Source organism: Onychomys torridus, chromosome 5 (genome assembly GCF_903995425.1).
Source record: "Onychomys torridus chromosome 5, mOncTor1.1, whole genome shotgun sequence".
NCBI lineage: Eukaryota > Metazoa > Chordata > Mammalia > Rodentia > Cricetidae > Onychomys > Onychomys torridus.
The window spans coordinates 135,484,659-135,628,837 of NC_050447.1; the positions used below are offsets into that span (position 1 = coordinate 135,484,659).

Here is a 144,179-nt window from a genome sequence, read left to right on the forward strand (position 1 = left end):
GACTGATTTAGTGGGTCTGGAAAAGCATTGGATTCTGGCTTTTCCAGCAAGCTTCCAAGGCATGCTGATTCATGGACCACACTTGAGTAGCCCTGGCCAAACACTTCCTTGTCTTAAGATGGACTGGCAGGCTTCTTCCTAAAGGCCAGAGAGTAAATATTTCAGGGTCTGCAGGCTAGTCAATCACCATTGCAAACTACACAATTCGCCATTATAGCGTGAAAGCAGGCATGAACAGTGTGTATAGACACAGATATGGCTGTCTCCTGACAAATCCATACAAAACCAGGAGGCAGTCTTGGCTACAGCTGGCTGATTGCTCTCTCTAGGACTTCCCACATACTTAGGATGGTTTGAGCCTTCCTGCTTATTTACAGATGCAAAAACATGTGATTAAAAACGGGTATTAAACTGGGTACAGGCCTTTAATCCTAGCACTTGGAAGGCAGAGGCAGAGATAGGTGGATCCGAGTTTGAGGCCTGCCTGGTCTAGAATAGCCAGAGCTACATAGTGAGTGAGAACCTGTCTTGAAAAACAAAAATAAAACACCCAAATAGCGGTGTTGTTTCTAGTCATGTTTTCCTCATGCATGATGACAATCATGAAATCAAGTAAGTGACCACTCAAAAAAACATTAAAAAAAAAAATCACCTGGTATAGTGTTAATATTTGTGTCTTTTATTTAAAATACTTCAATTTTTAAAATCGTGTCTGTGTGTCTGTGTGTGGGCATGTGTAAGTGTGTACAGGCACCAGCAGAGGCCAGAAGAGGGCATCAGATCCCTTGGAGCTGGAGTTACAGTTCTAAGTGGCCCTCTGCAAGAACAGTAGGTACTCCTAACCACTGATCCACCTTTCCAGCCAATTTTGTTTAGACTGAATTTGGCCTTATGTAATTCCTGAGTGAGTGTATGGAAAGATAAATAAAAGGGTACACTCACTTAAAAGGGTCACTAAGTAATTTCTCAGTGTCCATAAAATAAACATAAAACAGCTTCCACAAGGCTAGCAAGAGGAAATGAATACAGATGGGCCAGGAACTTCTTATATGTACACTTTAAGGAACAGTCTAAAAACAAGCACATAAACCAACAAGTTATATTATCTTTATTCATGTTAGAATTTCTATCAGTGTTTGAACATTAATATTTAGAGAGTTTTGTACATTTTCATTTGAGAACTATACCAGGTCGCAATGCTCACGTCAATACTTCCCACTCACATGGATAGCTGCTCACTTGTACTCTCTTAACACTGTTAAACGTTTCCTCTTCCTTTATGTCATTTACAACAAAAAGTGTCCTCACACTCATGTCTCAGCAAAGCTCCAGACATTATGGATTTCATCACATATAAATTCTTTAAAAATATACTTCTGTCCAAAGACTTGATGACTACTATGTACACTACAAAAATAAATTTTCATATAAATAAATTATATGGCATACTTTCATCTCTGTAATTGAAATGACACAAACTCATTTCTACCCAATTTGGCAGACAACAAGACCCAGTTTGAATATTTATTTCCTTTAAACTCCATACACTAAAACCTACCATGAGTCCTTAATGTAAATGTTATATACTCTGAACTATTTAACATTAGTAAGCACTCTATACAAATAAAACTTCTGTTCAAAAGTAAAACATAACTGCAATAGTGTTTCCAATAGAAATAAAATCCCTGCATTTTTTTTTGTTGTTATAAACTGGCATGACAAATTCTGGAGGACATTCTTATGATACAAAATTATAAATATCAGCAAAGATCTTTTCTTTTAAAAATTAAAACATCCAAATGAACAAACAATACAGACAAAATAAAACTATGATGAGACAGACAGACAGATAACACACACACTCTGAGACTGCAGTCTCCTGTCAGCTCTGTGTTCTTCCTGCCTTGGCTGATGCAATTCACTACGTACAGAAACCAAAGGGCTGTATAAACTTCCTTAGGCCACAAGCGAGGCTCAGGCATGACAGATACAACCAGGAATTGCAGAGAGGTGGCTTCAAAGTTTTACATCTCCCTTCTCAACTCAGGGCTCGAGCTATCTGAGCAGAGCTGGTTTTGGGTAGGCAGACAGTGGCTTGACAGGTATTAAGACAGTAGCAGTGGGTGTCCAGGGCCTCTGGCATATTTACACACACACACACACACACACACACACACACACACACACACACACACACACAGTAGCCACAGGTGGCTTCCAATTTGTACCTTACAGTTTGGGGATGAGTTTTATGGTCTGAGGTCACTAGACTGCTGGTACTACCAGGGGCCCATTGCCTTTACAGATTTCCATACAGGAATGCACTCCTCACAGTAGCTTCCACATGCACTAGCTCCCTTCCTCTGAGACAAGTCCTCAGTGTTCACTCACAAGGGAGGATATTGCTTCCCCATCTACTAGTCTCTGGCCAGAGGCAAAGAAGCCTAAACCCCAGGGAAAGAGAACAGGATCAAACTTTCAAATCTAACTCGGCTCAATGAGCTTCCTCAATATACTTCTTTGGGATGGCACCTTCCTGCTCTTCCATGGACATTAAACTGGATACATTCTAACAGTGGAGAAGGGAATGGAGTGTGCACAGGACAAGAACACATGAAGAAGAGTCTGTAGCAGCTCACATTCCACATAGCTGACTGCACCATCAGTACGCCCCAACCAGGCAATGTAGTGAGAGGGATTCGGATTTGTAAAGGTTTGAATGAAGACCTTGAATGAAATAGATTTTTCTGCCTGTATCTGGGTTATAGGGGGGGTGGGGGGTGGGAGGCTGTGTGCAGGTGTTGCTCATCAGAAAGTTACAATACCACACTTCCTTTGAGTGTAATCTCACAACCCAGCTGAGATTCACCACCAATGAAGACTGCTGACTCCATATACAGAGGACCTAACATCCGACATTATGATCTATGAGAATGTATTATCTTTGAAGCACAAGGGGCGGTCCCTGGAGGGCTACTCATGATTTCAGGAGCTGCGGCAAGCATGAAGCCAAGTTGGGCTTCTCTGGACTATTTCCAGAGAATAAAGGCAGATGATAGCCACCCTTCCACCAGCACCAAGACAGAAAGAGACCTGGACTTTCCCAGCTTGACTAGGCCATAGCTAAGGTCACACGAAGCAAAGAGAAACAAGAAAAAGAACAAAACAAAAATCACAGTACAGTACATTGAGAAATCACACACTCACACGCATACAAACACACACCCATGAGAACTGCATGAAACTACCCCTAGAGAAGCCACTGGGATTAACCTGTTTTCTTCATGTCTGCTCGTTAAACAATTATCACGCATAGCGTGTTCAAAAGTTAACAGTAACATTTCATCCTACCACAGGGTTGTGATATGCAAATTTAAAATATTTTAAACAGAAACCTTTACAAATAATCCTATTACATAAGCAATATTTGCATAGAATTATACAAGTAAATTATACAATATTTAAGCAGCAGCGACATATGCTGGGAGATTTTAAAAACTAAGTTAAGCTTGGTTGTGGCACAGAGACCAATGTACACAGGGGGAGGGAGCCCTGTGGTCTCCCCACTCTGGGGCAAGAGTGGAGAGGCCCCAGGCCATAGACTTTACAGCATTTCCATGTATATTACATGTGTACACCTCTTAAATATTTATAGAAATATTTCACAAAATAATACAATCAATTACAGTAACAATGAACTGCTTCCCCATAATTCCAAGCAGTTCTCTTCAAGCAGTTAGTTCTGGAAAGAGGTGGGGGCGGGGTTTTTCCAATCTTTGGCCTCTTTGCTTCAGATTTTAATTACCCTTTAAAAGAAAACAAAAAAGGAAGTCACATCATGGTCATGACCACAGAGCTGTGTGCCTCTCACACAATACACCCCTTAACTCCAGGTGAGAACACAGCAACTCCACAACGGGCTGACTGTGGTGCTAAATTCATTCCATGTATTTTCACCTTGCAAGGCCATCTGCATGCTGGTTAGAACTCTGCTGCAAGTGTGGCAAACAGGTACAAGGTAAAGCTGTTAAACTGCATTCAAGAGATTACTAGTTAAAAGAAAAGAAATTCAGTTTGTAACTGTATTGGTTTGGCGACATCAGCCTTGCCTTGGTGAGAAAAGGTCCCACAGGGTCCAGTTTGGGATGTGCCATTGCTCAGGTAACCCTGGAAAGCACCCTAGGGCAGCTGGGGCACACACCTCAGTCGGAGCTGCTCCCCCATGGCCTCTCCTCACACTCCACGTCCTGTAGTTCTATGACCTCCACCTTCGAGTCCCTCCTCTCGCACCTGACATGAAAAGGCACATGGGGATCCTCGAACACCCCATGGTCAGTCTCAGGGTAGCTCTCATAGCCTGGACAGGGTCCCCCTCGGGGGTTACGCCCAGGCCCAGGTGGGGGATGCACAGCAACAGTCACAGAAGCGGAAGCCGTCACAGTGGTGATGGGCTGGCCGTAGCTGGGCACAGAGCTGCCCATGGCAGTGGACGTTGGGTTCCGAGGGTTGTGAGAACGGGCCCCACGGGGGCCTGAGCGGTCCCTATTGCTAGGGCCAGAATGCCCTTCAGTAGAAATTTCAAAAGCGTCTCTGCGCGGTCTGTATGGGGGTGGCCGCAAGCCTTCTCTGGGAGGATCCCTTCGAGGCTGCTGGCCTTGTCGTCCAGGAGACAAGGAGCCAGAGTCCAAGTGGGGCTGCTGCCGAGAGTTCAAGGGAGGGTGATGTCTGGATTCAGGATGGACCACCTGCAGAGATGACACAGGTTAACACAGGGAGGTGGGGTGGTGTCCTTCCACCCACAGAAGAAACCCATTCCTTTAGTAACCTCCAGAATGTGGATCCTGCATGCTCCAGATCCTGCATGCTCCAGTACAGTTGGCTGGAGGCATACAGCTGCTGCTCACAGCTGCAAGAACATCCCAAGGGCTTCACTACTAGCTACCCCACCCTGATCAGTCTATCCAAATCCTAGGTTTTTTGCTTCAAACTGCTAAGTGTCTGGCTCTGGCTGGCCAAGAGGCAGGGTATACTGATACACATGCAATCATATACAGTAGCTTTTAGAGATTTAAGATACCAGTTTCTGGGTCTTGTTTCACCTGCCCCCAACCCCAAGCTAGGTGTGGCTAAGTAGCTAACGTACTAAAGAGCAGAGCAAAACTTCTACCATCACAGATAGTTCTGTCAGATGCATCTGTCTCAGCCTGACCATTAGGAATCTGGTTTCTGGGTCTCTGTACAAAGCTCGAGCAACACAGTGGCCACATCAATCAAAAGGACCGTGACCAACTTCAGAGTCGTTGAGCTTGTACCTATTTTGAGGCTCCTGCTGAACAAAACCAGACTCACACTGCAGCTCAGCAGGGCATCGTCATGGGGGGAGCACACAACCACACAATTCACTGGCCAGCCACTCTCTCCTTCATGGAAGGCTGCTCTAGCCTGGGACTCAAATACACATTTCCTGTAAGGATGGTGGGGGCCTCAGGCGAGCAATGGGGACTTTGGAGCCTTCCTTGGCTGTTTAAGGCTGAGCATCTTGACTGGGGGCTAGTGTGGGTAAGGAAGGAGTCTGTTGATTCCTCACTGTCTTCTGGAATTAAGGAAAGAACTCAGGATGCTCCTGCGCTTTAATAGATCTCTAGCCATCTACAACAGTAAGAGCTTGAAGCCACAAAGGTATGGGAAAGTCTTAGATAATAATTAAAATAATTCTTGTACTGAGGCCAATTAAAGGTAATAGAGATAAGAAGAAAAAAATGCTTCTCATGGGAGTACAATACGCTATTTATTACATTTCCTCATGTAACACTCTGATAGGTGGGGTCAAAGGACAGAAAAGGGAAAGGGGTAAAGTCCTGCAGCTGAATCTACTCTGAATAAGGGTAGAACTGGGGACGAGCTCCAGGGCATTGAGTATTCTAGGCAAGCTATGCCACCCCGTAACAATGTTGGCACTGCTGCTTCAATCCACAAGATTAAAAGGAAGCATGTCATAGTTTACAAAGAATGGCATGCTGGCAGTTTCCTGGTGTATACACTTTTTTCTTACACCCATCTGTCTGTGAGATCTGCTGCTCAGATCTTCCTGAACCTCCCCTGGACCTCCTGGCCCACTGCCAGAGGAGATGAATCTTTCCCAATCCCTCAGGTGACTCACAGTGGACCGGGCAAAGACAGGGTTTTCTGTGGCTTCCACAATCACTTGGTGGGCAGGACCTCTGGAACCCTGCTGTGCCTCATAGTGCCTGAGTTCCTCACTGATGCCAGACACCGTGGTCTGAGAGCTGTACTCTGAGTCAGAGGAATCAGACCCATTGCTCATGTGACCGGGAGGCACTGCAAACCGGACAACACTTGGAGGCGGCTCAGGTGAAGGGGTGGGCAACCGGTTCAGGCCACTGGCTGGAGACACCTATTGAAGGAGATTCCCAATTAAAAGTGTTACATTTCTTTATCTGTTGGTCCATCTTAAAGTTCAAAGCCCAATGTTATTCATCAGCCTCCATCACCTAATAAAAGAACCCCACACATCATACTGTATCTACTCCCCTCTCCCTGCTTTCTGGCAGACCCTCAAGACAATGGCACAGAAACACTGCCCATGTCTTCCAACACCAGAAAGGCAGGATAGGTGTCTTTTACACCTGTTAAGCCCAAACACTTATCTGGAGTAGAAAATCTTCCTTTATATATTCCCAAGACTGAAGTTGCCCATCAGCTGATCTAAAACAGTTTGCTCTACAGCCCCCAGCCTGCACTACCAAATGGAAAAAGTAACACGGCAATTATTGCTGGTGTTTACTAAAGCGGTCACACCATCAGCAAATACAGCAGCACCTAAATATCTAGATCTGGAGCAGCACTGGGGAAAGCGGGCAGCCTGTGGGGTGAATGTCTCACCCTGGTAATCACTGACCTCAGGACATGGTCCAAAGAAGGACAAGAGTACCGGCAGCAAAACCAGTCCGTTAAGAACCCCCAAAATGGTGAGGATCGCCAGGACAGCAAAGAAGTATCTGAAAGACAAAAGGGACATGAGACTTGTCAGTGTGGAAAGAAAGCATTCACCCTCCAGGCACCCAAATGTTACTTTGCACCAAGAGCTCAGCTCAACAATCCCAGTCCTCTGAAAACAGTTCAAACTTTAACACAAGATTAGTATGGAGCTTTGATCTTTTTTAACCTTATGACTCTGAGGACTACATTCCACACATTAAGTTAGTTCATGAGAGGGAAAAAAATTAGTTTGTTAATTTGCTGAGATCTCGTGCCTGTAATGTTATTTATGAACGAGTTACACCAACACAGGAATACTGAATGTGAAATGAGTGACTGAACAACCTGGAAGCAGACACAATGCCAAGGGGACCCCCGCTCACGAAAACCCAGCAGAAGCAAACAAATGAAGTAGAGGGTGTAGAATTTAAACAATTTGGCCCAGGAGGAAAAGCAGCCTGCTTCTGCAGGCAGCTAATCCACTGTGAAATGCCCCTGCCTCTTACGGCAGAATCTCTAATTAAGTCTCCAGCCCATCAGGTAAGGCATTCCCTAGGCTTTCATTAATCACAACTTTCTGCCTAGAATTCTCTGGGTTCCAGTTTTACCAAATAGCTCCAATTGCAACCTTTTTAGAACACAGGAACCAGCTCTGCAAAGAAAACGCTGCCCATTCTGTGGGAACCGGGGCATTGTCCAGGGCGAGGGCGCTCCACAATGGCAGGCTGCTCTGCAGGCCAATCTTTTGTTGAACAATTTAGCATCTTTGAATACTCTTGTTTTGCGTCAGCCAATTCAAACATAAAGGCTGAAGCACCATGGCAGAAGAGGGAGAGTGAACAGCAAGTTCTGCATTCCCACCATTGAGGGCTAAAGGTCTGGGATCCTTCAAGAATACCAAGGTAAACCTGTCAGCCAGGGCCCGCCTCTGGTCAGCACTCTGCACAGCTGGAGGGCACACACTCCACACAAGGATGCTTTTCTGGAACTAATGATTTCTAAGGCTTTGATGGAACTGGGCTGGGGGGTGGGGCTAAGATGTTCTGGAAAGAAAGAGGGAAGGCTAGATATCTATCTGTTAATGGTCCCCTGAATCATAAAACTGAACAGCCACCCTACAATGCCATGTCTATGTATGTTTTGACATCAGATGAAAGGAGAGAGAATCCCTATAAAAATACAAATACCTCACAGCTATTGTAAACACTAAAACCCTCTGAGTTGCATTAGTAAAAACCCAAGCCACCAATGTCTTGCTCTAACATAAACTGTGGAACTTTCAGTGGAGGCATATATCAGCAGCAGGCATTAAGACATTTGCATCCCATCCATCTAACTGCAACATAAACAGACCAATTAGATTTCTGACGGCTTCATGTATACAGTGTCTGCTCATTTATTCAACTCTGGTGAGGACTTTATCCATCCTATTTTAGAAAATGGGAAGCCCTTCTAAGTGTTTGAAACAGGAACTCTGATATCTCTGGGAGGGAATGGGCAGCCCCAGCTAGGACAGGGAGGGAATGGGTTCTGCTGTGTGAGATTCTTTGCAAAGGTGTGTACTGGCTCCTCAGCTAACCTTCAAGGTCTCAGCACATCCTGTATTTATTTCTCTTGGCTTTCCACTGCCAGGGGAGACTTGTATCTCCCAATCCCCGCAGATTGTAAGCCAAACAGCAGAGTAGGTTATGTGCTATTTGCCAGTAGCCACAAAAAATGGTACTTGTGAGATGAGGCTGGCATTACCTTTGTGTTGGAAGAGCCCAGAGACCATGCCAAAACAGTCCCATTTGGCACTGGGCTTCATACTAGAAAGACAAAGCTAGTATCTGTGTAAGAGTGTGTAGAGGAAATAAACGCCAAATCAACCATTTAAAACAAAACAAACCCAAACCAGGATCTAAGGGAAGCCAGCTCTCTTACCAGTTTCTGGCAAAGGAGAATCTATTGATCAGTTACTAACTTATCAATAGACCATGTGAAGACTTAGCATGCTCAGACTCATCTGAGAGCTGTCTGGAAAGGCCTCTGTCAATCTGCACTTTAAGAGCCCCAGATGATCAGGAAGCATGTTATATAGAGTGCTAGTCTACACTGAAACAAAGCTACTTACTCCACCCCCAGACAGTGAGCCAACCATGCCCTCATTCAGAAAGACTGATGCCCTGCAAGCCTGGCTAACCAACACCTCAAGACTGGTCCTCTCTTTTCTCTCCTCTGCTAGTGGGGATTGAACCCACTTGCCCCATGCACCTTTGGCAAGTACTCGCTGTGTCACTGAGCTACACCCCCAATGAAACTAACTTTTGTTTTGCATTAATCTTCAGCTAAAACTTCTAGCTAACAATTCTCTTTTTATCTGAAAAGGTGAGCTTCCCTACTTGGCCAGTCTGTGTGTGTACACATATAAAGCTTATATTAGAGCCAGATGTGGTAGCACATGCCTATAATTCTAGCACTTAGGAGGCTAAGGCAGGACAATCAGCAGTTGAAAACCATTCTCTGTTACATCACAAGTTTGAGGCAAGCCTGAGCTACATGAGACCTGTCTCATAAACAAACAAACAAACAAACCCCCAAACACTCAATCCCTTAAAAGGCATTTTTTTTTTTTTTTTTTGTCTTCCTCATGCTTTCCTGTGTTAAACATAGAGTGGTCTGACAAGCAGCCAGACTATCAGGAGTTCTAGCCCAGAGAGTGAAGAACAGGTAGTTCTTTTCAAAGAGTACCAATAAAAGAAAAACCAAACAATGCTTCCAAGAACAGCCTGATTAGGTCACCCCTCCAGACATGGAGCACTACACACACACTCCCTGGGTTCTTTCTGCCTTACTCTAAAGACACACTAATATTTTACATACTGAGGACACTCGTTTTGCCTCTTTGCAATGGATCATGGTTTACACCTAGGAGCAGAGACACCTAGTGAAGCCAACAACACTGTTGAAAGAGTTCTTGTTCCAATCTTAAGATTCTTTTTAAAATGAAAACTCACTATCTTTTACACTTTGGAAAGTTACCATCTTACCCATACCAAGTAGCAATATCCTGCCTTGTGATCCAAAGAGGAGCACAGGCCTGGCTTGGAGCCCCTAAATGTGACCCTGAAGTCAGATCAGATGTTCAGCATTGGTGAACTCTCAGAAGGGACCCAAACACAAAATCTGGGTACACTGTACTCATTTCCTGTGTAAAGTTTAGAACTAGGTGACTACACTGGAGGTATTCTAAGTTTGTTTCTACAGTTTATTTTGAGGCAGGGTCTCATGCATCCCTACCTGTCTCAAACTCAATACACAGCCAAGGACTGGGACTACAGAGATGAGCCTCCCACATCTCTTTTATGTGGCATGGGAGACAGAATCCAATGCTTCATGCATGCCTGGCACCCCACTGAGCTACATCCCCAGCCCCTCCCAAAGTTCTGAAGGAGAGAAAACCAAAGCTGAACATTATTAATTATCGGAACCCACAGCCATCTCTCTGTAGATGTCTATAACTGGAATCTCAACTCTTGGGATACCAGGTAACTCTAGCTTCAAGCTGTGGAGTTGCCTCTACTCTAACTTTTCCTCTTATGTCTTCCAAGATACTGCCAGACCAGAAAGCTTCTAGGAGAAACTGTCTGCATGCCTCAAACAGGTTGAGATGCCGCCACCTACCAGACAGAGGAATAAGCCACAAAGACTACATGAGCAAGTAATGATTTTTACATCAGTCTCCTACTCTACTTCTGCTTACCTGACAATGAAATCAAATTCGGATCCTGCAAGCATCAGTACGCCCAGCAGAGTGGACACAGCACCGTCCAGAACAGGGGCGAACATGTGCTCCAGGGCAAGCATAGCCCTGTGGTTCTTGTCACCAATGGCTGTCAGAAAGGCCTGAGCAAAGGAAGAATTGAGATGGTCACATTTCTGGACTGTACGTGGTGAAGTGCTCAACTCTGTCTATACTTGGGTTTTGTTAATTTTCTCATGTATCTCAGGCTGGCCTCAAACTCACCACTGTACAAGAATGACCTTGAACTTAATCCTCCTGGCTCTGCTTCTAGTGTACTTAGGTTTACAGGTGTGTGCTACTATGCCTGGTTTTATGTGGTGCTGGGGACAGAGCCTGTAGGAGAGGCAAGCACATTACCACCGCCTCAGCTATAGCCCCCACCCTATAAGTAATTCTTAAGTTCAAGTAGGTGGGTAGAGTCACCTCAAAGAGACTATTCTGTTGTTAAGAGAAAAAAACACACACATACACAAAAACCCATCTAAAATGTAGCAATAAAGCTGCTTTTTTTAAGGTCATGATAAAGCATTTGTCTTTATCCTAATGGTCTTCTGAAGAGAAGTATTATGTGTATGGGTGTTTACCTGTATATACATCTGTGCACCACGTGCTTACCTGGTGCCCACAGAGGACAGGAAAGAGGACATGAGACCCCTGGAGTTGCAGGTATTTGTGAGCTTATGCTAGCCAGGCAAGTCCTCTACCAACTGAGTTAAAGTCCCAGCCTTAGGTCTGCCTGAAATGCTGGATGTTGCCTCTTTCTCTCCAAAACATGCTCAAGATTTTACTGCTTAGCTCCTAGAATGTTTACTTGGTTTCACTACAATGCCCTGTTCATATTATTGGGCCATAGTTAGTGATGCATTATCTTGAATAAAACCCAAAGCATGATGGGCCAGGCTTATAATCCTGAAGGGCAGATCCCTGGACCCTGCTGATCAGCCAGCATAACCTACTCAATGAGCTCTAGTGCAGTGAGAGAATGTCCCCAAAAATAAGGTGAATGGTGTCTCAGTAACAGTATTTGTCACCCTCTAGCCTCTACAAGCATGTGAACACACACACACACACACACACACACACACACACACACACACTTTTAAGATACTGTTTCTAGATCGTCACTTTACTAATAGCTTCAAAACATTCTTTCTGAACATCCATGTCCACAACCTGTGAGTGCGGGGACAGTTCTGAGAGGTTACAGAAGGCACAGACCACGTGCTAAGCTCCAGGAACAATGCTGGAGAAGCAATGCTAACATCACTTGGTTCAGGCCAACAGCTGAGTTTCCCAGCTTGGCCATTCTGAACACCAGAGTTTACTTAGTCAATACTTATTTACTGAATGTCTATTAATAGCCCCAGGTACTCAGGGTGTGAGCACATCTGTAGGCAGAAAGTAAACTGCTTTCGACTAATACTCTCATCAGTGTGTACAGCTGGCTCGTCTTTTGTATTCTAGACTCTCTTTCAGGTTGATTTCTTCCAACACAAGAGAGTGTGTAAAGAAGGCCAAGGTCCTGGAGAAAGCATCCCTGGTTCTCTTGTTTTCTGCTGCCATGGACGCATGAGAAGCTGGGAGGTCTACAGAGATGGGTGGACTGAGGTGGAAGAGGAGGCTCTTCATGGCTGTGCACCTGAGCTTTCATTCACAGGCCTGAGGGTATTTCTGTGGCTGCCGGCTCACCTTACCCTCAATTATGCTATCCCCACCAAGCCTCTGAGGGTGGTCTTGCTCTATTCATCCCCACTTTATGATTGTACTTAAAACTGGATGGCTGTTTGCCTAAATACACAGAATATCTTGGGACAACAGTGACAACTTCAGGACATGTGTGCTACTAGTAAAAACAAAACAAAACAACCAGTTATCATGAGCCCTTACAGTCCAAACATACTACTGTGATGAGCAATCATTTTTACTACCCATGTCTCTTATCTAGGACTCCCCAAGAGATTAAGAACCCCTAAAACATTTCAGACTTCCTTGGGAAAACTGTGCTTGAGGCTGTCCCTGTGATATGAGGAAAACAAAAGGCCCAGGTTCCTTTGTTCAGTCAGTCAATTTCCCCGAAGGACCCTCTCATACCAAAGCCACATGGACGGTGAACTCCACTCCGATGCCGACAGATGCAATCAGGATGACCACGGGTACAGCACTCAGCTTGATCCCAATGAGGCCCATCATGCCAAAGAGCTCAACTGTCATCAAAGCCAGGACCATGACCTTGAGGAAGGCACACAACAGGTAGTAATTGGTACAAGGTACACTAGGAGTGGTCAATGGTGTAAATCAACAATCCCAGTGTGGCTTTGTTTAAGGCGGGGAGCAACAATACACCTGTCACCTAAATACTACGGAAAAGTGTCAATGTCCTTTACCTCTGGACACGTCTTACATTTCAACTTCCTGCTGAAGGAGATGTTAGTGCAACTTACTGTCGGGCTAAAAAGAGTTTTTGTGAAGGCAAAGTTTAGTTGTGTGTGTGTGTGTCTACATGTGTGTGTGTACGTGTGTGTGTGTGTGTGTGTGTGTGTGTGTACGTACAGTATGCACATGTGGAAACTAGAAGTAAAGCTGGTGTTGCTCTTTGGAGCCCCCAATGAGACAGGTTCTCTCACTGAGACCTGAAGTTCACTGATCAGGCTAGGCTGGCTGGTTAGGTCTCCTCCTGTTTCTGCCTCCCTAATCACACATCCCCACACCTAGCTTGACCCATATCCACCAGTTTAGCATTCTTTGCAAATTATTTTTCTAATGCTCCTATCCTAGAGAAAGGGGAAAATAAAGGGACCACATTCTGGAGCCATCTATAAAGAAGTATGCTATCAGAGTCCAGCCTTTTCCCATTATTATTTCATCAGCAACACAGTTACTAGAAACAATTCAGAGTAATACAGTACAGAGGATAAGCACAGGTTACATGCAAATACAGTAGCGCTTTAATATACCCAACTTGAGCCTGGGATACTCCAGTACAGAGGTCCCAGAGCCAATACCTAGGACAACTGTGGTCCACAACAAGGCTTTAACCTTAAGCACCAGAAAGTCTTCTTTAACTCCCTGAGTTCATACCACAGTGTTTTTGACTGTTATAGGCTGCAGCCTAAAGAAAGCTGATAGGATGGGGGTGAATAAAGGATTCTGTAGGTAAAGGAATTGTGTTTGGTTGGAGAGCCCATAGACCAAAGGAAGAGACTGGGGAGTGGGTTGGGCCGCCAGCTGTCAGGTTACTGGGTCTTTGTGCTTTCAAGAGATGGGAAGCAACTAGGACCCAGAGAAGATGCGAGTTCAAGGCTTAGAAGTCTTCCCTCTTCCTTGTAAGATGTTGAGGACAGTATGGAAACTTCAGGCCAGATTTGCGTTTCCTCCGCCCAGAGGGAGAGGACTGGTTCACAACCAAGGAGGTTCTCAGGAACTCCCACCCCCACTTCCACCACATGGAGGAATGAAAGAAAATGATCTTTCCTGCTTGGGGATAGGACAGTGGGTGGTGGCAGAGATTGGGGAAAACAGTGAAAGATGGACGCCATCCATGACTTAAGTGCTGTGAAGATTTTGGCAGACTAAACAATTACCTTTAATGTACCTGCTGCCCAGATTCAGCACGGAAACAAAATCTGTTTTTATAATTCTGGCATTTTAAAGGATACACCACAGTTCATGGAACTTAAACAATGCCAGGATTTCAGACCCTACATGAGACTCACTTCAAATCTGAGGGTAATCTAGAGAGAAGATGCTCCAAACTAGCTATGAGAGGCAATTTATCACTTCCCCAGTAGTTACAGTGTACATGATGCACCAAGAGCCACATCATCCCCACCCGTGTCTGTCTTAACTTCTCTGTGCACGCTTCCCCATAACACACAAAGAACCTTCTACACATTATTAGGATGGAGATAAGGCCACAAAATAACTTTAGAATTAGAAAATTAGTTATGCTTTAGTTTTCTGTTTTTATTTTTTTAAATAAAATTTCAGTGCCTTTATGCAGTGTGCTTATAAAGCTTCCTATCTTACACATGCATGTTTTAATTCTGTGTGAGAGGGGGTCATAGATTCTGGCCATTAGAGGCTCTACCTTCCCCATGAATCTCACCACTTCAAGTAGAATAAATATCTTACAGATGATGCAATATGTACCCTCCTCCTCCAAGGCCCAGACATAAACAAAACTTCCTGGCTGCAGAAAGAGCTATGCCGAAAGGAATCCACTCCTATAAAGACCCTTATAGTAAACTCACAATGATCCCAGCCGTCCAGGGGTTCAGCAGGAAGACTGCACACACTAGAAACGTGCAGGCCAGCACCACACTGATGGCTAGCAGCAGCCAGTGGCGCAGGCTGATGTACTGCTCCCAGAACAGGAAGGGGTAGCCATTGGGGTAGCTGGACAGTCCCAAGCTCGTGTAGTTATTACAGATGATTCTCACTTTTTCAATGGCTTCCACAAAGTCTGAGGTGTCTCGCAGGCCGTTGAGGTAGAAAGGGAACTGAGCATATTCGATGGGCTCTGCTGCTGGGACTGGACAAAGAAGAAGCAGGGTGAATGAGGGCCCTCAGGGAAGAGCCTCCTCCATCCCAACTCCACAGATGTTGGGTATGAAATAAAGAGAGAACTTCCCCAAAATTCACTCATTATCTTTCTTCCAACAAAAAAAGGCAAACAATACATGATTCTGGGCTTTCACAATATTCAGATATAGTTTAAAATTTCTCACAAATAATCCATGTTTTCACTGCGCGTGCACACATTCAGGCACACATGTGGAGGTCAGAGGATGACCTTGCATGTCAATCTTTTCCTTCTACCTTCTTAGTGAAAAGTCTCTTGTTGTTTGCTGTTGCATACTCCAGGCTAGCTAGCCCTGGAGCTCCCAGGAACATTTCCCATCCCCCTCTCATCCTGTCTTATGCACTGGGGTTATAGGTACACTACCATACCCAGCTTTATGTGGGTTCTGTGGATTCAAACCCAGTCCTTACACTGTGGCAAGCTCATTACCCAATGAGTCATCTCCTGAGCCCAGAATCAACCCTCTGATTTTTATTTGGTGGTGGCAAGTGGGTAAAGAGTAGAAGGCCTCTGTGATCTATATTTTTTTAGGCCTTTGATTTTATTATTCCAGAAGCAACTACCATTTGTGAGAACTCTAAATGCTGTAAGACTTCAATGTTGAAAATACCTTTTTGTTTCCACATTCAATTTGCTCTCCTTGACCATTTATTTATAAGACCAAAGTAATCCCAGAGTCATGCCTTGAAGAAAAGATAGTTCACTTTCTTGACCTTTAGTGAACTTAAACCTTGCCTGCTTTTCTAATGCAATGCTAAGTCTTCAGCAAGAGGGGAAGAAATCCTCACACAACAAGCATTTAGTTACTGCCTTGTGTGTTCCACACCCTTTGGGGTCATTCAGTTGACTTGCTAAACATGATTTGCCCTATTATAATCTCAACTATAAATTTTCATTAAGACAAGCCTTGGCTGCTTGCCACCAGTCTCTGGGGGTTGGTACAGGGGAGTTCAGACTGCTGCCTGCTCTGTTTGCAAAGGGACCCGTCTTCTTTCTCATGTCTTCTCTTGGCCCAATATCCAAAGCATATGCTGCTACTAACATCTCTAACATAAATGCAAACTAAATCCACACAGAGCCACCTTTCAAACCCTAGGCTTAGAGGTGAAGGGAAGAGGAGAACACTGATGTATACAGACGTTTCTTCTCCAGTTTAAACAGCTCTGACAGAGCACAGGTGCTTGGTGGCTTATAGAAATGACCCAACATGCCAAAAATCCCTTCAACACCAGAGTTGACAAAGTTAAGATAAACATATAATCCCTAGCGATAAAACTCGGCAATAGTAAAATAACACTCAATGAGGAGGTGTCCCGGCTTTCACATGGAACAGCTGGCATCAGGAGAGATGCCTGGAGTTAAGGCTACAAAAGGAGGTTAGAAACGCTTATTTCTCAAAGTGAGAGTGCGGGCTGTATTCCATTACACATCCTCATCTGTCTCCCAGAGTTTTAAACTAAAAGAAATATATTGTTCTATTTACACTTTTGAACCCTGGGTAGTGTCAACTATTGAGGCTGTTGCTGAGCTCCAGGCAGCAACTAAAGGAGCCTCTGAGAGTTCCCAGCCTCTCTGGATAGACTGCTACTTACTTCTCAGCCTGGTCTCTGGCATGTAGTCGGCTTTGTCGTGGACCCACTCTGGTCGGTGAGGCCGGATGTTGGCTTGGGAGGCAGCATAAGCTACAGGGTCGTTGCTGACCCAAGCCGTCAGGTAGATATAGAAAGCGCTGGGATTAATGATGCCATCTGCATCCACCAGACGCTGTTTAGTCAACTACAAAATGGGAAGAACAGAGGTCATTCAGAGCAGGCTGTGAGGTAAACACACTCCTGCTGGGAGAGTAAAGCTTTGTACCCACATTTCCAACAACAGTAGAATGCGCATGGCTTGACAGTGCCCCAAGTCCCTCAAGAATACCTTTGATGTCTTTCAAAATGCACTTATTGGGGGATGCAATCACCAGTGTGTTTACAGCAAACACACGGTTCTGCAGATGGCCCAGGAATTGGCTGAACCAATTAAATCTGAATGCTAAAAGAGACTGTCTGCAGCCAAGGCGGGTAATGAACAATCTGGAAAAACATATTTATAGGAGGGGCAGGGGGAAACCTGGCAAGCATCCCCATCCACGTCTGTGTGCAGTTAACCTCTGTTGTTAACACTGAAGGAAATACCACCCAGTAAATGGAAGGGAGCTATAAAATAAAACAACATCTGTATAAATTTTGCTAACACAGCCTTCGATGACCTGTGTATTCAAAAAATGCTCATTGCCAGAAAGTGGAAGACAATGATGTAAAGCCAGGGCCCTTCTGAGTAATCTTACTTGTGAGCCCTGGTCAGATGCAGTGGCCACATCTGCTCCCACAGTAGGTCTTGTGGGCTTTGCTTGAATCAAAGACACTATGAGACAGAGTGTGGATTATAAATATGGTAGATACACCGAAAAAAAAATTTCCTGTTTACTTTAGATCCAGGCCTCCTTCCAACGTTTGGTCTTTTTTTTTTTTAACAAAATGAAAAACACCAGTGACAGCAGTTCACAGAGAAAAGAGTGGAGGAATAAAGAGCGTGGAAGAGATGGAGAGAAGTAGACGGCAGCGATCTGGATTCAATTAATCCACGGGATTTCTAACAACTGTAGGTCCTCAGACTGTCTCTGGAATCACATAGCACAGCTCCTGGCCTCCGTGCATGCAGCACGCTCTTCTTTCTCTTGGTGCCTAGCCCCACCACAGGTACCCCACAGGCCCCCTGATTCCAAAGTCAGTACATCTCTGCTCTGTCCTCTCAGGCAGACTGGTCTGCTATACCCTTGTCAGACCTGACAGCCCATTGCATGCCACTAGAAAGCACCAAACTTCACACTCCACAATGACCCAACAATGCACTTTGTAAACCTGTCACCTTTACTGCCAGCAAAAGGGAGAAGACAATATACAGAGCTGCCGAGAAGATCATTAACATGATGTTTTCTGCCTAAAGACAGAGAAAGCAAACCACCACAAGCAAAGAGGCCTAGGACACACTCCAAATCCAGGATGCAAATGGACCCCGCATATGCCCGAGAAAACTAAGGGATATGCTAGAGACCAAGTGCTTCAAATACAGAACACGATCAAGAAGAACAGCCCTCATTACTGGGGTGGAGCAATGTAGGAGTGTGCATGCCTCTGTTTGCTAGATTCAGGCCAAGCTGACCCCAAAGTATTAATACATCCTTCCACTATCCTAATGACCTCTCTGATCTTCTAAGCCACCCATCTACCCAACCTCTGTTCAAAAGACTGTTAACCAACAAATCTATTGTCCACTGTCTGAATACACCATACTAATGAGTATTAAACTCTGAAAGCCCAGTATGAGTCAATGGGAAAGCACTGTCAACACCACCGTATTCTGCTCATTGCCACTGTGTTAGAGGTGACACCTGCCCCTACCCGACAAGAAGGGAAAGGAAAGCTTTGTGGCTGGCTCGAGGTCATAGTTACTATCTTCTATCACTTCAGGTCCTTATGGAACACAAACTGGGATCACACACTGCCAGCCCTATTTCCAGGGGTCAGCTGCCTAGAAGTTGTTGTTCACAGTGCCCTGGAACAGTGGGAATACCTGACTAATGTCGATGGGCTTGTCTCGGCTGCCAGTCTGCACCAGGAGTTTGTAGGCGAGGACCCCGTCGTCCGAGCCATTTTTGTAATTGTTTGGCATGATCCTCCCAGTTTCCCAGTCACTGTCAAATGCATCCTGAAGTCCTAGAAACAGCAAACATGTGCAACACATTAAAACCTGGACCAAGAGGCCTGGTCCTGAGGGATTACACCGAGGACAGTGGGCGCGGGGGGGGGGGTTGGGGGTGGGACGACGACGAATCTACAGCTTTCTCTCACTTAAGAAAGGACTACAGAGCTAGCCATCGCTGCTCAGAGAGAAGAAAACACACATGATTCACTTAAACTAAGAAGCAAAGGTCCAGGAGCTAGATAGATGGCTCAGAGCCATCTAGAGTTCTAGGACAGCAGAGCCACATAGAATAACCCTGTCAAAAAAAAAAAAACAAACAAACAAAAAACAAAACCACACACACACTCTCTCTCTCTTGACAAGGTCTCACTATGTATCCCTTCCTGGCCTATACCTTGACCTCAGTATGTAGACTAAACTGGCCTGGAACTATCAGAAATACACCTACCTGCCTCTGATTCCCAAGTGCTGGTATTAAAGGTGAGCTCCACTATGGCTAGCTCAACTCTTAAAAAAACAAAAAACTTCAGGCCTATTCTAGCAAGCAAGGGAGAAGAGAAAGACGCATACTACATCTATTAACCATTTCATGGCACACAGGGGTTATGTCAGGAGTTCCTCAACAGGACCAGAAACTCTATCCAGAGCAGTAAAATCCCATTCAAGCTCCCAACTTCCAACAGCAGCTTGGCTGCCCCTGGAGCCCAGGCAAGCGAACAGACTGTCAATCTGATCCATCTGTTTGACTTGTGCAGCTAATACAAGCTGTGGGATCCGCTGCCAGGTTGTGTAAAGATCACAGCCAACACCTATTCACTCTCCTGTTCTCTTCCTCTCTGCCACCTTCCATGTGGAGGGGTGTGTGGAGGAGAAGGAGCACACGGAAATTTGGATCTGTTTGAGAACAAATGACAAACTGCAAGCCCTGGGAGAGGGGAAATAAAGAGCTTTCTGGGCTAGGGGGGATGGGTGAGCCCACCAGCTCACCGCACACAGCTGGGCTTGGCCTCTGTAATCAAAACCATCATTACAGACCTGACACTTTGGTTACAGCTGTAAAGAGATAAGCATGCTGGTAGAGAAAACAAGGCCCTGGTGACCCAGTCTTAGGGTCTGAGCACTGCCTGGAGGGCACTCTCCTCAACCCCCCCGCCCCCCCCACCAGCTCTGCTCCTCAGTCACCTCCCAAGTAGACTCCTTAAGTTCCAGGTGCTCAGAAGACCCCTATCTATGCCTGTTGTGTTAGACACCTCTGCTCAGAGAGATGCATTTTACTCTATTTCAGGACATGACTAGAGGAACTTTAAAGACAAAACAAAACAAAAACCCAAAACAAACAAACAAACAAAAAAAGACAAAACCAAACTAAACAACAAAAATACATGTTCTGTGAATGCTCAGCATGGTGAAGTGTTTGGGGTTGGGGAGCGGGAGGAGTTGGGGCTGCCCTTAAAACGAAAGCCTCCAACATTATTATAATATGGGTATTGTCTCTAGGGTGTAGGCTGGGTCCCCTGTGGGCCCTGTACTTCAGGGGCTGGAGGAAGCAGGCAGAGGGACCACCAGCACGGCAATCTCCAGTCTCAGACAGACTTTTTCACAGTAAGGTTTGCACAGGCAGCACCAAGCAGATGTTATTTTATGGCCCAAAGCCCTTCCCTACCCCCATTCTGGAAAAAAATAAACAGAGGAAGAGGACAACCACTCCCCAACCCCCAACAAGGGCCCTGGTCTGTTTGCCAAGCCAGGAGAGAGGAAAACGGAGAGAGGAGAGCTTTTATGACTCCAGACTTGCATGGCTCTAATCTTCCTCTTGGCTCAGTGTTGAAGGGTTCCTCCACACAGTCCACCTTCCTTAGCATTCGGTCAGTTCTAATGCTCACCTCCTGAGAGGCTAATCAGGACTATCATTGGAAAGGTTCAGGAGTCAGAGCTAAGCTTTGAACCCAGGCAGCCCAAAGCCAGACTCCACATGTATTACTCATTGTGGAAACTCACTCTGAGAGCAGTATGCTGTCCAGGAGAATCACCAAATGCATGGATAATACCAGTAACTTAGCCAATGTATCAGCAGCACCTGGTGTCAAAGTAGGCAACCCAGTGCACTTGCAAAGGTGTGTTCACACAGACTTCTGCACTCTAGGGGAGCCGAAGATCAGAGCCACAGGGTCTGCCCTGCAGCCAATCTAGAACACATTTCCTATAATGCTGACCCCAATGCAGTCTAGAGTTACTGACTTTATGACTAGTTGGGTTTTTCACAACTAGTTCAGTATTTTCTGACTAACCACTGCAAATCTCAACTGCCATGGGCTGGACACCAAACACTTGTCCCTTGGCTGACATTTACATTCCAACAGTCACAGCAAACCTGACATTTCAGCTGCAGTTCTCTTACTGAAACATTTTATACAAAAAATTATTTTTAAGTATGGGCTACAGGAATTACCCAAATACAAAGCCCCTAGAAGTGAAATGATAATCTATTTTGTTCATGTAATTCAGTATGAACTGAAAATAAATGCTACCTGTACATGATGCACACGTGCATCATCTCTAACTTCACCTCCTTCATGTGCATGTTCATGGATGTCCTATGAGAGCTGGGCTATATCTCAAAGGTAGAATGCTGCCCTGGGTTCTACCCCAGGATTGACTTTCAAAACAGCACGAGATAATCCCTGTATTAGCCATTAAATATTTTTCAGGCTGAAAAAACAAAATTACTATTGGAGTGTTAGCAAAGACCAGTGAGATGGCATAGTTGAGTGGACTTCAACACTATACCAAGTATTTGGAAGAAATGTTGCTGTGAGAACTGCTTCCTGCAAGGAAATGTTCAAGAACCAGAGCAACCACTCAGCAGGTCTAAAAAATGCCTCAGCAGCCAAGGGCCCTGGTGTCTGTGAGCAGTGCTCTGGAGGACCCACTGAGGCATTACAGCTCCATGGCCACATGGGATTCTGACATCTTAGCATATACCCACATAACAGTTTGGCTGGGTACTAGTTGCTTAGCAACCAAATTGTAGTTCAAATATATAGCTATCTATGCATCCAAATGTTTTGGGTCTTACAAGAGGAGAAAGTAGAGACTGTCTCTAATACAGTTTTTAGAAGACTGGCCTTCACACTGCCTAAAGACAGGGTCTACTGCACCCTTCCCAACCGCCGGCCTACCTCACCAAAGGGAAGACACTGGCTGAAGACACTGGAGAGTTCCTTCTACCACACTCTCCTCCACTCAGCATAGCAGACCTCTTTGTCATTTGTGGCAAGTTATTTGCATGTCTTTGGTCAATGTGTGTGTATGGAGGAGGGTGAGGAGAAAAGCAGAGACTCTGGCAACTGTTTGGCTCTTTGTTAATTCACTACTTAAAAAATAATGCGTTGAGAATGGAGTGTAAGAAAATAAAACTTGGGGTGAATTCAAGTTAATTTCCTGGGCTTCCTGGTCTGTAACAATAAAATGATGCTTTCTCCACCTTCCCCCAAAGTTGGACCTGGCACACATGTATAAGCAAATTCTAGTCTCTGCTCAACACCAATTCCTGTCAAACCAGGTTATTTATCACCTAATGCAGACTCATAAGAAAACTGGCTGCCTGAGCTTTACAAGCAGGACTTAAGACAAAAAGAGCACTTAAATATGTGTTTAAATAAGCCTAATTAAGTGGGAAACAGACAGCCACTGAGATCATCTAAGCCAACATATGCTGGAGTTGTAATTATTTGGGTGCTCCAATAAAAGCATTTTGCTCCAATTGTGTGGATAATGTTCCTGATTGTCCACTGTGCTTTGCCCGTGTCAACATTAACAGATGTTAACAGATGTTCTGGGAACCACTGAATGCGTTTATACCCAGTCAGTCAGCAGTTACAAGCAAATTTAGTCCATCTTATATTTTCCTCCTGCAGACTAATAATATTTCCTAAAGATTTATCTAAGAGAGTAAAAGGTACCAAACCTGAAGATCTGAGTTCAATCCCCAGGCCCCCATGGTGGAAGGAGGAAAGCTGTCTCAATATGCACACTATGGTATGCACATGGACACCTTCACCCTCACACACAAATCAACAGGTAAAATGGGGGTGGGGGGAGAGAAACAGCAGTATGTGAGTCAACATTCCCCATGTATATGAACACAAATTAAAAAGATGTTCAAAATATGCAATGGCTGACCCCAAATCCACCATTACAGTAGTCTGTAATTTAGCAGACGGCTCAGAAATCCCACCAAATACTCCAGTTTTCACTTGGTCACTCAACTAGCCACCATCCAAAAGGAAAAGAGCAATAGAAGCCCCCAGGCTCCCTATTTTCTACTGTCCTTCCCCAATGTGCGTTCACAAATGTGTTAATAGAAGGCTCTTATAATTCCCAGCATCCACAACTCCAGTTCCAAGGAATCCAAAGTCCTCTTCTGAACTCAGGGACCTGATACATAATTGATACACATACACACACACACACACCACACCCACACCCACACACCCACACACCAAAGCTGTTCCATCATGATGGAACACTTTCCTACAGTGGACAGAAGGGAAGAAGGGATCACTGTGGGGGGAGACTGAGGAGGGAAGCGGAGGCCAGCATCCTGCCGCGCCCTACCTTGGAGCCAATCTCTGAAGTAGTGCAGCCACATTTGGGGAAGTTGCTTGTTCTCCTCCAGCATGACATACTTCACATTGCTGAAACTCTTATGAAGGTCATAAAGTAGGTGTTGGATATTTGGGTAGTCTGCTTTCTGGGTAACTATATACATGTTGTAGAAAGAAAAGTATTTGAACTGTGCAGCAATGAAGTCATATTCTCTGGTTTCCCGAGGGACAATGTCTGTGAGGTCCAGGCCGTCTCTCACTCGGGTGGTCCCATAAAGACTGACCCCCAGCAAGCCCAGGAAAAGGAGGATTACCACAACCTGCAACAGAGAGAAGGGCACTGGATGAGACCCAAAAGAACATTCCTGATACCTCCAATACCAGCACCAACTGCTTCCTTTACTCTTTTCACATAAATAGCCCACACTTAGCATGGCATCTTAGAGGGTCAATCTCCCAGAGGGAAAAGCATAAGTCACACTAAATCATCTTTTTAAGTAATCTTACCAAGAATAAAAATGTATATAAACTGAGGACCTCATTTACATTCATAATAATATCTGCTACATGGAACCTCCCCGTGTAGGAGTTGTGCTCATTAAAGCAGCCCTGAAATTTGCAGTTAGGCTTTGGTGGGCATGTCCTGAAGCCCTCGTGCACATGAGGATGGATCCCAAAGGTGCAAACAGTTCACATATTTTTCTTCAAGGCAGGAAAGCACTCATGGTGGAAAGTTACCTTGGCTTTGGGTTTCAAGAGGAAAGGAGCATAGTGCTTCTCTGCAAACGAAGAGAGCGTCCACTTGGTGCAGGGGGGCTCGAGGCAGTGAAGGCTGGACTCTGAAAACTGTGAGAGCAGGTCCCTGGTGGAGCTGGTGCTCTCAGGGCTCTGACAGCTGAGGGTGTCCTGGGTGACGGTGACAGGCTGTACAGAGATCTCGGATCGTGGCTCAGCGGTAGTGTAGTACACATGTGTATGAGGGTCGTACTCTGTGCGGAGCTGAACAGTGGACTGCATGGTGATGTGTGTTTCGTGGGCGAAGCTATGGCTGCTGTAGGGAGGTGGGGGGCTGTAACGGGTGTTACTGTGAGGCTCTGTGTAGGCCTGTGGTTCAACCTGAATCACCCTGCTGACACAGGGGCTGAAAGACAAGAGAAAAACACACTGTAGTGTGTGGTCATGATGGAGAGACTGGGCTTTTTTCTGATGAGGACTGATGCTACCCGCTGACACCACTGACTTAGGAGAGAAACATGTACTACTTCTCTGCAAGCATCACCTGACTGCTCTAGACACAGATGTGATCAAGTCCAAGCCAAATGCACAGTGGATCCTGAAATGATGATAGACCCCTGCACAAAGCACAACTCCAAAGAACTAAAAAACTAAAAACAAAATCCACCACCCTGTGTTTCTTAACAGGTGGTTTTCAGCATTCCTCTGCTCCAAAGGGCTACCAAACAGTCCTAAACAAACACAGGTTTGTGATGGGAAGAAAGACCACATGCAGCAGAATCTCTAGGGGAGGTTTCTGGGCATAATCAGTTGGGGGAAGGGGAAAGTGTTGGAGCTCACACGTGCCAAGGAGTCCTCTGTCTAATACCCTTCCCTACCCTCACCACACCAGCCTAAACCCTGTTAGCTACATCCCCTTCAGAAGAAGCCACAGACTGGAAGGGTTCTATAAACAGTCTTTCTATATGTCCAATAAAGGCCCCAGGACCCTGAAAATGTACCTTGTGAAACAGCAGAAAATATCCAGTCGTCTGTCCTCTCGTCTATATAAATCCATACTGAGAATTGCAGGGAAAATGAGCAGCACCATGGCAAAATTGAATACCACCACCACGGCAGCCTGGAGCAGAAAAGTGGAAGAATCAACACACTTCCTAGTTAGCATGCTGTTTTATAAGCAAGCATCTCTTTTGTAATTTTTATTTTATATGTATGAGTGTTTGCCTGAAAACATGTGCACCATGTACATGCAGTGCCCTCAGAGGCCAGAAGAGGGTGGCAGACCCCTGGGATCTGATATGTGAGCTACTATGTGGGTGCTGGGAAGAGAACCTGGGTCCTTTGGAAGAGCAGACATGAAGTGTCTCCTCCTCTCCTCACCACTAAGAGGCTATGTGACCGAAGTGGAGGAGTCCCAAAAGTTACACAGACTGGCATGAAGCCACTGCTGACTTGCTAACCCAACCAGATCACATCTACACACCCGGGCAAAGAAAAGACTTAAGATGTTCCACTTCAAAACAAAACATTTTCCTTCCAGAACATTTCTAAGAGTTCCCACACTCCTGATTAATACTCTGTATATAAAGTAGATCAAGCTTATCAACATGTCACCTTTAAAACATGAAGTAAAATTTAACACATGTCCCCTGAGGTTTTTAATAGGCACATTCCAAATAGCCTCAGGAGCAGCTTTTGGGGTGTTCTAGTGAGCAACAGCAAAGGTCAAGGAGAGTTAAGCAGAAAGAAATTCCTGTGTGTGATTATAGTCTGTAGAATAAATAAGTATGGATTCAAAAGCCACTCTATAACCTAGAATAAACACAGGGTTAGGTTCTGCAGCACTCGGGCAAATCTCCTGCTGACCTAGTAAAAATTGCAAAATTGCGCTGTTATTAGGCAAAGCCAACAGGACATCCAAGGGCAGTCCTGTTCTGAGAAGTGGACAAGAAGCAGAAAAGAAAAATGGAAGGGGAATGCTAAACAGCCAAGAAACAATCAGAAATTCATTTAAAAAGTAAAACTCCTAGCAGAGCTTTCAAAGGACAGCTTCGGAGACTCTCAAAATAGGAAAAGGGATCGGGTGAGGAAAGGAGGCCTGGCTATCACGGGTACCAAGAATTAAAAACCAAGAGACACTTCACAAAGGGCTTTTTAAAGGGAGTGTTTGTTGGTTTATGCTCCAGGTGAAACAGCATTGAGATGCCCTTCAATAAAGAGTCCCCTGTTAAGTCTACAGAACACAAAACAGCCAAGTCTTCTACATCATGCCAACTATCTTGAGTTGATTTTAAAAGGACCTCATCAATTCCAACAGAACAGGTTAACTACAGCTCAAATGCATGTGCAGGACTCCCAAGGCTTCTTTATGAAGCAGGATGTGTGACAAGTTCCTGTCATCACTGTGACTGGAGACACTAAATTGGAGATATATCTCTTCTCTTTAAAGTCTAGTCTATGCTAGGTGCTGGAGAAGTAGAGAGAGCTACAAATAAATTGCATACAAGGCTGAGATGTGTCAGCAGGTGAGTGCTAGTGGGTTATTGGGTGGACATGGTGGCTGGTCCACGGCTTCCTGAGAAAAGTTTAGAAGATGAAAATAGGGTCCAGGAGGAACAAGGAAGATACAAGATGCTTGGTTGGAAGATACAGGACAAGAAAGACACTCTTGATTCAAGCCACTCAGTCCTGTGACAGGTGATGGGAGGCCAGGCTGTCAGTATGCACCCACTGCATTCCCACAGTAACCAGGATGCGGAGTTTGCCACAGACAGAACCAATTACCTAGAAAGCCTGAGGCTTCCCAGCCAATCAGATTCAAATGGAGGTTTGATGCAAAGTTCCCATCTTAACTATTTTGGATGCTCTTGTTAGAGCTGGTGACTTCTTGCAATGGCATGCTCACACTAGGTGTGGACTGCTGACCAATTAGATGCAAGGAATGTTGGGAATAGTAAGACTTGAGATTTTCCATGAAATCAGTTATGCTGGGGCTGAATCCTATTAAGCCTTTTAATTCCAGTCATGTTTACAGCTCAGGAGTGGGATGCAGAGATAAGTCCTAGGCATCTCTTGAGGGTGAGGGCAGAGACTCCTGAGTCACTAAGCCTCCCAAGTGTACAAGCAGCATGTGCTGCATGGCAACACTCATTTAAAAAAAAGCATCAAAAAGTCTGACAGGCAGCTATCTTTGCTTACTCAGATGGAAGCAGAGGGACAAGAGCCCACAGCAATAGCTCTTCTAACCTATTTTTTGAAAATGTGTTCCATATTGAGGGGGAACAAAACCTTAGAAGCTGCTAGCAAGGATTTCTCAAGGCAGAATGGTCTCTGCAAAGTAAGATGAAAGTTTAAACAAAAAGAAATTCTACGTAAGTCAGAGAATCTGATGGGAATGATCTTGGCTGTGGCCAGTTACTCTGCTTAGAGAAGCTGCCCCGACCCCCAAAGCATCTATAGTGGCCCTGTTGAGACACCTGTGGCAGGACCCTAACCTAAAACCTTTTACTGGTGTAAGGGTATAGTTCAATGGTAGACAACTTCTTTGTGTGGTCCTGGATTCAAATCCCACTGCCACAAACAGAAAGGGGGATAGGGAGAATGCTCAGTAGATAAGAGTAGTCACTGAAAAACCTGAGGACCTGATTTCAAGTTCTGTTGTGTAAATAATTTCCTCCAGAACCGAAACATTCTATCCTGCAGAAAGCTCTTTAAACAGGAACATAAACAACCAGCTTTAGGAAGTCCCTGAAACTGATCAGATTCACTAGGCCCCTCCCTGCCACAGTAAGCAGAGCCCAGCTGCAAAGAAGACTTCAAACAACTGAGCTGCAAAGACCAAACCGGTTGTCTGAAAGAAGCAGAGGTTTAACCACGAGTTACCTGGAAAGGATACTCTCCACCTGCTGAGCTGCCTGCAGGCTGTGCAGTGTGCTCTGGGTTCCCAGCTTTGTGAGCTGTCACCCATGCTGGGGTGGGTTGGTGACGCAGCTGCCTTTGAGTCATTTCTGCTCCAATAAGTAACCCATCATTGATACTCCCGTAAGTAACCCCAATAAAAATCAATGGTTCACCAAGTTGGACTTTGGTGGTATCTGTACTTTGGTCTGTCATAGGTTCCCTATGAGTAGACGTGTGTTGCATCTCCCCAGGAAAAGTCTTGTCACACAACCAATTCCCAGTATCCACATAAAAAGCTGAATATTGCTTCTAATTCCTGTAATCCCAGCATTGGGGTGGAGCGTACTGGCCATCCAGCCCAGATGGCAGACAAGAGCTTCAGGTTAAGTGAGAGACCCTTTCTCAAGTCAGACAACGAAGGAGGAAGATACCTGATGTCCTGCTTTGGCATCTGTACATGTGTACATGAACATATACACTCATACACTCACACACACACACACACAGAGAGAGAGAGAGAGAGAGAGAGAGAGAGAGAGAGAGAGAGAGAGAGAGAGACTAATAAACATTTAAAGCAAACCTTTATCATTAGAATGGGTAAGGGTCTTGGGTCTGGGGGTCACTGGGGAACTGATATGACAGTGAAGGCTGATCAGGAGACAAGCTATTTCTTTGAGAGAAGGAATGCTTTGGTCAGGGCAATCATCAAAGTCTCACAAGGAAAAAAAAAACCCCAAATGTCATACTGGTTTATTCTGGCACAAAATCTCTCTGGATGCTGATCATGGCTACAGACGACAGACATACAAAACGCAAAGCACTCATTTTGTCCCTGAAAGGTGCTTACCTTGGGAGAACTTAGCGCTCTGGATTTTCTAAAAGGCTTTTCTATCCTCGGGGAGAGACCACACCGTGGGGTGTCATTAAGGGAGGAGGAGTTTGCCTTGAGGAATCATCAGTACTGAGAGGAGAGGAGAGCAAAGAGTGAGGGAAAGACAAGGTGTGTGTGAGCCGACACAGCACGGAGGGCAGGAGAGCACAGCGAGGGCGGGAGGGCACAGTAAGGGGAGGCAGTGGAAAGGAGAGCAGAAGCCTTATGTAGAAACTCCAGAACCAGCTCCGTTCCAGAGTCCGCTGCAATGAGCAAGAGCAGACACAAGAAGAGTGCATAGCAGATGCGTGCCTCTGTAAGACAGGTTCCTGAACCGTCAGTGGCGCCATCAAGGCCACAGGCGTCTTTCCCCTTATCCTTCCTATTACAAACCCTTAGTCATTTTCATTTTCTTGTGCATCTGTCCAGTTGCAGATTTGACATCACTCATTAACCACTATCTCTATTTCCATAGATGTTTATAAGGACAAACCTTTCTGGTATTTCTTTTTTTCAGGAGTTGGTGCTTGTGACTGACAAGCGAGAGGCTCTTCTCAATCTCAGATCTTTCACCAACTATTAAGGAAGCCTCACACCCCACCCACAGTAGGGCCTCTACTGGTAGGGACATGAAGCTCAGACACCTCAGGGACTGTTTCTACTCTGGTGACAATGTGTATTTAAGAGTATAAATAGGAACACAAGGCATCATCTGTCACCGTCTCTTCCTGGCCATGGTTCTTAGAACCTGCTGATGAGTGGAGAGCATGAAGGAGTCAAACTTAGCAAGAGTTTCACACAAGTACATCAAAGTGGTTTCCTCCAGGCAGCTGGCCACCTCATGAGTCTTCTTAGACATCCTAAGAAACATCTTAGATGAGGATGTCTAAGGAAAAGAGAGACAAATGTTCCCTTCTAAAGCTGAAGCTTTAGAACTTGAAATTAATTCATGAAATTTCCACTGTGTTATGAACTACCTGGAAGCCTGCTGCTCTGACTGCGTCAGGCTTCCTATGAACTACTACGACTTACTAAAAGGTATGAACTACTCCAATGAACTACTGTGACTACTAGGTATGGCCCACAGCTGTTCCTCTCACACCCAGGCTCTTCAGGCTGACAGCCTAGGTATGAGGACCTGGCTGGGAGGGAGCTGTCAGAGTAATGAGGTCAGCAACACACCCTTGGCACACAGTGAGCGGCAGGCACTCTAAGCCTGCTTAAGCATCCCGAGAAAGGAGTAAGGAACCAAAGAGGACAGGATAGAATGCAGAGGCCAACAAAGGAAAAGGTAGTGAGACACAAGGATCCCCAAGAGATGCCCCTGTAGAATATAGCCAAGTGGCCAATACACCCTCATACAGTGCGACAGTCACTGCCTGTCCCGGGATTTGAACAACCCTATCTGCATACAGCAGTAGAATCTTCTATGGCCTTAAGGTGGGGCTGGAGCTGTTTAGGGAAGAGAGATATGAGGTGACCAGAAGGGCAGCAGTCTAGAAATAGGAGCCAGCCAAGGAGGACTTCAAGGCACACCCCTGGACCCACTGACCTAAATTAGACAGTACAATTCCATAGTGAATGGCTACTGGGTAACAAGGTCTAAGAAAGCAAAAAGCTCTGGCACTTGTTTCAGGAGTGCCAGGTCACGCCTTGAAGCACCTACCCAACGGCACCAATACCCAGATGATGCTGGCATGCGCTGGACTTGTAAAGTAAGTGCTGAACTCAAGTAAAGCAGAGAGGAGAGCCGAACAGCCAACCCACAGGGATCTGCGCGCCGTACACTCACCTGGAGGGAGAATGCCCGCAGTGCAGGGATAGGGATGAGTGCAGCCATGAAGAAGGCAGTCACATTGCTGATGGAGGTGAGGGCCACGCTGGCTCCTGTGCGCTTGAGGCACTCCCCGGTCCTGTCCTGGGGGAGACAAGCCACAGTGCTGAGGGCTGCAGCCTATACTAGCCACCCCTTAAAGCACGTTGTGGCAGCTTCTAATACTGGCTGTACTGTGTCTAAAGAACAGGGGAAGGCCACAACCAACCTGACCCCAACAGAAGGTCCTATTGACTTCTCCCTCATGGTCATGTGTTCCTCATGGTTGCCATGGTTACCCAAATCAGAAAGCTGAAGATAGTGGTGACTTAAATGCAAATCATAGCCACAGAAAGCCACAGAAGCAAACTTGAGCTTTGGGAAGGACAGCACAGGAGCATGAGGAAAATGCTAAGACACCCGCATGTCCATGGGCATCTAAATGGGGCTCTTGACATTTCTCACAGAGATGTGTCATTTGACTTGAGACTGACCAGACGGTTGGAAAACTACAGGACTATGGAAGAGAGTGGGCTTTGAGTGCCCCCCAACTTCCTTCTTTTCTCCCGCGGTTACCTCAAATGGAATCCTTTTATTTTGTCCTGTTTCACTGAATGCATGTGCCAGGAGGAAGACATCATCCACACCAACACCAAGAGCAAGAAATGGCAAAACCTACAGCAAATACAGGCAATCACAGAATTAGCCTGGTAAGATCTCACAGGGAAACAGTGCTGCCAGTGCCCCACGGGTGCCAAAGGGAGTTTATGCCAGTTCAGTGGACAACGTACTTATCTAATAGTTTGCATCCCTAAAATCTTTCAGTTATGACTCAGCGATGTTCTTACAAGTTTCTATTTCTAAGGTACAGGTATAAGAGCTTATCTTAGAATTAAAAGTAAGAAGCCAGCTAATGCATATCTAAATCTATAGTCCTAGTAATCCCTAGACCAGCATCAGTGAGAAATGCTGAAAAATAAAGAGGGTGCCTCCGTGCAGACTGGGTCCAGCCATCTGTTTTCTCAGCGTGATACTAATGCCTACTAGAGTTTGGGAATCAGTAAATGATATAAACTATTCTAAGTGAATGTCTCTATTTGCCAAGTGCATCTCCAGACTAAAAAAAAAGTTATTAATGTGCGTGTGTGCGTGCATGCATATGTGTGTGTGTGCGTGTGCGTGTGCGTGGACACGGGTGCCACACAGTCTACTGTATGGAGGTCAGAGGACAATTTTGTAGGCTGTTCTCTCTTTCCACCTTTTATGTGGGCTCTAGAGATTGAACTCAGGTTGCCAGGTTTGCATGGCAGGTGCCTTTACCCAATGAACCGTCTTACCAGCTCTCCAGGCTTTTAGCCTACAGACCAGATTGGCCCACTGAGAGCTCCACCTCCCCCAAGATAAATGGCATACTCATGGAAAAGCCTTTAAAGACTCTTCAGGTGAAGTAGACACACAGGGGGCTGGCAGGCTGGGAAAGTGTTGGCCAGAGGGCAGCAATGAATGGCCCTGTAGTACCTGAGTTGTTGCGGCATTAAAGGAAATCCCGATCAAGGAGCAGAGGCCCAATCCTGCAGCCACGGACAGTGCAACCAACAGGACGCCAGCCAGCCCCACGGCACCCTGGGACTTGGAGCAGTCCCAGCGCAGCATGGTTAAACAGGCATAGGCAAGCTGCAAGCAGAACAACAGGGGAGGGGATAGGAGTCAGAGGGGATGGGAGGGTCAGAGAGAAGGAAGTCGGGGGAAAGACACAAAACAAGAGCCAAACATCAGAATGTGAGTGATTCTAATGTTTCCCCACCCACTGCCCACATCCAAAGTGAGAACTTATTAACCCCAACAACAAAATCATCACACAACAGGCTGGGTACCATTTCTGCAACCCTTACAAGACTGAGCTGTCCCTGTCTTGGATGTACTTATTTGTCAGGTGCAGTTAAAAAGCAGGTATTGCCACAGAATAGTAAAGAACTAAAATTACAAAACAAACCAACTCAAACCACGCTGACCACCCCAACCTGTGGGAGCCCAGAATTACCATCAGTAGGTAGCCACTGGCCACTCGGATGACACTGACATCAGAGAAGGACTTTAGGATGTCGTCCAGGGTTGTGGTGGTGAAGGAAAGCACCTTTTGAGTGGAGTTTGGGGCAACACTTTGATGAACCACCTGTGGTCACAAGACAAGGCTAAATTTCCAAAGGAACTAAAGCACCAGCATGCTCCAGCAGCACAGACTTTGGGGACACCACTATGCACCCCGCATTGTGTGCTGAGACATCAGTACAAAGTCCCATGTGGTCAGAGGATGGGGGAAGAGAAACTTCCCTCTGACATTGAAGGACACTGTGATCAAAAGGAGAGTGGGTGGCCACTGGTCACCTAAAGTGTATTACTTAGTAACTCTAAGGTACTCTCCCCTCCACAGCCAGACAACTGCTCTCTCTTAATCCAGAACAACTCATTCTTATAAATTCCACCTTCCCCCACTTCATTTGCTGGCCACTTTTGAAAGGTCAGAGGCAGCCCCATAGAGGTCACTGCTTGGGAAACAAAGGCCAGCCTCCTGTCACATGACCTGACCAAGGGGCCTGCAGCTGTGAATAGGTTCTGTCTTGCTAATGCTTTCCAGACACCTTTTCTTGCTCACCCAGTGGCTCCCCCCTCCCACCTTTACACTCCCTGGGCTCTGGAGGCCACAATAGTTACTAGGCATGTTTCAGAACACCTCCGCTAAGAATGAGTGTCTCTTCAGACACTACTCCCAAGTCTTACAATGGCTCAATAAAGAAAATCAAGCTTGCATCTCATGCAATGCTCTGAATTTAAATCTGTAATGAAAATTAATCCAAGGCTGGGTGTGGTGGTGTAATTCTAACCATCAGGAGACTGAGGCAGGAAGATAGCAGATTTGAGACTGCCTGGGCTGGACAGTGAGACTCAACAACAAAGAAAACCCCACTAACCTACTGGGAAATAATGCTTTCAATGAGGACAGGAGGACTAAGTTACAGGTTGTCCCTGATGTCAAGGCAGGGCTCACCTCCACATACGTCCTCTGCCATGCCTCCAGGATGGCTGCCGCCCTTTCCTCATTCCAGTTGATATGAGAGACGTACTCGTAGCCTCTAAAGTGCTCATACATTTGCTTGGGAGTCATTAACTGGAACATGGTCTGCAGGGCGTGAGCACTGTGTCAGGGTAAACAGACAGAAGGCAGGTCAGCACCGCCAGCAGGCAGTGTGTGCGATGTGAGATCCCAAGTGAGCAACCCAACTCTCCCTCAGACTTCATCCCTCCGCTGTGTGCACATGTTTCCATTCAAACAAGACCAGGATGGTTATTGTATTTAATAGATTGATGTACCATATTAAAGGTGTAACCTTACAAACCTTTTACAGATAGACCCCAAAATTAAATTAATAGGCAATTTCCTTTCTCAGTTCCTATTCCATGAAACAGGAAGGAGAGGGAAGTAGATAGCTTGACCAGATACACTGGGTTCAGCCACGAACTCTCTCAGTGCAGAAATCCCAGAGACAGTATCCCAAGGGAGAAACCTCAGACGAAACACCTGACACTTGACTGACTGGAGTCCCTGACTACACAAGGGCTAACTCTTGCTTTGTCTATAGTTCCTGGTCTTTGACTCTTAAGAGTGTATAACGCTCATCAGCTCCCACCACTTAACTACATATTATTACTGGATTTTCTTGCCCCATTAGTCTTCATAAAGGGTAGACCTTTCAAAACCCTGAAATCAACAACTACAGCTCTGATGAAAACTACAAATCCATTCTAGAAAAGTTCTCCCATGAGATTTCTTTGCAAGCTGGCCTGATGTTCCCCCAGATTCAACGACACTGCACAGCTAGCTAGGATTAACCTGAGTCCGAAGGCGTGTACACAAGAGAGGCACAGGACGGTGTGGGGTGCCGTGCTGGATTACCTGACCAGTTTTCCAGTGGCATTCTTGACTGTGCCACCCACAATCAACTCCTCCTGCCAATGCATATACTTCCTGGATAAACCTTGACATCCACCATTCAAAACAAGGGCCACATCAAGAGGCTGCAATGAAAAGACAGCCACATAATTACGGGAATTAGTAGGCAGGTCACATGCCTCGTTAAAATCCAGTGCGTTAAGGGCTTGTTTGTTTCAGAGAAAACATTAATAACAAGGCTAATGAGGGTTATGCTAAATCTTACAGCAAAACTTAGCTCTGTAAACAACCTTAGTTCCATATACCAAATTAAAAAAGAAACAAAACTCATGGCAAATAAAATCTTTAAGATGAAAATATAAAGAGAGCTGTAATGAAACAGAAAGACATTTTCCTTGCACTCTCTGGAAACTCACTTTGGTTGAATTTTTGTTGGGGGCTGTGGCAGGACAATCTGGGTCAGCTGGGTTGAGGCAGGGCCGGTCCATGTACCCATGGCCAACTTCAGCTTTATTCAGCATTTCCTCCCAGCTGTCCACTTGGTAGTTTATTTTCTTTAACTCTTCTAGGAATTCCAAGGGGTCAAAGTTTGTCCACCGCAAAGGAGGCTTACCTCTGCGAAAGAAATTAAGAGGTGAGGCCATGAAAAACTGGCTTCAGACAGGCAGGAGGGCACCATGGCTGCATCTGTGCAAAACAGGCTGTTCAAAGCAAAATTCCTGGACTTGGGCATAAAGGGAAAATAAAGTGTTCCTCCCCAGCAAAGCCATTTACAAACAAGTGAGGAAAAGAGCTTGCAATTTAAAGCTGACATCAGAGACTTTTAATCCCCTAATATTTATTGTACTTAATATCTTTTAAAAAATTAGCCGGGTGGGGGTGGAGGTGGGTACTTCTAAGTAGAACACAGAGATCCAAAATTAAAAACCAAAAGAGAATTACAATATTATATTAGTACCTTCTAGCTTAAAAAAATGTTTTCTAGATGTCACTCACTAATCAAAGCGTCTGACCTATAACCTCCAACAATTCATTCTTGTGTGCCCTCTTTTGACAGGCTGGCAGTGGGGTGGGTAAGCCCCCCATGGGCTCTGCCATCACCACCATCACAGCCACTTCCCCCACACTCACTTTGGAAATTGTGCTGTTGACAGACCAGAAAGGCTTTTGGCTGCCTGTTATGTAGTTCAAACCGCACTGTAGCTGCTTAACCAGGCTGAAGTCATTATTCAGACGCTCCCAACCAGAAAACACAAAACCCCTTATTTCCCATCTAAAACTGTACACTGAAGGTCAGGGGATGGCCACTGCAAATTGCTTTTGCAGATATGTGCCGGCCAGGACGGAAGCAATAACCCAAGCACTAACTCTTGAGTAATTAGCTGAAAAATGCCTACACTGAGTAACCATCGTTCTTTAAATGATGTGGTATATGTAATTCCCGACTGCTGGGCTATGAAGCATCCCCTGTCATGGCCTTCACAGAGGGCATATTTCTCCCTTAAACATCATTACTGTGATCCAAAGGAGGGTTCATATATTATTTGCAGGAAGATCTTGAACCTTAGCTTGAAGTATTTCTTTGTGACATGTACCCAGTAATAAATTCTCTTCTTAAAGGTCTGAGTGTTGTTGTGCATAACTACAAGCATTTTATAAAGAGTTTTTTAAAAATTGCACAGACTGTGTGATAATTTGCATTTATTTGCATATAAATAGGTTGGTAAAAGTGAATAAAATTTAATGATGCCTACAGAACTGTTTTTGAAAAGAGAAAAAACATTCTGCTGAAATCCCCTCTTCCCCCCACCATTCACTCAAAAAAAAAAATTCGCTTGGAATTTCAATGTTTTTATTTCTTGTCCAAAACTGAAACAGAATAAACAATAAGCCGTACCGGAAACTGTCACAGAGCCCAGCAATTTGACACCGAGGGTACACTTACAGGAGGTATGCTGTCCCCGACTGTAACTTTGCCCCTTCCCAGAAGCAGTCCAAAGGTGTAATGATTAAGCAAGGGTAAAGGTATTCTATTATCTGTCAAAGCAAAACAACAGGAGTGCATTAGACTAACACTGCTGGGGTGGTTTTCAGAAACTATGAACATGTTTCCCTCTTTGCAAACAAGAAAAGAATGTACCTGATCCATGTAACCTGTCTCTGTGATAAGTTCCCCTGATTTGTAGCACAAATGTTCCAACTTCCATTGCCTATAGGGATGAAAAGCAGAGAAAAATGAAAAAGTAAAAACAGAACACTTCTTACTGCAGTGAAATGAGCTAAAAACAGGAGCACCAGGACTTATCAAGAGGCTGTAATTTCGATCACGTTGAAGTGTCTGTCAAAACCAGCAGAGCTTTTGCCAAGCAGAAAGCTGGCAAGCCTGCTTTAATGAATAGATAACACTGGATTGTAATTAACATGTGGGGTGTTTATGTAAATGAATGCTACCCAAGTACTTGAAAAGTCTTGTTTCCTTAAGTGTTCCACCAATAATCTTGTTTACACCATTAATCTGCTTTTCTACATACATTAAACAACCTGCAGCAATCCAGTGGAATTATCACAAATTCAAAATAAGTGGAGCTTGAGTTAGTATAGTGAGTGTTGAGATATATTCAGGTGGGAAATTATTACTGGCTTTTATTTATCTTTCTTTACTAGCGGATATTATTTATAGGTCATGTTTGAAACATTCCTGCTCTTAATCACAAATGTTATAAACAACCTCTGCCAGGTAGACTTGGATTTCCAGTCTGGTACACATGGACTATGTATATATTAACTTGATTTTAGAATCTTTAGGAATGTTCTGTAAACCCATGGCTTTTTAAAAATGTGTTTAGGGAAACAAGCCTTATTCAAAAATAAAAGGGTATTTGGAAAGAACAGAGATGGGAAATCAAGGAATAAAAACAAAAATTAACCCTCCAAAACTGCTCTACTTTATTGGTCTTCTTAGGGAGGCCTGTCTTCACCCAAGGGCACTTTTTGTGCTTTGTGTCCTCTTCCCTATGCTTCTTTCTAGAATTTTCCCTTCGTTTGCTCAGTGCCCTTTTGAAATTCTACCTTCCTGCTAGTAAGCTTTCTTTGCCTAATGCTGGTGAACATGATCCTCCTGTACCTGAGGTGTGTAAGGTGTGCTCATGTGGCTGTGTCTATGCCTACCTGTGCTGGCTGTATTTCCTTCTCCAGTGTAAGGGCTGACATTACCTATTCATTCACCCACCCATCTCTCCCATCTTCTCCTTCCCTCTACTTACTTATCAACCTGCTGACCATGTAGGCATGTGTCTGTCTGTCTCTCTCTCTCCCCTTAATTCTGTGTAGTGCCATCAGAATATTCAACATAAACAGGTTTTCAATGCCATCTGCGGAGCTGGTTCTCTGTGTTTGCTTGAGAAAGATACTGTTCATCATTCATTGGGCATGGATCCAGAAGAAGGGCTTTTAAGCCTGGATTGATAATTTAATAACCCTAGGATCTTGGACAAATGCTCCATTTGATTTAATTTTAATTTATTTCATCTAAAATATGCATATATTGAATATGCAAGGGTTGGTTCCTGTGCCTAACTCTCTGGGTCCATCTTAGCTTCCTTGAAAAAGATGTAACTTCACAGTAGAAAACCTTAAATCTTGTCCTGAAGCATGTGAATGACAGGTTCCTCAGAGTAGGTCTTAACATATGATATATATGGAATAACCCATGCCAGATTCTCCACAGGGCCTTTGACTGCAAATTTTGCCATCTAGACCAGACAGTTACTTTCTCTTCAATGCACACTACTGATGGGAAGAGAGCAGGTTGCTGAAATATGTCCACACATTTCCCAAATCCTTTTCCTACATACATCTGATCTTTCCCCTGCTCAACAACGGGCCATGTGTGCATATGGATCCTATTCTGAAGTGACTGACAGTATAGACATATTAAGGGAAATTAAAAAGATGTTAATTTTGTTCCAAATTTCTCTTAAAAGGTGTAAGTATGAATCTCCTTCACTCAGACATCCCAGAGAATTCTCAGGGAGGGTCAACACCCACCCTTCCATTTGCTTTGTAACTAATGTTACCTGTACATGCAAAGTAAGAAAACTGATTTCTTCCCCATCATCTCTCATCTCTCCCTCTGCCCTTCAACAATGTTGACTGAAACTACCCAAAATATAACTGTTCCAAAGAAAGGTTCAATAATAGAGATAATTTATAAAGTTAACAAAAAATCCAATTTGAGAAAAAATATCTTAAGCAATGAAATAAAGCCTATGTGTGCAGCCCTCCCCCCAAGCGAATTAAATGACATTCATTTGTGGACCATGCCAAGATACTCATTTGAAACACATTATAGGGCAGGAGAGATGGCTCAGGTTAAGAGCACTTGTTGCTCTTGTAGATGATGGGCTTGGTTCCCAACACTCACATGGCAGCTCACATGCTCTAACTCCAGTTTCAGACTGAACACATTTGGTACATAGACACATATGCAGGCACTCATATGGTTGAACAAATCCCTAATCTGAAAACTTGGTATCTGAAAAGCTCTAGAATCTGACACTTTTTGATATCAACATCATGCCACAAATAGAATACTCCATATTTCGAAACTCCATTTTATGCACAAAAAATAAGTACTAAAATATATAAGACATATTGGAACATAAATCAATTCTGTCTTCAGTCTTGGATCTTGCCCCAAATAAATCTTATTACCTACATGGAAGTATTCCAAAATAAATTTTTTAATGTTTGAGACATGTCTGGGTCCCAAGCATTTTGGATAAGGAAAATTCAATGTTTAGTATTTTGCTATCAAACTCTAAAAACAAATCAAGATGGGGAAGTGCTCAATGGTAGCACTGTGCAACATCTATGAAACCCTGGGCTCAAAAGTTATCAGAAAACTGTTGGAACTAATTTAATAATCCAAGACAATGTTATTTATGGAAACAAAGGGCCTACCTGCTGACTTGTGCAGATGATACAGAGCTGACCTTACCTGTTATACATGTAGACGTGCACACGGCTGGCCTGGAGGGCTGAATCCAGGTGTTGCAGGAGAGCCTCTGTGGTTAGGACATTAGCGCCTTCTTCTTTTGGAGTCTGTATCATGAGTTGAGGATTAAACATAGCCTCTTCTCCTATCTTCTGCCGGGTATAATTTAATTCTCGACTCACTCGTCCACCAACTAACAAACATGGATAGGTATCAATCAGAACAGAACTCACCTCAAAATTGTGTTGTCTTGCTCCCTAAGAGGCAGGTTCAGTAACAAGGAACAAACTGGCGATGAAACTTGAGTTAGCAGTAATGCTGGCTTTGGGAATGATAAGCCTATTAAAAATAATACTCTCTAAGCACAGTGTCTGCCAAATACTCAAATCTACTGGATGCATTCTGACTAGACACCATGAGTCTAAAGGGAAGGGGATGGGAAACACGACACACCTTTCTCTTTCCTGCGGATCAGATCAAAACACCTCTAATCTCTTTTACTTATACAAACAATATGCCTGCAGCACATTTCATGATAAATCTTCTCTCAAATAGTCTAACACAGGTAACAAGGAAAAGTTTCTCCTCTGTGGAAAAATCCACAAGGAAGGTGGTTCAGTGAGTGTTCAGAACACAACGTGGGGGCAGATAAAGACTGTGGTTCAAGTCAGAAGGGCCAGGGAACTGCACAGCAGAGGAACAATGTATCACTCATGGCTATTGCCCCTGGAATCTGGTTCCATCCGGATCACCTCGTCAATAACCAGAAAACAGGTCTCAGTTTCTGAGTCACCTGAGGGGAGTGCCACCTGTGTCTGTAAACTCTCAGGTGATGCTGGACCTCCTATTGAGGCTAAGGAGACACCCTGTCTCTTCTACAAGTTAGCTGAAACCAGGCATGCTGGCAAGCAGTCCAATCGACGGTTTTAAAATTATCTTCACTCTGGATCTCCTTTCTGTGTTCTTACGAATAAACTCAGAATGCCACCTATGTGCTGAGAGGTATCTTGGGAAGACAGATGTCAGATGATCTGCCTTTCATGTGCACATAAGGCAAAGAAGGAAGCTGGTCTAAACAGTTCCCAAAGTCACTGATAAGCTCAGAGTTTCTGAAATGCAGACCTCCGGCAATAGCTGGGAAAGAACTCAATGACTGTCACTTTCCCACGAAGAGGAATCGTTTTCTTCAAGTTTAGTATTCAAGGACATAAACATTTGGTTTGGGAAAGTAAGTAAGTACTGAGAACAGTGGGGTGTTTGGTTCTCTTGGCATATTTTATAAACAAGGGGGGCAGTCTACAAAGCAAACAATGCCCTCATTAGGAAAACTAGTACAGAATCTCAAGCTGGCAGGACCCTATGTGTAGGTCCACGAAGCCGCCAAGGCCACCATGAAGCTCAGAGGTGAAGCTAAAGCATTGTATGGCTGTGGGAGGAGGGCAGCAAAGGGCTCATAAAAGGTATTCGGAGTGTGCAGACAGCTTGACGAATGCCAAAGGGAATGGCTGAGGGCTTTACCAGTGTCAGCTTATGAAAAAGCAGGACTAGGGTGTGGCTCGGTGCCTGCCTGGCATTCACAAGGTACTGAGTTCAGCACTAGGGAAACTTGGAAACTGTATCCCTTTCATCCTATCCAAAGATAGTCTCTTATCTACTGTGGTCTAAGACACTAGCCAGCTGAATTTGACATCTGCCAGTGTAGAAGCACCGAGAAGCACTTCTGAAAAGCTACAAGGCAGCCCAACCTCTTCATTTTTCCTCATCTCCTGTGACCAGATCCTGTTCAACACACTGTGCTTCCTTTTGCTTTTAAAATTAAAACTCAGGTGACTTCAAACCATGAGGTTGTTAATAACAATAATAATAACAACAACAACAATAATAAATATTTTTAAAGATAAAATAAAAATCGAACAACAAAACAGAGTCTCTCCCTCCCCCAACAAACAACTGCTTTTACAGCGAGGAAGTTTCTGTGCAAATCAAGACAGTCTGTTTGATAAGGTTTTACTCCTGACCCCAGGGCCTAAGCAAAGAAGTCTGTCTCTATTTAAAGCCCCCAACAAGTGCTCACAAAGATAAAAAAAATCCACTGCATGGTATATGTCACACTGCTAAGGACATCACTGTACACTTTCAAACTAAACTCTCTTCATAGAGGGTTTCAGAAAGGAGATTCTTGCCAGGTGGTGGTGGTGGTGGTGGTGGTGGTGGTGGTGGTGCATGCCTTTAATCCCAGCACTTGGGAAGCAGAGGCAGATCTTTGAGTTTGAGGCCAGCCTGGTCCAGAGTGAGTTGCAGGAGAGCCAGGGCTACACAGAGAAACCCAGTCTCGGAAAAAACAAACAAACAGAAAGGATAGTCTCACAATAGAAAAATGTAATTCATAGGCCCTATTCCCACCCTACGGTGTATGTTAAAATAAATGCATTTTAAGCAACTGAATATCCATTCTATTTCTGTGGGTACATATTTTTGTTCTCTTTGCTCTAGTGGTAAATATTCATGAGTATCTTTTTCACAAGATTTAATATTCTCAATCATGGGTATTTGTGTGTGGTGGTGGTGGGGGTATGAGCTATGCACTTGAGTGCTGGTACACATAGAGGCAAGAAGAGGATATCAGATCCCCCTGGAGCTAGAGCTACCGGTGGTTGTGAGCTACCCTATGTGGGTATTGGGTACTGAGTTCAGGTCCTCTGCAAAAACAGTATGCTCTCTTAACTGCTGAGCCCACTGTTATGAATCTCACCTATGTGACAATCAGTACCAGGCAATGCAAGATCACAACCATCAGTGATAGGGAGGACCAAGCAAGCAGTTAAAACCCGTCTTAAGAATGTGTGCTGAGTGCCTGTGCCTTAATGTACAGGTACTTTGTATTTAACTGAGTGTTTCTGCCAAATGACTAGCTAACTTCAGTACATTTATCTGCATCATTTCATGTCACCCACAGGCTTTTAAACAACTTAACTCACCCAGCCACTATCTATTGACCTCTGAGTGCATAACGAGTATGGCATGTGGACAGGACCAGGCATTCCTCTCTAAGGCTCTGCTCCAAGAGGGCTACAGGGCCAGGGACATGAACAGGCAATGCCAAGAAAACCAAGTGTCATGACGAAAAATAAGGTGGTGTGGGGCAGAAAAAAGAAAGCAATGCTGGGAGACATCATGCTGAAGGAAGGAAGGGGGGCTGGAACCTGGTGAGATCTGACTGTCATTCATCACCAACTGCAGCATCCATCCTGTCTTACAGCAGCACTCACCCAGGCACCATGAGCAAGCTAAGAAACGGAAGCCTTTCAGGACACAGCAATAGTGAATCATGGTGGAAGGACAACCTGAAGTTGCCCATCCATTACTTTGCTGCCTTCCTAATGCTCTGAGGTACCAATCACTTCAGATGATTATAGATCTGCAGACAAGAGCTGGTCTCCCACCACTGACTTAAAAAGATCTGAAGGGCACAAGGGCTTGGGGTGTGTGTGTGATCCCATTTACTACCTACAGCAAGTATCCAAGTTCTGTAATCTAAAAATAATTTGCTTGGGGTTTAGGATGTAGTTTAGTGACAGAAGTTTCAACTAACAAGCAGAGGGCCCTAGGTTAAACTCCAGAAAAGAAAAGAAAAGAAAAGAAAAGAAAAGAAAAGAAAAGAAAAGAAAAGAAAAGAAGGAAGGAAGGAAGGAAGGAAGGAAGGAAAGAAGGAAGGAAATATTTAATTTTAAATGGTATCTCTTTTCTTCTTGGCTACTTAAGACTGCCTGACTAAGAAAGTTATCTATATTAAAGCCCTGATCTCTTTCCTATCTTCAAGGTCAAAGTTCCTCTTGCATACTTTTTAAATAAATAATTTAATGTTTACAAAATAATGCAGAGGAAAGTACCTATGGAACAAAATGAGCCATGAAATACAGCATTCCTTAGTTAGTTATAGGGTAAGTGAACCACAGTGACAGCCATGATTGCTGAGTAATGGGTCTATGGATATTTACCTGATTTGAGAGGTTTACTCATTTTTAGTTTTTTGCAATGCAGACTTCCTTATAACAAGACCAAAAAAGGACAAGGGAAGTACAGAGGGAAGGAAGACATGTGAGAAGACTTCCTAGACACATGAATTAAAAACAAATTCAGTGGGGCTGGAGAGACGGCTCAGAGGTTAAGAGCACTGACTACTCTTCCAGAGGTCCTGAGTTCAATTCCCAACAACCACATGGTGGCTCACAACCATCTGTAATGAGATCAGGTGCCCTCTTCTGGCCTGCAGTCATACATGCTGTATACATAATAAATGAATCAATCAAAGAAAAATTCAGGGCTGGAGGTGGCTCAGCAGTTAAGAGCACTTACTGCTCTTTTAGGGGGCCCGAGGTCAGCTCTCAGCACCCATGTCAGGTGACTCACAACTGCCTGCAACTCCAGCTCCAGGGGATCTATTCTAATGGAGCTGGGTACCACATTTACACACCCACATGCAGACCTCATCCACAAACACATAATCAAAAATAATAAAGAAAAAAATAATGTAAGTTCAATGGCTGGGGGTGTGGCTCAGTTGGCAGAGTGCTTCCCCAGCAGGTAAGAAATTCTGGGTTCAATCACTAAGTACTGAATAAACCAGGTATGGTGAAGCAGTCCTGTGATCCCAGCCCTCAATGTGTAGAGGCAGGAGGATCAGAAGCTCAAGGTCATCCTTAGCCTTATAGTAACTTTAAGGAAGGATCAGCCTGGATTATATGAGGTCCTATCTAGTTAACAAATAAACAGGCTCAATACATACATCTTACTGCATCTTTTAATCCTTCTCATCCTTAAATGTATTATTCTAACAATAAAATAATCACTAGCCTCTCTGAATCCCAAGACCCCAAACAATCTTTTGCATTTGTGTGAGATTGTCTGTCTGCAGAGCTCTTAAAAATCACTATTTGCTTAGAGAAATTTTGATTGTAGCTGTAACTCCATTAACCCAGGCTAGCTGTGTCACACAGGCGCAGACCTCAGTTTGCAGCACCACCACTTGAGGAGGGAGATCTAGGTAGGACAAGGACATAATGGGGCTATAAGAGGCAGGCAGTACTGATCTATTACAACTACCGTGCTAGCTTCCTTACAGCTCAGGGGTGACTGAGTATATCAGTGAGTATATTAAGCTTGTAGTTTGAGCTTTGAGAATGCAGATAAATAACTTCCATTTTATTTACTGGACAAATTTGTTGGATTAATTGTTTTATTGTCACTAAGGAGACTGCACTGTTTAACAGGACCCCATTTTCCTTCTGATCCTGAGCCCTCTGTCTTTTAAATTCTACATATCATTCTCTACAAATTTAAAGCTGACGCCAGTAGTTTGAAAGAGGTGGAACAAGCACTGCTTCTGCAAAGAATTTCTCAGTCAGCCTCTGTGTGTCCTTTTCTCCTCAAGCTATCGAACAGGTTTCCAAAGGGAAGCATGGGGCAGAGCCTTCAACTAAGCCCACCCCTCTGGATGGGCACCATTCCAACCTACTATAGGCCCAAGTTGCTTCCCCACTATGTCACCACTGAAGTCACTGCCTTTCATAAGCCTAAGTAAAAGATGTACCCAGCATTCCCAGTAGAAGTTTTCAGCAAAAGCTTCTTGTGAATTACTGAAAGATGATCTGAAGTTTCAAATCAAGGTGTCATGTTCTCCCCCAATGAGAGAACAGCAGAGGCAAACCAGGAGCATGGCACACACTCAGACTGTGTTGCACAAATGAATGAACGGCCTCAAAATAGAGCCCTGGGAACAGGCAGTCATCTGTACAAGATATTAATTCCCCCCAAAGCCCCCAAAAGTCAGTCAGTCAAAACAAATGACCCTTTCAGCCTGAAAAGTACCCACTCAGAGTCCAATTAGGAAAACGGGGTCTGTGCATACTAGGGCACATTCACATCTGATTAATCCTGTGAATTATCTAGCCACCTCAAAGAGAGATTTTCAACCTTTAGTTGATTCAGTTCCTCCTTTCAGTGATGTGACTAGTTACCAAGAGGGCCAAAATATACACACTGCTAAGACGAAGGAACTCTAAAATGATTGGCACTGGTTCATGTCTATTTTTTTTTCCTGGTTCATTCTAAAGTGAAAGAGAGAAAATGGTAGTCATGTAGAGAATGAACTGGCTGAGAACTCTGGGTGAAGTTTAGTCCCCACCCACCCCTTTTTGGGACGGGGGTGTTGCTCAATGGTCAGGACCTTTTATTTCTTTCTCATCATGAGAGTATGAAGTGCCTACCGTGGGAATATACTGGAATCAGACAGCTCAAAGTGTAATGATCCCTCCTGAAAGGACAACCGCACAAAAACACGTAGAAAGCAAAACATACTCTCTCACTCATCCAGCCACAAACCATACCTCAGAGAGCTGAAGGCAGGTAGTGAGTGTGCAGGTACCCACCAGAGCCCTGGGCAGGCATCCATGCCCTGCCCACCCCCACTCCATAGACCAGCAGCTCCAAGTGCCATCTGTTACCAGCCAGGGCTGCTTCCTCTGAAAGGTCTTCCCTGAGACCGAACCACTCACCCTGTCAGATGCAATCACGTCAGCCCAGGACTCTCCACCAGGCCTGATGCCTACAGCAGCTTTCAAGACAACCCTGCATCTTCTGGTGGCCCCTTCTTCAACACAAACGGCAAGGGAAGGGTGTGTGTGCTCTTACCCACACCAGACTATAGTGTTTTCCTGACTTCATAAAGGGCCCAGCCAGATATGTCCTCTGTTTCTCACTGTGTGCTTGCCAGGCTGTGCAGTGCCCCAAGCTCCAAAGAACCCCACCTCACCTGATTGCACAAGTCAAGTCTGATTATTCTGCTGAAAAGGGAGCACTGAGGGAGGTCCAACCCCTCCAGGAGGAACCAGAAACCAACACAACTAATTACATCTAGTTAAGGCCTGAGTTCTTAATTTAAGAAAATAAAAAGGGCTGCCATAGTGGTGCATGCCTTTAATCCCAGCACTTGAGAGGCAGAGGCAGGCAGATTTCTGTGAGGTAAGACTAGCTTGGTCTACACAGCAAGTTCCAGGCCAATCAGGACCATATAGTGAGACATCTCAAAACACCAAAGGAAATAAGTAAATAACAAAATGGGGCTGGGGGTCACTCAGTTGGTACTATATTTGCCTAGCACATACAAAGCCAAGCCTGTGAGTCAAACGTTCAAAGCCATGCTCAGCTACATAAGACTCTGTCTCAAAAAAAAAAAAAAAAGACTAGAAATAGAAAGCATCAAAACTCAAGTATTTGCTGGCCATGGCTGTGGTATGACACCAATCCCTAGTCCCATCTCAGTGAAGCCGACATCATGTCTGTTCTCCAGTCTTCGGAAAGCCTGCATCCAGCCTCTTCTGGAGCAGGCATGCAAGGGGAGACAGTACAGTCCCCACCTTTTCAAGCAGTCTCCCTGGCCTCTGGGAAATGCCACACTGGCCTTCCCTGTGCATCTGTGCAAAGGAGACATGCAGCACTGGGGGCCACTTTCATGATTTTGTTGCCATCAGGATTAGCTGGATTAGGGGCCAGTACATAAGGACCCCCTGGTGCCAGGAGGAAGCTTCATCACCGGGTCAGCATGGTGTGTGAACTATATTCTGTCAACCCTACCACTTCTTTCAGCCACCAACCAAAAAAGTGGGAGAGGGGAGAACAGAAAAAAATGCTTTGAGTGGAAAATTTACAAATATCTCACTTCACCCCCAACAGGCATTTCAAAGTGTGAGCCATTCAGGGCTGTTCTTTCAAGTAAGAACCCCCCCCCCCCATTTTATCTGTAAAGAATTTAGTGAGTCTGACAGTGATTACAGATAGGAAGTGCTGCTGCCGACAGGGGACACACACACACACACCTTTTTCCTACCAAACAAGTACTTTGGGCAGAGTCCCACCAATGAAACCTTGCCCTTTGGTCAAAACTCCCATGTCCAAGGTAGTCCCTTTTCCCTGAAGAATAAAACAGTGTCCCATCTAGTACGGAATTCTCCCCACATTTAATGTGAAGGAAAACAATGTGGGTAGGAAAATAGAGCAGGGAATGAGGGAAAGACTCACAAAACCACAACTTTCAACTCCTCCCCTCCCCCTTCCTGGAAACCCTCAGGTCCATTTTCCCACCTACCCCCATCCATACCCACTCATGAAGACCTGCTTGAAGTAAAAATCACTTGTAGAGAAAGTAATGGGATTTCTGCAAGTTTGCACAGGCATGTGTGTGTGTGTGTGTGTGTGCAATGTTACAGAACAGTTCCTCCTGCATAGGACTGGGCTGTTCCGTCAAAGCAGTACCTGTTATAATTCTGTCTTTCTCTTCTGTTTGGCGTATTCACCAACGAGAGAAAAGGAGGTAAGCTTTGGCGGCCCTGACCTGCAGCTGGGACACAATACTTTCGCACAGCCCTGCCGACCCCTGACATAAATTTTACTCCGCAGCTGGCACTTACACACTCAACATTAACATATGTATAGCTGCGCTGTGCTAATTATGCTAATCACCTGTCTAACTCGCTGCTGCGAAAAATGGTTGTATTTAGCAGTCCAGTGCTTACCAATGCAGCTTACTGTGTGGCTGAAATGTACATTCAGACGGCCCTGAATGGCAAGATTTTTCCACGTTGCTGGCTACATTCAGGCCTCAGAAAAATTTATTCAAGTCAACTGGTTTCGGTCCGCAACAAAAAAGTTACGAGAAAAAAGTGAGTGTGTTCTTGCCCTAACATTCTGGATCTGCTTGCAAGCAAAATGATAAATCAATTGGTGTGGGAAACAAAAAAGGAGAGAGATTTCTTTGGGGAGCCCATGTGAAACTGTAGCCTATTTTAAGAAAAAAAGAAGAAGAAGAAGAAAAAAAGGGGGTCATCCTATCCCCCAAATCTCTAGAGAGAGCAGCTAACAGATATTTAGTCCTAATCCAGAGTCTCTCAAATCGCAAGCACTGGTTGCAGCTGAACCGGGGTATTAGATGTGCTTTTCTGGACCACAGATAGATTAAAGTGATGTGTCATACTTGACATATTTTTAACTAATTGTAACAGTGTGAGAACTTCCTTAGGGGAAACAGGTAAAAACAAATAACTTCTTAGGCAGCTAGGGAAAAAAATATTTTAGAATTTTCTTCCTTGGACTATATAAGTGGAAGCTTTGTGATGTGTAACTGTTTTGTAAAGGTTTCTGATTTCCCAGTAAAGGAGCAAAGGAAACTGAGGAGTGTGGGAGGGAGAAGGTGGGGGTGGGGAAGATGAGCAGACGGGGAGGGGACAGTGGGGGAGAGAAAGACAGGGAGTCAAGAAGCCTCAATTTCCTGTTTTTACTATTACCATTTCTTAAAGGAGTGCTCCCAAGCATGCTATGGATGGCTTTCTCAAACCAGGAAAATATTAGAGCACTTATTTTAACAATTGCCAAAATCCGATTTCCTCCTAACTCACAAAATATGTTCCTTTTTAAAACTGTGAGTCTGGTCCTTCTGAGGAAGGCTGAATACACATTCTGTGGTCTCGCTAGATTTTCCGATTTTTAACTGTCTGTAGCATTATAAAAACACACCTGGGTGGACAGCAACCAGAGGTGCCCAGCCACCCGGCCCCTTGGCCAGCTGCAGCACCCTGACTTCCCTGCAGAAAGCACAGCAAATTGGAAAGCCATGAGTCTGACATGGTGTCTTGAGCCACCTTCTAGTGCTATCACACAGGCGCATGATAAACACTGGGCTTAAACCCAGGAGGTGAACCAACCCGGCAGCTCTGACACTGCAGGAGGTCCTGAGGAGAGCTGGTCCATTCTGGCCTAGCTTCCCCTTACCTTTCAGTTTAACTAAGAGCAGGTGGCAAGAGCACTGTTCCCAGCAACTTAAGGATGCTCCTTGGAGAACCTAACTCTCTTCCTACTCATTCCAACCTCTATGCTATCCAACTGTTGTTTGTTTGTTTGTTTTGGCAGCAGGAGGGCTCTAGCTTTGGGCATGCTAGCAAGTGCTGTACTACTGAGCCACAACATTTTCAACCCCCTGTACAAAAAGCAAGCTGCTTCTCTGTGGTGTTTTAGCACAGAATACTGTTTGTTGCCTTCTGATGTGTTAATTTATCTGGGTTTTGTGCTTCCAAATCTTGATTGTGCAGCTCCAAACTCAAGGAGAACTACTGTACTCAGCGGACAGACAGCCAAGGCTTGCTCTGCTCCTCTGGGTCTCCTGCTTCTCTTAAAGAGGAGATGGACCACCCTGCCTTGTGGCATGGAGCAGTGTTTACATTGCAATCCTTGACTATGTAATACATCTGGCATTTTTGGGCAGGATCCCTGAGCTAGTAGCCAGAAGCTCTTAAGCACACTGACTGAAAGCCCATTTCTAGCTCCTGCTTTCTTCTGTCTACATCTCATCAATAGCAGCAAACCACCTCAGTGCTCAGCTGAGCACATCTGCAGCAGCATCTTTGTGTTTATCCCAACAGGAGGTATATAAAGCATATACTGTGATATGCATGGAAACCTGCTTCTTCACTGGTCTCACCTCCACAGACAAGGGGACCCACAGGCAGGGTGGACTATTCAGTCCAATTCACACTGGGCCTTCTGGATTGCAAGTAAAGCCCTGCCTTCTCATGTTAAATCACTCCAACAACCTTGTTTTTCATTAGAAGGCACCTGACTGTCCCACGAAAGAAAGAAAGTTTCCCCAATACAAGGGAACTGTTTTTGCCAACTATGCTCTAAAGTCCAATTAAATCCCAACATCACTACCCTGACCCCCGAACCCCGAGGGGTAAGGGATGGGATGCAACTTTCTAGACAGTAGACTGCTCCTGCACACCTCATAACATTCAGGCAGTTTCTCAATGGACGGATTTTACTGTCTAGGAAGGCTTTTTTTTTTCTGCCAAATCTACTTAAATGCAGATATGCAGGAAAACATTAATATAATGTAGTATAAAGGGAATACCAGTCTAATGTAAAAGGATCCACAATCTGATTTGAGAGGGAGAAACCCAGTAAGGAACCCAAATTCAGCAAAAAGGCAACAGAAGAGCTTATATTTCTGGGGCAATCTTGATTACATCTGTGCATTCAAATGTTCCCACTGAGAAGACTTCAAGAGCTTCTTCCTTCTGTCCATGCTGATCTGCCTCCCCAAGCAGAACCTTCTGAGCTCTAGGGTGTTAACAGAGCTCTGATGAGGCTGGAACATCTAAGGCTATGGAGTCAGCCAAAACCTGGGTAAGAAAATCAGTCCCCTTCTATCTCTATCAAAGCTCTGTATTTCCCCTGGCTCTGGTGCGTGCTCCATTTAGGAGAAGGCTGAAGTAGGGTCCCTGGGTGGAAATGTATTGTTTGTGTCTCACTTAGCAGCTCAAAGATGGTAAAGGGCTCAATTCTCCCCCACATCATGTGCCACAAGGACAGGGGGCCAAGACTTACTTTATACACACAGAAAGAACATGTCCATGGCTCCTGAAGTTACCTTACAAGTCTGGGAAACGTCAGGAGTCCTCAACAGGAAGAGCAGCCCTTCTGCTGGCAGAGCCCATAGAGCACCCCATGGACCCACCACACCCAGGAGTATATGATTGCTCTGCAGCTAGTGTTCACACCACTGGTTGAAAAGGACACATCTACCAATTCTTTCCTAACAGACCAGAAAGGCCTTTTCAGAGTTGACCCACTTGTGAGGAAATGAACTTGAGCAGTTTAGGATTGAGTGGGTAGGAGCAGCAAGGAGGGCAGGGGAGTGACAAGAAGGGAAGAGAAAGGGAGCAGCCTGTCAGGAGCCTATCGAGGGCACTGGAAGTAAGAGCAGTAGAATATGAGAATCCTAGGGGTGCAGTGACTTTTAGGGACCATCTCCCCCACTTAAAGTGTCAAGACAGTGTTGCCAAGAGATAAAAGACTTGTGGAAAATGGCTTCCATGAAATCTGGTCTCCTTCAAAATAACTGTAAAATATTGTATTTAAGAGCCCTGACATATGACCCCTTGAGCAGAGCATACACTTCAGGGGTTCACTCTCAGGCACTCACCATGTGGGAGGCAGCCACAAGAAGCCCCTCTGCACCCAGAAACCCCTCTCTACAGAACTTGAAACCCCTTCTTTATCCCCCAGCAAGAGAAATTAAGCAAGAGGGACTAAGTACCACCTCACCCAAAGTGGATAGGGTTCCAGGGGTCATGGGCAGGTCAGCATTGAAGGAGAAATCCAAATGAAATATAAACATGGTATTGTGGAAAGCAGACCAATCTCCCTAGCTCTCCAGCCAGCACTAATCTCGGCATCAGCTGTGGTGTATAACCTAAACACACAGACCAAGTGGCTCACATGTCTGGAAGCTGTCATCTGGGAAGCTCCAAGCAGCGCTGGATGCATCTGAAACAGTCCATGACCCAAACTGGCTTATGAATGAACTTCTTGGTGGGTCAAGAATGGTGGGCAGCATAGAGATGGGTTCAGAGCTCACCAACTGCCCTGGGTGAGGAATACCTGAGCCACCTGCTATTTTTTGCAAGCAGTTATTGGTGATTTTTACTTGTCATTCATTTTTCTCTGAGTACAAAAGGGAATAGAGTAACAACAACTTAGTTGCACCAAGTGTACACTTGCTCTTTGAATAACCACCTCTTGTTCATCAAATTGTGTGTGTGTGTGTGCACACACACACACACACACACACACACACACACGAGGGGCCTTTGCAGACCCAATTAGACCTGCAAAGTACAGATCTTCTACCCAGTCATGTATCATCCAACTCAGTGGTTCTCAGTTGGGGCATCTAGCATGAATGGGGCTGCTGACTTAACTAGGACAGTGCGCTGGGACCTGGTGGGTACATTCCAGGGGCTCTACTGAACACCCTACAGTGTGCATAGCCTCTCACAGCGGAGTATTATCTAGTCCCAAATGGCAAGAGTGCCGAGGCTGAGCAATTGAAGGGCAGCGGCTCTAACTGTGCAAAGCACACAGAAAGCATACAGTGCACACTTGAGAGTGCAACTGCCCAGCAAATAATTTTTTTAAAAGTAAAGTCTTCTATTTCTCTTTAATAAGTTCTCATCCTCCTCTCCGATACTGGCCTTAAAGCCCTCAGCAATCAAAGACTAGGGCAATATGGAGTCATTTCAAGGTTGTTGCCCTTTTCAAAAAAGGAGGCCAGGCGCTGGCTAAGCTTTTATCTCGGGGAGATAAATGGAGATTCTGTCACAGGAGCACCTTGACAACAAACTTGTGACAGAGAGCTAGAGGAGAGGGAGGGAGTATGCAAAGGGATGCAGATATTAGGGAGAACAGGAGGGCAGATCTGCTAAGTCAAAAGAAAGGAACGCCACTGGGAAATTCGAAGGGTTTAACAAAACAAGACAAACAAAAAACTAGTTTCCTTCAGCACCCTGAGAAGTAAATACAAGCACATCTGATATCAGGAAGAGTACCAGGAGCTAATTAAGAACCACGGATCCAGCATCTTGAAGAAAGAGCCTGCAGGCCCCAGCCACTCTACATGGCACACACCCCTGTAGATCTTCCAAACCATCGGATGCCCAACCCCCACTGCCCTCACTAGTCATGGAAGATGAAAACTTAAAGCCACCCATAAAAAAAAAAAAAAAATTGAGCTTTCACCCATCCTCTTCCTTCTGCCTAGAATGTCCTTCATCTCCACCCTCCCAGCCTAGAACCATTCTGGAAGTCTCCTCTGATTTGGCAATTAACCATCTACTGACTCATCTATAGACTGTCATCACCCTTTCTCAAGAGTTTTGGGCAGTGCCTGGTGTAGAGTAGGCACAGAGAACCCACACTGACCAAATACTTCTAGTTGGAAATCACCATTTGTGATTTTGTGTTTATGTACTACCATGTTTCTGTGACAGTAGGAATCCAATGACACCAGGATCCTTTCCAAACCTTTTTGGTTCATTCACAAGTAAGCTCTTGTTGACCCCTGTGACATGCAAAAAATATACCCTAAGACTCAGGTTGTCACCTCATATATAATGGTCAGTTTCTTGAAAGGCAAGTATTAAACCAACATCTTAACAGAATCAAAACGTTACCACTTATGAACGCATAGACTCTGTGTACTTGTGAGAAGGGAGGGAAACAATGGCTTCATCTTTGTGGTGAATGGACTGACTATCTTAATAAGCTCCATTTCTTCAGGATGATAAGCCAAGAAGTAAAGGTAAAGAAATGGCTATCGAGGAGATTCCTTAATTTTCTGGTCATATTAAAAATATTTTGGCAGACAGGACACACACAGTAAGCCTGTGCATAGACACACACAAGCACAAAGGCAACTCATCGCATGACAAATAGCAACCTTTCTAAACTACCTCCCCAGCTTCCCTTTTCTCTTACATCTGTCTTTCCTCTCTTCTCATCTTATCTGTGTGTACAGCAAGCTCTTGGCTCTTGTAATCACACCTAGAACCTGAAAGTCATATAACATGACTTTGCTGACAGTGATAAAAGAATTTATCTAAGAGACTAAAGCAAAGATGAACCTAAACTTGGGCCTACTGCTCACTGTAATTCACTGACCTCCACCATCACCCATAAACACTGGGAATTTACTCCTAAAAGCAAAGGCTCATTAAATTCCATATACCATAAACAAGACCTCTAGTTTATTATGACAATGGGTTCCCCAACCCAATTTATGAAACTTGCTTCTTGTAGAAGGCAAGAATGAATAAATGAATGAACGAGGCCAAGGCAGTATCAGACTAAATGACCTAAATCAATGGTAGGTAAAGTGAACATGAATGGACATGTAGATAACCACTCATGGTCATTGTCTGGGAAGAGTAACAACTGCTATATGGAACGTTATACACGCATATGATGTGGCTCAGCAGAGGACGGTTTGCCTAGCACGATGGCGCACCAGGTTTGTACTAGTGTGTGTGTGTGGGTGGGGGGGGGGGCAAGATGCCAAAAGCAGGCCAGGGTGTCTGCCTCAGGTGTGTCCCCCATACTGAACATGTTCCCACTTAACTCTGGAGTTCCCCTTCATAAATCTCATGTTATTCTTGAAACAACTGCTCCAACTACTAAAAACTAAATTGTTGTATGATCATCTGTGTGGAAAAAGCTCTTATTTCCACACTACAGCCCTGCTGGTCAGTTCCCGTGCTAAGGACTTTATCTTTCCTTTCCGGAGGTCTTGCAGGCGGTGGCCTGTTCCTACTACAGCACCCTGTTGCTTTCCGGTCTCTCCAGTACCCCTGCCTGCCTCAAGACATCCACTAAGGCCTTTTTTCTAATTTGACTTTCATGGACCAGTTCAAGTGTAAACCTAAACTCAGTGATTCCAGAAGTCCGAAGCGCAGGACACTGGGCACTGTCTCCCACCACAGCGCCTAAAACAGTATAGAAACTCAGGAAATTTGTTGCTAGGGGACTAGTGGGTGCTCAATAAAACTATTCCCTGAACTACCAATGACAAGGAAGCAAAGTGGGGTAAATTACCTAATGGAATCAATCCAAAAGACACTTGTATTCATTAACCAAGCTACTTAAGGCAGGAATGTGTTCTGCTCTTAACGATTTGGATTATTATTTTAATTGTCACTTTTCAACTAAATACTCCAACACTAGTTTGCAAAACATTGAAAGGAGAATATTCTCGAAGGTTAGTTTCCAAGACCACTCATTAACTCCGGTTTCCAAATTCTGTCCTGGGTGGCTTAAGGTAGACACGCACCAGATACTTGGGGTTGAAATATTTGCTCCACTACTCTGACGCCCATAGCAGTGTTTGCCTGAGGCTAAAATGTTTTCAAACAAGGGATTGATTCCTTTCAAAGAGATAACTGAGAAACGACCAACGGAGAAAAAAAAAGCCTATAACCACAAAGGGCATAAAAGCGTCCATAGTGGTGGGGTGGGGGGGGGGGGGAACGGCGAACCTATTTTCAATTAACAAGTCCTTTTCTAAAGCAGGTCCCCAACCCCCCCCCCCCCAATCCAGGAACGTGGATAAAAGACCCGCACACAAACCCCAGGAGGAGCTCCCGTGGCCCCTCCCACCAAACCTGCATTCTTTAAAAAAAAAAATACATTTCATTCTTGCAAGCCTGCCAAGCCTCCCCCCAGAATAATTCCATTTAAAAAGCCCCACCCGCGAGGAAACATTAATCTACTTTGCAAACACGCGCTTCAGTTTGTGCTTTACTATTTTTTTCAACCCCCTCCCCCGCCTCCCCCCTTTTTTTTTTTTGTACCTTGAGACAAATGTTTTTTTCCCCCAGAGTTGAAAGCAGTCCAAAAACAGGACCACACACGCGGCCGCCTCCGCAAGCCCGCGCGGCGCCCGCCCCCCGCGCGCCCCGGGGGCGCGCACACTCCCTGCAGCTAGAGGGGTGGCCTTGCCCTCCACCCCCTCTCCTTTCTCCGCAAACGCGGTGGGTGGGTGGGGGGAGGGAAGGAAGTCCAACCCAGAAGCCCAGATCCGAGAGGCCCTCCTCCGGCCACTGGGACCCTGGCCAGAGCCAGGCGGGCGGCTGTGGCGAACCTCGGGGACCACCCCCCCCCCCCGCGGGCCATGCCGAGTGGTCCGACCCGCGCAGGGGCCTGGCGCCCCCGCCACTCTCTCCCACCACACCTAGCAGGCGCAGCGCCCCGAGTAGATTACAGCGCGGCCTTTGTCGGGCGGGCCTGGCCATGGGCCAGGCATGCAAACAATAAACAGTCGCCCCTAGTGCGGGCAGGGGCTTCGCTGGCCACAGCCAGGCTCTAGGTGCAGACTGGCAAATATCTTTATCAAACACCGGGAAGGGAAGGAAGACGAAAGACGCGCGCCGGGTCTCTTACCTTCTACCCACAGTTCTTCCACGTTGGTCTCGAGATTAGCTGCCTTTAATCCCACAGCGAAGGCCCCAAATATGAGAAGACCCACAACCAAAAACTTGCCGCAGTTCTTTTGAATGTAACAACCCAGTTTAAATAAGAGTCTCTGAAACTTCGCTCTCAGCCACAGCGGTGCTTTCCGGCCAGTAGCCTTCCCCTGGGGACGAAGCAGAAAGGAGGAGTGAATGCCTAGGAGTCACTATTCGTGCACACCCGCCTGGGGACACCCCCTCCCCAGCAGTGGAGGGCATGGGCGGCTGTGGCTCAGGGAGAGCCCCAGGGTCATGGGGGACTAGGTTGTAAATCAGAGCGAGGCTGCAGCGTGGGAACTACACCCTAGGGACACAGGGCGCCCCCACGCAGTCTGGGCACCATCCCTGAATGAGACTTGGGGAGCTGGAGAAAGAGGCTAACAGAGGAGCCAACGAAAGCAGGCAGGCACTAGTGTCTCGGACCTGGAGAGGTAGGGCCTGAGTGATCCTAGTGGAGAAACCCAACACTAAACCACCAGGCCACGACCCCCTTTGCCCTAAGTCCTGCTCCAGCCGTTCGGCCTCTTCGGGTACCCCGGAGGCGGGTGAAGAACGCAAGCGCACTTAGGGACAATATATAGCGACCGTGGACCTTATGGCCCCCGGCCTGGCGTGGCTGCACGCGGGGATCCACGTGGTAAGCCCGGCAACCAGGGCTCCTCTAGATACTTTGAAATGGCTTTGGGAGATGCCACAGGAGCTCAGTTAGGAAGTGCAGCAGCCATCTGCAACTTACACTATTTGTGCTCTGAAGAGGGCGGCCACAAGGATCTTTCCCTCCTCTCCCACTCCCTCCTGGTGAAATCTTTAAAAAAAACAGCCGAGTGTACGGGGAAGAGGCCCAGGCCGGCGCCGGCGGGGGTCCTGGCTGGGCGCAGGCTGCTCTCGGGACTGCGGAGCCCTGGTGCTGGCCAGGGACCCTACGGGCCCAAGGCTAGGTGCTCGCCTTCCCTGGATTCCACACATTTCAGCCAGCCTCGTAAACACAATGAACCCGGCCGTTCCGCACACCAGCACCAAAGATTTAAGGTGGCAACTTGTTTACAATTGCCCCTCTCTCCGGCAGGCTGGGAGAAGAGGCGGCCCAAAACCTGGAAGAGAGGGGACGTCCTCTCCCGAGAATAATTTTTAAGGAAGCAGAGATTTCAAGCTCAACGAAAGCAGAACCGGCTGCCAAAAAAGGAAACCACCTTTACTTTGGCTCCCTCCCCTCTGCCTCTCTCCGCCTCTCTCCACTCCGCCTCCCCCACGAAGAGGTTAAGAAATGTGGCAACGCGGAGGTTTAGGCTACAGCCGAGGGTAGGGGCGCGGGTGAAGGGCGCTAGGGCCGGGGGCAGTGCTGCACCGCGGCCGCCTTGAAGGTGGTCCACTCAGGACGGTTTCCAAAACTCCGGAAAAGGCACACCAGGGAGGGCGTGTGCGCGCGCACACACCACACACGCACATACACACGCACGCACGCACCCCTCCACCCCCTGCGGACCTCAGACAGCCCTTTCCTCCGAAGTCCGGAGGGAGGGTTTGAAAATTTCAGCCTTCACTTGTCTTCTGCTTTCTCAGGAGGGTGTCTGTGTGCGTGTGTGGCAGGGATCCCAAAGAGGAAGAAGAAGTAAGAGTGGAGAGGGAGGAGGGAACAGTCGTGCACCTTGGAAATTTGCTCCAGAGCGAAGGCGGCGTCGCAGTAGCTGGGCCGGTGCAGATAGTCCCGGTCCGGCGCGGCGCAGTGCGGTCCCCCGGTCCGTCTGCGCCTCCCGCCGCCGGCCTGCCTGCCCAGGGCCCCGGCGGCGTTACCAGCCGAGGCCATGTTGCCGCCGCCGCCGCCGCCGCGGGCTCCGGGCGCGCCTGGGCGCTCGGCTCGCGAGGACGCTGCTGGCCGCCGGGGACTCCGGCTCCGGGTGACAGACCCGCTGCTGCCGCTCACACGGCGGGCGCTGCGGGTGCTGCGGCCGTGGCCGCTGCCGGGGACTCAGACCCTGCGCCTTCCATTGCCACATTGCGCGTGGGTCCCGAGGTCTCTGCGGCCGCCGCTGCCCACATCCAGCTCGCGGGAGGGCGAGAGCCGGCGCTTCCAGGGCACGCCTCGCGGTCCCCAAGTCCCCCCAAACGTTCCCGCCCCACGCTGCGACCCCTTCACGGCAGAAGGCGCGCGCAGAACCCCGCCACTCGCGCTGGCTCCCTTGGCGCCCGCTGCCGGCGACGCGACGGTGCCCGGCGGGTCTCAGCGATGCCGGGCCGGGGCAGCTGCTGCTCCCGCTGCTGCTGCTCCCGCTGCTTCTGCGGCTGGGGTTGGCGGTGGTGGCTTCTGAAACGGCTGCTCGTTATCGGACTGCTGGGTTCGCGGTGGCTGCTTGGTCCCGGACTCTGCTTTCTTGTTCTCCTCACCGACCCGCTGGACCATTCTGCCCCCGCGCCGCGCGCCTCTCTCGCTCCCGGGACCTGGGGACTCTGCTCTGTGTGTGTGCAGCGGGCAGCGGCCGCAGCAGCTCCTTGACTCAATAGATGAGATGGAAGAAGAAAAAAAAGAACTCTCTCCATTTGGAGAAAGAGGAGGAGGAGGGGAGGGGGTGGAGGGGGAGAGAGCGAGCGAAAGAGAAAAAGGCTGGAACTCCCGCCCCCGGGGCTGTCAGATGGCTTGGGTTTCTGCGACGCGATTGGCTCGCGGAGGGCAGAAATTACTCAGCAAACATGACTATTATTAGCTGCTTAGCAACAGCTCACCAAAGTAGAGAGACCACCCAGGTAGGCAACCCCCGTGTGTGCATCCCCGGCTGGGGGGGGGGGGGCGCTCAGCGCCAACCTTCTCTCATGCAATACTTCCATTAAGGAATGCTCCCTCCTTTCTTTCCTATTTCTTTTCTTTTCAACAGTGTCTTCTTTTTGTGAGACGCCTTTTGCGAGCGCGCGCGCAAACACACACGCACACGCTCACACATACAGGAGCATTTGCCTCAGGATAGACACGGGGGACATGTAATATTTTTTAAGCGCTTAAACAATTTCTGAGATTCCTCAAAGAAAACCCTTTTAGAGACACTTTGGCCTCAAGCTGCAGCAAATACTGGGAGGTCCGCCTTGAATTCCCAGGCTTGCACCAATAATGACAGGGTGGTGGATAGTGCGCCAGTGTGTGCCAATTTTTTTTTCTCCTCTTTTCTTTTATAACCAAAGGCAAGACTTAGACTCTCGCAGGGAACAACGCCTCGTATTAAGATAAACAAAATGAAAAGTTAAAGAGGAGAGCAAAGATGTTGGGGAAAGCCACCCTTAAAAAAAAAATCCCCTGGCACCCCCTCCCCTGCAAAAGAAAACTATACACAATACAGTCCAATTTGAAAGAGTTTGTAAAGAGAACCCAGACACATAGTCTCGTAGAAGTAGAGACTTTTTTATTTGAATTTTTAATATATAAAATGAAACAATCTTTTCAGCAGTCCAGAGAAATGGAATTGAGAAATCTCCTGATTATTTGGGTTTGATCTGGAACCCCACCTTGAATTAAACACATTTTAAACGTCAATTTTAAGCTTTTTTTAAATTACAAAACTTGGTGTGCATCCAGTAATTTTTAATAGTGTGACGTAGGAGAGAATAAAGGCTTTGATGTCGGATTCATTTGAAACAAATTGTGCACAGATCTTGAGGATTTGTCCCAATATTGCGCCCAGTGTCACCAAGACATCCTGGGGATTCACTTTACGTTGAACAAAAAACAAGCGACTTTAGCGGGGTGGGGGGTGGGGGAGTCCTGGAGCCAGTGACAAATTAAACCGTCTACACAACTACGCTCTTTAAGGGGGAAAAAAAAACCCAACACTTAAGAAAGCACATTCCATTCTCCATTAAGTTTTCAAGTTAAGTTCCTCCCTGCAGTAGACACCAGACCCACAAACACTGGATTCTGCTATATCCTATTATTTTTCTTTTCCCACTTGAACTGTAGAGGGAACCGTAGTAGTGAGAAGCCAACTGAAGCCGTGAAATGGGGCGGTGTGGCTTTAAGATGCACACTGTGTGTGTTCATTGAAAAAAAAAAAAAAAAGGAAAGGAAAGAAAGAAACCCAGATGGAGGGAAAGGGGGAGGAGCGGGGGAGAAGGCGGAGCCTGATCCGCCACGTGACCCAGACCAAGCGGCCTGTCCGCGCGCACGCGTTAGCGCGCACGCGCACACCCGCTCCGGTCTGGGGCCTGCGCAGGGCGCGGGCGCAGCAGGTAACCCTGTCGGCGCGCTGGGCGTGCGCGCCCCGAGCTCTCAACGCCGAACGCACCGCCTTCCCTGACACTGAATGGTGTGCGCGCCTAGTCGGCGCGGACAGACGTGCCGGACACGCCGTAGTACATTCCTGAAAGCGGCCCGGCCCCCTCGCGCTGCCCAATGCGCGCACTGTCTCCCTGCTGACGGCCAATGGCTGCGCTTCGGCCCTTCCATTCAGAGGCGCAGGCTGCAGCAAGGCAGGGGCAGTGCACGCGGCTCCGGGAGGACGGAGCCTTCCCCTCCTACCGCGTTGCAATCCTTCCTTGCTGCCGAGCCTGCCCCCCTCCCCCGCCCCCACAGCCTTATCTCCTTCCGGGCTTCCCTAGGACGCTTTGCCATCCCGAATCCCAAACCCACAAAACCTGTGTGGTTCCTGAAGCGGGGTGGTGAATCTGAGAACAGTGACCGAGTAGATACGTTTGGGGTGCTCACAGGATAAGGAAGAGGACCCGAGTGCCGGGCCAGCGCGGAAATTCAAAATTCCTAACACCAGGGAGCACGTGATTTTTCAACAACTGACTTTCGGAAGTGCAGCTGAAAAATCCTGAAGGGAAGGCATGCAGAGTGAGGGGAAGGACACTACTGTTAACAGCGAGCAACGTGCTGGAAGCAGAGCTGTTAAGCCTTAGAGTAAAATCCTTCTCTCAGATAGTTTGGTTATCAGCATAAAGCAGACAAGGATGGACTACTATTTTAGCTTTCACATTTCGTACTCTTGGAAATTAGATTGTTTTCGAAACTTGAGGGTGACACCTCGAGTTCAAAGGTCAGCCTGATTTTAAATTTAAAGCTGGCTATATGTATGGCAGGCAGGTAACCACATAGCCCTATGAAAGTTGTCTTTCAAGTTCCTTACAATATTTTACTCCCAAGCATTTGCTGCCCCCAACCCCACTCCCAGGTTTTTACTTCTTTGGTGGCAGTATAGCTGTTTGGATTCTGGGATTCTAGAATGAAACTATAATCTAGCTATGCAAAGCCTCTTCCACTCGGGCGCTTTTCCCTTGGTTTGACTTAATTCTTAAACGTTTTGAACATGGAACCCTGAGGTTTGCAATGCTCTACAACCCCTCGCCCGCTGTTGCATAGGTTAACTTCTCAGCATCCCAGACAATGGTCCTGACCTGTAAACTCTACCCATAGGTTTCAGGACACAGTCCCCAGGCTCTAACAAGCGCTATCTTAATCTCCCCAGCCCCCACCCGCCGCTTCCCCTGTGGTCTGCTTTTTTCGTAGAGATGAATTACTTTGGGGATCTAATTGGCCTTGTTTCTGTAACGTTTTAAGAAAGGGAAGAGGAGCCAGTCTAAAAAGGCTGCTCTACTTGGGTGGTCAGGGCCGAGGCTGCCCCCAATTTGCCTCATTGCTGATGCATGTGAGTGTGACATTTCCAGCTATAATGTTGTTCCTAATCAATCTACCCTTATTTACATTTGTAAGCATTGTCGGCTTTAATATGCATGCCCTGTGCAGGGGACCGCTGAGCCACACCGGGTTTGTTAACTTCCAGCTAACCGCAAGGATTCCACAGACCTGTAGCAGAGTGTAGGAGCCAGGCCTGCTAAGGTGTCTGCTGGCAGTAGAGTCCCTTTAAGGGTCTTTTGCCCGGTGATTCCCCACATAACTGAGAGCTTAGGGCCTTGACCAGCAGGAGTTGCCAGCCTCTGTGAGGCCAGATTTGAGTGATCGTGCCCTCTTCAAACTCAAGTTCAACTGAAAACATAAATTGTCATTCTTTTCTCCCCATCCTGATCCAGGACTGATGATTCCATAACAGATTCCTTCAAAGCTCTGGATCCCCTCACTGTCTCCTCCCCTCTCTGTTCCAGTGCTTCAGATGTCCAGTCATGCCACACACATCTCAAAAGTGATGTCAGATTGTTCAAGTGCTAAGATGACACTGAGATAAAACATCTGCCCTTTGTGTTGGAATGTTCCAATGGTGCAAAGTTATGGGTGCCAGACTTGTTGAGGTTTAACTTTTCACTGGCTTCTCAGATGAAAATAAGTGAATCTTTAAGATCCATATAAGCGAATAAAGGGGCAAAGATGTTCCAGCCATTTGACCCTAGGCTTAGTCATCATTTCCCCCATCAAGTTTAACAGTCTTCCGGAAATTCAAAGAATTGAAAATATGATACTAAAATCCTGCAATATTCTTGTTGCAAGAATGGGATGCAGTGAGGAAGGGGGTGTGATAGTCCATATGGATGTTACAAGGTTAGGCTAGAGAGGGGAGGATGTGGTGTTCTATGGATGAATGGGTAGTACAGGATACAGAATATGAGTTTTAGGCTAGGGCCTGGGTAGTTAAAAGGCATTTTGAATAAGAAGTAAGTCTTAAGCCAATCTGCCACCATCTTACCCCCATTTTCTTGGCTCTCTACAAATGTCTTATTTGCTTACTACCAACTGTACAGGGCGGCAGGAAATGAGGCTAAACAGTTTCAGGAAGGGTGGGAAGGAAGCCACAGAAGTGTAAAACCATTGGGCTTGACTCTTCCCACTTCTTTCTATCTCCAGCTTCCTGCCCTTACTAACTATCCCCCCGCCCCCCCAGGCTGAAGGAAGGGGAGCTGCTCTAGCCAACTTGTCAAAATAATGCTGCTAATTACCTCTGATCTTCGTTAATGGGAAGCTGCTCCCAACTCCACAAAGGAGTAAATAAAAGGTCCACAGCAGACCCAGGAGCTTACAGTGAGCTGGGGGTGGGGAGGGTAGCCAAGAGGAGGTATCCTTAGAAGGTCCCAGAAATGTCGGGATCAATCACTGCAGGTGATTTAAATACTTGGAGAATTAGCTTTATGCAGTATCAGAAACTACTGATTTCTTTTGCTAAGTATGTCACCAACTGCAGAGCCTTCATTGAACCTGACAGGAGACTCAGCATGGACCCCTATATTGATTCCTCCCCTTCTTTAAATCTCATCTGCTGCATTTTCCCACTCTAATGGATAGAGATGTGTTCTTGAAATACTCAAGCCCCAAGCATTTTCCCCCTCCATCACTCTCCCATAATCTCTCTACCTCCCCGTCTAATATATCTGTACCCTGCTCTGACTCTGGCAGAAAGCGCACTGCATTTCAATGCTCCCTGCCTTTGGGTCCTGCGTGGAAAAGAAGCTGAGCAACATGATCCCTTTGACCCACTGCTGGAGCAAATTTATTAGAGATATAGGCATGAGAAATGAAAGGGAAGTAAAACAATTCCAGCTTATTGTGTCTTTCTTTCATACTCCTAATCCGGTTTACACATCACGCCTACATGTCTCAATGGGGCATTATACACTGTGGCAGAGGCAGCAGAAAATAAAAGGTGTGTGTGACGGGGGAGAGACAGAACAGGGGGAAGGTGGGCATTTTAATCCATATTTATCTTACAAATTTCTTATCTGTAGACAATTGAAAGCAATCTGTTAAAAGCCTCTTTCCACAAAACAGTTCCAAAATGGTGCTAACTCCTATTCAAACGGCTTGTCAGATTATGACAAAAATACATAACCAGAAATTAGATACACTTCTCACAATGAGTTTAAAATAAAGTTAATTAGTATATTAAGATGGCAGGGCCTATTGGTGTCACCTTGGTTCAACATTTTAATTTAAAAAGATCATGGATTCAAAGGCATTTTATTGCCTGGTGGAAGGACGCTGGGTGACAACTGGAACACACACATTCACAATTGAAAGGCCCTTGTTTTACAACACAGAGCACAATGCACCTGAGGCAACAATGTTTCCCGAAGAACCACCCAGAAATAATGTTACAGTAACAAAGGATGACACCAAAAAGCATTGTCTTGCTTTGTGGAGGCAACTAATTGCATGTTGAAGAACCGGAGCCAAGAAGAAGAAAAAACAATCCGAACACACACAGAACGATGAAAATAACTATTGTGGTTCAAGAACTTGGTGGTCCTATTATTAACTATTTAGAGGCACCCAGTGACAGTCTTCATTATTTCTACCTATTTCTGAGGGAAGAAGACAGGATAAAAAGGGAAGATGATGGTCTCACCCGGGTCCAACACAACATGGGTCTCTGGTGTCGTTCATGAACAAGACTCCTCATGGTGGTTCTTATGAGACAGACATTGACATCAGAAACACACCAGTTTTTAAACATGGACTTAAATACATGAAGATACCACGTGTCACCGAAAGCAGTCTTTGGGAACGGGAAGGGGGGGGGGTTCCTGTGTTGGGACGGACTCATTCCATGAGGGTCTGGGCCAGTAAAACCTACTTCGAGGCTCCCCTGAGGCCCCACACAGCGTTCTGGGCACTGCGCCACCCGCCTACCTCTTTAATGGGTGACAGGCACCAGAGTGCCCTACTCCGTAGGCACAGGAGTCAGCACACACCCCTCTCCTCTACCCATGCCCAGCAGTGAACTCAAAGGGCCCTTGGCCTCTTTTCTCCTCACGAACCGAACCGCAGCAGGGAGGAGCCCGCGGCTTGGACAAGGCGCTTCTCTCCGCTCTAGGTGTCGCGTTTAGCCAGGTGTCTGCGCGCGCGGCCGCCAGCCCTACGTGTGGGTACACTAGTCACCTCCAGTTGGCGTCCGGGGTTCCCAGAAAAGCATCTGCGGCGCGCGTGCTCCCTTGAGCAGCCCCCTGCCCTCCCCCTAACACTGTCACTCTCGCCACAAACCCTTCCATCCATCAGCCGCGCTGCCTGCGCTGGCCAGGCAGTAGTCACCACCCGGCTCGCGGAACGGAAGCCAAGGTGGCGACCCTTTCAAGCGTGCAAATAGGATCCCAGGCGACCCCCGCCGTGGGAACTACCTCCCGGAGTCGTTCCTCCCGCGCGACACAGCCAGCTCTCCTCCTTGCCGGGTCGGCCTGGGGGCAGGGGTCCTGGCGTGCGAGCCGTGGGCGAGCGTGGGGACGCGGACCTGGATCCTGCACCCCGGAGCTGCAGCCTCCCGGCCGCCCGCCCTCCTTGCCGGCCCAGGGGTCGGGGCTAGGCGCGGGGCGTCCCCGGGGACACGGCACACTCACCATAGCCGGCCTCAGCCCTTGGCCGGAGCGCAGCAGCCGATGGCGCAGACGCTGGCCGTGAGGTTCACATCAATTCCTTTTATTAATTTCCCGGGGCCCCCCTTGGCTGGTGCTGCGTGGCTCAGTCTTCTCCCTGTCTCCCTTCGACTCTCCCGGGCCCTGTCGCCGCGGGTCTCTTTGTCTGCCCTGTCGCCGTCTCTTTCCCCGGTCTTCGTCTTCGTCTTCTCCTCCTCCTCCGTCTTTACAAAAGGAACGGAAAGTGTAAAAACCTCGGCGCGCGGGGCCGCCGCAGGCTTTCGGCGGAGTGCGGCGCGGACTCACAATTACAAGCCTGTTTCTATTAAGCAGGTCCATGGCCCTCGGCGTGGGTGGTCTGCCGCGCCATAGGCAGGACCTGTCAGGGTCACGTGACGGATCCGAAAACTTTACCCCTCTACAATAAACCCAAGGAAGGCAAAGTAAACTGGAGAAACGTGCTATCAGTGCAGCCCTCCTGGGTAAACAGGCTTCCCTCCCCACGGTCCTGGGAGGCGCCCAGCCGGCGAGCCCTGGCGAGCCCTGGCCACCCCCTACACGCCCCCTGCAGCCTCAGTGCGGGGGGTCCTCGGCCCTCTTCGCCGCCACCCGGCGCCCCCCCCCCCCTCCCAGAGTGGCTGCGTTCCTTTTGGCCACAGTTCCAGAACCCTGGGTTGGGGAGGATGGGGTGGGGGGGCAACTAGGAAGTGCATTTTAACTTCCCCGCAGCCTGCAATGTGTGTGTGTGTGTGTGTGTGTGTGTGTGTGTGTGTGTGTGTGTGTGTGTGTGTGTTGGGGGGGGTGCTCCCAAAAGACAGCACCTTGCCCCGCCCTGCTCACTTTCTCACAAAGCTCCGAGAAGCTGTCAGTGTTACAGTTGACAATCCCCAGGCACACAGCATGGTCGTGGGCATATCACAGAAGTTTCCTGGGAAAGGAGACCAATGTGGGTGCTGGGTTGGGGCGGCAGGGATGGGGGGGGGGGGGGCTTGATTGTTTTGATTTTTTGTTGGCTGACCTGGGAAGCCACTACTTCTGAAGACACCAAGGTGGGGCTCCTTGGAATCCAAACCAGGAAAGGGCTGAGGGATCCTAATTGATATTTGCTTCCTTTCCCCTCCAATTACTGTGGTTTTGGGGGGATACCACCCAAATGATCCCACCCACGCTGCGTTCCTGTAACAGGTAACCTCGGGTGGTTGGTTTGGGGTGGAGGCGCTGGTGGGTCCTGCAGGGCCTCTCCCCTTGGATTTCAAGGGCCTGTTCAGGAAAGAGTTGCATGTATCTGTTAAACTGCTTGGTACACCCTGTTTCATATACAGCTGGGAGATGACGTTTTAAATGGACTACATTATAAAGATAAATTCTAGATGCGAAGGCGTCGGGGGAGGCGGCCAAGGTGAAGGCTATCAAGAATTCAATGGCTGGTCTTCTAGCATAGCAGCCTGACCAACCTTGTGTATGCTAGGTAGGCAAACCTCCACCACCAAGCCACACCCCAGCCCCCAAAGTTGGCCTGTGGGCTCTTCATTCTAGCTGACTGTGATTAGGTGTGTGTGGGGACATGCCCAAGCCCACGAGTTATTAAATAATAATAATCCCGGGAGTTACCATTTATCCCTCACCATGAGATGATGTTCTTTAATAGGGTCATTTGAGTTGCCAGAATGTTTGCACTTGAAGAGCTTTGAGTAATTAAGCATCAGAATGCTGGACAAACATGTGAATTAGGCTGGTCTAGGAATAGGTTTCATGCCAACTGACTTTTGTCAAAATGAAGTAAAATGAGGGTTAGCCAAACGCTGGATTCTGAGTCATAACTGAAGAAAAGAAAGAATGAAAGAAAGTGAGGAAGGGAGGGAAGGAAACAGAGAGAGAGAAGAAACGAGGAGAAAGGAAAGGGAGAGAGGGGAGAGAGGGGGAAAGGAAGGAAAAGAAGGGAGGAAGAGAAGAAAAGGAAGGGGTAGAGGAAGGAAGGATGTGAGAGAAGAAAGAAAAGGGGAAGGGAGAAAGGTAAGAAAAAAGGGGAGTAGAAAAGGTGAGAGGAAGAAACAGAAAGAGAGGGGAAGAAAAGAGAAAGGGAGGCAGAGGAAGGACAGCAAAAACACCACCCCAGCATCTCCCTTAACATCATATCTAAGGAGCCCCTCTTCATCTGTAAGGATGGGAAAATGGCTATATCTGCAAACAGAGTGATCTAGAATATGAAAGAGAAGGGAGATGAGAAAAAAGAGCTATGCAAAGGGTGTTTAGGTGCCCTCTAGTAAAAGCTGTTACGTGGGAGAATTTCCAGAGACCTTATAAAGTTGGCATTTTCTAGTTAAAAGGAAGACCTCTTTTGTAGCACATGTGGCTACTTGCTCCTTTTGAATTTGATCAAGGCTGATAAGAATGAACACTCATTTGGAGAGCCTTAGATGTTAGCAGTTTGTGTGATGCTGGATGTTTCTTTGGCACTCAGTTTTCAAATACAGAATTCATAGTGCTTGGAAGAGGCCTAGGCAAATCAGCAAATCAGCAAATCATCTCCGTTGGGAGTATGGGAGGGAAGACACAGCCACATAGCATTTGGCCTTAGTGAAAACAAAGCCATCACCTGTATAACTGAAATACCTGTGTTCATACTTTAGTTCCTGACCTTAATGGAAAACTGTTTTCAGAACCAAGACTTGAAATTGGGCAAGGACAGCATTGTGAGACAGGAAGAAGCAAGCCTTTGGTGCTGGAGTGATAAAGACCAGGGAAAGAACACAAACACACTCTTCTAGAGCAGCCTGTCCCCTTCTTTCCTTTGGAATCAATCTTTGCAAAATTTCCCAAGGCTGTACCTCTCCTCTACCCACTGGATGTTCAAAGTACGTAACCTTCTTGTTGAAGAGCATTCTAATTGTCTCTTAACACAGTTCCCTCATTACCTTTTGACATTTTGGAGACTCTGGCAAAGGGACATTTCTTATCAAACAGTTACTTCCGGTTTTCTAACATTGCTTATGCCCCATCCCTTAAAAAAAACAACAAACAAACAAACAAACAAAAAAAAAAACAGCTTCAGAGCCACACAGTCTGAAAACCCATTTGGCATGGAGGTGTTAATGACAGACAAAGCTACCATACAACACAGCTTAACTCTGGCTTGTCTGGACTGATAAGCAATTGTCATGGAGGTGTTAATAGCTGATGAGCTACTAGATAGTACAGGTTAACTTGGTTTTTTAGGACATACCCAGATGAATAATTCCCAAAGTGGAGATTTCAGGGCAAGGCCAGATGGAGACTGAAGGCATCAGAGAAGAAAGACTTTTGAAGCACGTCTGGAAACAGACCACACAGAGGTATGATCAAGTCAGTGGCTTAGCAGGATTGTCCCATCTCTGCCTGTCTTGAATATTTTGGCTACTCAAGATGTTGCTGCCCTGTATACATTCATGTGCACATGCGCATACTCCTTTGGCCTAAGCACGTCCATTCCTTTCTCCCTGCAAGGAGCTCTAACACCTAGAAAGCTTTCAAGTGAACAGCAGGTTCCTAAAGAACCTTAGCCTACAGTTGGGAGGCTCTCCACATCAGGGTGGATGCCACTCTTGCACAGAGCTGGTGGCTGTACTATACTGACCACATTTTGGGTGTGGCCATCCATTGAATCTGGCATCAGGCAGGTTCTCAAGCTTTCCTGAAAGCATTCTTGCTCAATGCAGGGATTCCAACTCTACAGTGACTGCCCATGACCCTCTTCCCTGTAAAAAGGTAATCACACACAGTGAAGTCAAATGATGCCAAATGATAGAATGAAGACTCCAAGGACCAGAGTGGTAGATAAGAAATGTTTAAGGGTGGAGGTGTTCATTAAAACACTGATTCAGAGGAAATGAACAACTGAATTACCAGAAGATGTCTTGAAAGAGTCAAGGGAGTTGTTTAAACAACAAGAACAAAAAGAAGGAAAACAAGATTGCCAACTGACAAGGCAATGGTGTGGTGTGAACAGAAAAACCAAAACAAACTGCTGGGAAAGGAGCAAATCCTGGGGTGTCATACTGAAGAGGAGAAAGGCCCACAGAGGTGTTTGCAGTGTGCAAAAGAATCCCATGATAATTTCACAGCAAGAAGAAGCCCATGGGGCTGGGGATGTGCCTTGGTTGAGGATAGGTGCTTGCCTAGCGTGCACAAAGCCTGACTCTGTTCTACAGTACAGCATCAAATAAGCCTAGTGGCATGTGTCTGTAATCCCAGCAGGAGGCCCAGAGGCAAGAGATCAGTAATAGTTGAAGTTCATCCTCTAATACATAGACTTCAAGGAAAGCCCAAGATGCATAAGAGCCTGTCTCAAAAAGAAAAAGAAGGGCTGAGCATGGTGACTTGTCTTTGTCCTCTAGAGGTATTCCCCCCATCTGTTTCTGTCTCTCTTTCTGTGTGTATGTATGATCAGTGACATCATCACCTGTCGCCAGGTGCCTCCCCACCATCAGCTGTGCAGCATGTGCACCCCTTAAAAGTGTCCTCCAGGCACAGCTCTGCACACCTTAAAAGTGCCCTCCAGGCACAGCTCTGCACCCCTTAAAAGTGCCCTCCAGGCATAGCTCGCTCTCTTGCCTCTTTTCTTCCTCTTGTTTCCCTCCTGTCTTCCTGTCTGTCTGTCTGCTTGCCTCTCTCATGTCCACATGTCCCCAACATGGCCTTTCACTCTTTCACTGCCCCCTCTCCCAGTACACCTCTTGCACTAGCTGTTGTGCATGGAGTGTTTGCTTAGTGACATGCCTTGCCAGGGCCCACCAAAAAGTACCCACTTCGCCATCTTTTTTCATCCTTTCACCCATCTTTAGAGGCACATTCTGAATTAATGAAAAGAAAGAATTCAGCCCATTACAGAACCTAGAACTGGGTCTGAAGAACAAGGTCATTTGGAGGGAAGAGTTGTAGCAGACTACCATTGAGCTCTTCTTGGTGTCTGATGCTGAAGACCTGTACCACCTCTGAGAAAACCATCCACAGTTTCAAAAAACTAACACATTCCCTAGAAATGCTGGTTATCAAAAAAAAAAAAAAATGCTTTTAGGCATCCAGCACATTTATTTAAACCCCAAAAGATGAACAATGCTAGTCTCATAATGAATCTGTCTTCTTTACTGATTTTAGTAAATTCTTTAACCAATTACCAAGAGGCTTCCAAAGCTGGTTGCTCATCAAACTCACCTGAGATATTAACCAAAAAATAAACAAATAAACAAGGACAAAAATAAATTATTCATTATCACCCTCCCCATCCCAGACGTGGGCATAAGTATGTAAGAAAATATTTTCTCTAAAGCGATTATATAGAGAAATGCTCATGGTAGGAAGTAGGTGTGGGCATACATAGTTGCTTATGGTAACACTATTATATCTTTAGTGTATGTTTAAATTTTTCATTATAAAACATCAGTATGAAGGTAAAATGCTCCTACAGACTGTTAGGTTCCAAAACTACTTACCTATTTATATATTTAGTGTGTGTCAGGGTGTACAAATGAGAGAGAAAAGAACAATAAGCTGGAGTCAGTTATTTCCTACCATGTGGAACTCTAACCTCTAACTCTGGTCATCAGGCTTGGCAGCAAGCACCTTTACCTGCTGAGCTGTCTCACAGGCATACCAATCTTTTATTTGATGAGTGAGTAAAAGACCTATAGTAGGAGACAATATGACAAATTCATAAATAACCAAATGTCCTTTGTCTTCAAATATGATTGGTAAGCTTCTGCTGTGTGCACAGTCCTCTGTTAGGGGCTGGGAATTTGAGGAAATGTAAAAATTATCTTTCTTAAAAACAGTAAGAAATATCATTTTTTCTTACTCAGCAGATTATAAAAGTTGAGAATCCTGGCCTCTACAATAGGAGCAAGACTGTAAAAACAACTGTAACAGGACAAACATGACAGAACCTGAATGTCCATCTAGGTAAAAAATAAACTATGGGGACATATGATGAAATTCTACCAAAAGCTAGAAAGAAGCAAGCTACAGAGAAAGAAGCAAGCTCCCTTCGAGAGCAGAGGGTGAACCTCAGGAACATGATCACAAGTGAAAAGTCTGGGTCATGAGCAAGTCTCTCTGAAAGAGCAGAGTAGATAGAATATACTACTATACTATGAATAGAACATGAATATATATATATATATTCATATGTGAAAATTTTTAGATGGGTTTGCAAGGTATACTCTGTGTAGTTCAACCATAACTGTCTCACATCAAAAAAGATGAGAACCTGGTAGTTGTTCAGTCCACAAGACTGGATACCTTAGCAGTCCCAATCTGGCACTGAAGTTCTGAAGGATTCCTGGAGAGCTGCTGGTTTTCCGTTTACCTTGGTATCCTGAAGATACTGTATTTAATATTGGCCACAGTAACAGGATAGATGAACTTGCCAACAAGAGCAAGGGTAAACAGACAAAAAACAAGATTCCTTCTATGTCCTTATGGGCTGCCACCAGAAGGTATGGTCCAGATTCAGGGTGGGTCTTTCTGCTTCAAATAATCTAGTTAAGAAAAGCCCTAATAGAAGTGCCCAGCTGTTTGGACTTTAGTTGATTCCAGATGTAGTTAACCAAGATTGGCCATCATATTTCCCATGAAGGTATGTATAAATTCCATTGCATAAGAGTTATAAAGAAAAGTAGAGGAAACAAAACTCATTGGGGAAAGCTGTTAACCCTGGAAGTGCTTTGAGAAATGTCAAAAGCAACTCAATTTATTTACTTAACCATATCTGTTTGGTGTTTTGATATGGACTCTCACTCTACAGCCCAGACTGGCTTGGAACTTGCTACCACATCCCAGGTTGGCTTCAATCTTATTCCAATCTTCTTGTCTCAGTGTCCTGAACACTAGGATTACAGACATGTCTCATCACTCCTGACCTCAAAAGCAGTTTGTTTTAAAATGTAAGCTGGGTAGGTGGTGCATACCTGGAATCCCAGAAGGGCAGAACAGCCTGCCTGAGCTATATAGCAAGTTCTAGTCCAGCCTAAGCAACACAGCATATCTGGAGTTCGGACATATAAAATGCCAACAAACAGATGCCAACAAACAAGGAAAGGCAGGTTACAAATCAGAAAATTTAAGTAAAGTGGTTCAAAGTCCTTATAATTCAGTTCAAAAATCGGAATTGTATGCTATTCTGTTGGTATTAATGGATTTTTCAAAACCTCTCAATATAGTTACTGACTCTCAGTATGCTGAAAGAGTGGTATTACATGTTAAGACTGCAGAATTTATCCCTGATGCTTCAGAATTAACTTCACTATTTATTTAATTACAAGATACAATCAGGGAAAGGAGTCATCCTTTATATATAACTCACATCTGATCCCATACTGGTCTACCAGGCCCTCTAGCACAAGGTAATAATGAGATTGACAAATTGTTGATAGGAAATGTGCTGGAGGCCTCAGAATTTCATTAAAAATACCATGTCAGTAGTAAAGGTTTAAAAAAGGATTTTTCCATAACCTGGCAACAAGCCAAGGAAATTGTAAAGAAATGTCCTACTTGTTCCTTCTACAATCAGACACCATTACCAGCAGGATGTAACCCAAAGGGTACTCAGAGGAATGAAATCTGGCAGATGGATGTGTTTCACTTTGCAGAATTTGGAAAATTGAAATATGTACACCATACTATCGATACTTACTCAGGATTTCAATAGACGACTGCTTTGAGTTCTGAAAAAGCTGATTCTGTAATCACTCATTTGCTAGAAGTTATGGCCATCATGGGTATACCTGCACAAATTAAAACTGACAATGCTCCAGCATATGTCTCTATTAAAATGAAACAGTTTTTTTGCTTATTATAATATAAAGCACATTATAGGTATACCACATAATCCTACAGGCCAAGCAGTTATAGAAAGATCCAACAGAACTCTAAAGGACATGATAAATAAACAGAAAGGGGTAACAAAAACCCCCAGAAATAGACTGCACAATGCTCTATTAACTTTGAATTTTCTCAGTGCTAATGAGAAAGGAACAACAGCTGCAGAGAGACATTGGTTAATAGACAAAACTACAGAATTAAATCAGCCTATATACTTCAAGTATGTGCTGACCTCAGAATGGAAACCAGGATACGTGTTATGTTGGGGACGAGGTTTTGCTTTTGTTTCTGCAGGAGAAGATAAGCTGTGGGTATCATCAAAATTGACAAAGGTTCGATTTGAACAAGAGAGACCTCTTAATTAGAGGAAGTGATAGTTCATCAACCAACATGACCATCCATTTTAAACTAACTTATACCATTAATACATGCCTTTTCATTTAATCAGATGTAACTTGCCAAAAGGGGACCTCCCCAAAATTAGTCTTGGGGAAGGGTTTTTGTTTTTGTCTTTTAGGAGAATGAAGGCTAAGGAATCTGAAGAACACTGGACAAATGAGACAACTGAAGAAAAGGGACAAATCATCTCTCCCAGGAAACAGAGTAAAATGGTCTATTGGTATATCATCTACAAAATTCCATAAGTCTTCCTAAATGTTTGTTTCTACTCTTCTCTAAAAAAATTAATACTATTGGTCTTCTTGTAGTCCCAGTTCAATTAAAATTTAAAGCTGACTTTGGAGTTGGAGAATGGCTCTCTCCTTCTTTAAACTCAAACATGTTGTTAAAAGGAAAATGCAAACTCCTTGTATCATACCAGAAGAAAGAGCCATCTTCTGACATGGGTCAGGAGAAAAACCAAATTAATTAAGGGACTATTCTATTACTAATCTCAATTCTTTGATTCTATTCTGATTCTTTAAACCTTTCTTAAATTATGAATTTTATGTAAAAATTTACAAGATTTATATATACATATATATACATTTTAAACTTCATTAAGATAATAATGGTCATATAGAGTGTTAACTAATTTTAGAAAAAAGGCTTCGATTAGCTGCCTATACATGTCTTTGTGTTCGAGTCTCTTTTCAGTTTTCTGCAGGATATCATGGCCAGGCCTAACATCAACTGAAATCTCCATGAAGAAGATGGCCCCACAATGACAATTTCACGTGGACAATAGTAATATCACTAAGTGAACAAACATCATCTACACATCGACTTTGGACTACAAAGTGCTTAGAGCAATTCTGAGATGGCTAGCTGAGATGATCCAGTTTCAAAGACTACTTGAATAAGGACTTGAGATAAACTGTGAACTTTGAAATTATGGATAACAAAGAATATAGTTACCTTTCCTGGAATTTGACAATTAACCCCAAATTTTTCTTTTCAGAATAATGATACCTTCGCCCACACCCAGCAGGAAGCAATTTTAAGAATACGACGCCCACATTCCCAAAGAGGTGGTGTGGGGCGGGTGGTTTTTTTGGTCTTTTAATGTGTTTTGGGTCTGGAATACTTTTCATTGTTTAGGAGGGTTGGTTGCAAGTTGTTGTTAAGGGTTAGGAAAAGAGCTAGGCAAAGGAGATTAGATTTAAGATGCTTGTTTAAAAAAAAGAGAGAAGAAGAAAAAGACAACTAGTTTTAAATACTTTACATCGGATTGGATTGTTTTATATTGTATACAAATATATATATATTGTTAGAATATGCCATACACATATTTCTAATCTTGCTCGAGATATTGTACTTATACCATTCATTTAATAATGTAATGCAATTTGCTAATCCTTGAATGTTATTATTACCAACTATTAGTATATATAGAAATGAAAGTTAGTAGTTAGACATTGCAATCAAATTTGTAGTCATATTAGTTGTGTTTTCAAGATCAAACAGACATATTTTAGATAGACAGGTCATCTTCAAACCCTTCAGAGATCTACAGAATATGGCATTTAAAATGTTTTAATAACTTAGGAATTTTTCTTTTTTGCTATAACTATGAGACATGTCGGTCGGCTCCTGGCAGTACCAATCTACTTCAGAGAAAATATGGGCATTGAAGAAACTGCATATGGAGTTAACTTTCATTGTGGTAAAGTTAGTCACTGGACAACACAGTATCCTTGAATCAACTGCTGACAAACAGGACATGAAACCAAGGACTACCAATTCTTGCCAAAACAAGTGTAGTTGTGGCTTTAACAAAAGGCATCTTCTGAAGCCAAGACAATATGGCACCATCCCTGAAGTGAGTGGCCTTTGCAATCTAGAAAAGGTACTGTGCCCTTTTCTTTGAATGTAGCTGAGCAGGCAGTGGGTTTCTGAGGTGCAGTGGAACAGCAGATGAAATAGTTATTTTTGAAGAATAACTAAGCTCACCCCTCTCAATAGTAGACTGGCATTTAATAGAGGGATGTGGAGAAGAATGGGATGCCAAGATGAAGCTACACACACACAGAGCCAAGAAGAATGGACAGCTGAATTAAAAAAAAATCAATAATTTCCAGAATTTAAAATCCTGAATCATGGCATGACACTAATGGAATTCAGGTGTTTCTGGTACATGGATTGCTCTCACCAAATGTGAGGTCTAACTTTTGACCTTGTGTACATCCTAGTTCACAAATGAGTCTGTCAGATATGCTAAGCCTATAGGCTGAAGATGATGCCCCAACACTGTGGAGAAACCTCAAGTGACTGTCCAGGCAGTTGGCTGTTTCTGTCAACTCACATTTTTTTTTTTTGGAAGCTGCTTGCATGCCCTTCCTGTTTTTATTTTTTATTAGGTAGTATTATTTCCTTCTTGGGTCTCCAAGGGAGTTGAAAATCAGTTAGTTATAGTTATAGTTTTCCTTGTTAAGAATTTCAGGAAAAAAACTCACTAAAGGTGTTATAAATTTGAAAGATGTTATAAGACAGTTCTGTTAGTAATATAAGTTAGGACAGAAAGTGAATCAGGTACATTTTGGACTTACCAAAATAGGATAGATACTGGAATTATTTTCTCTGAATTTGTCAAATGTAAATGGACTAGACATTGTTTAGGTATTTATTGCTTGTATATATGGTATATAGTTATTGTACTTTTGTATATAGTTTTTCTTATTTTAGTTATATCTTTTTTCCTTTTTTCTTTTTATTAAAATAGAAAGGGGGAAATATAGTGATATTTTGTTTTTACTGAAATGTGATTTTATTTGTATATTATAAAGTTTTCTTGGGGTCAGAGCAAGCCATAGCAGAAGCTGGGCTGTGGTGGAGCACACCTTTAATCCCAGCACTTGGGAGGCAGAGCTAGGTAGGATCTCTGTGTGTTCAAGGATATAGCCAGCATGGCGACACACCCCTTTAATCTCAATACCAACCATAGAAGACCTGGAGGTCTGTACAGATAGGCAGTGACGAGGAGGTCATGTGGCTGGGTTTACAACCAATGAGAAAGCAGAACAGAAAGTCTATAAAAAAGAAAAACACATAGAAGTAGCTCTCTTGTGGAGAGGAAAGACAGAGCAGCAGTGAAAGGTAAGGTTTTCAGATTTCAGCTATTGCTCTGACCTCTTGGCTTTTAACTCTGCAATTGGCTCTGTGTTTCTTATTTAACAAGATGGTTACATCTCCCTCATCACCTCATCTCTGGGTAAACTACCTTCCCTTAGACCACCTTCTTTCAAAGGTCCAATAAGTACCAAAGAGCAGGCTGGAGTCTCTACATACCCTACAAAGCACATTGCATACACCAAACATTCCACACCACACATCAGACCACATACAATGATACACCAGCACACATACATACTGCCACACATAATAACATATGTCAAATATGCTGTATTATGTGCACCACACTGCACATTGTAACATACATTTCCTTACACCACTTCATCCACTATGCATACACCATACCATAGGACATCACACATTCCTCACACCTTACATACCCCAACAATAAATACTATACCATGCAAAAACATTGCATTGTATTATGCACATCTCCACATAAACACACTAGTAAGCCTTGTTTGCATAGGTAGAGAGCCAGCCCATTGTGAGAATTCGTGCCAAGCCTCTGAAGAGCCAAAGAGGACAAGAACGTATGTAGCACTGGGAGACCTTTGTGCCACTGGGTAGCCAAGTGTAACAACATCCCAGGCTTCTTAGAGCACATAGGCTGTGCCTCTCTGAGCTGGGAGTCACTGATTTTGCAAAAACAAAGTAGACTATAATCCACATTCTAGAAAGTGCCAGTGCCTCTGACTTTATGGATATGAAAAGGAACAGTAAATCTCAATACCAAATGAGTACTCTTGTTGTTTAGAGAGTTTTTAGATCAATTGATAATAATAACATATTTTGTAAATAGTAAGCTACAGTTTGCAATTTTTTTATGTGTGTGAAACCAACCCAAGCTTCCATTAGTAAGACAGGAGTTAAGAAGTGGTACATGAGTAGGTTCCACAGGAGGAAAAGGAAGAGGACCACAGTATGTCATTCATATGAAGGGGGCTTCATTCCACAAGCACGCACACATTCATGAGTGTATAGAAAAAGAACCTGAAGGAGTCACAGCAAGTAATCATCATTGTCTCTGAGGAAGAAGATGGGATGTCCAGCAAGGAAATAGTCAGACCCTTTTCCATTGACTGTCATTCTAATTTACTGGAATCTCTGAGAATGAAAATGCATTTTGATATTAAATGTATGGCTTTAAAAACCAGTGCTAACTACAAGGGAAACATAAATCAAACTTATACCTGTAAGTAAAAATTATAAGCTTTTAAATATATGCCTCTACTGGTGGGCCTCTCTGATGTAAGAGTTTGGTTTTGTTTTTAGGCAAATGACCTTCTGAAGATCACTCGTAGGAAGCAAAGAGCTGTGTATTCAGCCTCTTTTGTGTCCCAGCATACTATAGAGCCAATGAACTCTGGGGTTTGATGGCAGTGGGGTGCCACAGCCAGCAGAGGAGTTAACAGTGTGTGTTTGGGACCATATCCAATTGTCTCCAGCTCCTACCACCACATAATCATTGTCTTCTTCTAAGTTTCTACTTCTCCTCAGACTGGAGTAAAAACAATCCATTTACCCTTTGGTATACATGAGGTTCTAGGATCCACTACATCAAAATGTAGGAATATGAATCCCTTGTACAAAAGGTCTAGTGTTTGCATAAAGCCAACACACCTCCTCCTGTATACTGTAATCTCTGTCTTAGTTACAGTTTCTATTACTACAGTGAAACACTATGACCAAAGCAACTTGGAGAGGAGAGGATTTATTTGGCCTTACACTTCCATAGCACTGTTCATCATGAAGGAAGTCAGGACAGGAACTCAAACAGGGTAGGAACTTGGAGGCAAGAGCTGACATAGATGCCATGGAGGGGTGCTGCTCAACACAACTTGCTCAGCCTGCTTTCTTAAAGAACTCAGGACTACCAGCCCCAGAGGTGGAACCACTCACAATGGGCTGGGTCCTCCCCCATTGATCACTAATTAAGAAAAACGCCTTACAACTGGATCTTATGGAGGCATTTTCTCAATTGAGGCTCCCTCTTCTCTGATGACTCTAGCTTTTGTCAAGTTAACATAAAGCTAGCTGGTACAATCTCTACATTGCTTATTTTTCTAAAATTTACTTACTTTTATTTTGTATGTGTGAGTATTTTGCCTTCATGTGTCTGTGTATCACATGCATGCAGTGCCCACAGAGGTCAGAAGAGAGCATCAGATTCCCTGGGACCAGAGTTATAGGTGGTTGTGAGCTACCATGAGTGTGTTGTAAACCAAACCAGGGTCCTTTGCAAGAGAAGCCAGTGCTCTTAACTGCTGAGCTATCTCTGAAAACTCTCTACCTATTTATCTAGGTATTTTTTAGACAAGGTCTCTCTACATAGCTGTCCTGGAACTCACTACATCGACCAGACTAGCTTTGAACTCATAGAGCTCTGCCTGCCTCTGCCTCCTGAGTGCTGGGATTGAAGCGAGTGCCACCATGCCCAGCATCTACCTTAATTTTTGAGGTCAAGTTTCTCACTGAGCCTGGACCTCACCAATTCTGACAATTTAGCTGTCTATTAAGTCCTAAGGACTCTCCTGTCTCAGTCCTGAGATTGGATTATGGGTTCAGACCACCACACCCAGCTGTGGCTCTTAACTCAGGTTCCTAGCATTTTACCAGCCAAGCCAGCTCTCCAGCCCCATGGCTATATGCATAATGACAAACCTCAGAGAGCAGCGAGGCTTAAGGAGAATAATGGCCAACATCTCAAAGCAGGACAGACTTTCCAGAACAACCAGAAAGTTCACTGCAATACCCAGCTTAGTGCCTTGGCATCACCAACACCTGTCCTTCAGACTCATTCCCTTCACCCATTTCCACCCTCTTTTGAACCCAGCAAGGAGATAAAGGAACATATCACACCTAGATATTTGTAACATCTTCCAGCTGGGCAACGGTTTAGGTCCACTCTGAAACAAAGTGAGGGTGAAACAGAATTGTGTTGCTTGTCTCAGGGAAAAATGCATCATTGCAAAACCTGACCACTCAGCTTTCATAAGAGTAGTCACATGGCCATTACTGGGATCTTTGCTGGCAAACTGTCCTGTGCTAAATGCCATTATTTCACAAGATAGAAAACTAGGCCCCATCCTGATGTGGGCATGAAACCAATAGTGCTCACATGTAGCAGAACAGAGCCCCTGCCTGAAGGTTCTGACAGTGTGGTAAGACACCTGCAAAGTAAGGAGAGTGGGATGCACAGACCCAGTGTTTCCTTTATTTCCCACAGCTCATGGACCCGTTTCTCAAGACAGCCCCTCTCCCATAGGCCTCTGTGTTTGGCTGACTATAAACACAACAAAGGTGCACCAGGGGCTGAGGCTGAGATTCCTAGGGCTCTGAACTGGTCTCCTTTGAAAGCCACTCAGCCAGAACTTGACAAATATACCCAATCATTAGGATGATTTGTATCCTAAGGTGAGGTTCTTATTCCTAAAAACGGCATGCGCGTGTGTGCTGGCATATGCACACACAGACACACACACACACACAATAATTGTACTTGTGGTTTATTACTCTTCTTCTTTCTTTTGTTGTTGTTTTTAAATTCTGTATTATTTGATAATTTTATACATGAATATAATCTACTTAGATCATGTCCACCTACAACTGCCTTTCCCTACTATTCCCCTATTCAACCTAGCTGTCTGTCAACTGATGAATTGATAATGAAAATGTGGTACATATATTCAGCACAAATTTATTGAGTTGTAAAGGAAAATGAAATTATGAAATCTGCAGGTAAATGGATTGAACTAGAAAAAATATATACTGAGCAAGGTAACCCAGACCTAGAAAGACAAACACTGTGTTTTGTTCTCATGTGTGGATCCCAGCTTCAAATTCTTACATTTGTGTGTTTAACTTGGAATACCAGTAGAGTCCAAGAAGCTGGAGAAGGACCACTGCTGGTGGAGAGGGACCTTGAGGGAGGACAGCAGAACACAAGGTATGAAGGAGAAAGGGGAATAATGGGAAGGGAAGGTTTAAATGAGAAGGAAATGAAGGAGAGAACATAGGAGGGTGTAGAGGAAGAATAACATGGATGTTTGGAAAAGCCATATGGAAACCAACTATTTTAAAAGTTTACTGAAATAAGAGTTTCATTGGATTTAGCATCACTGAGGGACAATGCTCCTTCCAGAAGTTGATAGGTTGCCCAATAAAAAGCCTAAGGCCAGCTGTGGGATACCTATTTTCAAGTGTTCAGGGGATCCCAAATACCTCCAAAATAATATAGGCTATTAAGATGGCTCATACTTACCCATCAAAATGTGTTGGCAAAGTCTTATTGCTGAAGACACCAAACACTTTCATCACTGACATGGAAAGATCAAGCTGATACTGCCCTAACATTGTGCATTGAATTGAAATGTCTCCCAATAGCTAATGTGTTTGAATGCTTGAGGTGAGCCCTGGGGTTTCTCAGCCCAGTCCAGTTCCCTACCTAATCTCTGTCTTGACTATGCCTGCAATGTCGCCAGCTGCCTCTCACTCCTGTGGCCATACTCTCCCACTATGATCCCCTTGAACTGTAAACCAGAATAAACCCTTCCTTCCTTAAGTTGCTTCTTGTCCTGCTGTAAGACAGAATTGCTAAACAGTCTTATTAATAAAAACAAAACAAAACAAAACAAAAAAACCCAAAAAACCTGCAGCTAGATATTAGGGTAGAAACTGAGGGATCAGAAAAGCAAAAAAGAAGCCAGCCATGTTCTTACCACTTGGAAATCCTTAGCCAAAGAGACCTACTTCCTGTATACCCACACCTAGATGCCTTTCTGTTCTGCAATCTCACTTCCTCTCTCTGCCCAGCTACATCACTTCCTGTTTGTCTATACAGATCTCTAAACCTCTATGGTTAGTGCTGAGATTAAAGGCATGTGCCACCATGCCTGGCTTGGTCCCCAGTGTTGCCTTGAACTCACAGAGATCCAGATAGATCTCTGCCTCCCAAATAATAGGATTAAAGGCGTGTGCTACTATTGCCTGACTTCTATGTTTAATCTAGTGGCTGGTTTTTTTCCTCTGATCCTCAGAGAAGCTTTATTAGGGTGCACAATATTTTGGGAGACACAATATATCATCACATTCTGTGTTTGGTTACAGCAATGAGGAAAGTTATTAGCACCCTATGCAAGCAAGGTCCTCACATCCCCTTTTTAGTCATCCCACCCCCTTGGACTTCAGGAATTTTTAAGAAGCTACACTGATGATCCCTCCAATGTTGACCAAAACCAGAAGTGTCAGGAAACATCTGCAATCCCTATCTGTCTCTTCTTAGACCAGACAGCCAGTTTCCCCTGGAGCTGCCTGCTTAGCAAGCCCACCTGCCACCTGCTATTTATTCCCCACTTTCAGCCACAATCCTCTAAACTCCCAGGCCCTGTTGTTTCCAACAGAACTGTCTGGACAACCCCAACCTCAACCCAGAAACCTCTAAAGCACACGGAAGCCAGAGCATTAAAACCAGGGAGGCTTATAGGAAAATGATTTTGAGGGACTTGGCTCCCATGTTTATTAAATTTGGAATGTCTGTTGGGGTGAAAAGAATCACACATGCGCAGAAATAACCTCTTTGCACATTTTCCAAGGATCTGCAATGAAAACCTTTTCATGGGCAAAGTGAGAGGCACTGCAACTCTGTGGGTGGGATCATGGAAAAAGCTTTGGGCTGGAGGAGAGAGGCACTCATTCTCTTGTCCCAGCCTTAAGCAAGTTGCTTGCTGTTCAGCTTTTCTAGTGTCTATAAAGAAGGATTTGGATTTATCTGCAATTCTTTCCAGTTCAAAAATTCTATAAGCCTGTGGCTGTATTTCATCATTTGTATGGTCTTCCACATAAGGACCAAGTGAGCAAGACCTGGATGCTGGGATGTGACTGTGGCGCACTTGCCTCTATTCACCTTTCCCCTGTCTGCTCAAGGTATTAAACTTCTCATGGGTCCTGTGGGTCAGGAAGACCATCAGCCCTTACTGGCAATATAGTTAGTCAGGAAGCCATATTCCTTCCTGCTTATTCCTGTCCTCAGTGAGTCCCCCCAGCCCAGCCTGGCACAGTACAACATGGTATAAACAGCATACAGCAGCATCTCAAGCACACAGGAATGGATGGGGAAGTGCAAGACTTGGAAAAATCACAGCCAGCGGTACTGTTCAGCTTCAAATCTAACCTCAAACTTCCTGAGAGCCAAAGAGAAGGAAGCCTGGTAGATATTCAATTAACATCTTGGAAACTTCCCTAACTCATAGACCAGAACTTCTAGAGACACGCAGCTTCCTGCTGTGCAATTTCCCAAAACCATGACTTTTACTACTAGGAACAGAGCAAACAGCATGCTCAATGACATATCCTGGTGAGAGAAGACATCTGGATAATTTTTCTATCATTTCTCAAAAAGACCTGTAGTATAGTTAGTCACTTCTGTCTGTCTGTGGCTAGAGAGACAGGTGATAGTGCTGGAGAGGAAGGGGAGCAGGAATAAGGGGACACGTGTAGTAGTGGTACACTTGTGGTAAGGGGACATGTGCACTGGTTTTGTAGGGTAGTTAGGGACTCCTACCTAACTCTCCTAGGTGACATTTGAACAGAGGTCTGGAGGAAGTAAGGAGTGAGTTTGTGTCTATAAGGTGGAAGGAGAGAATGTTCCCAGCATGGAGACAGCCAAGGCAACAGTCCAGGGTGGACAGAACTTAAGAGTGTGCTTAAGGAAAAGGGAGGTGGCAGGGTAACTGCAGGAGGGCAAGTAAAGGGAATGGTAGGATGTGGGATCAGAGAGGAATAATCTTGGGCATGGATGAGGCACAAGGTGTGTCTAGCCAGGACTTCAGTTTTCATTAAATGAGCTGGGAAAACCCAGGTGGTTTTTAATCTGATTCTTGATGCACACAACTGGAGATAACTATGATGGCTTCTTCCTCCTTTTAAAATACCCAGAAGCCACTGGAGTAGTGGTCATGGCTTCCCTCCAGTGCTGCTGGGATCTTCATCATCTCATAGGAAGCTTTTAAGGTTTCTACAGCCTTGAGAATGAGTGTGCTGTCAACACAACTACCACATGTTAGGTCTTTTATGAAAACAAGAATTACTCCTTACAGGCTGAGAAGTCCAAGATCAGGGTACCAGAAGGTTCAGTGCCTAATGGGGGCTGGCTCTGCTTCCAGGAGAACGCCTCAGTTCTACAGACTCATATAGACCAACAAGACCTAGCTAGTTCTCAACAGTATTTCTATAAAGCTTCAGGTCAGTCCATGGGGGCACAGACATCACAGCCTGATTGCCCCCAGAAGTCTCTGATTCTTAATACTGTTGCATTGAGAATTTCTTCAGTGAAAATTTTGGAGAAGACATACACCTTCAAATGATAGTCTTAACTTGGTTCCCGAGCCAAAACTCCCAGAAGCTTTCTTTCCAGGCTATGGAGTCTTTGGTGAAATCTCAGGAGGAATATCAGTACACTCTAAAGACCCCATCCTTGGCCATTTCAACAAGGGCAGATTGGTGTCTCCCTGTGCTTCACTTTTCATTTCTCACATGTGTTAGCCAGGCAGCACTTGAAAAGAATGTGCCTGGAGAAAGGACTGGAAAGGTATTCCCAGAGTGGCTTCCATGGTCAGCAAACGGTATGAAATTGAAGGAAAAGGTATAACTTATTCCACTTTGTGTCAATGGAAAACAACAACCAGGCACACATTTTGCTTATTGATACATATGCATCAAGTTTGTGAGGTTGTTTTTAAAGACAGGAACATAAACATTATGAATTGAGATTTTGGTGGATGTTGTCTACTCTAAATAGGGAAGGCTGAAGGAAGTGAAAAAAGAAAGGAGTTTTGCCATAATGGACACCTCAAACTTTCCTAATAAGCTCCTAAGAAAAGGAAGATACTGTCCTAGTTGATATGTCCCAAAGACCTGAGTTCAGTCCCCTGGACCCACATGGTGGAAGGAGAGAACCGATTCCTGAAAGTTGTCCTCTGACCTTGACATATGACCAAGACAGACAGAGAGAGAGGGAGAGAGAGAGAGAGAGAGAGAGAGAGAGAGAGAGAGAGAGAGAGAGAGAAACAAGAAGAGGAGGAGGAGAAAAAAAGAAAAAGAAGAAAGCAAATGCTGATGGGTTCACAATGCAGGAAAGAGAGTGGGCTGCTTTTCTGTCAAACAGGAACAATCAGGGCTTTGCAAAAGCTCCACTGTCATTGTCTAGGACTGCCATAGCAAATCATCCCAAAGGTGGTGGTAGAAATGCATTTCCTTACAGTTCTGGAGGCCACAGGTCCAAAATCAAAGTCTGAGCATAGTCTCTGCTCCCAAAAACTCTATAGGTGTATCCTTCTTTGCCTCTGTTTTAGTTAATTTCAGTTGTCAACTTGACGCAGCCTAGAGTCATCTAAGGGAGTCTCAAGTGAAGGGTTGCCCAGATCAGATTGGCATGTGGCCATTTCATGGTTGATTATTATCTTTGTTGATGATTAATATGGGAGGACTCATCCCATTCTGGGTAGCACCATTCCCTGGGCTATACAAGTAGCAAGTCGGTAAGCAGTGTTCCTCCATGGGCTCTACTTCAGTTCCTGCCTTCAGGTTTGTTCCTTGAGTTGCTGCAATGATTTCTCTCAGTGATGGACTGTGACCTATAAGTTGAAACAAACCCCTTTCTCCCTAAATTGTTTTTGGTCATAGTTTTTATCACAGCAATAGAAAGCAAACTCAACACAAGGTCAAATTCATAATGCAAGGACATAGATATATCCTTTGGGGAGCTGACATTCAATTTACTATGTATTTCAAAGATACCTGTGGAGATGGCAGCTGCCCACAATGAAAGGTCAACATTACAGACTGCACCAGTGTGGAGAACAATGACATAGTTATTTAGAATCAGGAAGAGATACTGAGCCAGAAGGATAGGTATGCAGATTGTGTATGTGATTTGCAAAGGAAACATTGATTCAGTATGGTACAGCTTTGTGGCTACAGTCCACATCACCTGGGAATGTTTTAAAGAAAATATTCACCTCTAGGCCATTTCCTGAGAGAATCTGATTTGCCAGAGTTGGGTTAGGTGAGGACATTGGTGTTTGGAAGTCCCCTTGGAATTCTAATATTATAAAATAAAAAAAAAAAGCATTGGTAACTGAAAGAATTGAGGACCTGAATCAGAGAATCAGGTTCCCCTTCAAGCTCTGATGTTCATAATAGATGAGTAAATGTCCACCTGTGTGTATTTACATGCTTGGGCCTATATGAACATGTGTGTGTGTGTCTGTCTGTCTGTCATCTGTCTGTCTGTCTGTGTCTGTGTGATCTTTCTCATTGCTGCTGCCAGTCTGGTTTGATGAGCTTCTGAGAATACATCCTTTTTCCATTTTGCCCTCTGCCTGCTTCCACATTACTTTGCCTCTGTACCCACTACTCACTGGTAGTACATTATTTCAAGGTCTTTACAAGTTCAGAAAGTAGTATTGGGTTCTTATCGGAGTCCTAGATCCATTAGGTGTTTGTATTTCAGTGAGCTTGTGTTCTTTCCAAGCATTCTCCAGAGTCTACCATTTCTGAAGGTTCACCCCTTCATCCATGGCTGGGAATGATGGTTGTTACCCTCTTCTGAGGTGCTGAGGTAAGAGACTCATCACCTCTTCTAGTTCTTTAAAAGGAGAATTGTACAAAGTCCACGCTGCATCTTCTGTTCCTGAAGTTATCCAACTGAAAGTCTCTAGGATGGTTGTTTAATATCTTGACATACTATTTTAAGGGTATTTGTGTGTTCTGGCTATGCTGGGAATCAAACCCAAGTCCCCATATTTGCCAGGCAAACATTCTACCACTGAACCAGGTCCCCAGGTCATCTGTGTATTTTAAAATCTTCTTTTCTAATTTTCTTCTCCTCACCCCATTCAAACAGGAAGCTCTTTGTGTTTATATTGCTATAGGTGTGAGTTCTAGTGGACCATGAGTGCTGAAAACTGTTAATCCAGAGTCCAGGGCCTGGAATTTCTCTTATATAAGTGAGAAGTTGAATAAAAGATTGCTGGGATAGCTTCCTTTGTATATCACAACCCACATCTGTGGGTATGGGCTGAAAATTAGATGGGACTAATTTGTATCCCTGTCTCTGTAACTGCATGAGGCAAGAAGGAAATTTGGTTCAATAGCCAGTGTTGCTTCAAACTTCTGGAGTAGTGGTTCTCAACCTTCTTAATGCTGCAACCATTTAATACAGTTCTTCACATTGTGGTGACTCCCAACCATAAAATTAATTTTGTTGCTACTTCATAGCTGTAATTTTCCTACTGTTATGAATCATAATTTAAATATCTGTGTTTTCTGATGGTCTTAGGCGAGCCCTGTGAAGGAGTCATTGACCCATAGGTTGAGAACTGCTGTTCTAGAGTCTGACTCCAGGTAGTTTATTGTAGGTATATTTAAGTACAGTACAATTTAGAACAAAAAGTTTTTTGGTGTAACACAATCCCATGTGCACAATAAGGCATAATTACATCAAAACTCTTTTCAAAGTACATGTCAGTTCTTCCATGAAGATAGATTATATAACTAGGCTACATGTGTTATTTTAAGGGTCTGGGGGGAGAATCTCAGACATATAAATAGTGAAGAGGTCACCTAGGCTATTAACCACCTCCATTCTCAATCTCTTTCCTTGAAGAGACAACCTTGTATGTTCAACATTGTCTCCCTAGTGCTTATTTGTGAGTGCAAGGATTTCTGTGCTCTCAATACTTACCAAGCATGTGTGAGACCCTAGGTTCAGTCTCTGGTACTGGGGTGGGAGAGAAAGAAAGAAATTTTTCTACTAAAATTCTTCACCAATTTGTCATTTACTATTGAGTAAGGACTTAAGTTTCTTACCAGACATCCTTTTCTATTCTTCAGCATTCTAGTCTTCATTATTGATAATGACCTTAGATGCATAATAATTTTAGTTTTAGTGGTTGGATTTCTTCTTTTTTCTTCCATTTTTTTGTGCTTTTGGTGCTTTTTTTTTTTCCCAGAAAAGGAAGATAGTTTCCAACTTGGTTCTCCTTATAGATGTTTGGCTTTACAGTGGACTTATCAGGCAACAGCCTCATTTTGATTAAGCAGCTTCTGGATTTACAGGATTGGTCTTAGGACTTTACAACTTTGTGACAAATTTATCAGAATGGTAGGTGCATTTTGACTTGCAGTGGCTTAATCAGACTATAACTCCATTAGAAGTCAAGGACCAATTTTACAGTCTTGGCCACTGTTCTCATTTGGGAGATTTATATTGTCCATGTATATGCTTAGGATTATGCTTCAGTTTTACTATGAGTTTTTAACATAATATTTTTATTGATTATTTGAGAATTCCACATCATGCACCTCAATCACACTCATTTCTCAGTCCTCCAAGGTTCATTCCCTACCTTTGACCTCCCTACTAAAAAGAAGAAAAGTAAGAAGAAGAAGAAGAAGAAGAAGAAGAAGAAGAAGAAGAAGAAGAAGAAGAAGGAGAAGAAGGAGAAAAGAAGGAGAAGTCTAATTTATGTTGCCCATATACTTGCTGATCATGTTGTGAAATGATCTTTTTGTACACTGTGAAGATGTGTCATTCTGATTAGTTTAATAAAAAGCTGAACAGCCAATAATAGCTAGGTAGGATTTTTAGGCACACAGGATTCTGGGAAGAAAGGGGAGCGGCCAGCCAGCCAGAGAGTGAGCAGTAAGGGCGCTACAGAGATGAGGTAATAAAGCCACAAGGCAGAAAGTAAATTAATAGAAATGACTTCACTTAAGTTAAAAAAAGCTAGTTACAAACAAGCCTAAGCTATCAGCTTAGCTTTCATAATTAATAAGAAGCCTCCATGTAGTTATTTGGGAGCTGGCAGGTGGAACAGAAAAATCTGCCTCCAGGAGCATGGTCAAACTCCCAGTAGCCTACCCCTTAAAGAAAACTGAGTCATTCTCCACCCATACACTTGCCAGAAGCCCTCAATTGTGGAGAACTACATTTAGCATCCTTATCACAATTTTTAAGAGTTCTCTTCAATGATTTTCTGTCTAGGTTGTTACTTTTTTAGGGGGTGGGAGTCAGATGGGGATAAGAATTGTCACAAAAGCCTTCTATATCCTTGTTTCTGAACTGAATCTGCTGTTACCAATACTACTGCAAAAGTAGCTGCCTTGCCGTTACAGTCAGTGGGAACATAGACCATGGACATCACATGGTTTCTGGCAAGAGCACAGATCCTAGATATCAACATGGTCTCTGGCCTCATCACATGCCACATACCTCAGTGTGTTCTCCAGTAGCAATGTAGATCACAGACATCAATACAACCCTCTGCCACACTATGGGACATAGACACCATCTCAGCCCTTGGTGGCAGCACAGGCCAAGGACATCATCATGGCCTTCAGTGGTAACAAGGGTCATGGCCCTAAGTAGCAGTACAGGCCACTTACATCAACATGGTCTCCAGTGGTAGCCCAGATCACCCACATCCACAGAAACCTCTGGCTTCAATATTGCCTGGGGCAGCAGACCACAGACACCAACATGGCCCCCAGAGGCAGCACAGACCATAGAGGTCTTTTGAGGAGGTCCAATCCAGTAAATGAACTGTTCTTCATCTAGGACATCTTGCCATTGCTCAGAACCAGAATGATCTTGTGGGTGGCCATCAAGTTTGGAAACTGAGTATGCACTAGTTCCAGGCTTCTGCACACCACTCTGCCAGCCTTATTCAGCAACACCATGTGCCCTGTCCACCTCAGCCTTCTCTCATACCTGTCACCACATTGCATCTACAGTTCTACCTCTCCTCCCACCTTTCCATGGCATATTTGTTCATTGTAGGGGCATTGGAAACTGCAGTGTGTCATACAGTATATTTTTTGCCCCAGCAGCTTTACATGCAAATATTCATTGCAAGGAGTTGTTGTTCTGTTTTAAGGTTTCTGGTTTCTGAAGTACCATAAATTCTGGACCATTGCTGAGATTCACTCAAATATCCTGATGTTGCCCAGAGTAAGGGTGATGTTGTGGCTAAGCAGAGGTTCTGTGTGAGCTCTTGGCTGCCAAACACCTCCCCACCCTTGATATCTGCTGCCCCACAGCTCACTAGGCATGACTATTGAGCATGTAGGATTAAGGCAGTATCTCAAAAAATATGGGTGAAGGGCAAAATGATGACACACACACCTGTAATCCTAGCACTCTGGAGGCAGAGGCAGGTGGATCTCTCTGACTCTGAGACTGACCTGGTGTACATGTCAAGTTTCAGGCCAGCCAAGGCTACATAATGAGACCCTGTCTCAAAAATAAAAGAGGATTAACTGAGGAAAACACCTGATGTTGACTTCTGACTGCCTCACATACACACACTCACACTGGCAAGTACAATACATACACACACACACACACACACACACACACCCAGAATACAGACATACACAAAGAAAATAAGATCACCTGTGACCACCTCACTTGGCACAGGTTTTGCTGCAACTACATTGGAGACAACTCAATAGCACCTTGAATAAACTTACATATCACAAAGCATTTTTGCAATGAATCTCATAGATTGTACATCTTTCCCCCTGTAGATAATAGCTTCTCTTTGCAAAAATGTCCTCTTTCTTTCTCATTTCAAGCACAATTTATATTAAAAGACTCCTGAATTATCCTTGTGCTTGGGGGTGGGAGTGGGAGGAGAATCTCATGGACATGTTCTGAAATTTTTCTGTGGCAGAAAAGCAATACATATTCAGTATTTCAGTACATGAATGCTTCAGGTCCCATGGTAGGTGCTGCAGAAACACACATGACTAAGAAACAGCTCCTACTTGCAAAGTATGTGCAAGACAGACTGTCTGAGGTGATCTGAAAAAGGAATGCTCACACCTGACTACTCCTGTGAGGGAAGCTAGAGATAGCTTTGAGGACATTAGGGGTCATAAGCCTAATCATAGTGAGTGAGCAAGTGTTAGATGAGGGAAGAGTTCTGGGAGAGCACTCCTACCTTGGCACATGGCAACTGCAGACCGCATTGCTGTCATGAAAGACGGGACAAAGCAGGAGAAGAGACATAGGAGAGGTGGCAAAAGATAATCATGGAAGCCTCTGTGGCCAGCTTTCTTTCACAAATACCCGAGATAATCAACTTACTAAGAAAAAAGATATTTTGGATCACAGTTTCAGTAGTTTGAGTTGATGATTGATTGCCTCACAGGCTTTCCTTTATAGTAAGTCAGCACCTGACGACAGAGAATCCAGGGACGTACCACACTCCTTACTGAGGCCAAGAAAAGACAGACAGCGACAGAGGGAGAAAAGGGGAAGAGAGGAAGAGGGGAGAAGCCAGGCAAGAAAAGAGAAGTGTCTTGAGACTTCTGATTCCCTTAGGACATAATGCCCAATGACCTTCACACTTCTCTCTAGGCCTCACAAATTAAAGCTCCCACTGCCTATTGCAAGCGCCTAATGGAATATCAAGCATTTATACTTAGGCCTTTGGGACCTGAATTCAGGTGCCAAGAAACATTGAAGAGTTGTGGATTTGCATGCTAAACCAGCTGTTCTGGTGGCTTAGTGGAGAAGGATGTAAAGGAGGTGATGTAAAACTGACAGACAAGGGGGACCCCAGGCAAGAGATGTTGACAACAACCTCATTAAGCAGGAACATTTAGGGACTGGTTGAGGAGACAAATCTGAAGAATATTTAGAAGCCATAAAAAACCTGAGTTCTTGATAGAACTTGGGAACTGTAGGGAAGGAAGGAATTAAGTATGGTCCAGGATCTCTGGATTGAGAGAGTAGATGGATGGATGAATGGATGGATAGATGGGTGAATTGGTAGGTAGATGGGTGTATGGACAGATAGTTGGAAAGACTGACTTTAGGAGAGTAGGTCTATAATGAAAGGACAAAAAGTTGAATTTTAAATATCTAGAGTTTTAAGGGACAGTTCAGTGTAGTCAGAAAGTTTCTCCAGTCTTGCCTGGCACCAAGGTCCCACAGTCGCTTATAAAATAATCATTCCGAGGCTTAATATTAATTGTAAATTATATGGCTAGTAAGAAGCCTGAGCTCTTCTAACTTAAATTAACCCATTTCCATTAATCTATGCTTTGTCACATGTTCCATGGCATTATCTGTGTGCCATTACATGCTATCCCTGGACAGCAAGATGGCGTCTCCTCTGCTTCTGCCTTTCCTGTTCCTGTCTATCTGCTTGTATTTCCTGCCTACCTCTAAGCTGCCTTGCCATAGGCCAATACAGCTTTACTTACTAACCAATCAGAGCAACACATATTCACAGCATACAGAAAGACATCTCACAGCAGTTCAGTACAAATAAGTCTAAATTTTTGAAGAGAGCTCTAAGCTAGACATAGATGGGATGAGTCATGTATTATACATTATATAGGCATAGAGTTGGGTTTGTTTTCAATGTCGCTCATTCACTGGTATATTTAGCCCCTAGAAGCATGTATACCATCAGTGTCTGATAAGTAGAATAATTAAACTCTTAGGAGTGAAATAAATTGTCCAGAGAGACATGCAGAATGAGAAAGAAAATATACAGCCACATAGAAGCAGACAGCTTGGGGGACTGGGGAGAAAGCTCAGTCAGTAAAGTGTTTGCCACACAAGTGTGAGTAACTGGGTTTGAGCCCCAGAACCCATGCACAAGATTTAAAAAGCCTGGTGTGGTGGCTCATGCTTATAATCCTGGAGCTGGGAGGCACACTGGCCAGACAGCTTAGCTTGTTCAGGAGAGACCCTACTTTTAAAAAAGTGGACACTGTCCTGCCTCCATGCCCTTCTCCTGTTGTATAATTCATTCCTCCCTTAATTTTGTAAAATTGGATGAAATCTGTAGCCTCCTCTCCATGGCATGGGTGGGTTGTGCCTCCTTTTATGGTCTTCACTGCCACTCGTCAAAATTAGTCAAAAGAGCAGACTTCTGCCTGCATCACAAGAGACTGAAATTAGCTTTCCCCATCCCCATTACTCTGGAGATAACTGTGTGAATGTAAATGTTGATATTATTCTATGTAACCAATATAACCAGGAGCAATGTTTTGTAATTTGATTAAACCAGAAATATAGAGTTGGTGCTTGATACTCACAATAGCTGTGGTGATACTTAACAAGTTATCTGTTTCTTTAGTATATGCGCTCCTCTCTCTCTGTTTCTCTGGGTGAGTGTGTGTGTGCACGTATATGTGCATGTGTGTGTGTGTGTTGGGGGTGCATGTTGCTGTGGAATATATGTGTGTATTTCAATTTTCTATTCATTATCTCCATCTGAATGACTCAAAAATACTTCAGGATAGTTTTGTTATGAGAAAACTTGATCTTCCCATAACTTGGAATAAACAATGCCAGCATTCATATTTATAGGTCAGGGACTATCTCCCTAATACTTCTTTCTTCCTTTATTTCCATGACGACACCATCTTCAAGTCCTATCACTCTGAAGTCTCACTTGTCTCTGGCATCTAGTCCTTCTTTTTCTGCCATCCCACATTAATACAAGGAGGTTCCATCTCTCCCAAGACTTCTGAAGAGTCTTTTAATTATCTCTCCACCTTTTACCCTCCCCAAGCCTCCAGATCACAAATGCAGATATCAGCTTTTAGGGCAAAGATTTATTTGATGTGTATAAGTGTTTTGCCTGTGTGTATGTTATATCTGTTATATATGTATGCAGTGCCCTCAGAGGCAGGAAGAGGGTGTCAGATTCCCTGGAACATGCCTCTCTAGTTTCAGGGGACCCAATACTCTCTCTGGCCTCTTTGGGCACTGCATGCATTTGGTACACATACATGCAGGTAAACACTAATACACATGGAAATAAATAAGTATTTCACATAATGTACACCCGATCTCATTTCCTTCCTGTATGAAACACTTCATTAGCTTTCTGTGGCAGACAGGATGAGGACAAGACTTTTTGTGTGGTCAGGGGTTGGTGTTTTTTGAGACAGGGTTACTCTGTGTTACAGTCTTGGTTGTCCTGGAACTCAATTTGCAGACCAGGTTGGCCTCAAACTCATAGAAATCTACCTGCCACCGCTTCCCCAGTGCTGTGATTATAGGGGTGTGCCACCACTGCCTGGCTAGGACAGGACTCTTTTAATGGTTCATACTTGTTTACTGCTCTAATTGGCAGCATGAACCCGGGAGAGCAAGGCCTAAATATGAGGCAGACTTAAGTCTATTACAATAGCCAACTTTTCAGAGCATAGGAAGAATCACCTGAATAAAGTATATACAATCACAAGGACAAGCTGCACATGGCTAAAACATGTTTTTCCATAAAGATATATAAGTAATAACATTTGAAGTAAACTCACTCCAATCCCTATACCTGGGAGGAGCATGAAAACACATTCCAAGAACAATTCTGTGTTTTGAAGAAACTGAGGTCACAAGACTCCTGTTTGTTTTCTTGGAATTTTCTCACAAGCACTCAGAAATCTCCTCACACAGCTCCATTCTTGGACTGCATTCCAAAACATATCTCTCTCTCTAGAGCAGCTAGAGTCTAACCTCATCTAACCCAGTGTCCTCCACCCTCTCTGTGCCTGGCCTTCTTTCAGGTCCTCACTTGTGCTGTCTCCTTCCTCATCCTCGGTCTTTGTACTTGCTTCTCTCCAGCTCAAACATTTTCCTCACTGGACCCCTAAATCCAAGCTAAACCTTCTAGATGACAGATGGAGCTGGAGACAGATGTATGAGCCTTTGCCTGCATGTATGTACATACATGACATGCATTTAGTGCCCAAAGAAGCCAGAAGATGGTTCATCGCACAACTCTACTTGTTCTTCTCAGATCAGCACCTATTCTTCAGCCCAGAGTGGACACTGCTGCCCATCAGAGCATGCAAAATCATTCATAATCATGTACTTCATGATATAATTAAACACTCATTTGTGTCATTGGACAAATTCCTGTCTGCTTCCTCCTAGATGACACACCCTATAGCTGTTTTTGTCTGTTATTTTATTATTTGTATATATGAGGTATATATATATATATATATGTATGTGTGTGTGTGTGTGTGTGTGTGTGTGTGTGGTATATACATGCATGTGCATATGTGTGTGTTATATGCATCTGTCTGAAGCATAAATGTAATGAATCTTATCAATAAAAACCAGGAATCAGATATTGGGGTGATTAATAACCTGAAAGATCAGAGAAGCAGGGGAGCAGCCACCAGTGACTTCTTACCTCTCCGGTTCCTCAGACTGAAAAGGCCAAGATTCTGTCTCCATTCCACCTTATCACTTCCTATCTCCACCTCCCTAGTGCTGAGATTAAAGGTGTGTGGCTCCACTGCCTGGCCTCCATGGTTAACTAGTGGCTAACTACACCCTCTGATCTCCAGGCAAGCTTTATTTGTCAGAACACAAACAAAATACCACACAACATCTGTCTTAGAGTTTCTATTGCTGTGAAGAGACACTGTGACCATGGCAACTCTTAAAAAGGAAAACATTAATTGGGGCTGGCTTACAGTTCAGAGGTTTATTCCATTATCATCATGGCAGGATATTGTGGCATGAAGGCAGACATGGTGCTGGATAAGGAACTGAGAATTCTTGAGCTGAAGGCAACAGGAAGTGAACTGAGACACTGGACATAGCTTGAACAAAGGAGACCTCAAAGCCCACCTCCACAGTGACGACACACTTCCTACAACAAGTCCATATCTACTCCAACAAAGCCAAACATTTATGAGTTTATGGGGGTCAATTACATTCAAACTACCACAGCATCTTTCACCCAACCTAGAGTTAGGCTGGTGGCCATCAAACACAGTGATCTTCCTGTCTTATACAGTGCCAGGTTCCCAGGTCTGCAAGGCCACAGCTGGCTTTTTATGGAGATGCTGGCACTCTGAACTCAGGTCCCTATGCTTGCACATACTGAGTTGTTTCCCAGCATCCACACAGCTTGTTTATTTATTTTCTTTGTTTTTTAGATTTATTTATCTTATAATTTTATGTGTATGAGTGTTTTGCCTGCATGTATGTATGGGTCCAGTACCCATGGAAGTCAGAGGAGGGCATCAGATCATCCCCTTGGGCTGAAGTTACAGACTTTTGAGCTGCCATGTGTGTGCTGGGAATAGAACTCTGACTGTCTGTAAGAGCTCCTGAACAGTTAGCCTTTGGCTCTACTATGCTGATTAAGAAAAAAGCCAATGTTTGATTTGGTTGCTTGTCTTACAGTAAAATTCCCCTGGGGGTTTTAGGAATGGTATCTTATAAGCATGCACATCCAAGTCCAGCATCCATTATGCAAATCCTCTCCTCACTGTCAAGGAGATTGTCTCACACAGGCTGCCCCGAAGAAGGATTTGAACAAAAGTTGTTGGGATGGCCAAGTAGTTGATACAGAAGTCATCTTTGTGCATAACTGGGCTGCTCTAGATTCAGGAACCAAACACAAAGCAGGAGCCAGAGTGACTGTGAGTGTGAGGCAGGAGGGTTTGAGGGTGTGTGTACCAATCAATCCTTCCTGGGGGCAGGGAGATTTCAGAGTCTTTCCAGTCCTAGGTCCTCCAACATAGTGGTCCTCAACCTTCCTGATTCTGCCACCCTTTAATATAATTCCTCATGTTGCGGTGACCCCCAACCATTACATTATTTTGTTACTACTTCATAATTGTAATTCTGCCACTGTTAGGAATCATAATGTAAATATCTGACATGTAGGCTTTCTGATACGCAACCCCAAGGGATCGCAACACATGGGTTGAGAGCCACTGTTCTAGTCTGTTGTGTGAGGCCCAGAAAAGAAGAAGAAAAACCCTGGGGAAAAGAAATATAGATGCTAGCAACTGGAAACTGGACCTGTGTGCTGAGAGTGGGTAGGAGGAAAAGCCCTGCCACATCTACTACCCACCCACCCCCCCCCCCGACATGAGATAATAAAAAATAATCCCTGCTTACTGAGTTCTGGTTGTGTACATAACACTCCTCTGTTTATTATTCCCTTTACCAGGTTATAACAAACCTCTGAGAAAGCTATTATTTTTAGGATTATAGAACAAAAATGTGAGGGTGGCAACTTTTTCCAGGTCACGTACTAGTAATACAGAACAAGATCTACCTGTTTCCCAAGCATCCCTCTGGACCTTGACCCCATAATGGAAGAGCTCTCTCTCCCCCTCAATAAATATACAGACCACCCATCCCATACACAGTGGCCCTCATGGAAGACCAGCATGTCTGTCCTTCCTGGCTCCTGGGCACTGCACTCCTTGCCTTCGCTGTTTCTTTTGGGTTGGCATTGAGAGCTGTGCCAATTATTCAACAGTCAGTTGGCCAAATACAGGACAACTTTGTGCTCCGTAGCAGAGCTCTGAGTGCCTTTGACTGAACTTCCAAATGAACAGTGTATGTGGCCAGGGCTCAGTGAGAAAGGAGGTTTAATGAATCTCTGTGGAGTCTAACTAAGGAGGGCTGAACCACCCAGTCTTGAATACAATTAGAAGAGGGTTCCCCCAGTGCTTTGGGCCACAAAGTATCTGCTATCTGAAGTCAGGAAGGAATTTCCTGAAATAGCTGAGTATTGTACAATGAAGCTTAGCATAAGAATTTTCTAGGCCTCCTACATAGTTCCTATGAACCAGTGAGGGAATTGTGTCAGACTCTTGAGATTATTTTCACAGAAAAACCACCTACCTTAAATAACTTCCATGTACTAGGCTGGTGATAAAGGGCTTTGTTTTATGCAACCACTGAATATACTTGTGGAATCCAGACCAAGTGCCCATACTGAAACTGAAGACAATCACAGCCATCTCCTGTTTTTATACACAAATCTGTCACAGATTTTTCTTTAGTTAATTTGTTGGTTGGTTGTTTGGTTGGTTGGTTGGTTTCGATTTTTATGGGGTGAGGTGTGAAGGCCAAAGGACAACTAGGGAGAGTTAGTGCTTTCCTTCCAGATTACATTCCATAATCAGAGAGAAACCAAGGCAGAAACTTCAAACAGCTAGTGACATCACATATGCAGTAGAGAGCAGAAAGCAACAGATGCATGCATATTCACTTGCTTATTTGCTTTGTTCCCTCAATTTCTCCACTCTTAAACAGTTCAGGGCCTTGCCTAGTGAAGGATGACACCCACTATTGTGGGAGCTTCTCACAACAATTAACTTAAATTAAGACAAACCCCTACACACATACTCACAGGTTAATCCAATGTAGACTCTCCCTTGTGGAGGCTTTCTGCCCAGGTAGTTCTAGGTTGTGTCAAATTGGCCATTAAAGCTACCCTCAAACTGTGTCTAATTCAACAGCTCACTTTCTCAGGTTGAGAACTAGGTGTGGATGCAAAAACCATTCTAGCCCGTGAGATGTAAGCAGAAATCTACTGAGGCTGCGGTTTTCATCCTGGATCACCCATCAACAGGTTTAGGACATGATAAATTGAAATCTTTTACTTTGGCCACTACTGCCATGGTTCTGCCAATGTATCCAAAATCTTACCTCTTGCAGGTCATGTCAACAAAGGAAGAGTCTAATGACACTCTCCTCAGTTTACAATGAACTAGGCATGTAGTGAAGGCATGGGACTGCATACATCCTTGCATGTGGTGGACAGCTGGATACGGATTTTGAAGCTCAGGTCAGAAAGAACAGAGAACAAACACATTTCTGTTATTTTAAGACATTTACTATGTGGCACTTAGTCATGTTAGCCCTGGAAAAAGGACACATAGAAAAATGGAGATCAACTTAAGAACTGCCTCCATCAGATTGGCTTTTGAGCATGTTTGTGGGACATTTTCTTGATTGCTAATTGATGTAGGAGGGCCCAGCCTACTGTGGGTGGTGACATCACTAGGCAAGTGGGCCTGGGTAGGATAAGAAATCAGGCTGAGCATTAGCTAGTAAGAGGCCAGTAAGCAGCATTTCTCCATGGCTTCTGTGCAAAGTTCTTGCTGAGGTTCCTGCCTGAACATTTCTCAGTGATGGACTATGAACTGCAGGTGTAAGCAAAAGTAAACCCTTTCTTTTCCAAGTTGTTTTTTGCGAAGATAGTCTATCAAGGCAAAAAGTAGCTGACATAGCAGATGAGCACTCCTCCAAATGACCTACATCCCCAGTGCCATAAGTTATTTCTATATGACATTTGTCAAAGCAAAAAAAAAAAAAAATCAGAATATTTGATTCTTTGAATAATATTTTAGTGAACATAACTTTGTGTTGTTGAAAATTGGTTTAGAGGCTGAGTAGTGATGGTGCACACCTTTAATCCCAGCACTTGGGAGGCAGAGGCAGGTGGATCTCTATGAGTTCAAGGTCAGCCTGGTCTACAGAGTTCCAGCACAGCCAGAGCTGTTACACAGAGAAACCCTGTCTTAAATAAACAAACAAACAAATAAATGAATGAATGAATAAAAGAAAGAAAAGAAAATTGGCTTAGAATTTTTAAAATCTTGATTTATTTATATTATTTTAAATTATGTGTATGTGTAGATGTAAATGTCTTGTTAAAAAAGAAACACAGAGCCAATTGCAGAGTTAAAAGCCAAGAGGTCAGAGCAATAGCTGAGAGCTGAAAACCTTACCCTTCACTGCTGCTCTGTCTTTCCTCTCCACAAGAGAGCTACTTCTGTGTGTTTTTTCTTCTTTATAGACTTTCTGTTCTGCTTTCTCATTGGTTGTAAACCCAGCCACATGACCTCCTCGTCACTACCTGTCTGTACAGACCTCCAGGTCTTCTATGGTTGGTATTGAGATTAAAGGGGTGTGTTGCCATGCTGGCTGTAACCTTGAACACACAGAGATCCTGCCTAGCTCTGCCTCCCAAGTGCTGGGATTAAAGGTGTGCTCCACCACAGTCCAGCTTCTGCTATGGCTTGCTCTGACCCCAAGGCAACTTTATTAACATACAAATAAAATCATATTTCAATACAAATAAAATATCACTATATGTATGTGTGTGTATATCTTTCTTTAGGTTTGTGCCCAGATCAGAGGTGTCAGATCCCCTGTAGCTGGAGTTACAGGTGGTTGTGAGCTGACTGATGGTAGATTCTGGAAACCAAATATGGGTTCCCTGCAAGAGCAGTATGTGCTCTTAACCACTGAGCATGGTTTTAAATTTTTATTGTTCATCATGCAGAGTTTTAAATCATGGTAACCTGAAGAACCTAAAGAGAGCATCATTTCAAAATATTGAAAAGATCATTACCAAAGTCATGTTCAAGACTATGTATAGGCATTATAAGTATCAAAGTTGACATATTTTTTTTAAATGAAAGAACTCAAAATGATTTTCTTTGGAAGCTTAATAGGAAAGTTTCACTTTTATTAAGCCTTTTAATACCTTTTTTAAAAAGTAGAGTCTTTTATTATGTAGTTCTGGCTATTCTGGAACTTCCTATGTAGACCAGGCTGGCCTTGAAACCCCAGACATCTAACTGCACCCAGATCACCACACCCAGCTCTTTTTAATGCTTTTAAAAGTAATTTCACAATATTAAAAATGTAAGTTTTATACTCATTCCCCCTAAATATAGGTGCCTTCAAATCTGCTCAAGTAACTGCAGTGTGCCATAACAGTATTATTGTTCCATGAGTGCAATAACTTAAAAAATTAGACAGGAGGTGATTTAGTGGCTAAGAGCATGAGCTACTCTTGCAGAGATACTAGGTTCAATTCCCACCACCCAGATGGTGGCTCATGACATCTCTAGTTCCAAGTGAGCCAATACTCTCTTCTGGCCTCTGCAGGCACTAAGCATAGACATTCAGGGAAAACATCCCTACTCATAAAATAAAATAGTTTAAAAAAATGTCTTAGTTACTTTTCTATTGCCATGATAAGACACTATGACCAAGGCACATTACAAGAAGGCATTTAATTTGGACTTATGGTTTCAGGGGGTTAGAATCCTTCGTGGCTGAGCAAGGGCATGGTAGCAGGAACAGCTGAGAGATCACATCTTGATTTGAAAATAAGAGGCGGAGGGAGAGAGGGAGAGAGGGAGAGAGAGAGAGAGAGAGAGAGAGAGAGAGAGAGAGAGAGAGAGTCAGTCCTTGGGAAATGGCATGAATCTTTTGAAACCTGAAAGCTTGACCCCAGTGACACACCTCTTCCAAAAATGCCACACCTCCTAATCCTTCTCAAAGAGATCTATCAACTAGAACTAAGTATTCAAACATATGTACCTATGGAGACCATTATCACTTAGACCAACACAAACAAACAAAAACATAGTTTTTTTTTTTTTTTAAAGCCAGATAGCTCTAGGAACATTCAAAGAGAAAATATCAAGATATGAGGAGTGAGACAGGTAGATTTATGGGGGTAGAGCAGGGGGTTAGGCCTGTGTGATGGAGCAGCTATGAAAATACTTGGCTGTGCAGTGAGGGTGAATTGCTTAGTGATGTCAAATCAGGAATCTTAAACAGAAGTGTTCATCTGTTCAAGCAAATAAAGAACTGCAACTTGCAAGCTGCCTCTCCTTTGCATTCTCCAGCTCAATAGTTATATGTAACCGAGTACTGCTAAAATAATCTCTCTGTCATAATCTCCATAGGTAAATAAATTCATCAGTGTTTAAAAAAGACATTAAGGGCATGGCTTTATGGATTTTTTACTATGGCTCATATTTATAACACCAAGCATTGTGGTCAATAATAACATCACCTGGCTCACACAAGACCAACTGATGTGTCATAAGATGACTCCACTGGGACTGGAGAGATGGCTCAGAGGTTAAGAGCACTGACTGCTCTTCTAGAGGTCCTGAGTTCAATTCCCAGCAACCACATGATGGCTCACAACCATCTGTAATGAGATCTGGTTCCTTCTTTTGGCCTGCAGTCATACATGCTGTATACATAATAAATAAATAAATCTTTTAAGAAAAAAAAATGACTCCACTGATGAACTGACTACTGCATTACACACTTCCTGGCCCCCCATTTTGGATATATAAGCATTATTGCAGTTGCATTGAGCTGTTGTGTTTGCAATCCCCTGGAATGCATTAGCTTTCTGGTCTCTACCAAAGTCTGATACAGGAAAGGCCTTGATACAGACCTTGAGCCAGCTAGGGTCCACAGATAGGGTTTTGGTCCCTGAGACCCCTGACTTTCTCCCCTGGTCCTGAGGAGTGCCCTTTCTCTGCCCCTTTGATTTGGTCAACAATCCCCCATTCCTCCTCCCTAGTATGTCTCTCACTTCATGACAATACAGGAGACAGGGCTTGGTACACTGTCCCCTGCTCTTGTGGCACCATCTGTACTCCTCAGTTTCTGCACTCCTCTTGTGACGCTTTGGTGTTGTGTTCACACCTAACTAGATCTTGCTTTGATCTAGGGAGGAGAAGGGAGAAGAAAGATAGGAAGCAGAGAAAGTGGGGAGGATGACTTTAAAGAAACAAAATTTTTATTATGAAATAGATCAATAAAAAATATTATAACAAATTTATGCTTTTTATTTATTATTTATTTCTTTATTTATTGGGTTTTTGTTTAATTGATTGATTGATATGGTCTTGTGTAGATGTAACCATCTTATTAAATAAGAAACACAGAGCCAGTTGCAGAGTTAAAAACCAAGAGGTCAGAGCAATAGCTGAAAGCCTTACCCTTCACTGCTTCTGCTGTCTTTCCTCTCCACAAGAGACCTACTGCTGTGTGTCTTGTCTTTTTTATAGACTTTCTGTTCTGTTTTCTCATTGGTTGTATACCAAGCCACATGACCTCCTGGTCACTGCCTGTTTGTACAGACCTCCAGGTCTTCTATGGTTGGTATTGAGATTAAAGGCGTGTGTCGCCATGCTGGCTGTGTCCTTGAACACACAGAGATCTACCTAGCTCTGCCTCCCAAGTGCTGGGATTAAAGGCGTGTACCACTACTGCCCAGCTTCTGCTCTGGCTTGCTCTGACCCCAAGGCAACTTTATTAACATACAAATAAAATCATATTTCAATACAAATAAAATATCACTATATTTCCCCTTTTCTATTTTAATAATAAGAAAAAAAGGAAAAAGTTATAACTAATATAAGAAAAACTATATACAAAAGTACAATAACTATATATACCATGTATACAAACAATAAATACCTAAACAATGTCTAGTCCATTTGCATCTGACAAATTCAGAGAAAATAATTCCATTATCTATCCTATTTTGATAAGTCCAAAATGTACCTGATTCACTTTCTATCCTAACTTATATTGCTAACGGAACTGTCTTATAACGTCTTTCAAATTTATACACTTACAGCTCTTAGTGAGTTTTTCTGAAATCCTTAACAAAGATAATTATAACTATAACTAACTGATCTTCAATTCCCTCAGAGACCAAAGAAGGAAATAATACTACCTAATAAAAAATAAAAACAGGAAGTGCATGCAAGCAGCTTCAAAAAAAAAAAAAAAAAAAAACAATGTGAGTTGACAGAAACAGCCAGCTGCCTGCACAGTCACCTGAGGTTTCTCCGCAGTGTTGGGGCATCATCTTTAGCCTATAGGCGTAGCATATCTGACAGACTCATTTGTGAACTAGGATGTATACAAGGTCAACAGTTTGACCTCACATTTGGTGAGATCCCCCAGAAACACCTGAATTCCATTAGTGTCATGTCATTATTCAGGATTTTAAATTCTGGAAATTATTGATGTTTTTTCAATTCAGCTGTCCATTTTTCTTGGCTGTGTATATGTGGCTTCATCTCGACATCCCGTTCTCCACATCCCTCTATTAAATGACAGTCTACTATTGAGAGGGGTGAGCTTAGTTATTCTTCAAGAATAACTGTTTCATCTGCTGTTCCATTGCACATCAGAAGCCATAGGCCCACTCCCTGTTCAGCTGCCTTCGAAGAAAAGGGCATGGTACCTTTTACAGATTGCAAGGGCCACTCACTTCAGGGATGATGCCATATTGTCCTGGCTTCAGAAGAAGCCTTTTGTTAAAGCCACAACCACACTTGTTTTGGCAAGAATTGGTAGTCCTTGGTTTCATGTCCTGTCTGTCAGCAGTTGATTAGAGGATACTTTGTTGTCCAGTGGCTAATTTTTGCCACAATGAAAGTTAAATCCATATGCAGTTCTTCAATGCCCATATTTTCTCTGAAGTAGATTGGTACTGCCAGGAGCCAACATGTCTCATAGTCATAGCAAAAAAGAAAAATTCCTAAGTTATTAAAACATTTTAAATGCCATATTCTGTAGATCTCTGAAGGGTTTGAAGATGACCTGTCTATCTAAAATATATCTGTTTGATCTTAAAAACACACCTAATATGACTACAAGTTCAATTGTAATGTCTAACCACTAACTTTCATTTCTATATATCCTAATAGTTGGTAATACTAACATTCAAGGATTAGCAAATTGCATTACAAATGGTATAAATACAATATCTCGAGCAAGATTAGAAATATGTGTATGGTATATCTAATAATCTCAATCTCAATAATAATAATAATTTGTATACAATATAAAACAATCCAATCCAATGTAAAGTATTTAAAACTAGTAATTGTCTTTTTCTTTTTTCTTTTCTTTTTTTTTTTTTAAACAAGCACCTTTTGCCTAGCCCTTTTCCCAACCCTTAACAACAACTTGTAACCAACCCTCCTAAACAATGAAAACAATCCCAAACCCAATACCCATAAAAAGACCAAAAAACCACCTACTCCACACCACCCCTTTGGGAATGTGGGCGTTGTATTCTTAAAATTGCTTCCTGCTGGGTATGGGTGAAGGTATCTTTATTCTGAAAAGAAAAATTTTGGGTTAATTGACAAATTCTAGGAAAGGTAACTATATTCTTTGTTATCCATAATGGTTTATCTCAAGTCCTTATTCAAGTAGTCTTTGAAACTGGATCATCTCAGCTAGCCATCTCAGAATTGCTCTAAGCACTTTGTAGTCCAAAGCTGATCTGTAGATGATGTTTGTCAGCTTAGTGATATTATTTTCCACATGGAATTGTCGTTGTGGGGCCCCATCTTCTTCCTGGAGATTTCAGTTGAAGTTAGACCTGGCCGTGATTTCCTGCAGAAAACTGAAAAGAGACTCAAACACAAAGACATGTATAGGCAGCTAATCGAAGCCTTTTTTCTAGAATTAATTAGTACTCTATATGACCATTATTATCTTAACAAAGTTTAAAATATATATATCTTGTAAATTTTGATATAAAATTCATACTTTAAGAAAGGTTTAAAGAATCAGAACAGAATCAAAGAATTGAGATTAGTAATAGAATAAATAGTCCCTTAATTAATTTGGTTTTTCTCCTGTCCCATTTCAGAAGATGGCTCTTTCTTCTGGTATGATACAGGGAGTTTGCATTTTCCTTTTAACAACATGTTTGAGTTTAAAGGAGGAAAGAGCCATTCTCCAACTCCAAAGTCAGCTTTAAACTTTAATTGAACTGGGACTACAAGAAGACCAATAGTATTAATTTTTTTAGAGAAGAGCAGAAACAAACATTTAGGAAGATTTGTGAAATTTTGTAGATGATATACCAATAGGCCATTTTACTATTTTTCCTGGGACAGATGATTTGTCCCTTTTCTTCAGTTGTCTCATTTGTCCAGTGTTCTTCAGATTCCTTAGCCTTCATTCTCCTAAAAGACAAAAACAAAAACCCTTCCCCAAGACTAATTTTGGGGAGGTCCCCTTTTGGCAAGTTACATCTGATTAAATGAAAAGGCTTGTATTAATGGTATAAGTTAGTTTAAATTGGATGGTCATGTTGGTTGATGAACTATCACTTCCTCTAATTAAGAGGTCTCTCTTGTTCAAATCGAACCTTTGTCAATTTTGATGGTACCCACAGCTTATCTTCTCCTGCAGAAACAAAAGCAAAACCTCGTCCCCAACATAACACGTATCCTGGTTTCCATTCTGAGGTCAGCACATCCTTGAAGTATATAGGCTGATTTAATTCTGTAGTTTTGTCTATTAACCAATGTCTCTCTGCAGCTGTTGTTCCTTTCTCATTAGCATTGAGAAAATTCAAAGTTAATAGAGCATTGTGCAGTCTATTTCTGGGGGTTTTTTGTTACCCCTTTCTGTTTATTTATCATGTCCTTTAGAGTTCTGTTGGATCTTTCTATAACTGCTTGGCCTGTAGGATTATGTGGTATACCTGTAATGTGCTTTATATTACAATAAGCAAAAAAAACTGTTTCATTTTAATAGAGACATATGCTGGAGCATTGTCAGTTTTAATTTGTGCAGGTATACCCATGATGGCCATAACTTCTAGCAAATGAGTGATTACAGAATCAGCTTTTTCAGAACTCAAAGCAGTCGTCTATTGAAATCCTGAGTAAGTATCGATAGTATGGTGTACATATTTCAATTTTCCAAATTCTGCAAAGTGAAACACATCCATCTGCCAGATTTCATTCCTCTGAGTACCCTTTGGGTTACATCCTGCTGGTAATGGTGTCTGATTGTAGAAGGAACAAGTAGGACATTTCTTTACAATTTCCTTGGGGCCAGGTTATGGAAAAATCCTTTTTTAAACCTTTACTACTGACATGGTATTTTTAATGAAATTCTGAGGCCTCCAGCACATTTCCTATCAATAATTTGTCAATCTCATCATTACCTTGTGCTAGAGGGCCTGGTAGACCAGTATGGGATCAGATGTGAGTTATATATAAAGGATGACTCCTTTCCCTGATTGTATCTTGTAATTGAATAAATAGTGAAGTTAATTCTGAAGCATCAGGGATAAATTCTGCAGTCTTAACGTGTAATACCACTCTTTCAGCATACTGAGAGTCAGTAACTATATTGAGAGGTTTTGAAAAATCCATTAATACCAACAGAATAGCATACAATTCCGATTTTTGAACTGAATTATAAGGACTTTGAACCACTTTACTTAAATTTTCTGATTTGTAACCTGCCTTTCCTTGTTTGTTGGCATCTGTATAAAATGTGCGAACTCCAGATATGGGGTTTTCACGTACAATTCGAGGCAAGATCCAATCAGCTCTCTTTATATGATCAATTCTATAGTTTTTGGGATATTTGCTGTTAATTTCTCCCAAAAAATTACTACGAGCTCTTTGCCAAGGTTCACTTTCTGCCCATAAATTTTCAATGTCCTCTTTAGTTAAAGGTACAACAATTTCTGCTGGGTCTATTCCTCCTAATTGACGAAGTCTCAATTTTCCTCTCAAAATTAAGTCAGAGATTTTTTTCCACATAAGTTTTCAATTTTTTATTTGGTTTATTTGGTAAAAATATTCATTCCAATATAATATCTTCTCTGTGCATTAATATTCCTGTAGGAGAATGCCTAGAAGGTAAAATAACCAAAATGTAATCCAGCTTTGGATCGATATGATCCACATGTCCTTCATGTACTTTCTTTTCTATCAAGGCCAATTCTTTCTCAGCTTCAGGTGATAATTCTCTTGGACTATTTGAGTACTTGACACCTTCTAAGGTTTTGAACAAATTATTCAGTTCATAATTTTTTACCCCAAGAATAGTTCATAGATGAGAAATGTCTCCAGATAATCTTTGAAAGTCATTAAGAGTCTGTAGTCAATGTCTCCTAGTTTGCATCTTTTGAGGTCTAATTTTTTGTAGCTCTATTTTATATCCTAAATAATTAATAGAATCTCCTCTTTGTATCTTTTCAGGAGCAATTTGTAATCCCCAGCAAGGCAATATTTTCTTTACTTCTTCAAACATTCTTTCTAAAGTATCTGCATTTGAGTCAGCTAGTAAAATATCATTCATATAATGATAAATTATAGATGTAGAGAATTTTTTACCTATCACTTCCAAGGGCTATTGTACAAAATATTGGCACAGGGTTGGACTATTCAACTTTCCCTGTGGGAGGACTCTCCATTGAAATCTTTTAACTGGTTGAGAATTATTGTAAGTAGGCACTGTGAAAGCAAATCTTTCTCTGTCTTTTTCTTGTAAGGGAATTGAAAAGAAACAGTCTTTTAAATCGATAACTATGAGAGGCCATCCTTTAGGTAACAGAGTAGGCAAAGGAATTCCAGATTGTAGAGAGCCCATTGGCTGAATTACTTTGTTAATTGCTCTAAGGTCTGTTTCCATTCTCCATTTACCAGATTTCTTTTTAATAACAAATACAGGAGAATTCCATGGGCCAGTAGATTCTTCAATATGCTGAGCATTTAACTGTTCTTCTACCAGCTCTTCTAAAGCCTGGAGTTTCTCTGTTGTTAAAGGCCACTGATGAACCCATACAGGCTTGTCTGTTAACCATTTTAAAGTTAGAGCTGTAGGTGTCTTTGGAAGATCATCAGTTTTTGTGCCCTGTTCTTGTATAATATGGATGGCTGGTGACCACTCATTAGAATAATACCTTCTGATATTTCTCTCAGAAACATGTGCTAGTTTATGATTTATTTCTGAGATTGGAGGGATGTTAATCTGAGTATTCCATTGTTGTAACAGGTCTCGACCCCACAGGTTCATAGCTATCTTAAAAACATATGGTTTTAATTTGCCTCTCTATCCTTCTATACATTCAAGCCATCTTGCACTCTGTTTCACTTGAGATAATGTTCAATTCCTAACAGTTGAACGTTTACCTCCTGAAGAGGCCAAGTTGGATGCCAAAATTCTGGTGCAATTATGATCACATCAGCACCTGTGTCTACCAGACCAGACAACAAAACACCATTTATTTTTATTGTTAATTTTGGTCTTTGTTCATTTATAGAAGTCTGCCAGAATTTTTTCTTTATGGTTTCTCCTGAATTTTATGTTTTCTCTGTCTCAGTTGTTCTATTACTCTGAGTAGCCTGGTTTATTCCAATAGGCATTTGGTTATTTAATTGCTCTGAGTAGGGGTCTCCTCTACAATTGCAGGAAAGGTCTGAACTTGATTCACTGTAGGGGTCTGCCTGAGGCCTCTCTGGGAGTTTCCCAAAGACTGAAGCAAAGTATTACCTTATCTGTCCTTTGTTGATCCACATTCATTGGTCCAGTGTTTTCCCTTACCACATCTTCTACATACTCCAGAAGGAAGGGGCATTCTGTTGCTATTGTTCCTTGAAGAAACATTGTTTCTAGAAGTGCCCTGTTTACAGTCCCTTTTCAAATGTCCTTGCTTTCCACATCCAAAACATCTGACATTTCTCAAATCTCTTGAAATTGCTTCTCCTACCCACATATTATCATGATAATGAGCCTCAACATTAACCATGTCTCTAATCCAATCTTCCAAGGGTGCAGATCTCGCCTTTAACGGCTTTATTATTCTTTTGCATGCTGCATTTCCGTTCTCAAAAGCCAAAGATTCAATTATTATCTGGCTAGCTTCTGAATTTGGGACCATTCTCTTTACTGCTAAAGTCAGTCTTTGCAATAAATCTGTGAAAGATTCTTTTGGGCCCTATATAACCTTTGTAAATGACTCAGTTTTCTTTCCTGGTTCCTCAACTCTGTCCCATGCATTCAAGGCTGCCATTTGACATAGAATTAGAGTTTAGATATCATGTAAACATTGTGTTTGTGTTGCAGCATATTGGCCTTTTCCAACAAGCTGATCCTGGAAAACTTGTGTACCTTTATCCCTACATTGTTTTGTAATGTTTTGAGTATCGTCTTTGAACCACATTTGCCACTGGAGCTGTTGTCCAGGTTCCAGAACAGCCTGTGCCAGCTCACGCCAGTCCTGTGGTGTAATTCTATTTTAAGTTGACCAGGAGTTTAACATTTGCTTTACATATGGGGGAATGCATGCCATAAGATACTATTGCCTCCTTAAACCTTGGTAAGTCTAACATTTCAACTGGAGTCCAAATATTTTGTGTATTCACTTGACCATGTAGCTGTTCTATGGTTACCGGATAAATTAATGGTGATTGTGTGAAAACAGGCTTTCTTTCTGTAACCTTATAATCCAATCCTGAAACAACTTCACTGTTAATTTCTTCTGCCTGAATCTAAATTTTTCTATAATTCATTTTAACAGATTTAACAAGTTTTTCTAAAATTTTTATCCTGGCACTCAAATTGACTATCTTTTTAAATTGTAAAATAAGGATAAGAAGAATAATAATGTACATAATTCGATCAACAGTAATCTTGTCATATAGTTGTTCCATTGTCAGACTGCCTGAAATTTCAAACAAAGCCCAATTTTCTTCCAATGTACACATAAAACCCTTTTTTTTAATGTGGAAAAAAATCTCTTTAAAATAGTTTCCTTTAAAATATCTGATATAATTGACTTACCAATTCTGCGTAGAACAGTAGAAATCCAAGGGAATTTCAAAACAGCTACCTAGCATCTGAGGTGGGAATCGAGAGAGAGAGAGAGAGAGAGAGAGAGAGAGAGAGAGAGAGAGAGAAAGTGTAGCCATGTTCTGACTAAAAGCTTGAACCCAACCATGTGTTCCCGCTTGAGCCGAGTTGAGCCTGGGCTCTGGCTTCCTTAAGCTCCAACCAACCATGTGTGCTGGCATTTCAGCCAAAAGCAGCCTATCTGCAGTTGCGTGTAGCTACTGCAATTGCGTGTAGCTACTGCAATGTAGCTCCCGCAGGCCTGAGTTGTTCGTAGCACCGGCTTTTTAAGCAAGTAACTCCAGCTGCAGAGGTAACTGCTTGAAGCTAAGGTCAGTTGGGCCTGAGTCCTAATCTGAGCTAGGCCGGAGCTAGGCTCGAGCTAGGGAGCCGGGCCTGCCCAGGCGGGAAGCCGGACCCACTGCCAAGCCAAGCGGTTTTTTAATGAATTCTTGCCACATTGGGAGCCAAATGTAGATGTAACCATCTTGTTAAATAAGAAACACAGAGCCAATTGCAGAGTTAAAAGCCAAGAGGTCAGAGCAATAGCTGAGAGCTGAAAACCTTACCCTTCACTGCTGCTCTGTCTTTCCTCTCCACAAGAGAGCTACTTCTGTGTGTTTTTTCTTCTTTATAGACTTTCTGTTCTGCTTTCTCATTGGTTGTAAACCCAGCCACATGACCTCCTCGTCACTACCTGTCTGTACAGACCTCCAGGTCTTCTATGGTTGGTATTGAGATTAAAGGGGTATGTTGCCATGCTGGCTGTAACCTTGAACACACAGAGATCCTGCCTAGCTCTGCCTCCCAAGTGCTGGGATTAAAGGTGTGCTCCACCACAGTCCAGCTTCTGCTATGGCTTGCTCTGACCCCAAGGCATAAATCACATTTCAGTAAAAATAAAATATCACTATATTTGCTCCCTAACTCATCCCATTTCATGGCTCCTGTAATAGTCCTTCCAAGTGAGGAACACACAAAGAACCTAGGAAGCAAAAATTTCCCTCTCTGTGTGGACTGCAGGATGGTGGGAACCTGATGAAGCTGTAAGGAGAGTTTTGGCACCTTTCTGGTACCACTCAACACATAGTTTGAGGAGTGCACTTTCCTGATGAACTTTGTGGGATCTATTTGACCTGCATCATTCTACTACCATCAAAGACAGTTGACAGTGCTGTTTTCTGAAATCAAAGAGATCAGCTTGGTTGATGTAACAAACCCAACGTTTATTCTCTCTCTCTCTCTCTCTCTCTCTCTCTCTCCCTTCCCTCCCTCCTTCCTTTCTCTTTTTTTCTTTTTGAGACAGGGTCTCACAATGTAGCTCTGGATGACCTGGAACTCATTATGTAGACTGAGCTGGATTGAACTCACAGAAATCTACTTGCCTCTGCTTCCTAAGTGCTGATTAAAGTCATGCACTACCACTCCAGTCCATTTTTTAAAAAAATTGATTTAGTTACAATTTTTTCTTCCTCAGGCACACAGAGTCTTCCATTAGAAGACTCTGTTTCTTTTTCCTCTAGTATCTAGAGAGAAGCTTTTGTTTCTGAACTGGACCCCAAGATGTAGAGAACCGTTTTAAAGATAAACACCTTCTCAGACCCTTAGTGAGAATGCTGGAAGAAGAGAACCAATGTCTTCATCCACTTGTGTACACACCTGCAAACACATGCACACAAGCATATATTACATCAAACACATACACACATACATACATGTGTATATGCACATATGTGCATACATGCACGCACAGACACAAACCTAAATAAATAAATAACAGATGACTTTGTTGTTCTCGGGTTTTGTACATCATCTTGGATAATGACATTTAAGACACACTGTCACTGGATGTCAATTATTTCTATCTGACACCCTTCCCCAACTGGGGCTCAGAGGAACCCACCACTGACTGAGGTTCTTAACAGTGAGTTTTCAGAATAAAAAATTGCATAACATTATATTTATCATGTAGGGAAGGAATCCAGACTTTATGTTCTGCTGCCTTTGGGCTGGTGAGGGACTAAGAATAGACTCAAGAAACCAGATGATGATAAAAAGATAATACACAGGCTTTGGAGGGCCTGTTTCCTCTCTGAGCATCACTTTTGAGGGGGCAGCCCTCTTTGCAGAGTAGGTACTGGGAAGCATCCTGGATGGAGGCTCTCAAATGCTGCCTCTCACTCCTAGACATGGGATACCTTAAAGCCAGAAGCTGACCTGCTGGGAATCAACTGCTAACACCCATTTGTGGCTCCTGCCCCTGACTTGGAGGCCAAGCAGGTGGCACTTTTCTCCAGAGCCCCTGCATTTTTTGAGGATGGAGTGAATGTTTATGTTTTCATGAGTCCATGTGAAAAGAATGTGGACATTAGAAAAGAGCCCTGTTAGTTTAAATGACAATTACTACATGCTCTGAGGCAGCCCTTTTTTCTCTTCCACAGTCTCAGGAAAGACAGCAAGACAGGACAGTGTCTGGCTCTGAGGACCTGTACTCAGATCCCTCCCAGATGAGGGTTTTCTGCTATTTTCCTTATACTTTTCACTAGTGACTTAGCTTCTTTGGCAACCAAATATTTCAAAGCAATTGGTTTCAAGGTGTTTAAGAGCTGATGAGCCCAGCGTCTTGTACAAGTGAACTATGTGGAGGGAAAATGTGAATAAGATAATAAAGGAGTGCACAAATGTGCATAACTCATTTGAATCAATATTCATGCCTAGTTACACCATGGGCCTTTTCAGATGTTGTCAAGCCAGGCCCGGCTGGCCCCTGCAGTAATTTCCTCAGGAAGTGAGCTCACCTCCCTTCATGGAAGAGTGTTTCTAAAATGCTGCTGTTTCCTTCAGACTAGCTGTGAAGGGTGGGGATTCACTCCAGCCTTTTGGTTGCCTCTCAGAAATATGGCAAGAGTCCTGAGGAGTAAACCTGCCTCTCTGTGCCTTTAAACTTGCAGATGGAGTGTGGTGCCTGCAGTTTCCAGTGACTACAGGGTGAAGAGAGGGTCAAGGAAGGGAGGAAAAGTGGCCTGGGGGCTTGGTCTTCTTTCATGGTTTCTCTGGGTCAATGTGGCTAAAGGGAGACGTTTGGTAGATGGAAACACCTGCATGTCTTGGCTTTCATAACTTGAAAGTGTCAGGCTCTATTACCCCAGATAGCAATGCTGATGGTCCAGTGTGAAGGCTCCCTTGTCAGGCTAACAACTGGTTAGAGCTCTGCTTCTATACTTTACCAGCTGTGAGGCCTTGGGCTATTTATTTAACCTCTCTGTATCTCTGCAATCAAGTCTGAAAACCAAGGATGACAGTTGGACCTCTCCTGTGTGCTCAGAAGAAGGCCTGGTTCATAGAGAGACACACCGGAAATGACCAGAGACTGTGAGGTCCTGAATGAATCTGTATGTGTGTATGTGCATGTGGATATGTGTAGTTAGAGTTTTCCTGCCTGGCCCAGTCAGGACAAATCTCTCTTACCCGCCAGTCCCACAGTCGCTCAGACCCAACCAAGAAAGCACATAGAAACTTATATCGCTTACAAACTGTGTGGCCGTGGCAGGCTGCTTGTTATCTACTTCTTTTCTCTTAAATTAACCCATTTCTGTTAATCTATACTTTGCCACATGGCTTGTGGCTTACCAGTGTCTTTACATGTTGCTTCTCATGGCGGCGGCTGGCGGTGTCTCCCTCCTTCTACTTCCCAGAATTCTCTACTCTCTTGTCCCGCCTATACTTCCTGCCTGGCCATTGGCCAATCAGAACTTTATTTACACAGAGCGATATCCACAGCACTTCCCCTTTTCTTTTTTTTTTTTTTTTTTTTAAGGAAGGTTTTAACTTTTACATAGTACAATTACATATAACAAAATAATTATCTAGCAAGAATTACAGTTACAATATGAAAGAAGATATCCTATCTAATATTTGTGAGTCCAAGGTTTTATATCTAACTTATCTTTTATCATAACTGAGAAAATTATAACTATCTAGTCTTTAACCATATCAAAGACCTCAGAAGGATATAATATTACCTGGGAAGGATGCAAGCAACTTTCGGGAGTCTTGTAGGGTAGACAGAGACAGCTGGCAGCCTGGACAGTCACCTAATGTTCCTTTGAAAAGTTGGGGCATTTCTCTTTAGCCCACAGGGGTAGAGTCTCTCTCGGTCATTTTTCTCAGTGTCCTGTAGAATGTCTGGCAGTTTCCTCTGTGAAGCAGGAACCTGAAGGACCATTTTGTCAAGCAAAGCTCAGTGGTCACCTTTCTATAGGTCTTGCATGTCCAGTTGATCGAGCAGTCCAGGCAAGAACAGTTTCTTGCCCAAATGGCTATTTTTGCCAAGGTGAAGATAAACTCCATATGAAGTGTCTTCAATGCCCATCTTCCTCTCTGAAGTAAATTGGTGCTGCCAGGAGCAGACATGTCTCACTGTCCAGAAAGTCTAAATTTTAAAAGTATTTTAAATGCCATATTCTGTAGGTCTTTGAAGTATTTGAAGATTAACTATCTATCTAAAATATCTCTATGTATACCTAGAAGACTTAACTAACATGGCTATAAGTATGATTATCACAGATGATTAATTATTAATCTATTTTAATTATCCATTACAATTTTAAATGAGCTATACAAACATCGCCATTTGTAGTTAGAGTTTTCCTGCCTGGCCCACTCAGGACAAATCTCTCTTACCCGCCAGTCCCACAGTCGCTCAGACCCAACCAAGAAAGCACATAGAAACTTATATCGCTTACAAACTGTGTGGCCGTGGCAGGCTGCTTGTTATCTACTTCTTTTCTCTTAAATTAACCCATTTCTGTTAGTCTATACTTTGCCACATGGCTCGTTGCTTACCAGTGTCTTTACATGTTGCTTCTCATGGCGGCGGCTGGCGGTGTCTCCCTCCTTCTACTTCCCAGAATTCTCTACTCTCTTGTCCCGCCTATACTTCCTGCCTGGCCATTGGCCAATCAGAACTTTATTTACACAGAGCGATATCCACAGCAGATATGGGGGTCAGAGGTCCACATCAGGTGTCTTCCTCAATTGGTTTCCAACCAGTTTTCCACGTTTAGTGTGTGTGTGTGTGTGTGTGTGTGTGTGTGTGTGTGTGTGTGTAAGAGAGAAAGAGAGAGAGAGAGAGAGAGAGAGAGAGAGAGAGAGAGAGAGAGAGAGAGAATAACTTGCAGGAGTCTGTTCTCCCCTTCCACAGTGTGGGCCCTGGGGATGGAAGTCAAATTTCAAACTTGGCAGCAAGCTTCCTTACCCACTGAGCCATTTTATCAACTCATCCACCTTTTTTTTTTTTTTTTTTTTTTTTTTTTTTTTTTTTTTGAGACAGGTCTCACATGAGCTGGACTTTACTAATTCAGCTAGACTAGCTGGCCAGTACACCCTAGGGATCCTCTGGCTTCCCAGAGCTGGGACTAGAGATGTGCACCTCTATGCCTGGCTTCTTATGTGAGTGCTGGGGATCAGACTCAGATCCTCACACTTGTACAGCAAACACCTTACTGAGCCATCACCTACCCGTTGTGTTTACCTTTTGTGCAAACTTCTCAAAGCAGGAGAAGAGAGCCTAGGTTTCACAGGCTACTGCTTCAGAAGTGTGACAAAGGGTATTCATTTTCCTCTGGCCTGGCTCTGCCTTACTTGTACCCTTTTCTGTGCACAGAATCCTACTGGACATAAAATTCTGATGCCTCTTCTATAAAATGGAGTGTCTTTGCATGTCATCCTCGTACATCCTTCTCTAAGACTGAAATCACCTCTGTGACTTGAAATTTTTAATCAATGTTAATGTCATAAAGATGGCTGTTTAATGTATTGTTAAGGGAACAATGGAAGAGAAAAGTCTGGACACATTCAGGACAGATGTTTTTTCTGAATATTTTCTATTGGTGTCTGACAGACTGAATCCATGGATAGAGAATCCCATAAGCTGGGCATGGTGGTGCACCCCTTTAATCCTAGCACTTAGGAGGTAGAAGCTACAGGATCTCTGTGAATTTAAGGCCAGCTGGCTCTACATAAACTCCAGGCCAACCAGTGCTATATAGAGAGACCCTGTCTCAAAAAAACAAACAAAGTCACCCCTCCCCACCACAAAACCAACCCACCAATCAACCCAAAAACTTGTGACTACAGAGGGCTGTTGATTTTCTCCGTGTTTCTTCAAAGGTGGTATGGATCAGTTCTTCCTTGGTGTGTCACAAACTCTGGCCTAGGATGGACATCTGATAAACAGATTGAAGCATCTATCTCAAGATTCTGCACACTTCCCTCCACTGCCCAATCTTCTCTATTGTCTCAGCTTCTCTCTCCTACCTTTAGGCCTCCTGCTCCCATCACCAGTGGATATGTGTAGAATCTATTTTCTTTAATGTTAAGGATTTCTCAACTTTATTGACACTTAGGTCTGGGTAATCCTATGCTGTGTGTGAGGGGGTTATGCTGTGCACTGCAGGCTGTTTGGCAGCATGCCTGGCCTTTGCCCACTAGAAGTGACTAGCAGGCTTCATCACAGCCATGACAAGCAGAATTGTCTCTAGACATAGTAAGTATACAGAGAAATGGGAGAAATCATTCCTGGTTGGGACCATCCATCCTACTGGGATGCACACTGATTTTCCAATTTCATTTATTTAGTTTTAATAAAACTTTTGGTTTTTTTGCTGGGTGTGGTGATGTGTATGTTGAAAGGATGATAAACAGTGATGGTTGCAGTACTGGTCACCACGTGAAAAGGTCATGGTCACAATAGAACCCAGTGCTAGTTTTTAGAGCTTTATTGGGAGGGAAAAGGGATGGGGAGAAGGGGAGCAGGCCTGGTGAGAGAGAAAGATGGTGGAGGGAGAGGGAGCAGAGCAGAGAACAGAGAGCAAGGTGGGGTCCATGTCCAGCTTTTTTAAGGTGCATCATGTGTGAGCACGCCACCTGTACATAGTCGCCAGTGACTTCTGATGATGTAAGACGCAAGACCCCAAGCTGTGCATGTGCAGGATTGAGGGCGGGATCCTAACATATGTACCTTTAATCCCAGCACTCAGGAGGCAGAGACAGGTAGAGCTCTGTGAGTTCAAAGTAATCATGGTCTAAATAGTGAGTTATAGAACAGTCAGGGCTACATAATGTGATTCTATCTCAAAAAACCAAAGAGAGGGCTGGAGAGATGGCTCAGAGGTTAAGAGCACTGTCTGCTCTTCCAAGGATCCTGAGTTCAATTCCCAGCACCCACATGGTGGCTCATCAACCATCTGTAATGAGATCTGGCACCCTCTTCTATGTACATAATAAATAAATATTAAAAAAAAGAACATAGCTGGCTTCTTTCTGCTTCAAAAACAAAAAACAAACAAACAAACAAAAAACAAAGAGAGAGAGCCACCTCACATGGATGTTGGAAACAGAACTCTGGTCTTCTGCAAGAGTAGGAAGAGCTTTTAACCTTGAAGCCATCCCTCTGCCCACCCCACTGCTCTATTTAAATATATATATATTTTAAGAATTACACCTATATTTGAGGGGTGCGTGGTACATGTTGAGGTCAGAGGACAACTTTCAGTTGTGGTTTCTCTTCTCCTATCATGTGAGTCCTGAGGATGAAACCCAGGTTGTCATGATTGGTAGCAAGTGCCTTTACCGGCTGAGCTGTCTCAGCAGTCCCACGTTGTTTTTAATGTTAGCTAAATACCAAGGTTGAGGAGCAGATAGGTATGTGTGTGGGAAGAGATGGTGCCACAAAAACAGCTGTGGAGTCCAATCTTGGCCACTGTGACTCTTGTTTATTTATTACTTATTTATTATTTAGTGTGCACATGTGAGTTCACGAGTGCACAGAGTGCATGTGAAGGTCGGAGGACAACCTTTGGGAGCCAGTTCTCACCTTCCTCCTGGTTGAAGTCAGGTCCCTCCTGTTTCCTGCTGAGTTGTGCATTCCAGACTAGCTGGCCCAAATGCTTCCTACATTTTCCTCTCTCTTTTCTCCTCCCACCCAGTTCCACACTGGTCTGGAAATGAGTCAGGCTGGGTGAAATACAGGCAGCTGTGAGCCACCTGAAGGCAGGAGGGAGACACTGGAAGAGACTATTAGGTGATGGAGGGAAGTGCTCTTAAGCCTGCAGTGGTCAGTTAGTCTGTCCTGAAGCCTCAGTGGCCTTTGTTCTGTGTTCCTCTGTGTTCTGGGGATGTTAGAGTGGAGGTAATCTGGAAGTCCGTGGAATATACTTCTATGGTGGGAGGGTGGAGTTCTGACTTGAAACTTTTCAAGGTTATTTTAGTTATTCTTAGTGTCTTTATTCTTGTTTGTACATCTTCACAGTATGGCTGATGAGTTAAGACAATACAGATGGCAGAGGCTCAGCCAAAAGAGGCTAGGCTAGGGCTTGTAATAGTGGCACAGGCACTATGGGCAGTTTCTGCACCCAGCCTTGACAGAGATCACATCTACACTTTTGCTTGCCTTCCTTCCTTCCTTCCTTCCTTCCTTCCTTCCTTCCTTCCTTCCTCCCTCCCTCCCTCCCTCCCTCCCTCCCTCCCTCCCTCCCTCCTCTCTCTCTCTCTCTCTCTCTCTCTCTCTCTCTCTCTTTCTTTCTTTCTTTCTTTCTTTCTCATGAGGCAACAAATAAAGCTTTACTTTACAGCCCATTGAGAATGCATTTACACATGACACACCCATTAACCCTGACTGATACTGCTTACTCATGCCAGTCCCTTCCATACTCTATAAACCTTTTCCTGTAGGCTGGAAGTGGTTCAATTGGGGGATCAAGGTTAAAGTGCTGGAGAGAATGTTCCACCTGGAAGAAGCATCCCACAGTGGAGAGACAGACTCCCCATCAGAACCATTGAACAGATGATAAAGCAGCTAGCAGACTTGGGAGGGCTGGAATCTGAAATGCTCTCTTGAGACTCTTGAGTTGGAGTTATGGTACCCAGAGGGTGCTCCTGAGATGATGGCAGCTTACGGAAATGGAGCCTGGATGGAATAAGTGGGTTCTGGAGTGGACCTTCAAGGCTGTGTTGGTATCTTAACTACTCTCCACTGCTCTTCTCTGCCTCCTACTTGCCACAAGGTGAGCAGCCTTCTCCATACACCTTCTGAGTTCTGTGACACCTGGCTCTTCTTAGGCTACAGGCTGCAACCTCTGAACTCATAACTTCAAGTCAATTTTCCAAGCTTTGCAAGGTATTTTGTTATAGTGTCAGACCACTGACTAATACAGAAGTGCTGCATACACAAATGACCACCCTGAAAGAAGAATAAAAAACCACTGGACAGCTGAAGCCGCAAGGTACAACAAAATAGAAGCCGGAACTCCAGAGCCTGCACAGTCAAGTACAACAACCCCTCTTATCCATTACAGAAGTGAATAATTGATATTTTAAATTAAATGCCATTCTAACTAGCATGGTAAGATACATGCTCCCTCCCCACATTTGCTACCTTTCACAAATTACTTAGGAGCCATCTCAGCACCAGACAGCATTATTCTGTGTATGTAGGCATCCTTACTGTTTGTGGCTTCAGGAATCTACTGGAGGTATTGGGCAAGTGTCCCCTGAGGATGAGGCGAATACTTTGAGAAGTCCTCCTGACCTTGGGAGCTGTTATGAGAGGTGACTGGCAAGAAACAGGTTAACAAGAATGATTAGTATAGTTTAGTCTAGACCATTTAAAATTACACTGTCCAGTGCTGATGACAACTGGCTACCAAACTTGAAATGTAATTATTCAACACTGTGATGTTTGTTAAGTGTGAAACACAGCCTGGATTTGGAAGACTTAGTAAGAAATAAGAGTATAAATATCTCATTTCTACATTTTTAGATTCCTTACCTGTTGCAATAATACTTTAGATATATTGGCTTAAGTAAAATCTGTTACTAAAATTACATTTACCTGACCCCTTTTGCTTTTTAATTTTTCCAGTTGGGAAACAAATCCAGTTTTATTGAGATATAATTAACAAATAAATATTAAATAGAGTTAAGGTGGGAAGCTAGAAAATGTAACAGTTTATTTTACTTTTATTATGGTGTTGGGGGCTGATCTCAGAGCCTGTGCATACAAAGCAAGAGTCCAGCTGCTGAGCTGCATATTTTCTATGGGGGCATTGATACAGATCATATATTCTCAAAGGGGACTATATAGCTCTCTTCAGGGCAGAAACATGAGTCTCTGGTGGTGGTGAAACAACTATAATTCATGCATATTTATGTTTATATGAACAGATTTATGAAGTATCTGTAGTCTTAAAATTCATAAAGCAGAAGTTAGGAAAAAATGTCTAAGAAAGCCCCTTATATGGATAATAATGAAAGTTGAGAGACACTGCTGAGAATTGCATCATGTGATCCCAGAACTACTGCTTGTGGCTGCCTGCCTCCATGCTGTGTTTAGCATTGCATTAGTAGAAATATTTTAATCATCTTGTGCAAACAGGGAAAGAGTCAAGTCATGATGAGTTTATAATAAATGAATCAAACTGCCTCTGAGGTGCCCTGCAAATGTACCAGATGAGCGTGAGGGAGAACAAGAGTGCCAAGGGCTTGCTGAAGGCGATGTCCCCACTGACTTTAGTGATCTCATTCTGAGTTGACAGCATAATCATCAGTTGTCCACAGGCTAAGAAAAGGCCCCTGGGGACTGTGGGCCACCAGGGGCTGCATGGGTAAACCAATGGAAGAAGTGAAGAGTGGAGTGGAGGGGACTAGGGTACTACCAACAAGATGTGGTTTGATGCTCATATTTTTGTGGAATATAATAAACAGAACTAAGGTAACTGTGATGGGCTCTTAAAGACTGTCCTCATACAGCATGTGAATAGTATGAACTGTTGGCATTGAGGCTAGGAGACTTAAAACCATTTATTTTGAGCCTATGGGGGAAACTTTTACTTACTTGTGGCAGGTGGATCTGAGTTGATGGATGCTCTGTGGTTATGTCCTGCCAGCCTGGCCTTATTAAAACACATTTTTAGTGAGTCTTAATCAAAGATTTATTCACTGTTTTAGTGGGAGAACAAGCTGGTGGAAAAATGGGTGAAAGACTGACTTATACAGTTAGCCAAGGAAAATGCTAAAATCTGTCAGGCTAGATATAACATTGGTTGATAGAGTTATAAAGCTACAACTTCTAATTACCTTTTTTCCTGGATAGGAGGAACTTGCTTTTCTAGTGGTCCAAATTTCAGCTTTTAAAATTTAAAATCCCACTTTACACAATACTAGGTGTTGATAAAAATTTCAGATTGAGGAAGTCATGTAACATTAGTAGTGAAGGGCTCTTAAACAATGTTCTCACACCACATTTAAAGCGTGTGAGCTATATCTCTAAGTACACATTGTGTATAATTGTGTAAGTCAGATTTCTGTCACCTTGGATAATCAACTTAAAAGGCAGAAAGGTTTGTTCTGGGCCATGGTTTTCTAGGTCTCAGTCCTCGATCTCTTGGCCCTGTTGTTGGACCCATGATGACCATGTACCCCTGTGGGGTGGGGGTGGGGATGGTGGGATATAAAGTAGAGGATATCTGAACCTCATGGTGGGCAAGAAACAAAGAGACAGCCAGGCAGGAACTGGCATTGCAATATTCCCTTCAAGAACACGCCCTCGGGGACTTAAATTTTTCCCACTATGTCTACCACGTTCCAAAAGCACCAAGCTGAACTTTAACAAAGCCTCACAGGATGTAAGTTCTTTTTTTTTTTTTTTTTTTTGGTTTTTCGAGACAGGGTTTCTCTGTGTAGCTTTGTGCCTTTCCTGGAACTCACTTGGTAGCCCAGGCTGGCCTCGAACTCACAGAGATCCACCTGGCTCTGCCTCCCAAGTGCTGGTATTAAAGGCGTGCGCCACCACCGCCTGGCTGTAAGTAAGTTCTTATAGCAAAAATAGGTGATAGAGTGCTGTGGATATTGCTCTGTGTAAATAAAGTTCTGATTGGCCAGTGGCCAGGCAGGAAGTATAGGCGGGACAAGAGAGAAGAAAGAGAATTCTGGGATGGAGAAGGCTGGGGAGAGACACTGCCAGCTGCCGCCATGAGAAGCAACATGTAAAGACACTGGTAAGCCACACGCCATGTGGCAAAGTATAGATTAACAGAAATGGGTTAATTTAAGATAGAAAAGGTAGATAACAAGCAGCCTGCCACGGCCATACAGTTTATAAGCTATATAAGTTTCTGTGTGCTTTCTTGGTTGGGTCTGAGCGACTGTGGGACTGGCGGGTAAGAGAGATTTGTCCTGACTGTGGGCCAGGCAGGAACATAGAGATTGATATAAAGTCTTTGATTGTAAACCCTAGTTGCACTTAATGAGAAATTTTTAAAAATACAATTGTCACTTAAGCTAAATTTCCCTATCACATCCAAGGAACTTAGCCTTACGTTTTATTCTACTAATTATTTTCTGCCATTTCAAGCAAGTGAGTAACAGAAGACTCAAAAGCAGCCCACACTTGACAGTGACACATAGGACAACTCTTAACTGTGACACTCTCTGGTCTTGAACCACATTTGAACCTCCGGGTACATGAACTCTGCTGTCGGCTGGCAAACCATAACTTCCTGGGATTTTAGACCCAAGAGAGGCGCCTTGGACATCAAATGGCTATTACAAAACAACATTTTGATGAGTTAAGTGTAAATGAATCAGAAGCATGTGGACTTAATTAGCCCCAAACACAGGCATTTCAAAATGTAGGAGTGAAAAAAAAAAAAAAAAAGCATGCTTGTGTCAAATCTCATCTTGGAGGTTTCCTGCTAAATTCAAAAGGGTGGGGGGAAAGGGAACATCTGCCAGGCATTGAGGTTGCTCACTTGATGTGCACTATCTTATCGGGGACTTGGGAACTGTGGGAAACTTCTCCCACAGCCATCGACAGTGCTTCAGTGTTGTGGTTGCCAGCCCATTCGTGGCCTACATTTAATTAAACCAGGCCTACGCATGACTGGAGAGAACGCAGCTTCCATGTTTTTGAAGATGGGCCAGGGTGCAGTCCACATGGGACCATGTGTGTGGTCTTCTTTTACAGTTAAAATAACCCCATATTATTCTTCTCATGCCCTATGAGTTTTTCCATGTTTCTCCTCATTCTGGTCACAGAGACAGATGAGGGATGAATACAGCTTGCTCCTGTTGCCTCTCTGGGTGGAACTGAGCAGTGTCGGCAGAGTCAAGAAATACACATGCTTTTCCCCTTAATGGTTGAACTGCCCTTTCTCTCCAAAGAGAAAGGTGTTACAAGCTCAAGGGTCAAAATCAGCCTTCCAGCTGAATGGAAGGAGGGCCTGTAACAGAAAGGTTTTCAAGAGGAGTAAGCAGGACTTACTCCTTGGAGGCCACAATGGAAACATGAAACAATTATTTTCGTAGTTTTCAAGAAGTCATGGGTCAGGTCTAATCTTTTTTATGCATTGAGCTTGCCCATATCTGCTGCAGAATGGACAGATACCTGCACACAATTGCTGAGTGAGGCACTTCTCATCGATGGATCTTAACATCTTTACAAACAGTAGAATTGTTCTCATTTCACAAACTGCCCTGCTGGAGGCTGAGATCTGCTCAGATTGTCAGGAAAGGGACAACTGGGCATGAATTCAGATCTCTAAGTTCCATGGTTAGGAAAAAATTCCAGTACTCCCTGTCTACTAAGGAGGAATAATGCAATTAAAAGTGAGCTGGGTTAGGATCATAGATTTTGCTTGTTGGTCCAACAGGACTTCCAGCAGGTGGGACAGGGCATGCTCTGGGTCTCTAGAACACTGGTCATTCTTTGATTATCCTAGTTCATGCCTCTTGTCTGAGCTTAATTATTAATAGTATCCCATTTCCCTCTCCAAGGTGTCCCAATTTGCATGATAAATTGCTTGGATACTCAACTCTGAACAGCCAAAAAGGATCAGATCTTAATGGTTTTATTTGGCTAAATCATTGAACCTTTTCATTCTTGGAATTTCTTATGTTTTTCAAATCAGAGTTTTCAGGAGTTGATGATGAGTAGTTTGTGTGTGTGTGTGTGTTTGTGTGTCTGTGTGCTATCTACTTGTTTTGTTTTCAGATCTTGATATAAATACCTAATGTAGACTCAGGCATTGCCTAGGCACTTGTGTGACTCTTTACCATCTAGTTCTGCTCAGAAATCCCATAAATTATGTCTTTATGGGATTGTCTCTGAAGTATAATATTGTCAGTCACCTCACAGAGGAAAGAGTGAAAAGGCCTATTGCAATCCAGTATCCAGGTAGGCAAACTGGTCTTGGATGCCTTTCCACATCATTATCCTCCTTTTTTTCTTCTTTTTCCTCCTCTTACTCCTCATCCTCCTCCTTCTTCACCAGGAATTGCTACTTCTCTGTCTTCCTGATGACAATGTCCCTAGATTGTCCCTTGGGTTCCCTAATTCCTTGAATCAATCCTCGTTATATTCCATCACTGTGCTCTCTCACTCTACTCCATCTGGATTCACATTCTCTCAGTTTTATTGTCCTGGAGTTTATAAAAAAACCAAATGTTCTGGTTTCCACCAGCCCTTGAATACTTGTTTCAAGGAGTTGAGGACATCCTACATCCTTGTCACTGGATTCACAGTAGGGCTAACATCTCCATATGAGTGAAGGAATGATCAAGAGTGAGAAGGTATCATGGGCACCTCATCAGCTGGAAAAGTTACTTGGATGGCTCTTCTATAGGGAGCTTGCTTGCTACAGACTGTCTGTTTTTGTGAAGGGGCTCAGTTACATTCATGTAACAAAGAAAAGTTTTGTGGAGTTAAGAGCACTGACTGCTCTTCCAGAGGTCCTGAGTTCAATTCCCAGCAATCACATGGTGGCTCACAACCATCTGTAATGAGATCTGGTGCCCTCTTCTGGCATGCAGGGATATCAGCAGACAGAACACTACATAATCAATCAATCAATCAATCAATCAATCAATCAAATCTTTCTCTAGAGAGAAACCCAAATAACCTTGCAGCAGATATGCAGCCTGGCCACTTCCCTTGCAGTGCTACTGACCATCCTCCTACCACATTGGCTAATTCTTGATGCCGTGGCTTTTCAGCCATCTTTTTGGCTCCCTCTGCTTTATTTCATTATCTTTGGTGGTAAGCAACAGAAACCAACTTTACACAAGAAAAAAATATTTTGTGGAGAATGTGGGGTGCAATAGCTATTTCAGAAGATTTTGAGAAAAGATTTGAGCATAAGCTATTGTTTTGAGAAGGGCTTTTAGGAAGAACAGGTAAAAGAGTGGTAGAGAGAGTCAAGGAAGTCAAGGCAACCCTCCAGGAAAGGAGCAGTATCCTTCTGGGGACTCTGCCTCTGAGCTAACCCAAAAGAGTAGGAGGAAGGCTGACATTTGTTTTCGGTTCCTGTCTTCGTCACTGTTCTATTGCTATGAAAAGCCACCATGACTAAGACAATTCGTATAAAAGAAATCATTTAATTGGGGGCTTGCTTACAGTTCCAGATGCTTAGTCCATTAACATCATGGTGGCAGGCATGGCAGGCATGGTGCTGGAGAAGTAACTGAGAGCTGCATCCTGATCCACAGGCAGAGGGAGAGAGAGAGAGAGAGAGAGAGAGAGAGAGAGAGAGAGAGAGAGAAGAGAACAAGCCTAGGCTTGGTATGGGCTTTTGAATCCTTGAAGTGACACACAGCCTCCAACAAGGCCACACCTTCTAATCCTTCTAATCATTTCAAATAGTGCTACTCATGGGTGACTAAGTGTTCAAAGTTATTCTATGGGGGGGGGCATTCTTATTCAGACCACTGCAATTCCCATTTATTTTTAGTTAAAACTAACCTTGGTATGTCAACTCTTCTGAGGTTTGTCTTATGTAGGCAGACTACAAATGCAGTTAGAGAATACCCTCAAGCATAGACATGTGTAGTTGATGAAAAGAGACAAAGACATGTAAAGATGGGTTACATCTGGTGGTCCCTTTCCTCAAAGTACACATAAATTATCTCTCCATGGGGAGATGGTATATCCTCTATTCTCTTTGACCTGGGCTGAAGTAGAATATAGTAGAAGTAATGTTTGACTGATAGTGCTTGAGTCTCTATGGTAGTTTGAATGAGAATATCCTCCTCCCCCAGGCATATATATATATATGCTTTTCAAGACAGGGTTTCTCTGTAGCTTTGGAGCCTGTCCTGGAGCTCACTCTGTAGACCAGGCTGGCCTCAAACTCACAGAGATTTGCCTGCCTCTGCCTCCTGAGTACTGGGATTACAGGTGTGCGCCACCACCACCTGGCTATATATTTTAATGTTTCATTCCTAGTTGGCAGAACTGTTGAGGGAAGGATTAGGAGGTGTGGCCTTGTTGGAGGTGTGTCATTGGGAGTGGGCTTTGAGGTTTCAAAAGTCCACACCAGGCCCACTCTTGCTCTCTGCTCTCAACTTTGGGGTGAGATGTTAGCTCTCAGCTACTACTCCAGCACTATGTCTGCCTACCTGCTGCCTGCTGGCATGCTTCCTGCCATGATGGTCATGGACTCACTCTTTGAAACTTAAGCCAGTCCCCAGTTAAATGTTTTCTTTTATAAGTTGCCTTGGTCATGGTGTCTCTTCACAGCCATACAAAACTAACTAAGATACTACATTCTTTAACCAACCTCTCCCCTGTGAGAGAAGCCAGCAGCTGTGGACAAAATCTAGCTACCCCCAAACCATCAAGTCTATGCTGTGATGAATACCCAGCCATTCATAAGATAATGTCACTGTGGTAGCCTTCTTCCAGTAATTCACCATGACGACAAACACAAAGTCATTCCCTTTTTTTCTAGAGGGGCACTCACTATATGTTCTCTAGGCCTTTTAGGGCACATGGAGTTGTTTCTTTGGCCACATATGTGTGAGTGTACAAGAAGGGTGATATTGTAGACATCAAGGGAATAGGCACTGTTCAAAAAGGAATGCTTCATAAATGTTACTATGGCAAAACTGGAAGAGCCTACAAAGTTATCCAGCATGCCTTGGATATCATTATAAACAAACAAGTTAAAGGCAAGACTCTTTTTTCCAAGAGTGCAGATTCAAGTGTCCTACGAGCTGAGTCAGCTTCCTGAAGAGGTGAAGGAAAACTATCAGAAGAAAAAGGAAGCCAAAGAGAAAGGTACCTGGGTTCCTAAAGTGCCAGTCTTTAGAGAAGCACACGTTTTGAGGACTAATGGAAAGGAGCCTGAGCTGTTTGAGCCCATCCCATATGAATTCATGACCTAGTGTACAAAAAGGAATAAAGAACATGTACTGTAAAGTGCTTTTCTAAAACAAAAGAAGAAGGGAGAGGAGGAAGAAGAAAGGAAGGAAGGAAAGGAGGGAGGGAGGGAGGGAGGGAGGGAGGGAGGGAGAGAGAGAGAGAGAGAGAGAGAGAGAATGCCACACAGAGAGCAGGAGTGGAAAAGCACACCACTAGCCCCCAGCTGTCCCAAACCAGATGATCTAGGAAGTCTTAGCTATATTCTGCAACTGTTTGAGGAGCTCCAATTAAAATATTCAAACCTCCGGCAATCCTGTGACTCTTCAGAACCATAAGAGACAGAAATAAACTTTAGTTTTTAATTCTGGTAAGTTTTAAAGTGGTGCCCTGATCCCGGGAAGCCTGTGAAAGAGCAGTGAGGGCTGTGTGTATGGTTGTGACACAGCAGCATTGCTGTGGCAGACAGTTCATGGGTGGGTGGGAAATGACGTCCACACTCAGATGAGATCCCTCCCCTAAAAGGATCTAGTGAGGAGGAAAGGGGACACTTGGATTAGGGGCCACAATCTCTGTGGTTGTCTGCTTTCGGGGAAGGACTCCAGGTATCCTAGCACAGGTGAGTGGAGTTTTGAATAGAGATGGGAAGTTGTTTTGATATCTTGGTTGATGGTAATGCCAGGACTGCATACAACTGGGAAGGTCATTATTAACAAATAAAACAGAGAAAGAAATGAAGCCAGGAAAAAAAGCAATGGCTACTGAGGAGATAAAACCAAGAAACACTCATTGCTTATGAAAGTCCACCCCATGACACTCCCCTAATTTCACCTTGCTGACTGCCTCTGTCTCCAGCCATTAGTTCAACATCTTAGAATGAGAACTTGATTAACCTAGTTAGTATTTTTCAAGTCAGACCACACAGGTCCCTGGGTCAACAACATTCAGCTCTTTACCGCTTGGTCCAAAAGTACATGGAAGAGAGTAGTTTTGGAATTCTTGGCAATTTGACCAGGTTAGAGTAAACATGACTCCAGTAGACCAAAAGAGTCTTCAGACAAAATGATGCAGGGCTGGCATTTGCAAAGTGTGACGGGGGGAAGGGGGGGTACTGATGAGAGTCACAACACAGTAACTGCTCTGCCTCTGCATGGAGAGATCTGGTGGCCTGAGGGATCTGATGCTCCTCCTTGAAAGTTAAGTACTCGCCTTCTGGCTGCCATCATCCAAGGGCTTTGGAGTACTGGTGTGTCAGTGTCCTAGCCCCTTGCCCCATGGTTAGGGATGAGTCTGAGTCTGTGCTCCTTGAATCTTTCTCAGGCCCAGAGGGATCAGGCTCAAGTGGCCACAGTGGTACCATGTTGGCTCCTTAGTTGCTCACCCATCTGCCTTTATCTTTCTGCTCTCTCCCATGTTTGGATCCCCTTCTCAACAAATTACTAACACTTCAATTCTAGTCTCAGGAAGAACCTAAACTGTAAGGGAAAGGAAGATTCCCCCTATCTATGTACTACAAAGAACCTGCTCCAAGTAGTGACCTGGTCCTGGCTCCTGAACTTCATGAGGGCGTTCTTACAATATCTGGACTCTGACACTGCAACTGGTGGTCCTCAGGGCAGCTCTTCCCATGTGGATCTCTGTAACTGACCTCAAACTGGGTTCTTTTCACCTTGTCAAAAGGATTTGACTATACTTTTTCACCTTGACTTGAGGAAGGATCTACACCAGCAAGAGGCCACTTCATTGTTCCCCTGCCTGAAAAAAATTCATGTGATTTTTGCACGTAATATAAAAGAAATGTTCTCTCTAAGAAAAGAAGGTCTATCAGGTGGTGGTGCACACCTTTAATCCAAGCACCTGGGAGGCAGAGTCAGGTGGATCTCTGAGTTTGAGGCCAGCCTGGTCTACAGAGTGAGTTCCAGGACAGCCAGCGATACACACAGAAACCCTGTCTCAAAAAGAAAAAAAAAAAAAGAAGAAAAAAGAAAGGAAGGAAGGAAGGAAGGAAGGAAGGAAGGAAGGAAGGAAGAAAGAAAAAGAAGGGCTTGTCTCTGTTTATTCTTGGAAGGAGGATGATTTCCTAGTAATTCTCCAGACATCTTACTTTGGCCTTTTTTTTTTTTTTTTGGGTTTTTCGAGACAGGGTTTCTCTGTGTAACTTTGCGCCTTTCCTGGAACTCGCTTGGTAGACCAGGCTGGCCTTGAACTCACAAAGATCCACCTGCCTCTGCCTCCCGAGTGCTGGGATTAAAGGCGTGTGCCACCCCCCAACCGCCCCCTGCTCTGGCTTACTTTGTAAGAGAAATAAGATCACCAGATATGGGGCATGTGAGATGGCTTAGCTGATAAAGGGGCCTGCTACCAAGTCTGGAGCAGAGTTCCATCACACAAAGCATGAGGACCTGAGTTCAACTCCCCCAACATACATGTAAAAGCTGCTTATGGCTGAGAACATCTGTAACCCTGAAGCTAGGGAGAGTAAGTTGGGGATATGTGGAGACGGACAGATGCCTTGAGCTAAGCTGGCTAGCTAGTCTATCCAAATTGGTTAGTTCCAGTTCAGTAGAGACCCTGTCTCAAAAATAAGGTGGTAAGTGACTCAGAAAGACACCCAGTGTCAACCTCTGGCTCTATACACATGCACATACACGTGTGTATCCACATGTACACATGCATATATATGAACGCTTACATGTACATTCACATACAAAAGGTAGGGGAAGGTCACATTTTCTGTTTTTGTGCAAAGACATCTGTCTTCTCCGGCCTGCCAACAGTAGAGCTCCTAGTTTGGGGTCTTCAAACTCCTGGGCTTACACCAGTTGCCTCAGCTTCTCTAGCTTTGGGTATGGACTGAGTCACACCATTGTATTTCATGAGTCTCCAGCTTGCAGACAGCACATGGTGTAGCTTCGTGACCATAAATGAGTGAGTCAGTTTCTGCAAAACATCTCCCTTGTAAACCCATCTCTATTAATATCCTGTCGGTTCTGCTGCTCTGGAGAACCCTGACTAAGACACCAGGTGATTTGGAATCTTGGTTTTTACCAGGCTACTTACTGCTCAAGGTGATGCTAGACAGGCCCTATTGTGAGATTTCTCAAGTTCCAGAAACTGCATTTCTCAAGTGGACCCTGGCTCTGGACAGTATCGCCAGGTTATTTGGTTCTTGGTTGCAGGCATTGCTTTTCACATCTCATTCTCAGCTCATTGTCCTGCACAGATTTTTTTAACATATAAGAATTAACTAGTCTTCATATTTTCTCTTTCTAGCTTTTTGGGACTACCGTCCTCTTTTGAAGACAGGGAGAAGAGATAGATTAAAAGAATGAATTCAGTTTTCTTAGTAGTCCAAGATATACTCCATATACCAGCCTTCCTGAAGGTATTTCCATTCCTAAAATGTGCTAAGAAAGAGTTAGTCCATTTGACGCTATTCCTCATGAATGCACTTTAGGGCCATGTCGCAAGCCTTGCCCTTACTTTCTGAAAGCAGAGCACCTAGGATATTCAGTATGTGTTGAAAATGGAATCCAGGAATTCATGGTTGGGAGTCTGGGAATTTGCCATGGAGGGGTCAGGTGTTAAACCAGCTCTGTGGTACTTGTTACTTTATAACAAATGCATTTAGGGGCCAGGGTTACATTTCTATCAGTGCCTGTTGAAGTGCACTGGGTTCTATTCCCAGCACCATATGACGTAAGCCTGATGCCATATGCCTGTAATTCCATCCCTTAGAAGATGGAGGCAGCAGGATCAGACTTTCAAAGTCACTCTTGGCTATCTAGAGTTCCAGGCCAGCCTGAGATATGTGATACTCTGTCTCAAAACAAAAACAAAAATTTATGCAGACAGTATGTTTAACTGAAGCCATGAAGTCCTTATATTGGTTCAAGAAGCTAATTTTGCATTATCCTGGCAAAGGTAGTGTTGTGTCTCAATATCTAATTCCTCCTCATGTTTCATTTAAACTTAATGTACTAATGAGACAAAGGATAAAGAAGCTAGAGAGTGGGGGCGGCAGCAAATTCATTCATCTTTCTTTAGCAGGCAGGCTAATTTACGTACAAACTCAACAGACACTTTGTAGCAACATCTGTGTTTTACAATGCATCCTGTGACAGCACTCCTTCCACACTCTGCCTGTCTTTTTCAGTATGTGCAGTACTAAGCACCCAAGGCATGCTTGGAAAGGCGTTTTTCTAATGGTGATTAGATTTATGGCCTTTGCCTCCATGCTAGGAGAGATTAGTAAAACCAAGGCTGTTTGGTTTGGCAAAGACCAGAGAGAACAGGGAATGTGATAGGTACATTATAGAAAATGGTAAATGGAGAAAAGGCAAGCTGGGGGCCCCCTTATGTTCTGTGGCAAAGACACTCAGCAAACTCTAGTTTGCTATCCACTGAGACTGTTGAGTAACTGGGAGGTTTGAGGCTGCTGGCGGAAGCCAGGCCTCAGGGGAAAGAAGCTATGCTGATGGGAATGTCTGGGTGGATGTATTTATATGAAATAGCACCTATGGTTACATTAGCAGGATCGGTTTACCAGGACCATCCATCCTACTTTAGGCCATGGTGACAAGTCTAGCTGTGCTTCCTGTTTCCTCGGGGAGGGTTGGGGGAGGGGGGGGCCCAGACGTCTTGGCACCAGTCCCCTCCCTCTATGGGTGTCTGGATTTGCAGCAGTCTCTTTCCCCTAAGAGAGGGACATCTAACATCTGATGAGTGCATGCAGATTCTGGGGGCTGGTGGGATGGATACAGCCAGCAGCCCAGCACACTGCCTATCCTTAGGAATTTAGTAAGGGTCAGTATCGAAGGGATTTCCCAGATGGCCTACCTCCTTTAGAAGGGAGCTGGAGCCTGGGTTCAATTCGTCACTGGGCACTTTGTGTATCTCTGACCCTAGAGAGAATTCTGTAATACTGCAGCGTGCTGGTCAGTCAGCCAATGGCAGATTTTTCCCCCCAGTGGCTAACAGTAACAACCGAGTCTTGAGGTCATTCCCAGTCTCTTCCCTGTGTTTTCTCAAAATCCTCTTTTTGTTCCTCAGTTTCCCCTCTGGAGACTGATATCTTAAGCTCTAGCCTCACTGTGGCAGAGGGAAATGATGTGGGGTCACTCTGCTAATATCTGATGTACTTTGAAGTCATTGGCAGGTCAGCTCAAATCCCCCAGGCAACTGTGCTGGAAACCATTCTAAACTGACCATCCCGGTGGTGAGAAAATTCCTCAGCTTCCACCCTTCACTTTCCAACAGAACCCCTATGTAAAACAGACTTTCCACAGCTTTCTCTGAGAGTCTCTCTTCTGGATTAATTAATTTATTAATTAAAAAAGCTGATAGACGATGATTGAAGATTGATGTAACAACTTATAATTCTTTTTCTCCTTCCTCTAGATTTCTCTCCCTTTCTTCCTCTTCCCATTCTTTCTTTCTTTCTCTTTTTCTTTCTTTTGTCTTTGTCTGTCTGTCTTTTTCTTTTCTGTCTTTAGTTTCCCTGTAAGGTTTTATTAAGCTTTATTTGAAACCCTTAGCATCTGGGTATAGGAGACTTCTTCATAGAAGGCAGCTAATTTTAATTTGGCTGGCAGATCTCTCTTGCTTTTTTACACAGCATCTGAATGGTACTCTTCTCACTCCTCCCATGCTCAGAGCCCCGAATTGCTGAAACTATTGAAAGAGACCAGCAGAAAGAACTGAAGGAAAACTATTTGGGTTTTGTTTTTGCTTTGTTTGGTAGGTGGGCAAAAGCTCTGGATGCCCTGTTTCATTCTAGTTAGAAGACAAAATACTCATTCCCTGAATTCCAAAGGTTGGTTATGCCAATTGGGATTGGAATTGGGGAGGTGGAGGAGACAGAGGATGGGGGCGGGAAGGGAAGGGAAGGGAAGGGAGAGAGGGCCACTCAGAATCCACTGCCCTTTTGATGGAGACATTGAAAAGAATCCATGTTCCTGGGAAATTAGAAGAATCAATGGAGGGAACGAGACAAGTGGGCAGCAGGCCGCACGTGCCTACTGAGTGGTACCAGGGACATTTTTAATGCAGGAACAGGTAGGATCTGTATTTGGATTAACAACAGCTGAGTTCTTTTGAGTGGTACAATTGGTAACAGGTGGTCAAAAGCATTTTTCTAGGGATCTATATCCACATGCCACACACAGGACACTGAGCACTTTATGGCCTTGGCACTGGGAGGGACTGTAACCTCTCTTTTCTCTGCTTATGTCTTCATACTTTTAAAGGTGGTGCTTTAGCTCTTAGACCATAGGGGGGGAAAGAGGTGCCTCTGTTTAAAGGCCCTGCAGACAAAAATGAAGGTGTCAGTGAGAGGGCAGCTAGCTAGTTCATCTAAAAAAATAACTCAAAAGTGTGTCTCTGGAAACTCTGGCTACTTGATTTTAAATACTCTGGTGAGTCTCAGAGGTCTAGTCTGAGAATATGCTGTAAAGATTGATCATCAGTGCTCATTTTAAAGGGTTGTTAAAGATCATGCTTAAGACCCAATTAAATCAGGATCTTAGAAGTCCCTGTGAGCACTGTTCTGCTCCTCATCAGAACAGAAAAGGGTTTTAAGAAGCCAAGTCTCCTTTGGAGGGACTCAGTCTTCTTGCTCAGCTCTTGGCTCCAAACAGGAAGGAGGAAGGCATCTATTTGGATGAGGTGATTGAAAGCTGGACAGGGGACTATCAGACAGGGAACTGTCTGAGCAGCTGTCTCCATTCTGTTCACAGGAGTGCAGGATACCCAGGCCACCCTGGTTTTATTTACCTAAAAGCCTCAGTGAAGTCTGGTAACCACTCCTAGGCAAGGGGCTCCAGCCCTCTGAGGTGGGTGAGAACAGCCCCCCTTTCCTGGGCATCCCTTTCAGAGATGGGGCTGACTGTCTCAGTTCTCCAGGGTGGTCAGCCTGTAATTTCAAGATTTACTGGTCTCAGGGAGATAGCCAGCCACAAATGGGCAACAAGGGTAATTACAAGAGGCTGCTGGGCTAATCCTCGTTACAAATGTTAGCTAGAAGGTAAATAAGCTTCATGCAAGCATTTCCTGAGCTGCAGGGGCCCTGGTCCTCTTTGCTTTATTTTCTTCTTAAAGGAGGCTGAGACTGTGAGAGAAAGGGCAAAAGAGAGGGGGAGAGAGAGTGAGGGAGACTGATTTTATTTAATTTTATGTGGTCGCTAAGAATTAAAGTCTTTGAAGTTCAAATCATTTTAATGCTTCTTTGTCTCTCATATTTGGAATTGTTCATGAGAAACAGCATCATATCTCTGCCTGTCTGTGGCCAAACATGGTCTGTTCTGAAAGAGTGTCGGGGGAAATGTCTTCAAATTGAGCAAAAGAAACTTCCGGAGCTGCTGCCTTCCTCAGAGGAACTAAGAGCTACCCTCCAAACCAAACCCAGTGCTGTGTGAGAAAACAAGAGATTCAGGGCCTTCCAGGGTACCCATTGCCCTCTTGGGCCAGCACTCTGGAGCCAGTCAGAGGGGTCTTTGGGGGAAGTTCCAGAGGATCAGGCTGTTTTTCTCCATTTTATCTGGATTCTAAAGGTTGGAACCTTCTGATGGACTCCTGAGGGTGACATGACATCACATCTCCCCCAATCAATTCACACCACAAGGAGTCAGTGGGAACTTGCCCTCATGTATCAGGTAGCCCTGACTGATGTCCTCCTAAAGGCTCATCACTTTACAACGTCTATGGCTTCAAGGCTAGCCCCAAAATCATTGTGTGACCCTCTGCACAGAGCTAAGGTACTTTTTCACTTCCTTACGGGTAGAAGCTCCTGCATGGACCTAAGGTACCCCATTCATTTCCATAGATGTGCAAGACTCAGGAGAATTGCCTCTGTCTCCTGCTTCACTAACCTTCACAGGTTATTGGTTGAGATGCCAGGATTCTCCTCCTCCCAAGAGAACTCCTCTCATAACAACACGAAGCCTCTCCCACACCTCTGTCTCACCTGGAACACAGCAAACACAGAAGGGAAGAGGAAAATATTCCTGGGAGTTCTCATTTCCCTGTAACTTCAGAGGACCTGCTAGAGGAAGGGATATGGAAAAACACTGTCAATGGCCTAAGGCGTGCTTTTCTTTTCTGTTGTCCAAGTGAGTGGACTCTAAAATAGAGGGGAACCCTTCTGTGCTGGCTAGTTTTATGTCAACTTGACACAATCTAAAGTCATCTGAGAGAAGGGAACTTCAATTGAGAAAGTGTCTCTATAAGATGGGGCTGTAGGCAAGCCTGTAGGGCATTTTCTTAATTAGTGATAGAGGGAGGAGGGCCCAGCCCATTGTGGGTGATGTCATCCTTGGGCTGTTGGTCCTGGGTTCTATAAGAAAGTAGGCTGAGCAAACCATGAAGAACGAGCCGATAAGTAGCATTCCTCCATGGCTTTTGCATCAGCTTCTGCCTTCAGGTTCCTGTCCGTTTGAGTTCCTGTCCTGACTTCCTCTGATGATGAATGGTGACCTTGAAGTGTAAGCCAAATAAACCCTTTCCTTCCCAAGTTGCTTTGGTCATGGTGTTTCATCACAGCAATAGTGACCCTAACTAAGACAGAAGTTGGTACCAAGAGTGGGTTATTGCTGTAAAGGACCTGACCATGTGATTTTGGGAGGATTGTGGAAGGACTTTGGAACTTTGGGCTAGAAAAGCCATTGAGTGTTGAGAGCTCAGTGGACTGTTCTTTAGGAGCTGGGAAGACAAGACTGTTTCAAAAGCCTAAGTCAGGTGACCCAAAGTCTGTACTGGAGATTCCCCAATCCCATGTGGATGCCCTTGTCTGCTCTACTCCAGCCACAGAAGCCCTGACTGTTCTTTAGAGGGCCTGCTGGCCACATTCACCACAGCCCTTTGCCTTAGCTGATCCTATATCCTGCGTACTCCATTGTCTTTTTTCTAAAATTACCTATTTGTTAAGGAGCAACTGAAAGTGTGGATGCCAGATACCATGGCGGAAATCAACGAGCCTCTTCTAAAAAAAAAAAAAAAAAAAGGGAAATCCTGGGACTCAGAATAGGCAAAGCAATCTTTACAAAGGACAGCATTAGAGAATGCAGATGCCCGTCTCTCCCTCTTCTTCCTGACAATGGATGTGACTAGATGTTACCTGCTTCTGCCACCATGATGGACTATATCCCCACACATCCCTTCTATCCACACCACAGCCTTGAGGGACGAGTGTCAGTGCTTTTCATACCCTAGAAGTGAGGGAACAGATGCTGAGAGGGAGGGCGAGAATGTCTGAGGTGGCATGGCTCCTGGGTAGCAATTTCAGGATCTGAGCTTAGCTTTCTTCAAGACCACGATCTTAATTATTATTTTTGATGAGTTTCCTGAGAGAATTCTCATGGGGACAGAGGTATGTCCCTGCATTCAGGAAGCCACCAACTGCTTTTCTGATCTAGTTGTGTCCAGAACTTAAACTCTTATGTAGGCTTGGCTCTGACTGCATGAGAGTTTTTGAGATGTGGAAATATGCCAACTAATGTTTTTTTTCCTTCATTTTCTGCAACTTAAGTCTTTAGTTTCCCCATATTTCTGTTGCCTTTCCCCACAAGCAGACTCTCATTCCATTTACTGTTATCTTTGATTAAATTATGGAGGTGCAAGTCTTTACAGAGAAGGCCACAGTCCATTGGACTTGGTAATTCTGTGGTTAGAGGGTCAAGTCAGCTTGGGTGTGAAGTGTCCAGAGCCAATTTTATAATAGTGTCTATTTGTAGAACCAGAGTGAGAAAAACTATGATCAAAATAAGAAAAGGGTACCTCGAGTGCTGGCTAACCTGCTCTAAATCATGACAGGAATATAGCTCTCCCCACAAGAAGTCACTGCCTCTGGGACCCTGGTGGCTCTTGGGGAACAACAAATGTGTTTAATTTCATATATGTTCTCTTTGCTCTGGCAAGTCAGGTTCAAGACAGACATCCTACCTCCAAAAACAGAACTTGGAACTGGAAAGATGGTTTAATTCATAAAGAGCTTGTCATGTAAACACAAGGACCTGAGTTTGATTTCCAGAACCCACATAAAAGCCTCTAATCCTGAAGACAAGAGGATCCCTGGAGCTTGCTAAGGTCCAATGTAACTGAACTGGTAAGTTCCAGGACCAGTGAGAAAGTCCATCTCAAAACACAATGGTGATTCTTGAATGTGATAGGGGAAGACACCAACATCAACCTTTGGCTTTTACATGCCTATATACACATGTGCACTGTCATGTACATGTGCTCACACACAAAAACTCATTTATGCATACACTCATTTACATATACACACAAACAGGATTCCTACTTACATGGAAACATTTGGTTTTGTGGGTGTATTTGACAAAGAAATGCCTTCTGTCATATAGTTATCAAGGGTTGTGGCAAGCTAGTCATGGTATCACACTCTTGTAATCCTGACATGTAAATAGCCGAGGCAGAGGGATCATGAGTTGGAGGCCAGTCCCTGTCTCAAAGAGACAGTTAGAGAAAGAGGGGGGAAAGACAGAGGAAAAAGGAGGTGGAGGAAGGGAGAGAGGGAAAGGGAAGGAAGAAAGAAAGGAGGGTTCCCTTGGTATATGCGACAATAGCTCTGAGTTTTCTTCACCTCTCCCTGTTCTTCTGTCTTTTCTTTTCACACATGAGGTGGAGACTTTTCCTGCCTTCATGATACTGGCTTTACCCATGTGACTTACTTTGACAGGAGGAATGTTCTGCCCATGCAGGAAGCAAAGCTTTGAAACATGTCTGTCTGAGTCTTCCTTTTTGTTTCTGTTACTGTAAGAACATGTTCTGGGTAGTCAGTCTGTTCATCCCAGAAAGAAAGAGAATGTTCAGCAGATCTGAACAAAATTTACAGCCTGGAGTCAAGGTCAAATAGGAAGTAACATTTTCTGTGGTAGAAGCTGGTTTGGGGCGTGTTGCTGCAGTGCTGCTGGGAAGAGGCTTCAGTCTGTTAAAGACTAGTTGATTACATTCCTACTTCTTGTGCTGATAGCACAAAAGACAACGGCGTTTCAAAGCTTGTGATGGTTAATCTTGGTTGTCAACTTGATTGGGTTTTGGATGAACTAAGAGATGCACCTCTGAATGGGTCTTACGGGGTGATGCCTGCAGGGATCAACTAAGCTGGGAAGACCTTCTCTCAGAGTGGGTAACACCTTCCAGTAGCAGCCTAGATGTAAATAGGTCTGAGGGAAGGGCAAGGGGGGCTATTTCCTGCCTACCCAAGCTCCTTGCTGGTGAGTGGGTCCACTCTGCTTTTGTCTCCATCCTTTGCTGACACTGGACTCAGCCTTCCTTGTGAATCCTCCTGGCTTTCAGTACCAGATTGCGACTGCTGAGACATTCACCTTAATGGACTGAGCAGCTTCTGGTTCTCAGCCTCTCAGGCATGCAAACAGCCATTATTAGACTACCCAGACTGTATTGTGTAAGCCAATTGTATTAGTCAGGGTTTGCTAATGATATGGTCTGGGTAGTCTACACTGTCTCACACTGGAGAGGCTGAGAATCTGGGAGTTCCCCTGTCCACGAGGCTGGGTGTTAGCAGTCACAACCTGGCACAGAAAACCTAGAGGATTCCTGGAGAGCTGCTAGTCTTCAGTCTATGTTGGAATCCCAAAGAAGCTGGTTTGAATCACCATGAAGGACTGAAGCGGTGGTGGTAACAAAGTACATGGACTTGCCAGTGAGTGAAGGCAGACAGGCACAAGGTGAAGTTTCTTTCTTCTGTATCCTATTATCTGGAACCACCAGATGGTGTTCCCCAAGTTCCAGGTACATCTTCCCTCTTCAAATAATCTGATCAAGAAAATCCCTCCCAAGAGTACCTGGAGGCCTGGATTTTAGTTGGTTCCAGATCCAGGCAAGTTGACAACCAAGATTTGCCATCATACCAACTGAATGACCCCCTTGGAACTATCTGTTCACTTTATTGGTGCTGCTGATGCAAGTACCTACTTGAATAAACTTGGGGCTGACCCAAGTTCATTCACGAGAGAACCTTCCTTATGGCATTTTGGTGATGTGAAATGGCAATGTGGGGACTAAAGTCAGTCACAAATGTATTTTGCTTGGCTAATGAGGAGCTTTTAGACAAATCTGAGCCAACATTGAAAAATATGGAGATTGTCACACAAATATCCTAAGTTTTGGTATGTCAAAAAAAAAAAAAAATCCAGAAGGCTTAGTTAATGCTATCTCTCTTTGGATAAGGAGGCTGTCCCCAACCTACTTGGTCCTCATCAGATTGACTTCATATATAGGCATTAGCTCCCTCATCCCAGGCTAATTTGGATTTGACACTCTTGAAAGTAAGCATGGAACTTTGAAATTTTAAAAGTTTCTTCACAGCACAAAATAAATTGTGTAGCCAACTAAGGCTTATAAGCTTGAGGGGGAAAAAGCCTTGATAGCATCTATGTAAGAAATAAAAGGAAAAAAGTCCCTGTTCTAGTATGGGTTTCCTAGGAGAAGGGCCCAAATCCAAGACTCTCCAGCTTATGCTTTATGGAGTCTGTGATCTCAAGAGAGGAGGGAGGAAGGAAGGCTCTTCCTGAGGGGGCTCTGGAGCTGAGAACACCCCAGTGTTGGGCCTGTTCTCTTCTCCCAGGCCAGTTAGCCACTGGGGAGGAGCAGGGTCAGGTAATGCTCAGGGCAAGAGTTCTCAGGCTGTGTGTGCTGTCAGCATGTTAGTGTGAGGGTTAGGTCATGGTGGACAAATGGATTTAACAGATGGGTGAGATGGGTGTCTACAGCAGCTGTGCCTGCCTTCACTTACTAGAGTACCTAATGACTATTATCAGGGAACACATACACTTAAGAGGTAAGGGAAAAGCCATTATTTATTCCACAACTCAGAGATAACAACATTTTATTTATGTACCATAGGATTCCCTCTTCTCTAACTATGATTAAAATAAATTGAGTCCATACCCTTCACATTTCAGGAAATCCAGTACACTCCCAATATTTCTGATTATTCTTCACAGGAGTAAGGGCGAAACATAAAGGCTTTCTCTGCTGAACCCTGTAATCAACGATCAATGACCCAATGCCATTATCCATGCAGAGGCTGTGTTTCTAGCCAGGTGCTCAGCATGGCTACTTAGCCCTCAGCAGTCAAGCTGCCCAGAGACACTCTGGCTTCAGGGGTTTTCCAAGAGCATCGCTAGTCCCTCTCCAGTGACATAGCACTCTAGACTCTTCCATCCAATCTCCTTCCCCCTCTCCACCTCCCCAAGCTAGCCTTCATCACTTCTGCCCACTCTCCCTGCTCCCTCCACAGTGCCCCCCCTTTTTTCCAGGCACATCCCTGAATAAAACCATTCCATGGTTAATGTTGTCTTAGTATCCACTTCTAAAATCTGGACTAGCATTCTCCTGGAGTCCCTGCTTCTCCCTGTACAATCTGTATCATCTCTGGCCACCTTGGCCCCTGCCCAGCTGGAACATTCTAGGTGCAAGGGCTGGGATTTCCAGAGGAAGAAGGGAAACAAAGAGAGGCCCCAGAGACACGTCTGGGTGTGTGATGATTTCCCCCTAGCTTCAGGTTATAAGGCTTCCCTCTCAAATGCAGAATTTGCCTAATTGGAAGTCCAAATTAGGGCAAGGCAGGGCTCTGGCCATGAGTTAAACTTGAGGATCCTCATGTATTTTGGCCTTTTGTGCCATGCTCAGGCCAGGCTACTTTTTCTTCATCTTGTCCTAAGATTCAGTGCTATGATGTCCCCATGGTAAGCTTTCTGTTTTTGACTCTGGTGTTTCTATTTACCACATCCCCTTGATATCCACTTCTGTTCATGAAAGGCCTTTTCCTATAAGCATTGAGAGCTTTTCTCAGGGCCAGTCAGAGTGACAGACTGTTGTCCACAGCTACCTTCTACCAAAGACAGTTGAGTTGGTACTCAGCTGTGGTTTCTTGGCTGGGATGACTCTGAGGGTGTTCCAAACAGCACTGTCTCAGAGCTCTTTGCACTGTTGTTGCCTTGAGAGTGGTACTCAAGACACCCTACCCTACCCCACAGCCACCTACACACACACACACACACACACACACACACACACACACACACACACACTCTCCACCTTTGTCATTCCACTTCATGTAATGGCACCTCTTGTAATTCTCTCCCAGAAAAATTACCAGCACTGGTGTGCTTATTTCAGGTCTGTGTCAGTGACCAAACAGACCACCCATCTTGTTCCCAGATGCTCTGGGCAAATCTATGGATGGGTGAGAGCTCTCAGGCAGAGGTGGAGAGGGGTGCAGAGGCCCTGTAAAGTCCTGAAGGGGTGCAGTGCATTGTTGGGAACATTGATACTCTAGTTTTACTATACACTCCACAGGCTTCCACATATGCAGAGGTCTTCTTGGGCCTAAGGGTCTTGAAACAAACATTTCAGAGTACAATTGTACTTACCTGCAATTTCTAGAAATTGAATTAGTTGCCCTAACAAGCCAAGGATACACAAGGATCCATACTCACATCTTCCCTAGAAGAACAACGTAGGCACCACCCCTTTCTTGTGCTGAAGATTGCAGTCGCTGACTCCATTCTCCTAGCTCGGTTTGCTTCTTGATTTGATAGGGCCTGTGGACACTTGAGTTAGTGACCTTATGCTAGAAATGGAGACAATAGTATGGACTGTGTACTAATCATGCAGAGAGAATAACAATGAAATGGAGACACTGGGCTATGAAAGTCTGGATGTCTTTCCAACATGGATCTGGTGGTTGGTACTTAATTCTGGAGCATGATAACTCCTTACCAGGACAAAGCTAACAAGTACTAAAGTTCTCCATATGCAAAGTGTTGAGTCTAACAATTGTCAAACCCAGGGTCTCTTCTGAAACCATCAAAATTTGGGCCCCATCTCTAGGAGCTCTGGTTTGGTAGGTCTACCATTGGCCCTGGGAACTGACATTTCACTAGTGTGCTCTGGAGTTAGCTTATGCTGCTCAAGAGTGCTAATGTACAAATGTGTTGCTGACTCCCTGAAGTTGTCTGCAGCAGGAATATCTGTGCAGTAGACATCAGAGAATTCCTTTAGGGGCCCTGCTATAAGGACTTCTCAGATCACCACCAAGAGTACTGGGCCAGCAAGATGGCTCAGCAGGTACAGGTGCTTGCCATCAAGCCTGACAACTTTAGTTTGAGCCTAAGGATCCACATGATAGAAGGAGAGATCTGACTACTACAGTTGTCCTCTGACTGTCACATATATATGATGGTGTGGTGATATTTTATTTGTACTCTAACAAATAAAGCTTGCCTGGGAATCAGAGGACAGAGCCAGCCACCATATTGAATACAGAGGTCAGAGAGTGGTGGCACACACCCTTAATCCTATCATTCAGGAGGTGGAGATCCATCTGTGTCTCTGTGAGTTCAAAGCCACACTGGGAACAGAGTCAGGCAGTGGTGGCACACACCTTTAATCCCAGCACTTGAGATCTCATGCCTTTGCTTGGAAAGCACACATGCCTTTAATCCCTGGAAGTGACATGCTGTATGGAGAACGGTATATAAGGTGTGAGGAGACAGGAACTAAGCAGCAGTTTAACTGAGAACCTCAGCAGTGAGCACTCAGAGGCTTTCAGTCTAAGGATTGGTGGAAATAGGATCTGGTGAGGAGTTGGCAAGATGAGGTTGGCTGTGGTTTGTTCTGTTTCTCTGATCATTCAATTTTCACCCCAATATCTGGCTTGGGTTTTCTATTAATTAGACCATTTAACAATTCATGTTACTCTATGGCACACACATCCATACATATACATACACATATCAGATAAATAAATGTAATATAATAATAAATCATGCTGTTCTAATGGGAACCATGATATCAACTATTCCCTTCAGAAGGATCAATGACCCTGGTGGGAGATTTAGGGTCTTCTGGGCAGACATCTAGAGGTCTTCGTAGGCTTTCAGTCTTGGGTTCAAACTAGTGGGAGCCATATTGAATCTAAATTCAGCTTTAAAGGTGGAATCTCACTTCTAAGATGTCCTCACCACAAGCCTCTGCTTCCTGTATTCAGCAGGAAGAGATATTTACCTTACATGAAAGTTCTAGGAATGACATAAGAGTTTATCTACCTATCATCTGCTACAGTCTGCTGTGGACATGGGCTC

At 44.1% G+C, this 144,179-nt stretch overlaps 1 protein-coding gene across 3 annotated transcripts; it reads right to left on the reverse strand.

Annotated features, from left to right (window-relative positions):
- Positions 1–1,802: 1,802 nt before the first annotated feature.
- Positions 1,803–66,636, reverse strand: Ptch1 (patched 1). 3 transcript variants are annotated; one of them, XM_036189145.1, is made up of 24 exons: positions 58,518–59,405; positions 56,805–56,997; positions 39,987–40,176; positions 37,128–37,197; positions 36,933–37,024; positions 35,404–35,602; positions 34,991–35,112; positions 34,085–34,232; positions 33,080–33,211; positions 32,557–32,712; positions 31,615–31,713; positions 31,018–31,143; positions 25,456–25,574; positions 24,458–24,860; positions 23,730–24,039; positions 18,981–19,123; positions 16,958–17,141; positions 15,034–15,314; positions 12,875–13,012; positions 10,742–10,884; positions 6,920–7,019; positions 6,161–6,415; positions 4,202–4,745; positions 1,803–3,806 (listed from the first exon to the last, which is right to left on the reverse strand). In XM_036189145.1, the coding sequence occupies exons 1-23, from the start codon at positions 58,674–58,676 to the stop codon at positions 4,203–4,205; spliced, it is 4,305 nt and encodes a 1,434-aa protein (XP_036045038.1). In that variant the 5' UTR covers positions 58,677–59,405; the 3' UTR covers positions 1,803–3,806; position 4,202. The 3 variants fall into 3 exon arrangements, with proteins under 3 accessions (XP_036045038.1, XP_036045039.1, XP_036045040.1); XM_036189146.1 differs by lacking the exon at positions 58,518–59,405 and adding an exon at positions 66,128–66,636 and having other exon boundaries at positions 1,803–4,745; XM_036189147.1 differs by lacking the exon at positions 58,518–59,405 and adding an exon at positions 57,609–57,783 and having other exon boundaries at positions 1,803–4,745.
- Positions 66,637–144,179: the final 77,543 nt, after the last annotated feature.

Bases quoted from the DNA above. Each gene is read 5' to 3' on its own strand.
- Ptch1 (XM_036189145.1), bottom strand. From the start codon at position 58,676: ATGGCCTCGGCTGGTAACGCCGCCGGGGCCCTGGGCAGGCAGGCCGGC. The intron at 35,603-36,932 runs GTAAGTGTACCC...TTTCTTTCGCAG, and splicing joins TCGGGGACAGCATACCTCCT to AGGTAAGCCTCCTTTGCGGT. The intron at 4,746-6,160 runs GTGAGTCACCTG...TCATCTCTGCAG, and splicing joins CTGTCTTTGCCCGGTCCACT to GTGGTCCATCCTGAATCCAG.